The 144,179-nt window shown below is 39.1% G+C and overlaps 1 long non-coding RNA gene across 1 annotated transcript; it reads right to left on the bottom strand.

The window, feature by feature from the left end:
* Nucleotides 1–48,842: 48,842 nt before the first annotated feature.
* On the bottom strand, nucleotides 48,843–90,698 carry LOC139363125 (uncharacterized). The gene is made up of 3 exons (XR_011623039.1): nucleotides 90,384–90,698; nucleotides 53,854–53,982; nucleotides 48,843–49,157 (listed from the first exon to the last, which is right to left on the bottom strand). It is a non-coding gene; the product is annotated as an uncharacterized lncRNA (long non-coding RNA).
* Nucleotides 90,699–144,179: the final 53,481 nt, after the last annotated feature.

The following is a 144,179-nucleotide window of genomic DNA, read 5'->3' on the forward strand; positions in this document are numbered from 1 at the left end:
ATGGAAAATGAAATAGCGACTGTGGGTGTAGTTTCTTGTAGGAACACTGAGTCTAATTAGTTGTCTAGGTCATGCACCACATAACTCGGTGCCACCACTCATAATATAGATTTAATTTAATATGATGATTTCCTGTCATATATTAGTGAAATGTCTTGAAGGAAGAGTCCCTTTTGTACACAGGGGCCATATGGACTATTAGTAATCACTTGTTTTGAGGATAGGAATGAATCTTACTTTTTTTTTTCCTATTGCAATTTACCTGTTATAATCATTACTATTTACAGAGAGCTAACTTTCTATCAGACACTAGTATAAACAATGTTATGCTGGTAATAGAGCTGGAAAAAGAAAAAAGAGGCCCTGACTTGCAGTGCTTGCCAATTTCCATAGTGTAAATATTCGCACCATAGCCACCTTCAGGCTACCAAAGTTCTTGAAAGCTAAGTGTAGTGTTGAGTAGGGATGATCACAGTTGGCTTTCCTGAGCCAGTATGAGTTGGCTGCAACAAACTATTGGTTCTATAATAAGTTATTAACAGGCATTAATTGCTTTAAATATTAACAAGTTTTATTTGCTCTATAAAATGATATTATTATTCACCATCATACAGATATGGAAACTTAGGCAATGAAAAGTTATGTTACTTTGCATAAGGTGACAGAACTGGTAAGCAGTGGAGCCAGGCTTTGAGCCCAGGCTGCCTAAATCCAGAGCCCATGCACACAATCCCTAGACCATACTGGAAGCAATAGTGCAGGTGTCAGCAAATGATTTCTAAATGAGGAAATCTTGATGTCAAGAAGTGTATTAACTGCTTTAAGTATTGTATCAGTTAGGATTCCACCAAAGAAACAGAACTAGTAATCAATAGACATAGTTAATATGAATATATAATAAATTCACATTATGTATTTTTAATAAAATATATTTAGAAATAATGTAAATATATATGGATATATGTTGATTTATTGCAAGGAAAATTGGCTTACGTGATTGTGGCAGCTGGCTACAAAAGTCTGAAATCTCTACAGCAGACCCTCAGGAAGGGCCAACAGAAACTCTCAAGCAGGGGCTAACACTGCAGTCCACAAGTAGAATCTCTTCCTCAAGGAAGCCTAAGTTCTGTTCTTAAGGCTTTTTAATTACTTGAATCAGGCCAACACAGATTATCTAGGATAATCTTTCTACACAAACCAAACTATTACAGACTTTAACAACACCTACCTTCACAGCAACATCTATATTAGTGTTTGATTGAATAACTGGAGCCTATAGCCTGAATAAGTTGACTCATAAAGTGTTGAGTTGAATTGCATTGACCGAAGTTTTATGTTGAAATCCTAACCTCTGGTATCTGTGAATGTGACTTTAATTGGAAATAGGGTCTTTGCAGAGGAAATGAAGGTAAGGTGAAGTCATACTAGAGTAGGGTGAGACCTTAATTGAATATGACTAGTATCCTTATGAGATGAAAAGGGAAATGTAGACACAAACATACAGGTAGAATGCTGTGGAAATGGAGGCAGAGATTGGAGTGATGCATCTCCAAGCCAAGAAATGGCAAGAACTGGTGGAAGCCACCAGAAGGCATGAAGAGGCAAAGAAGCCTCCTTCCCTAGAGCCTTCATGAGGAAGACCCTGCCAACACCTTGATTTTGGGCTTCTTGCATCCAGAACTGTGAAACAATAAATTTCTGTTGGTTTAAGCTACCCAGTTTGTGGTCCTTTGTCATGGCAGGCCTAGGAACTAATACTAGGGGGATCTCAAAAATAATGAGAGGTGACAACATGCTAGCAGCCCTGGCTCTGGGAGCCTCCTTGGCCTGGGCATCCACTCTGGCAGTGCTTGAGGAGCCCTTCAGCCCACCACTGCACTGTGGGAGCCCCTCTCTGGGCTGGCCGAGGTCGGAGCCGGGTCCCTCTGCTTGCGGGGAGGTGTGGAGGGAGAGGTGCATGCGGGAACAGGGACTGCGAGCAGTGGGCATCCAGGCCAGTGCCAGTTTCCACGGGTGCGGGTGTGGGCGCGGGCTCTGTGGGCCCTGCATTCCTAGCAGCCGGCCTGAGCTGCCAGCCCAGGGCAGTGAGGGGCTTAGCACCTGAGCCAGCAGCTGCCGGCCCACTGGCGCTGCACTTGAGTTCTCGCCAGCCCTCAGCATCTGCCTGATGATTTCCTTCTGCCTTTTCTCCTTGATCCTGATCCATGATGGAGTGCAGGCGTGGCTCAGGACTAGCGGGCAACTCAGCCTGCAGCTCCCGTGCAGGATCCACTGGGTAAGGCCATCTGGGCTCCTGAGTCTGGTGGGGACTTGGGGAACTTTTATGTCTAGCTAAGGGATCGTAAACACACCAATCAGCACTCTGTGTCTAGCTCAGGGTTTGTAAATACACCAATCAGTACTCTGTATCTAGCTAACCTAGTGGGGACTTGGAGAACTTTTATGTCTAGCGAGAGGATTGTAAATGCACCAATCAGTCTGTCAAAACGGACCAATCAACTCTCTGTAAAATGGACCAATCAGCAGGATGTGGGTGGGGCCAGATAAGGGAATAAAAGCAGGCTGCCTGAGTAGCGGCAACATGCTCCAGTAGCCTTCCACACTGTGGGTGCTTTGTTCTTTTGCTCTTAGTGGTGAATTTTGCTGCTGCTCACTCTTTGGGTCCACGCTGCCTTTATGAGCTGTAACACTCACCACGAAGGTCTGCAGCTTCACTCCTGAAGCCAGCAAGACCACCGAGAAGAAGGAACAAACTCCAGACACACCATCTTTAAGAGCTGTGACACTCACCACGAGTGTCCACAGCTTCATTCTTGAAGTCAGCGAGACCAAGAACCCACCAATTCTGGACACAATAACACTGTGATAATAAATAATGTCTACTTCACCGACATCTAGGATATCACTTTTATTAAAAACAAAGACTATGCTTACCACAATTTTCTTGTGACACTCTCAGCAGTGGCATCGTTGTGGACCCTTTCAAGTCAGAGGTGTATCTATAAACCAATTTGAATTGCTTTTATTTAATTAAACACGTGCAGGAATGTGTACACATCCTCGTTGAAACAGTCACTGGAAGAAATAATTGACTTAAAGCAGTGGGGTTGCTATTGTAAAATCAATTTTAGTAACACACTGAAATAAATATGTGCAAAAGAATGAGTGAAGAATAAATGTGTTCATTGCTTCCAGGGTATTATTCATTCTTTGGACTTCTCATAGTGTTAGCAGTTCTGTTCAGGGCTAAAAATGATTGCTTTCTGGGTCATCTATTTATTCTTTGGCCTCTATTAGTGTTAACAATTCTGTTTAAGGCTAAATGTGATTGCTTTCAGGGTCAGTTATTTATTCTTTAGATTTCTATTAGTGTTAACAACTTTTTAAAGCTAAATATGATTTTGGAGAATAGTCACAAATCAATATCAGATGCGATGGGAAACAAAAATGGATTTGATTAATTTTTGCCTGCAGCCTATAAATTGTCTCTGATGGCCTTTCCTAAACAGAAGAATCAAGAACATTTTCAGCAACAATAGTAGAATTTGAATAAATGTATAGAAATGTCTCATAAGTTCACAGCTTTGAGGGTCAACAGCCCTTTTTATGTGTAAATTTCTGCATAGACCTTAATTTTTTTTTCTAGTCCATCCTATTACTTTGTAATTATAACCATAATATTTTTGTAGCAGGCCAAATTACTTTTACTCCAAAGCCTAAAGCTCATTCGCAGACATTCATTGTAACATTGGATTTTTTTTCAGTGTGTAGCAGTTAAATTTCCATCCTGCATATTTGATAGCTTCTGCTACGTATAATCACGTCCACTGAGTACTTGCTACCTATCAGTAGGCACTATTATTTTTATTCCCATTTGTTACAAATGAGGAAAGAAGCCCAGTTGGGCAAAATAACTTTCCCTTATCAAAAAGTTCCCTCATCAACTTTATATTATACTGTTACAATTAGTAACAGATGTAGGATTAGATCTTAGGTAGTCTGAGTACATAACCTATTATTTTAGCCTTCTTAATATGTGAATAGTGTGGAAGTTACATTCAGCAAAATTTACAATGCTTCATGTGTTCCTTTAAAAATAGTGTGCAGTCACTAGCATTAGACCAGTACTGGTTGTAGAGATTTTAACTGGTGAATATATGGGTTGAAATGAAAAATAAACAAAAATCATTTTATCCAGATAATCTAGCAAAGTGTTAACTAAAAACTAATTGAAACTAAAAACTTCACATATCCTTCATTGTTTCAGCTTTACTGAATGCCTACTATGTGCTGCCTCCAACTAGAGTACCACCTTGGATCAGAGCCAAGAGCAGCAGTAATTTGCTAGGCCAGGTTCTGAGGAAGCTCCACCTCCTGTGGAGTATCCTGGATGGGATAACTTCAGGACACTGAACACCCTTACTTTGCAGATTCCAGTGCAGGGTCCTGCAGGCTTAGTCTGTGTGGGCGGTAACCTGGGTCCTCTCTCTGCAACTAAGATCTCCTTCAATTCATGATTCATTTACTGTGTCTAGAAGGAAGCTACATAGCAGGACTACTGAAGAAATGCTACATGATATGTTGAGATAGGTTGAGGTTATGAATATGATCTGGTAGTCATCTCTGCTTGTTTCTTTGTCAGGAAACCAAGTCATGAAGCATTTTATTTCAGAAAAGAAGGGATAAGAGAAAAGCCATGGTAAGCTCTATAAATGCCCATTTTTTAGGACATGAAACACTCATCTGAATTTCTTCATATTTGATTTCTTACTATCTTATTTGCTTTAGAAACATGCCACAGCACAGGGATGATACAAGAAACACTTGGACATAGTTCAAATTAAATTATCTTCATTCCTTTTTATTTGAATACACCATGAGAAAATTGAGCTCTAAAATGCTCCTCCTGGGTATGCCTTGACAAAGAGCATTCTTGTTTCCCTGCAGCCAAGAGGACTGTGAGAAAGGGCAAGAAGTGCTGCTCTATTTCCAGGAGCAGGGCTCTACTGCAAGAATGGGTTTTCTCATGGCTGTCAGTTTACAAGAGAATTCCATGGGTCAAGCCTATAGTTAAATCAATTGCATGCCTATATGGGAAAAACTCTGCCTTATCAAACTTTGCCATGTAAATACATGAGTCTGGACTCTTTCACATACATTCAGGTATTCAAATTATTTCAAAACATATTTTAAAATTATGGTTGCAAAATATTTTGAATGCTCCTGAAGATAAATCAAGGCAGGCTTTTCTAAGACATTAAAAAATTAGTCACTACCCAGACTGCCTTTCTACCTGTTGTGGTCCAGGCCTTTTAGATCCATGGTGTTCCTCCAGCCATTCCTGTTAGCTCCATAATTAGAACTAATGCACTCCCTAGACCCCAGTGACATGCTCCATTGCTGTTGGATTGTCCTGTTTTATGAACAAATTTCATTTGGTCTTCGAATTATCAACTTGCAGAAAATCCAGCTGAAGGTTTATTTAAAAGAAGATAGCCATTTGGACTGAATTAACTGGCCTGTTCAATCCAATCACTTCTTGAACAATCTAGGTTTAATCAAGTCACTTTTACCCTCAAAAATTGGTTCCTAAATAACAACCACATCTTAATCTGCTAAACTCCCACTTTTTCCCTACGAGAGCCCTCTGCTCTGGACAAACCCATGACGCCGTGGCCATCAAACATGCTACTGGTCATCCAGTTTCTGTGTTTCACCTAAATCTACCCCTATGTATAAGTGAACTAGAGAAACAAAGACTTGATTCTCTAGCACTCAGGTGTGCTAACTTATGTTAAGAACCTTTATTTTAGGATGTGTATAGGTTAGAATTAAGTTCAACTGTCAGTAATAGAGATCTACTGACAGTGACTTAAACAGTTTAAATGTCTATTATCCTACTTTTTCTGTTTTTTAAATAGGAGACAGGGCCTCTCTCTGCTCCCCAGGCTAGAGGGCAGTGGAGTAATCACAGCTCACTGCAGCCTTAAACTCTTGGGTACAAGCCATCCTCCTGCCTCAGCTTCCTGAGTAGCTGAGATTACAGGAATGTGCCATAGTACCTGGCATATTATCTTATATTTTAAAAGTTGAGGGGTATTTTTTACAGGTCCGGTGTGGTAACCCTGTCTTTACCCATTTTGTACTGCTGTAACAGAATAGAACAGACTGAGTAATTTATAATGAACAAAAAATGTGTTGGCTCATGGTTCTGGGAACCATGGGAAGTACAAGGCTGAGGGGCTGGCATCTTGCAAGGGCCTTCTTGCTACATCATCCTAGGGAGGAAGGGCCAAGAGTGGGATGAGAGGGAGGGAGACAGAAGGAAAGGGCAGGAGAGAGGGAGAGAGAGAAAGAAAATGAGAGAGAGAGAAAGAAAAAAGAGATAAAAGAGAGAGAGAGAGAGAGAGAGATTGAGAACAGAGAGCCAAACTTATCCTTTTGGAATCCACTTCTGAGATAGATAACAGCATTAATCTATTCATGAGGGCAGAGCCCTCACAGTCTAATTACCTCTTAAAGGTCCTACCTTTTAATACTGTTACAAAGGAAATCAAAATTTAACATGAGTTTGAGAGGGTACAAACATTCAAACCATAGAACTCTACAAAAATCTCACAGACCTAGACTTATTTCTTGCTGTTCTGCCTTCTGTTCTAAAGGTCACAAGAGGGCTGATAGAGCTGTAACTATTCACTTCACAGTAGAAGAAACAATAAGGAAAGAAGATGTGCTCCTCCTTTCTAAAGTGCCTTCTGGAGGTACTTTTGTTTTCCTCCCGTTACCCTGAGCTCATTGTATGGCCAAACCAGAGAGGCTGGGAAATGTAATTTTACAGCTGAACACAGTTAAGTTTCCATTATAAAGAAAAAGAAGGAGAAAGGATATTAGAGGCAAGAAGCTGTTCCTGTCACAGCATTAAAACTGAAGTTGGAAAAGAAAATTTTATCTTTCATTTAACATTCTATAAAACAACATTTATTGATGAAGTCACTGTCCTAGACACTAAGGATTCAAAAACTGAAATGACACAGTTCCTGTCCTCAGAATATCACAGTCTAATGGAGGAAATACATGTTCATGTCCATAGATGATTACATACGAGGTGTACCCATAGATTTTTATGAGAACAAGTAAGATAAACTCCCCACTCAGACAAGGGTGAGGAAAAGGAAGAAGGCTTTATGGAAGCCACAGAAGAAAAATATGGAAAGAAAGAAGTAGACTTTGGTCAGACAATATATCTGGCAGAGGTCAAATAAGATAAAGATAGAAAATATGTTCATTGGGTTTAATAACAAAGGAGACCTTTAGTGAGCTTGGGAAACACTGTTTCAGGGGAGTGCAGGAAATCAAATCCAGTGGGGCAAAATGTGAATATTAATGATAAAGTTGAGAGAGAAAATACAGAAAACTCTTTAAGAAATGTAGCTATAAAGAGGAAAAGAGAAGGAAAATGGCAGCTAACAAGGTCTAGGCTAAGGAATGGTTTTTTTCAGGATAAGAAAAATATGAGGATACTTCAATACCACCAAGAACGTACAAAAAGAGACACAGAGACAGAAATACAAATAAAGAGAGGAGAGAGAGCAGGTGAGATTATCCTCTGAAATGGCAGAAATCAAAGTAAAATCAAATGCCAAGGCAAGTGATATCTAAGAAAATGATCATAAAACTGAGACGTATCTGAATATCATCTCTATATCTTCTGTGAAGTAGAAGTCCCAGTTCTGACACAGCGCTAGAGTCAGGGAGAAGAATAATACATGCAGAAGAGTGATATGCTTTACATTAGCCATTATTGGCAATAAGAAGGACAGGAATGGGCAAAGAAAAGAAAGAAGAGTAGGAAGTAGGAAAGGACATGTATACTATGAAAATCTTTTCTCTCACCTCTGTCCCCAGTCCCCACCACGGAGGCAATTACTGTCACTAATTTATTGTGTATTTTTCCAGAGGTATTCTATATCAATACAAGAAAATATCTATATTTATTCCTTTTTCCCTTTTTACATTTCTACACATGGTGCAAACAATACACATTTACTTTCTTTTGGATAATTTAAATATGTATAGGTATCCTGCTACTCTCCCAATCCCTGAGATACCATCATTAACTCCTCCCTATCTACGAACAAGATGACCATGTCAGAGATGATAACTGTCTTGCTCAAGATTCATGGCTGACAAATAAGTAGTGAAACAGGAAAATAGATTCCACCATTATATCCATATAATGGATCTGTATTACATTTGGAACTGTTCTCTCAACCTGAAATTAAATCTAAGAGAAAAATACACTTGGAAATTTAATCTCAGAATGAGTGACTTGAATGCTCCAACTATGCTGTCATCATCATGAAATATTCTCCTGCTGTGTTCTATTACTGTTTTGAAACTGTGTCAAAGACCAATTGATAGATAGTCCAGTCAGAAGATCCCAGTTGTGTATGGATATCAAGAGACACTTAGCTCTAGGAAGGTAGCCTTCTTATGCCTCTTACAGAACTTCTCTCTAATTCAGTTGGAGACACAGTGGCCCTGTCTGCCAATTTTAGATCACTCTCTCGCTACAATTTACATAATTTACATTTTAACCTTACTTATCTACCCAAACAGGCCAATGACCCTCCTCAAACAGCTGTGCGTTCTATTTCCTGAGTTTCTGCACTTGTTTCTTTCACTTGAAACTGCCCTTAACACTGCCTCGCTTGGACAGCTTCTTTATCTTTCCAAACATAGACTAATTCATTTGCTCATTCATTAAGTACATACTAAGTGCTGGCTACCATCCAGAAAGTTTCAGCCCAGAAGTTTTGATGGAACACAGGATAGGCAAGGGATCTGTACTCAGTAACTTGTACTCTAGTGTAGAAAGCAGATAATAAACAACTAGATGTATTAACTAGAGATTGTTTGTGGTTCTATGAAAAAAATAAACAAGGTATTGGAATGGGACATTACAAGAGTAACTCATTTTAGATTGTCAGAGAGACTAAGTTGAAACCTCAAGGGTGAGAAGGAGCCAGCTCTGTGGAAAGCTGGGGAAGGATGTTTCAGGCAAAGGAAAAGCAAGTACTATGGCCTTGAAGTGGTAAAGTGGCTTACCCTTTCTAAGAACTGACAAAAGGCCATTGTTGCTGGTGCATAAATGAGGGAGGGGACAGAAGAGAACATAAAGGGAGGAGGTTAGAGAGGTGGGGCAGACGCAGACCCTGGAAGGCTTTGTCAGTCAAGGTAATCGAACTCAACTCTAAGGATGATGGGGAAGGTTAAAAGGTTTGATGCAAGGAAGAAAAGAGATAATAACATCTGGTTTTGTTGTTAAACAACTAATTGGGCTACTTTGTAAATAATGCATCAGAAGAGACCATGTGAAAGTAGGGAATCTGTTGAGGTGTGTGTCATAGTCTGCACGATGGTGGTGTGAACTAAGGTAGTGGCTGCAGAGATGAGGTGGGATTAACAGGACTTGCTAGTTGATGTGGTAGGTGCCAAGGGTGACCCTAAGTTTCCATCCCTGCTAACTGGGTGGATGGCAGCACTGTAGCTCGCCTACACAGATCCTCTGTGGGGATAAATATGGTGTCTCTTCTGGGCAGATACAACCTCTTGGGCACTCAGCTTGTTGGAGACGTGCCAGTGTAAAAAAGCTTCCTTCTTCTAGGCAAGTGCAAGCTATCCTGCTCCAGGGCATATAGTCCATTAAGGAATGTGCGGGTTGGAGTTCAGACCCCCTACCCCTCTGCAGGACACTTTTCTGCAACCTCACTTGGTGAGCTTGGTGTTATGCTCCTGGGATAGCCACTGCAATGTGGGAAACTGGGGCTGGTGCAGATTTGGTAGTGGGGTGAGAGTAGAGAGTCCCATATTGGCCACATAAAATTTGAGTTGCCCAGAGGATAAGCCAATAGGTGATATCAAATAAGAATTTGGATATGCCCATTGAGATTAGGGAAGAGCTAAAGATTACAATGAATAAATGTTGGAGTTGTTAGTATTCAGATGATATTAAAAGTCATAAGAATAAATGAGATCTGCCAGGCACGGTGGCTCACGCCTGTAATCCCAGCACTTTGGGAGGCCGAAGTGAGCGGATCACCTGAGGTCAGGGGTTCGAGACAAGCCTGACCAACATGGCGAAACCCCGTCTCCACTGAAAATACAAAAATCAGCCAAGTGTGGTGGCAAACGTCTGTAATCGCAGCTACTCAGGAGGTTGAGGAAGGAGAATTTCTTGAACCCAGGAGACGGAGGTTACAGTGAGCCGAGATTATGCCACTGCATTCCAGCCAGGACAACAGAGTGAGACTCTGTCTCAAAAAAAAAAAAAAAAAAAAAAGGTAAATGAGATCACTTAAAGAGGGAAAGAAAGCACCCAGGGTAGACAACCAATGAACTCTGAAATGTAAGGTTCAGGTACAAGAGAAACACAAATAGCAGAGACTGAGAATGAAGAGCCACTGGGGTAGAAGAAAAATCTAGTGAGGTGGAGTAGCCCTAAATCCTAGAGAAGACTGTTACAAGAAGAGGGTGGTACTCCACTGTCAAATGCTGTTGAAAAACTGAATTGGATGAGGTCAAAACAATATTCTTTGGATTTGACACTAAGGAAGTCACTAGCAACTTTTATAAGAGTGGATCAGTAGATTGCTAAGAACAAATAGTAGATAGAATGAAGTGGAAAGTAAACAGGTGAAGGAAGCAGCTACCACTGGAAGAACACTCTAGCAATTTTGCTTTGCAGAAGATTAGATAAATGGAGGCAGTGGTTGAAGGAGTATGTAGAGCAAATAAAGGTGCTTCTTCTACAGACTGGAGTCACTTGAGTACGTCTGTATCCCATGCTCCTTCCTCCAGGATGGCTGACGTGGCCCTCAGAGTCTGGCTTGGGCACACACCCTATGCAGTTTCTATGCAAATCAAGCATACCGCCTTCTAGGATGTTGCTTGCTATGTTGTGATTGTTCTGAATGTACTGGCATTCTCAAGCCTCTGACTGTCACTCGGCAGTCCTCCCCTGGGGGTGGGTGACAGGTTAGGTTCCCACTTACTAATGAGCTTATTTACATTCATGGAGCTTCCAGTATCTGCATCTTTAAATAAATCTCTATATTTGGTTCAAAAGATGAGAAGGTAAGCAGTCAGTTATCTGGAAAAGCCTGATATCCCCCACCTCTCAATTCCTCCGAAACACGTAGTCCGACATTTGACTTGCTGTGAAAAAGAAATACATCCTTTTGGAAATTGTTCTTCACAAGAGAAAACACTGCTCTGGCTGAAAGTGACATCGTTAGCATATAAACTGTATATTGCATTCTACTGGAGGTTTTCAGTGTGCACAAGAATTGGTCACAAAGAACAAGTTTGTCCCTGTATAGACTTGAACAAGTGTGTGTGTGTTTAATTTTAAGGACACCAGAGTTTTCAGATGTTACTTCTTTACTGGTTTTGTTAGCTTGAGAATGGGCCCTGTCCTGACCTTGCATATACTTAGCATGTTCCCAGCAGCAGCATCTTGGCAGGGCACTGCCAGGAAGCGAAACAACCACACAGCCCTTCATTTGTTTCTAGGACAACGCGTAGTAAGTATGTAGGACGTGTCTGGCCGCCTCCCAGCTGTGTACATTTGCTGTCAAAGTATGCTGGTGGCCCAAGAGTGATTTCAGAAGAAAGGGCTGCCTGTCAGCTCTGAGGAAATGGTAGCAAACAAATAAACTGCTCCCAGACCCCTGGGTCAGCCCATGGTGTTGGGTCTCCACTCCAACAACTAATTCTTCTGTCCTCTCTTGCCATTGATTGGCACGATGAACGCAGGAAGCAGGTGAGAGAAGATGGAGCAAGTGAGGGGCTGTGTGCTGACAAGGAGAGTGTGAGAGAGCTACAAGGACCTCTCCATCCTCAGGGCTCCAATTAAATGACTTCCTTCCCTGGGGCTAAAGACAGGTCATGAGGGATAAAATTATCAACCCAGGAAAGAGAAGACGTTTATAGCTTCTGCTACTTTTACAAAAATAGATGAAAGGAAAGATTGTTTTTTCCACCCTTTTCAGCCTGTGAACTTCCTTAGCCCTGTGCATAACTTGCTCATTTTTCCAGAAATAGGAGACTTGTGGTTGTTAAGTGCATCGTACATACTGCTTATAAGGCGACGCGCTCTACCTTAGAGAGATGTTTTACTCAAGCTGCTCCTTCTTCCTGCCTTTCTTCCCTTCCTCCTTTCTTCCCTCCTTTCTCTCTTCCTTTTCTTTATCTCTTTTTCTTTCTTTCTTTCTCTTTCTGTCATTTTTTTCTCTTTCTTTCATTCAGCTTCATGAGATATAATTTGCATAATGTAAATTCACGTTTTACAGAGTTATGCAACCAATACCACAATTCAATTTTAAAATATTTCCATCACCCTCAAAACAGCCCTTCTGTCTATCAGCAACCACTCTCCATTCCCAGCTCCAGGCAACCCTTAGTCCACTTTCTGTCTATATGGATTTACCTTTATGGGACATTTCATATAAATAGAATCATATATATATATGTGTGTGTATATATATAGTGGGTGTGTTTGTATCAGACTTCTTTCACTCAGCATAATGTTGTTAAGTTTCACCCATGTTCATCCATGTAGTTGCATGTGTGAGTACTTCGTTTCTTTCTATTGCTAAATAATATTCTTTTGTATTGACATACTACATGTTGTTTATCCATTTATCAGTTTATTTGCATTTGAATTGACTCCACTTTTTGGTGACCATAAATAGTGCTGCTATGAACATGTGTACGAGTATTTATGAGAACATGTTTTTATTTATCTTGGGTAGATACTTAGGAGTGGTCATTTGTAAATTTTTGTTCAACATTTGTAAATTTTTGTTCAACATTTTAAAAATTGCCAAACTGTTTTCCAAAGTCACTGCACAATTTTACATTTCCATCAGCAATGGATGAGAGTTTATACACATGATCATCAACGTTTGCTATTGTCTGTCTTTTGGATTGCAGTCAGCCTGGTGGGGTGAAGCGGTATTGTAACCTTTCTTATAGGAGTCAGATTGAAGAAACCAAATTTCTAGGTTTGGCTGGCTTGGCAAGGAGACATTCTGAGATGTAGAGACCAAACAAAACGAGGATAAAGAAATGACTAAAATGACAAGTGGTTACAGTTTTTAAAAAGAAATGTTGAAAAGGAATTATTAATTTTAAGGATCAACAATAATGAACAGGCTGAACCCCATGACTCATGCCTGTAATCCCAGCACTTTGGGAGGCCGAGGGGGTGGATCACTTGAGGTCAAGAGTTCGAGACCAGCCTGGCCAACATGGTGAAACCCCATCTCTACTAAAAATACAAAAATTAGCCAGGCATGGTAGCACAGACCTGTAATTCCAGCTACTTGGGAGGCTGAGGCAGGAGAATCACTGAACCCAGGAGGCGGAGGCTACAGTGAGCCAAGATCATGCCACTGTACTCCAACCTGGGTGATAGAAAGAGACTGACTCAAAGGAAAAAAAAAAAAAGTAATGAACAATTCATATATACTCTTATTCTCCAAAGGGAGAGAGGCAGAGAGAGGGGGTATAAGAGAAAGAAGAGGAAGAAGAAGGAGGAAGAGGAGAAGGAGGAGGAGAAGGAGGAGGAGAAAGAGGAGAACAGGGAGGGAGAGGAGGAGGGGGAGAAAAAGAAGAAGATAAAAAATAAAAAGAAGAAGAATCAATTTATCATATCTCTCTCCTTGCTTCCTTGTGGTACACACCCCTGTCTCCTATTCTAGCAATACAAGGTTGTACATTTACATCTTTTGGGACATCTGAGATATAAACGATGCTCACCATCTGGTTTGCTACTCCAGAACAGTAGTAAGTGGGATGTATGTCAGGTTTTCTCTGTAGCAGTTGTAATCAGTCCACGTGGCAACCACATTGAGCTATTCTGATTTAAGGAGATACTTCACAGCTGGTAAACTGATAAGCTGGTCAAATTTAATAATTCTAATTTCTGTTTTTCCACATACTTATAATTTTCCCCAGTAAGTATTATGTTCATCTTGCATTATTAAGAAAAATTATAGGGTGTTTTGATCATTTTTGTGACTGCTGGGACAGTTCTTAATCTTCCATGCTTTTTAAAGAATTTTGATTAAGCAAAGCACTACTAATTTTCAGACAGCTACATCTGCTTAGCTTATATAACTAGGTTTTTATAAGTTTCTTTCGAATTTTGTCTGTGCTGTAAATTGTTTGAAAACTCACTGGATAAAAATGACAATTTCTCACCATTAGTTCACACATTTTGAATGTTTGTGTATCCTGGAGTGGTCTTACCACTTTTAAATCAGCTTTTCCTAAGTTAATTAACTTTAAAAAATGATAAACTTATTTATGTCTACTGATGTTTACCTGTTTAGCACTAGTCTCAACTGTTCTTCAAATGTATTTTTATATTCTTTTTATTTTTTATTCATGAAAGAAAAAAATAAAACCTCTAAGAGGAATGAAGGCCTATTTTTAGTGTACTATTTGATGGATGTTACTGAAAAGAACATACAAGTTGTAATTGTTTTCCTAATGTTGGAAAGCAAAACCTAGAAAAGTACCACCTTAATCTGCAATTAAATGAACTACAGAGTATTCATTCAATACAATTTCATTTTATCATTTCTTTAATGACAGCAAAATTGTTATGTACAAGTTTACAAAGTTGTTCTCATATTTTAAAAGTGTGAAAGCAAGTTTCAGAGAAGTATGTATAGTATGATTCTATTTGCATGCAAATGGTAGAGACATATATATCTTTGCTTATGCAGAAGAACTCTTTGTAGGCACCCGCATCTGTTAACAGCAGCAATCCTGGGGCATAAAATGAAGATATTTTCTAGAATGCTCTGACATTTGATTTTACTGAAATTGCATTTTTTTTTCTAATTAAATCTTCAAACAAAATTCCATGTCTCCAAAGAACCAGGGGTATCTCCTTAAATTTTGGCATATCTGTTTAGTTCATCTCTCTCTTCACACACTTTTGTTAATGGTCATCAATGGATGTGGTTGAATGTGATTAGGTCTTTTTACAGAAAGTTTTATGATTTACTGCTCCAGTAAAATTAAAATAACCAAGTGTCCATTCTAATATTTTTCAATGACTCGACTCTACTTAATCTCTCTTATCTCTTCCCACACCCAAGGCCATGCCTTCATCTCTAGCAGTGCACACCTACCTGATATGCCCTCAGAGCATGTTTCTCTATTTGTTTTAGTCAAACCACTCACTCCTCTTCTGCAAAGCCTTACTTACAGCTCCCGTCTCTATGGAGTATTCCCATCACCTTTGACCCGGAGACCACGGTTATCACCGTGGCCACTGCGCAGCACTGCTTCTTCCTCTCTCCTTCACGTATCACTCAAGTTTGACCTTCTAGCCCAGAAAGCACACAGACAGTCTAAACTCAGAAAAAAAATACTATTTAGTTCCACATTGGTTTGCAGAGCTTTCTGGTTACAACACATTTTGAAGAGAGACTTCTAGATTTTGTCTTATTTCTAAGTTCAGGTAAGCAAATTAACCCAAAATGATCATTTCTGGGAGAACATCAATCTTTGGAAATTTTGTTCAGCCATTTCATATTGAGGCATTCGTGTTTTTACTTTGCTTGTATTAATTAAAATCTAATAGCTGAAGAGACTTTTCAGTACCCCTAAATGTTTCTACTTTGAGATTTAAATGTTTTTGCTTATAGACCATACCATAAACCCTTGTTACTTGTGTTTGGTTAGTTCATTTGTCTTCTGCCTTGCACCACTAAGCCCAGTATTCCAATATTAGCTGATCTCCTTAGTCTTTCCATGGCTACGGACTACACAAATGCATGCCCTTGGTCAGAAGTAGGTGTGGCAGGAAGAAAGCCAAGGTCAACACTGAGAGGAGCTGGGGAACAGATGTGATAATTACTTTGACACTTTAAAATGTGCCCTAGTTTGCTCTAAGCTCATTCATAAACAAATAGTTTCAAACATTATTGGAGATTTCATAGGCACTTCATGAGTATTTTCAAGGCTGCATCAATTAAGCAAGCAACTAATCATTTCATTCGCCTTTTTCAGGGTATGTCAGAGGAGATGTGGAGAGATAAGATATATAGACGGAAATTATTAACCACGTGAAATAATTTCCCTAGAAGTACCTAACCAATGTAAGCAAGTGTTAGGTATTTCTAGGGAAGAAATGTAACTTTTTCTCTGAGAGATTGGGAATGTATTCATAGTTAAAGGGACACTTGGCCTGGACTTTGAAGGATGGATACAATTTCAATAGACAGGGGAAAGGTGTCTTATGGAGCACACCGTACAGAGGCAGAAAAATGATGAGGCATTTTCAGGGAATTTTTGGTAGTTATTTTGACTGAAGCAAGAAGTTTGAATAGAGAAAAGGCAAATAAAGTTAGTCAATAAAGGTCTTGCAGAACCTTGAATGTCAGATGAAGGAGTTGCACATTTTGCTATAGAGAATAGAAAATCTTGCCACATCATTGAGATGATCAGCGTATGACAAGATGGCAGCAACACGTCCCCTGGACTGGAGGACAGGAGGCCTTGGGGACCCAGAGAAAACAGACTTCCCCGTGGCAATTGTATGTGAGGGGAAGACATATCATTGCTTAAGCTAGGACGGTGTCCATGAAAACGTAAAGGAAAAGACCACTGTGAAAAACGGTGTGAAGAAGTAAAGGAAGGGATTTCATAGCAGGTAGGATGTGCCAGACAGGGTAGAGAGCAAAGGCAAGAGGACCTCAGATCTGCAAATCCGGATGACTATGGTAATATTTTTGTTAGTAAGTTGCGCAGAGAAATCAGTGAGAGGAGAGAAAATACTAAGTTCCGTTTTTGACATGTGTTATTTTAAGTGATTGGAAGAGGAAATTTCGGCAGGCATTTAGAAATGCGTTTGCCTAATGTAATTTAAGCGTCCATATTTTACAAAGTTAATTAAATTTCCTTCACTCGAGGTCCTTCCCTCCCGGGAAAAGTGAGCATGAGTCACACTGAAAAGCTCCTGCCTGGAGGAAACTGCAGATTCCATTGCTGTGAGGCCAGTTGTTTCCTTGCAAAGTGACAAACGAGGTAACATGAACCTTCCAAAGTCAGTTGGGTTGTCTTTGTCTTTCCGTATCAGGTAAGAAGAGGACAAGCCCTGCCCTGTCCCAAGAAGTGTTAACAGGCGCTGGAGCTTTATCTGCAGCTGCACTCGCTTCTCCCTCCTGCAGACATTCTTGCGGCTTTCCGGTCCCACGGGGACAGCTCCCAGGCTCCTGCCTCATGGCAAAAAAATAAAAGCCTCCCCGCACAGCCAGCCAGCTTCATTCATTCACGTCACCGACAGACACGCCTAGCCGGCCTTGTTAAACGTTCAGGGAGCGCCCGGGACTTAGTCTAGGCCCCCTCCCGGCTGTGCCGCGGGGGGATGCGCAGCCCCTCGCACCGACTGAGAGTGTGGGTGGCCGGCGCGCCCCGTCCAGCTGCCGGCCTCTCGGGAGAACAATGCGTCTGTCACCCAGTGACTGATAGGGCAGCGAGGGTTGAAAGGGAGGCGCACGTCTGTCCTGTCTTCCCACCAGGCTGGCTTGTGCACCTCCCACTGCTCTTAGGCAAAGAGCCAGCAACAGGGCCCCCGGACGATTCTTGACCAGGACGTACGCGGTCAAGGCGTAGGAACAGCCAGGGCCGACTTTTGCTGCTGACTACACCCGCGGGGTGGGGATGCCCAGGCAGAAGAAGTGCAGCCATCGCCTTCACGTAACTCCAGGCCTTGGGTCCTGCCCTCCTCCTGCCGCCCACAGCCCCTCTTTCAAGAGAGACTGGAGGGCATGAGGACTGATAAACTCGCCTGCAATTGTCTCCATGGGCGACCCTGCAGGACCTCAGGCTGCCTGATTATCGCTCAGGAATCCTGCTGTGGGCTATTCCTGGCTCTGACCCTCACCTGCTCTCTAACCTCAGACAGTCCCTTTTGACTGCCCTTATGCTCAATTTCCCATTTTCGTCAATACTCAGATGCCCTCTGCGACATAAACCAGGGGACGTTTGGCCAAATATCAGTGACTCCTACCCCTGGGAGAAGGCTAGTGTTTTGAACGATCCATTTTAAAGAACAAAATCCTGTTAATTACTTTCCAACGTGAATATAAGCATACACACAATGCACACATTCATATATATTTTCATAGGATTCTTTCATATACACATATATTTACTACTAGTCAGTAAACTATAAACGTTCCTTCAGGAGCTAGTAAAATAAACAAGACTTATATAATAATTCAGTTGATCATTGGCAGTTCATTTAAGATTATTTATCCTTTTAAGCACAGCCTTACTGTAATCTGGTTTCCACACCCCTCAGGTGCACCCTAATTCTTTTGAACACAAGTCAGTCTCAAAAATCCTTGTTACTGGGGTGATGATTAGATTCCACAGAACATAGAAGAAACCCTTCATTAAATTTTCAAAATTAAGTTAGGGACAGAACTGGAATGAAATGGTTCCCAGGAGTCTGAATTTCCAATTAAGTATTCTGTTTGTATCATATAGCTTATTCAGGATCTGATTCTTCAGCTAGGTTATAATTTTCTAGAAGGCAATACTATGCTGTACATCTCTATTCTCGACACAGAGAACTGTGCCTTGCATACAGTCGGTGCTGAATAATGGCTGCAACTGAACAAGTTGATTTCTCTAAAATCCCTGGAAAGAGAGATAAGCAAAGAGAAATATGGATTAATTTAGTGCTACGAAGGGAAAAAGAAACTCCACTACTCTATAAAATACAAGTGAGACCTAAAAAAGAGATAGGTGACACCTATACATAGATAACAACTAGAAACTTTGGTTATACTGGCACTTGCTGTAATTCTGACAGACATTTCCATGGACAGAAAAGAGCCTATGAGGTCAGTTTTAAGAGAAGAGTAATAGATGATGGCTTAGGAAAGTTTTTCTGGAAAAAAAGAAGAGAACTTCTGGCTTGATTTTGCAGTACTATTATTACAAGTAGGTCACAGATAAAAAACTGTCTGTGTCCAGACTATTCAGAAATCAAACTGCAGCCACAAGAAGCTAAAGAAATGCTGCAAAATGTAAATAGAACGAGTGAGACTTTTGATTGTTTTAGTTAGAAAAATATAACTGTGGTAGGTCATGTGGGTGAAGCTGGTGGACATTATGCTAAGTGAAATAAGCCAGGCACAGAAGACAAATATTGCATGATCTCATTCATATGTGGAATCTAAAAACGTTAAACTCACAGAAACGGAGAGTACAATGATGGTTGCCAGGGGCAGGGGAGGGCGAAACAGCATTATGTTGGTTGAAGTTTAAATAAAAAAATTTAAGGAAAAAAAAAAGCTAGAAAAGATGCTTTGGCAAAAAAAGTTTTTAGAATGGAGAGAGAAAACCTATCAAATTTCAGTGGACGTGAAAGAGACAAAGTGTGAGGTAAATAGTCCCATCTGGTAAGGAACGGCTGAGTCAGTAGAGAGAATCAGACAATCAAGAAGGGGATAAAAGGACAACTACACTGAAGTTCTTTAGGATGACCACTGAAGATCAAAGGGAAGAAAGGGACCAAAGGTAAAAGAAATTCAAAGGGGTATGATGTAACCACTGCATTCCCCTCAGATGCTTCTTCTGAAGATGGTTATTTGAAAAGGACTCCCCATGTACAACTTTAATACGGTTTAGCTCTGTGTCCACCAGAATCTCATCTCCAATTATAACCTCTAGGTGTTAAGGGAGGGACTAGGTGGGCGGTGATTGGATCGTGGAGGTGGTTTCCTCCATGCCGTTCTTGTGATAGTGAGTTCTCACAAGACTTGATGGTTTTATGAGTGTTCGACAGTTCCTCCTTTATATTCACTCTCTCTAGCCTGCCACCATGTAAGACGTACCTGCTTCCCCTTCCACCATCATTGTAAGTTTCTTGAGGCCTCCCCAGCCATGTAGAACTGTGAATCAATTAAACTCCCTTTCTTTTTTTTTTTTTTTTTTTTTTTTTTTTGAGACGGAGTCTTGCTCTGTCACCCAGGCTGGAGCGCAGTGGCCGGATCTCAGCTCACTGCAAGCTCCGCCTCCCGGGTTTACGCCATTCTCCTGCCTCAGCCTCCCGAGTAGCTGGGACTACAGGTGCCCGCCACCGCGCCCAGCTAGTTTTTTTTTTATTTTTATTTTTAGTAGAGACGGGGTTTCACCGTGTTAGCCAGGATGGTCTCGATCTCCTGACCTCGTGATCCGCCCGCCTCGGCCTCCCAAAGTGCTGGGATTACAGGCTTGAGCCACCGCGCCCGGCCAACTCCCTTTCTTTATAATTTACCCCATCTCACGTGGTGTTCTTCACAGCAATGTGAAAATGGACAAATATAAACTTCATGAGAAGGAGAGAGAGAACATGGGGATATAGAACTATGACTCCCTTTTCTTTTTCTTTTATTTTCACTACAGGAGATGGAATTGGAAGAGAACACTGGACAGGGTTGAAGAAGGAAAATTCTCCCCTATTGTGAACATGAATTAAGATGATGTTGCTGCAAGTCCCCTTTCCTTGAATCTGTCTGATCTGGGCAACTTGCTGCCTTTCAGTGAGTCAGGATGTTTTATTTCAGGCAGCAGGAGCTAAGGCAGCAGCTTCTGTGGTTGTGGGCTACAGGGAGCTCCTGTGCAAAACTACAGAATATGCAGAATTGGTCTTTGTGCTTCTTTTACCTCCCTTTCGGAATCTCTCTCCTACCTCTTGCTCCTTTCCCCATCTTCCAGATACTCAGCACCCCCATGCTGCTTTCAGAGACTAATACCTTTAGCTCCCCTCACAAAGCACTTCCATGTAAAATAGCTTGTTTGAGCCACACCTCAACAAGCAATTCAACTTGTATGCTTTTAACACTCCTATGTTACAGAAATGTTAAGAAGTTATTTGCCCCAAGGTCATTAGTGAAGAAAATCTCAGAGCTGAGACTTGAACTCACATCCTCAGAAGTCCAGTTCTCTTGGGAGCACTTTCCATGGAGGAATTCTAGTTCTGATATGAAACTGCTCATTCTCCACACTGCACTGCCATGGCAGTCAGATAACAAAAAGAAAATTGGGGCCAGGCACAGTGGCTCATGTCTGTAACCACAGCACTTTGGGAGGCCAAAGTGAGATGATAGCTTAAGGTCAAGAATTGGAGATCAGCCTGGACAACAGAGCAAGATCCCCATCTCTACAAAAACAAAACAAGAAGGTTGGCATTGCTGTGACATCTACTTTCCCCATTTCCTCACTTTTATAAGCAATTATCCATTCCTCCTGGACTCAGCACAAACATTTACTACTCAGGCAAAAAGGCGGTTTGGCTCAGCAAGCTGGGAGTGATAGAAACTGTGAATCAACAGTTGAACAGCGAAGACATCCTGAAGTGAAAATGGGGAAGAACATGTGAGAGAAGGGAAAAAATAATAAAAAGCAGTGGGGCAGATACCCTGATGAGAAGGATTGTGCTTGAGGGTGAATTTAAGGGGGCCTAGCTGGGCAAGGTGGCATAAGCCTGTAACCCCAGCTCTTAAGGAGGCCTAGGAGGGAGGATGGCTGGAGCCAGGGGTTCAAGGCTGCGGTGAACCATGATCACACCACTGTACTTCAGCCTGGGCAAAAGAGCAAGACCCCATCTCAAATAAATAAATAAATAAATAAATAAATAAATAAATAAATAAGGGGTCTATTGAGCTTGCTAAGCTATGGAAAGAGGAGTATGATGAGAGGAAATGCAGGCTCTCTCAGCTGGGGACCAGCAGAAAAGTGGAGGGGAAAGCAGAGCTGATGTGCTGCATACCTGGATAGTTGTCTCAACTTGATGGGGAGAAATGCTCCTTGTTCAGATCTGTCACCTTGGTATGTAGCACATCATCTGAGGTAGCTACTATGTATGTAGTTCAATACATATTTGTGGAAGTAAACCTTAACATGTATTCCAAGCAAGAACCGAGGTCAGGAAAAGAAATGGAATAAAGTAAAATAGAATCTGATATGGGCATGAGATGAGTAATTAATCGCAAAAATAGAACCGAGGCCAAATGATAAAAGTTATTGGTATTCAGAGACAAACATTTGTTGTATTGCATTTGAGATGCCAAAGGCCAAAAGGAACAGAGAAACCACTGAGAAGCACCTGCTAATTTTATGAGGGAAGAAAGTGAAACAGAGAGAGGTGAAGTTCTCTTCCAAAGTATAAATAGCTAGTTAGGGGAAAAGAAAGAATTTGCACCTGGAAATGCCGATTTAAAACTGGAATAAGAACGAAAAGGCCAGCATCCTACCCCAGTCCCAGAGTGAAGAGAGCCTTGGCTTTACTTGCAGCAGAACTTGTTCAGGTTCCAGCTCAAATTCCTTTGTGATGCATGACAAGTCCTATAGGGTTTTCGCTTCTTGTATTATTTAAAACGTTTGGAGGATGATAATAACGACCCCCATTCCATCACAAAGTTGTTAGGGAAATTTGTGAGATAGTATATCAAAAGACTGTAAAAAATTTAAAAATTTGCAAGGGTAAATTATTTTGAATGTCTTTTAGTATTTAGACAAAAGGTTTCACTTTTTATAGTATAATTTTCCTTTATTGTTATTATTCTCATACAAAATCTGTGTCAGAACTAAAAACATTTTTTCAAAGTATGCTATTAAATCTCAAGTGATAAAGAAAATACTTGTGGTCTATACAGATTCACGTTAAAAAAAAGACTTCATGAAAACAATATTCTGCCTGCCAATCACATGGCAAGTCTTGTTTAGATAAGGTTTTACATTTTTTCTTTTTTCTATTTAAATTCTTTCTCATTTATCTATATGCTTATGGTTATATGTACAAGTTTATCTTTAGTTTCAAGTGTGGCATCTTGAGAAGTTTTATTGCCTGCTGGACAGGTAGGGTGAATAGATTTTGAAGAATCCTAATGATTTTCCCCTTAGGGAAGCAAAAGGCTGTAGATAATGGGTTCTGAGTTTTCCTTTAGAAGGACTTTGAGTTATTGTTCTTGCTACCATATCAATTAGGGGGAAAGGACATTGTGAAAAGAGATGTTTCAACTTTCTCACTGGGAATGTTGATGAAAGAGTTGATTCTCCTCCAAAGGGGGAAAAAAAATGGGAAAGGTGGTGAAATAACATTGGCAGACAGATGAATAGCTGGCTATTGAAACCAAAATATGGAAAATAACCCAGGCAGCTAGCTACCTTGAAGGAAAATTATGTAAATAAACTTGAATTTGAAAGAGAAAAATGCTAAATACATTCTGAGAAGTCCTAAGAAAATAGGAAATATCCCAATAGATATCCTGAGAAAATTGAAATCAGGAGGACTAATGATTATAAATCAAAGAACAAAACACACAGCCCCCGAGACTAGCAGGGTTATATATGGTAAGAGTTTTGGGGAGAAGAATCATGGGGAATACAGAAATGTTTGAATGGCATGGACGAGGGTATAGGTTATGTTAAAACATAATGAGAAGCCTCTAGAACTAGAATATCAAAGAATGGTGATTTACCCACCAAAGATAATGGTTTAGGAAGAAGATTGACACCATAAACATTCTTAGAAAAACTAAATAATAGAATCAAAACACTATTATTAAGAGAAAAGAGAAGATAACTAATAAGCAAGGAAAGACAGACAAATTAGAGAATGAAAAAATAAGGGAGAAATTATATAAGGAAAATCATCCGTCATGGATAATTGTTTGGTCTGGTTTGGTAGTACGTTTGCAGGTTTGATATTTTGTACATATTTTAAAAACTAGATCGCTAAATACAATGGAGGTGAGAGGAAAAGATGAAAAAAAACCAAATAAAATCTAAAGTTATGAAAGAATTTTTAAAAATAAATTCAAATAATATTCAAGAAGTTTCTAAGTACCTAAGAGGAAAGTCTTCTTGCAACTCCATATGAAAATGAGGAAGAAGTCTGCTTTGTATGAAGCATAAGCATTTTCCTAGTTTAAAGCTATAAGGAAATTTGGATGACCACAAACTCTTAAGTTTTTTAAATGACTAGGATATAAAAGGAGAAAGCCCAAAGCAACTTGTGGGTGATGTCTAATGTTTTAATGTCTAATACTTACCACATGTTAAGTTCATCTCTGCTCCAAAGAGTTTTAAAAATACTAATATATAGGAGTATCATATAAAATTATTTTACTATTTGTGTTCTTATTTAAATAATCATATTTCTGTCAATATTGATATTTGAGCTCTTAAATTTGACTTTTTGTATCATCAGGGAAATGTCAAAGGACACTCAGAAAGTAGTTTTATAAAACTTCCTAGCGCAAGAACTTTGTTGAACTATCAAGGGAAATAACGGTAAATTAAAAATTCTTTGCCCTGGCTTTCATTGGTGCCTAAAAACCCAGGCCAAAGCATCAACTGATGCATTACCATCAGATTATTTACTTCACAGATCAGTGACTAAGTTTATATGAGCCTGGTTTTCATGGAACAGCATGGATTTTTCTTTTTCTTTTGATATCTGGTAAGTATAAGTTTACAGGTGTACCTGTTTCCTGCTGTTCTGAAAACGCGACCCGGCTCTCTCTGTGACAGGATCACACCACAGCTCGTAGCCACTCTGGGCAATAATCTGCAAATGATAAAGTCTTTACAGAGCAGACCTGCATGTGTACTTGCAGAAAGGTCTCTGTCAGACACCGCTGGTGCCTGTGATATCTGAGAGTAGGTCAGCAGGACTGGCTTGTTCAGCAGCTCAGGAAGCCAACTTCCAAAGGCAGGAGCAGAACCCTCTGCGTGTGACTCTGATGGAGCAGATGGTCCTTCGGGCTTCCCTAAAGCCAATGGTACCAAATAAAAGAGAACATCATCTACCCTTGAAACTGCTACGTGGCTTTAAGAGGAAGAAAAATGCCAAGCATGGACCTTAACCCCCAGATGACAGCAAAATGGGCAGAAAGCAAGCCATCTCAAAAATGTCAGTGGAAATAACTTCGAGACCACTGGGAAATGTTTCAACTTGGAATAAAACAAAACAGTGTATTTGGCAAGTAAGCATGGGGTGTGGAGTGTTAACTTCTGTTCCTGAGCTAGGATTCTTAAAGCATCGCACACACATGACACCCTCACGGACACTGGATAAATGGGGAAGAATTTTCTTAGCTGAAATAAATAGCACTCATCTTTACCAAAGGAAGTTTCAAAGCCCGAGACCTTATTTGGACAAAAACATGAAATACGTTCTTACATAAACCTGGCCCTGGGCCATTTATTCAGATAAATAATATTTTCTCACTTTAAGTTCTTGAATTCTAAAGTTTGCGATAGAGAGGGCTAAAGAAGCAAACTTAAGAAAGATTAAATAGCATAATCAGGTAGCAGAACTTGAATGCAAAGTGCTCTGAATCCCAGGAAACTTGGGACTTCATTATTTATTTTTTTAATATCATTATATGAAAAAAGTAATTTATGCAACATTTTATGTTTGATTAAAATAACATAAATATGATAAATATACCTTTGTCCTTACTGATATATGTATTAAGCACTTTGAACCTGAGGAGTTTTTGAAAAAATGAAAAGTATAACCTACTCAATAAAGAAAAGACAAACATTTAAGGTGATGGGTATCCCAGTTACACTGATTTGATCTTTACAAATCACATGAATTTATTAAGTTAAAGCATGTACTTCCAAAATATGTACATCTATTATGTATCAATAAAAAATTTTAAAGCCCCACAAAATTGCTGTGTCAAAAAAACAACAAAAAAAGCATGAGCTGTTCAAGAAAACTAACTCCATTAATTCACAGATTTGTTTTATTTTAATCAAGCACAAAACTATGGCGGTATAATGGGGCTTGTTATTATTTTCTGTTGCAATTATTTGGTTATTTTATAATGCTTTTACCTAGATTAACTTCATTCTCTTATATGTTTTGTTTCTATATAACTTTGAGCCTATATAAAAATCACAATAATGTTTAAAATTTGATTTTCTGTCACCATTACGGACATTTAAGTAACTCTTTAGGAAATGACAAGTGAGAAGGAAAAAATCCCCATTTGCAGCAATAGCATCAACACTGGTAGAACTTCAGTATAAGAATTACTCTATAGTTTAAACCTTGTGACTATGTCCATAACCATCTATGAATGGATACATATATGGCTACAAATGAGCTTAGACTCAAGAGAGATGAAATCGGTCTCCATTCTATGTGTTTTACATTTCAATCTCCTTCTGCCCCTTGCCAGTGCTCCAGATTGCTTTCAGTCCAGTCAGACTCTACTTCAAAGACAAATCATGAATCAAGTTTAGGATAATAATAACAATATTTAATAGTAATTGGGCACTTATTTCACTCTGAGGTGTGCTAACTCTTCACATTTATTCAATCATTTAATCCTCACAATTCTACGAGGTACGTATCTTTACTACATTTTAGGGATCTAATATGCACCCCACACACATGCTGACATCTCTGAAACTAGGATGCATCCTCCAAAACAGAGGAGTCATTGAATTCTGCTTTCTTAGTTAAATATAAATTAATGGTGCATTTACAATTAACAATGTCTTAGAATGGAAGACACATAGCCCTTTCCTCATTTTATGAAGTTTTAAATTAAGTCTAGAGAGGTTGAAGAACTTGTCCAGGGTCACGTGACTAGAGGAACTTAGGCAGTCTGGCTGCAAAGCACACACGGAAAGCCATTCTTGCCTCCCAAACTCTTCTCCATCAGTCTCCCTGGCCCCTTTCCGGGGGCATTTCTCACAAAATCATAAGCCCTCCCTCAGGAATGAAGTTCATACAGTCTACATTTAAATCCATCTCTGGGTTATACAAAAATCAGCAACTCTAAAAGACCAGGAATAGAAAAGACTATTTTGTCTTAAAAGACAAGAAAAGGAAGAAAGAATAAGATAGGGGAAAAAACCCATACTCAAACAATCACTCCTGACTTTATATATATATTTTTTAAATTCAAACTTTCAATTTAAAGAACTAAACTTTTAGACCAGCTAAATTAAGAAAGAGATATTCATTTAATGAAGCCTCAAATGCTAATTTATGTTTGAGATTATACCCAATTACCAAAAACAGAAGAGTATAGACGGTTTTTCATATTTTCCTTTTTTTAAACTATAAATTTAGTCGATCAGAAAAACTCTTCTGTGGTTTTTGAGTTAAACGTACAATAAAAACATTGAGAACACAGCCGCTATACTATAGAAAGAGTATGACTACTAGCATTGTCTCTGGTAACTCTCTTTTCTTTCTATATTTGTTAAATCATTTCAGTAAGTGTGTCAAATAAAGTGTAAAGTGACATCAGTTGACAAATAAATGGCAACATGTTCATGTTCAATTTCAATTGCTGAAATTTAAAGCAAAGAACTCATCAAGCTTACATGTTTTTTACTGCTTATATTTAAAAAATTTACAGATCAAATATTTGCATTTTAAAATATACTTGCTACCAAGTACATAAATAAATCTTGCTATAGTGTTAGACATTTTTACTTCTTAGAAACACATAGTTGCCTTCGTAAAAGGAATTTAGTGGAAGAATACTGTAAATACTTACTCTGGTATCTTCATGTTAGAAAGCATTAAATCCTTCACTGATATTAAACTTGTAATATCGTTTTGGGGCTCAGTTATTCAGGCAACAATCATTTATTAATTGACTGCCATGCATCAGAAGCTCAGCTCAGCACTGATATCCACAAGGGACCAGAATGGCGATCTTGCCTTCCAGGGTTTCACATTGCAGAAAAATGTGTAGATAGATAAAGATATCACAGTGCTGCATGGCATCAGAGGCATATTAAAAAAAGAACTACAGGAGAAGTTGATTCAATTTATACTCAGTTGCACATAGATGCAGATATGTGCCTTATTTTCAGACTGTCTAAGCTTCAAGTTTTACATGATTACCTCTTATAAGAATTTTTAAACCACTAATCTGCTGTTTACTTCTTCTTTACTGTCACTTCTTCAGCTTATTAGTATCTTTGCTGATTGACTGCCTGTACTATTTACCACTCAGACAAAACAAAGGGAAGGACATTTGAAGCTGCTTCTTCGAACACATTTTCAAATGCTCATACCCCCTACTCCACCTATTCCACTGCATGACAAATGGCAGCGTGAGCCAGTGTGGTGGCTACGTCCAGTTACTGGGGAGGCTGAGGTAGGAGAATTCAGCCTGAGCAACACAGTGAGACCTTGTAAAAAAAAAAAAAAAAAGAAAGAAAAAAAAAGACAGTCTAATTATCAAGATGAAAGTAAAAAATAGCCATTTTCATATTCTTGCTTTATTCTGTATTAGACTAAATGCCACAGCCCATTTCCAGCTCCTTAATGGGAAACAGGGAAGTAGGGCAACTTTCTCATGTTTATATTAAAACAAGTAATATATTCACTTGGCTTAACATTGTTTTAAGGTACAAAACATTTCAAAATATTTAAAAGCTACAAAGTACATGACCCCAGCTGACAGTTGCTATCCCAAGAGACAAGTCTTCCGGAGATATTTACTGATTATACAAGTAAATGTTATTCTTTTATCCCTTCATTTTCTCCCCCTTCCTTCCCTTCTTCCTTTTTCTCTCCATTCATTCCTCCCTCCTTCCTTTGATTGATTTCCTTTTTTCTTTCCCTTCCCTCCTTTCTTATTTTCCCTTCCTTCCTTCCTTCCTCCCTCCCTGCTTGCCTTCTTCCCTCCTTCCCTCCCTCCCTCTCTTAAACGTACTATACTATACTCAGTTCTTTCCTTTGACATTTTTCATTTACCAATATGAAATTTTTTCACACTAATAAGTGATGCATTTTGCCATTTTTTGCAGCTGTATGCTATTTCTTTAAATAGATATATCAGAATATATTTTGTATTTTTCACTTATGAGTAATCTTGAACATATGTTATTTCAATATTGTAAGTATACTTATACTTAGGGCAAATTCTCAAAGGTGAAAATACTATGTCGAAGGATATTTCCAATTAGAACTATAATAGGTGTTACCAAACAACCAAAGATTTTGTACTGGCTCCAGTTGAAGAGTGTCTCGACACTCTAGTGAAAATATCAGACAATGACAATATCAGAATGATTTCTATAGTAACAGGAATATCTGGTTCTTAGCTAATTTGCCATATTTCAGGTTTCAGGTTTTGGTCTCTTTGCAGACATGATCAAAAGTTATCTGCTGAGTACAAAAGTAGAATGGAATAACAATAATGATTTAATCTTAAAGACACATAATGTGTAGATAGAAATTTTGATTCTTCTCCACCTCTGTCTTCTCTCATCTTCTCCATCATTTTGGCCACTGATGTTCAAAGGAAATCTGTCTTTAATATAGTTCCTTAACTCTAGGATTTGGATAATCTTTTTGCATGCTTTTATGAGCTGGAATTACAGACAGCAACACAATTCAGCCTCTTGCTGTGGAAACCACAAACTTCTAAAGGGCATTTTGCCTGGACATCACTTCATAGAGAATAAGCTCTGTCCCTTGGGCAACTTTAAGACTGCCTGCACGACTTGTTGCATCATGTGACCTTTGGCAGTAAACTTAAATTTAAACCAGAGACAAAACAGGGTATTTCACCTCTTAATAATGGAAATCCCTCCAATTTCTGTGAAAGCTCTCTTCCTATTATACTTCTCACTCCAGTTTATCATCTAAGCACTCCTGGTTTGACATCTTGTGAAAAGGGTCAACTTTTCTCAGAGGATCATTCAACATGGGCCAGGTGGCCCAGAGAGGATTAGTTCTCACTTTAAGAAAGAAGGTGGAGGGAAAGAATATTGGTTGGCTCCTTGTCTTAAAAAGTCTACCTGATAGACATGGGTCATAGGAACCTGCCCGTTTACTTTGTGGAACTCTTCATGATTCAAGAGAATCCCCACATTAAGATGGGTTTGTGGTGTTGGGTGGTGTGGTGGGATATAATGTATTATGGGATGAAATGTTGTCCAATATTTTCATGAGTTGTCTTGAAAGAGTGGGGGGAACAAATGAGTTTATGAACTAAACAGATCATTGTATCTTCTGTTACTTTGACATGAGAATTTCCTCAGCAAGAGAATCCAGTCTCTGAAGATCATTCAGCAACATCCTTATGCCTCTAACATGGTGGTACACTCAATGAATCATTGAGGAGTGAAATCAGAACATGAGTTTTCACACTGCTTTTCCTAGAACACTGTTTTGTTTCTTTGGGGAAGTCAGGAAAGATCTCTTTCAAAGAGACAGCTAATCTGGAAGCACTAAAACAACAAAATGGCTAGAAAAGCCAAGTTGTGCTAAATAAAAAGATGACACTGCGTGATAGCGCATTGCCTAGCCAATGTTTTATTAGCAAGATCTTGCAGCAACTTTGACTTTGGGAAGATGAGATGAGAGTCAGCTTAGGCCTTGAGTCCCATGTGTAATTGAAAAGCCAAGGAAAAAACAGTCAAAGGCTGGTGGAACCATAATAAGGGCTGAAGACCACCATCATTGATCAGTGTTGAGCTATGCAGAGAAAAAGGGAAGGTGAGTAATTAATATAATCATAAAAACCATTGTAAACGATAGACTAAAAAGGAAAAAGTCACTCCTGGCAGGTTGTGGTGGCTCACCCCTGTAATGTCAGCACTTTAGGAGGCTGAGGTGGGAGGATCACTTGAGGCCAAGAGTTTGAGACCAGCCTGGGCAACATAGCAAGACCCTATATCTACAAAAAATAAAGTCACTTTGAAAAACAGTAGAAACGAAAATGGTGGGAAAACACAAAGACAAAGGAGTAATGACTTTGAAACATTCCATCAAGGAGAAAGAATAGAAGGAAGTGCCTGTGATTTGACCAGGTAGTGAGACTAATGAGGGGCTAAAAGCACAAAAGAAACTGTGAAGATGTGAGAGACTGGTGTTTAAAAAAGTTTTTTTTTTAAAAACCAAGCAGTGAGCTAGCTGCTTTGGTATGAACTTTCTAAAGAGTAAAAGAATAAATAGAAGAATATGGGGCTTTACTGTAAACCAGATCTCAGGATCTCACAGGCCAGTGTCTTCGCAGTACTGAAAATTCCACAGCCTCCCTGGAAGCTCTTGCTGTCAGCAGAAGCTTGTAGCTGGCTATGTTAAACACAAACAACAGCAACAACAAACAACGGAGGCTGCTGGCCCTGAGAAAGAGGATGCGCAATGTTTACCCTGGAGGAGAAACATTTTGCCACCCCACAAGATGTGGCGCAATTCCCCTCCCTTTCTTCTTGGGCGAAGCAGGGGAGTGACTGAGTTTTATCTCATGTTCCTTTTCTTATGAGGGATACGGGCTTCCATGCTGCTCAGGCTGACTTCTCATGTAAGAGGGGCTGAATCTGAGTCATTAGAAAACCACATATGGTTTCACTTCCAATGACATCTGGAAAGCAAGGGGTCAAATAGCATCATAGAGATGTCCTGGTGAAAACAGGGACTGAGCTAATGCTGTTCTCTTTGGGAGATTAGTAGGGAGTGAAATGTGGATGGAATTTTAGTGAAGAATTAGAATAATGTTTCTTTTCCTTTACTCGCCTTCTCAAATTACCCTGAAAAGGAGAGGTAAGGACAGAGAAAAATAAGGAAGAACAGCAGAAGGAACTACTTGAGGGATCACAAGAATTTAAATACAATCATAACCCTCCAAAAAGAACTGAAAGTTTTTCAACCTCATTTAAGTACTCACCTTGTGTCTCAGCACTGAGCGGATTCTCATTGACATTTTATATTTAAAGAATTTAGAAATAATTTCTATACATTTTGCTAAAATTTGTTTCTCAAGGCATAATAATATTCATTAAATTTAACACGATCAGATAACATAAAGCTTGCCACATTTAAACAAATAAAAATATTGTTGGTAATAAAGAAAGTGTATTCTTGTTATAATAGAAACAATTATGACCAATTCATACCCTTCCCAGAATTGGCACCGAGAAACGTGATGGCACAATAGACAGATGAGGCAGAACACGTTCCCTCTCCCTCCCTAAACACAGAACAAGTTCCCTCAAGTCTAATCCCCCCAGCAAGGGATCCCACAGTTTTTCATTAATACAATACAAAAACATATGGTTAAGAAATAAAAAGAATATAAAGAAATAAGTAGAAGAGCTACAGAATTCAAGGAAAGCACATTCCCTAGTTATACCCACATCTAACTGCCTCAGAAATTTCAATGAACATCAGATGTGATTTTCAAGATGCATTTTGCTTTAATAAATATGAGCGAAATGCAGAGACTTCTCGATGGGGTAGTAACTCTATTTTCTTTCCTTGTATTGAGTTATAATTGTATAGGGTTGTTGTGAGGATTAAAATGGGATATTTGTAAACTGTTGAAGAACTATATAAATTTGTATTTCCAAATTATGAAAACTAATTCTTGCTGTTCAGGAAGTGTAGATATGGTTATAGAAGAAAGGAAAAGATAGATTTTTTGGCCTAAGCGTGTATCACTCCAAAGATAAATTTGAAAGTTGATTTTGGAGGAAAAAAATCCTGACATTAGCCTTTTAACAAAAAATCATTCTTTTTTTTCTAAAAGTAAATTCCAGAGAAAAGTAATCCAGTACTGATTTCTATGTGTGTGTCTTACAGTGGAATACAACATATGGGAAGAAATGCCCTGCCCAAAAGGTTCTAATTTTCTTAGAAAGCCCTGAGATCAGGATGAAAGATTGAAAAGAGGGAGAAAAGAAGGGGGGATGAAAGAAAAGTAAGGGAGGAGAGGGAAGGAACAAAGGAGGAAAGAAAGCCACAATAAGACCCAACAAGCAAACGTCTTTTAGCTTCTTAAGAGTAACTTGCTGTTATCCTGCATGTACACACTGCAGCCCAGCGCCACGATTTGGGCGTTAGCTAGTTTTTTAATCTGAGGCTTTGACTTCCTTTCATCTTCCTGAATCTGATCTAGTTCATCTTTAGAAAGTGCTTAAGGGACTGAGGAGCGCAAAGACTCACTCTAAAGAAGATTAAGGTAAATAACAGGTTGGGAAAGGGTTTTTTTTTCTTCCTTTTGAGTTCAGGCCTTTGAGAATATTTTCACACTTATTTCTATTTAAAGCCAAATATAAATCTTTTACAGGAGTTGAAAGTCGGAATCATTATATCAGCAGGAAAGAGTATCCACTCCACATTCAACTACATGTGACGGCAGGATAGTGAGAGTAAAAATGTTAGCAAAATCCCAACCCTGTTCTGCCAAAGTGAGCAGTCATCCCTTCCATTAACACATAATTTACTGAGCACCTACTATGTGCTGTGCATTCACTGTTCCAGGCCTTGGAGATATAGCAGGAAACAAAACAGATGAAAATTTCTGCTCTCAAGAACTTGACATTCTTGGAGTAAAAGGTAATGAACTGGAGATGCTCTAAAACATCATTAATTTGTCAAATATTTGCTTTAAATGCTCTCATATATATGCATATTGAGTAAGTCTAAGAGTAAGACAAGATTTTTTGAAATTCTAGAAGCAGGAAATAAATGTTTTAAAGATCCTTGACCATTTAAGAAAGTTGGAATACATACAAAATATAAGTTTTAGTAATTTTAAAGCAAATCTAAAATGATTTTTTTTAGTTTGAAGAACAAAAGTAGGTTATATAAAATGTGATTTTTTTTCCAGAAATTTTTAATTTTTGGTAATCAGGTGCCATATAAGCAAGGAAGAAAAATATTTTTCCAACCTATTTCACGGGAGATGTGGGAATTGGAGGGAAAGTTTTTAAAAACATTTCTCCCCAACTTTTCTAATTTCATTTCTGTTGTGCTCTCATAAAGCCCAGCCCAGTGTCCTGTCTTTTACAGATTTTCAACGAATATATGTTGCACAATTATTTTGTCAGTGTGAGGCAAATTCTTGATATAGAAAACACCTCAAATGTATTATAGAGCAAAATATTTTATTAGTTTATGAGACTGATGTACTGCCTACTGTGCTAAGAAGGCACCATTATTTTATTAGTTTAAAGCTAAAAAATAACCATATGATTACATGGTTTACCTTTCATACCTTTTTAACCTCAAAAACACAAGTTTTCTTTTTGGAAATGGGTAGAACTTGCCTTCTATTGTTCAAAATTTATTGGAAATGATGACATTGCTTTATTTTTTAACCTATTAAAAAGATAGTTTTTATAAAATTGCTTCATTATTTTCTAACTCTAGAATTTCCATATTATTAAGTTACTTACAATATGACTAGCCCTTACTTAGCATACTTGGAGAAATCAATGGTTTGCTTCATCCATAGGTACAGGACAGAAAGATAATGCTATGGCAGGCGCAATGAGAGTCTGGGCAGATCCCAAACCAAGGAGTAAACATAGTTGCAGAGGAGCTGTGATCAGGGCATTGGGTTTATTTTGTGGTCCAGGAGGTGGAGAGTTAGAGGTCAGCCAAAGTTGATTACTAGGAGCCAAGCAGGGTAAGTGCCAGAGACGTGACAGGGAGATGGAGTGGAAAATCTGCAACCTGTGACACTAACCCAGGAATTGAAGGCAGGAACGTGGGAAGCCCAGTAAGACAGACAGCTCTTGTTCAGTCTAGCAATGCAATTTTAAAGACCTGGCCATGTACTTCTACGCATCGTTTTAAAGGCACTGCCAAACACCCACCTAACTGCTAGAATTAATGGATTTTAGTTTGGGGAGAAAGTAGACATTTTTCCAAAGAATTACCAGTGTGTTCAATGAGATCAATGACTGTATTTGTATTAGTTATCCATTGTTGTATAACAACCCAAAACTTAGCAGCTTAAAAGAGCAAATATTTATTATCTTACCATTTCTGTGGGCTAGGAACCCAAGCATAACTTACCTGGGTGTCTCTGGCTCATGATATTTTAACAAGGTTGCAATCGAAGTGTCAGCTGGGGCTGCAGTCATCTCAAGTAGGAGAGTAGGAGAAGACCCACTTCCAAGAACACTAGCCTGGCTGTTGGTAGGCCTCTTTGCAGCCTGTTGGCCAATGATCTCAGATCCTTGCCACATGGGTCTTTCAGCAGGGCCGCTCACAATATGGCATCCAGGCCTCCCTCAGAGTAAGCTAGAGAATGAAAAAGAGCGAGAGAGAATGGGCAAGATAGAAGTCATAGTCTTTCTGACCTCATCTAAGAAGTGATATCCCATCCCATCCCTCTTGCCCTCTTCCATGTGTCACAACCCAGTGGCCATGTGCAGCCCACACTCAAGCAGAGGGGATTATACCAGAGTGTAGATGTTAGAAAGTGAGAGCCATTGGGAGTCAACTTAGAGCCTGCCTTCTACAGCACTCCACAAATAATTCTGTATCATTAGGTATTTTAGAACTTGAATAGACAACAGATGATCATGTAAGAAACAGGTGTTCACCTGCCTTAAGGTGAGAACTGCCATTATCTTAAAGTTTTTTCACACCTATGACTATGTTCTCTGAAATGAAATGGGTTCTTTCTATAGTTTTCATCAATTCTGTGTAACACACAGTGATATTTCAACCATTATCTCATCTATTGTCATATAAGGGCCAAAGTCTGGCTACCCTTTCCCTAAGCCGTGAACAGTAGTTAAGAGAAAGACTGCCAAGATTTGATCCTAGTTTTTTACTTACTAGCTGCTTGATGTTGTTGCCTCAATTTTCTCTTCTGAAAAGTGGAAGCAATAGTTGTACCTCACTCATAGTGTTGTAAGGATTAAATTAACTGTCTAGTACAGTCCCAGGTAAATGTTATACGATCAGTAAGAGTGAGCTAACTAAAGAAATTTGACCTGTCTTTTATTGACAACTTTTTTGGGAAAAGGAAGTTCATCTTTTTCATATGGTTTCCCATATGTCAGCCATATAGATATTTTTTGTTTCCCGACTTCCTAAGATCTTCATCAAATTAGTCATGCCGTTAGTGGCATAAAACTCTCCAACAGCTAAGCACAGTGGCAAGACAATAAAATGTATGTGAGTTTAGACCCAGCCAAAGAGATTGAGACTTCAATTTGCTATTTCATATTCTATGGCTATATCAAGTCCTTCACTCTTTTATAATATATTTATATTTCAGACATTATTTAAAGGTATTTGTCTTTTCACTCTCCATGAAACAGCTAGAATTCAAAATAGAAAAATTCCTTTGATGTCTTCTTAGTTCATCCTTTATAGCCTTTGATTTTTTAAATTAAAAAATTATGCTTATTCTAGGAAAATGAGAGAGTTGAGATAAGTAAAAAAGAGAGAAAAAGAAAAAGAAAGACATATGGATTATCTCAATGTTAGTGATCTCTTAGTTGATTTTTAGAGCTTTGGATTTTTAATTTTTAAAAAAATTTATACTTATTTTAGAAAAATAAAGAACATAGATAAGTAAAAATACAGAAAGAAAAACAAAGGAATATTCGCTGATAACCTTAATATCTATAGGAAGCCATGACTAACTTGGGTCTGTCTTTCTAGGTATTTTTCTATGCATATATAAAAAATATAATAACAAGAAAAGGCCTGTTGGCTCATGCCTATAATCCTAGCACTTTGGGAGGCTGAGGCAGAAGGATTGTTTGACCCTAGGAGTATAAGACCAACTCTGGCAACACAGTGAGACCCTATCTCTACAAATAAAAATAAAAATAAAATGTAATAATAACATAAACATAATATTGTAATCTGTCTTTTTTTTTTTTTTTCCCCTCCAAAGCATATTGTGGGTAAGTTGATTTACTCTAAATGGAAGTAAACCAACAGGGAACAAAAGCTGTTTAGAATATGAAAGAGAAGAGAATGGATTGAGTCTGAGAGCAGAGAGATATGGAGATAATAAGGCCGGAGAAGAGAAGAGGAGAGAAGCAAAGGGAGGGAGTTCATTTTGTTAGCAGGGAATGCTGGGTTTAACTCTTCTTTCCCCGAAATGTGCAGACACTAGAAAACAGCTTGCTTTTGACCCTGGGTGGAAGAGATCCCTCCAACATGGAGATAGTGGCAGGTTTTCTTCATGTTCACATTGTATGAATTTGGTGACTACTCTTTGGGTATAGAAGGTGGTCCTTGAGAAAACATTCTGTTGAACACCCAACACACATACTTGCAGAACTCATTTTCATAAAGATCTCATATATGCCTCTTTAGGGGACTGAACTGAAAAAAACCAATGCCCACTAAAAAATATCTTTTCCTTCCAAAAATATCACCCTCAAACTGAAATCCATATAATCATCTAATATGACATTTTGTCTAACCTGGATGAAAGTACCAGTCTCACCCACTTTTGAACTTGAACATAGTAACAAACTTTCTAGTATTTTTAAAAAATAATCTAATACCCATATTTGGCATTTAAAAAGTGTATCTCAATAATTAGTTGCTTCTCTATTAAAGAAGGAAATTTAGTCTTAACTCTTTGAATAATAATTTCTGTTTTCCTTTTATAAGGGAAAGTTCCTTCCTACTTTCCTGTAGGCCAGTGATGCATTGTTCAATTTATTGAGAAGTCATTGAACTGAGACTCCTTAGCTGGTCCTGAGCTATCAGTCTTTCTCTCCCTTTCACTTTCTGCTGGTCTAAAAGAAATACATGTCTTCCTCTTTTATACGTATTTTTCTACTTTTTAGAATTCATACCCTTCAATTTATCTGATTATTGAATTTATTGGCATAGAATTGTTTATAATATTTCCTCATTATTATTTTAATGTTGATAGAATATGTACTAAAGTCTCATTATTCTAGAAGTTAGTAATTGCTGGGGATTTTTCCTGCTTTATCTTAGCCAATCTAATTACTTTACCAATATATTATAAATCACTACAAAAAATTGGCTTTTGGTGTCTTTGGTTTTCTCTATTATTTGTCTGTTTGCTATTTCACTGACATTTATTCTTGTCTTTACTATATCTTTCCTATGCTTATTTGCATTTCATTTCATTCTTTTTTAACTTCCTAAGGTAAAAACATATATTATTGACTTTAAACCTTTTTTCCTAATAAGAATATTTAGAGTTATAAATTTTTCTCTAAAGCACTGCTGTGTCTACAATTCCCACATTTTGATATATTGTATTATCATTCAGCTCTAAATACACATTTGTTTGTTTTCTTTGAGATTTCTTATTTGATCTATAGGTGATATAGAAGTTTGTTGTGTAATTTCCAAATCTTTGAAGATTTCCAGATATATGTTTCTTATTCACTTCTAAAGTAGCGTTGTTTTATTCAAAGCGGATTTAGAACTGTTTCAATTATTTAATATTTATTGAGATATTTTATAGCTTAACAAGTGCTCTATCTCTGTGAATGTCTCGTGTGCACTTAAACATAATATTTATTCTACCGTTGCTGGATGTAGAATTCTACAAATGTCAATTTGATTGAGTTTGTTGTCAGTATTGTTCAAATCTTCAATGTCTTTATTAATTTATGCCATTTTTAAAAAAATCATTTACTGAGACTGGAGTATGAAAACCTTTAAGGACAATTGTGGATTTGTCTGTTTCTCCCTTCAGCTCTGCCATTCTTTGCTACATATATTTTGAAGTTCTGTTTTTAGGTGAATACCCATTTATGATTGCTGTCTCCTCTTGATGAATTGATCTGTTTAAAACTGTGAAATGTTTCCCTTGATCAATAGTTTCATTCTGAAGTCTACTTTGATCTTAATATAGACACAACTACTTTTCCTATTCTTATCTTTTAATTTTTATTTTTATTAACTATTTCTTAATTGACAAGTAAAAATTGTATATATTTATGGTATGCAACATAACGTTTTGGTATATGTATACATTGGGGAATATTAAGTTATTTAACATGTACATTACATCACATGCCACTTTTCTTGGTGTGAACACTTAAAATCTACTCTATTAAATAGGCAACTTTCAAATCGACAATATATCATTAACTATAGTCATCATGATGTGCAATAGATCTCTTGAACATGTTCCTCCTGTCCAACTGAAATTTTGTGTCTTTGACTGACATCTCCCCAGTGAACCATGCCTTGGCCTCTAGTAACCACCATTTAACTCTCTGTTTCTATGAGTTTGACACTTTTACACTCCACATATAAGTGAGATCATATGGTATTTGTCATTCTGTGTCTGTCTTGTTTCACCTAACATAATATACTCCAGGTTCATTCCTGCTGTTGCAAATGGTTTCCTACTTTTTAAAAGATGAATAGTTACTCCATTGTGCATATATACATTTTCTTTATTCATCCAGTAATGGACACTAAGGTTGATTTTATATTTTGGCTACTGTGAATAATGTTTCAATGAACATAGGATAGGCACAACTTTTTTTAAAATTAATGTTTGTATGACATATATTTTACCACCCTTAATTTTAAACTATTCTTGTCTTTACATCTAATGTATGTCTCTTTTAAGCAACTTATAGTTGGGCCTTGGTCTTAAACGAATCTGGGGAAATTTATCTTTGATTTATCTCATTTATATATAATGCAATAATTGATACATTGTTTATAAATATGCTACCTTGTAATTTTTTATTTGTTTCAGATTCTCTATAGTCTCTTCCCCTTTTTTTCTTTTTTTTTTTTGGATTAATTGAGTATATGTTAGTATTTTATTTCATCTCATCCACTGGCTTCTGGTTTATTATGATACTTTTTTGTTTTTGTTTTCTTTTGTTTGTTTGTTTGTTTGATTATTTATACTTTAAGTTCTGGGGTACATGTGCAGAATGTGCAGGTTTGTTACATAGGTATACACTTGCCATGGTGTTTTGCTGCACCCATCAACCTGTCACCTACATTAGGTATTTCTCCTAATGTTATCCCTTCCCTAGCCCCCCACCCACCAACAGGCCCCAGTGTGTGATGTTCCCTTCACTATGTCCCTGTGTTCTCATTGTTCCACTCCCACTTATGAGTGAGAACATGCAGTGTTTGTTTTTCTGTTCTTGTGTTAGTTTGCTGAGAATGATGGTTTCCAGCTTCATCCATGTCCCTGCAAAGGACACAAACTCATCCTTCTTTACGGCTGCATAATATTCCATGGTGTATATGTGTCACATTTTCTTCATCCAATCTATTATTGATGGACTTTTGGGTTGGTTCCAAGTCTTTGCTATTGTGAATAGTGCTGGAATAAACATATGTGTGCATGTGTCTTTACAGTAGAAAGATTTATAATCCTTTGGGTATATACCCAGTAATGGGATTGCTGGGTCAAATGGTATTTCTAGTTCTAGATCCTTGAGTAACTGCGACACTGTCTTCCACAATGGTTGAACTAACTTACACTCCCACCAACAGTGTAAAAGCATTCCTGTTGCTCCACATCCTCTCCAGCGTCTGTTGTTTCCTGATTTTTTAATGATCGCCATTCTAACTGGCGTGAGATGGTATCATATTGTGGTTTTGATTTTCATTTCTCTAATGACCAGTGATGATGAGCATTTTTCGTATGTCTGTCGGCTGCATAAATGTCTTATTTTGAGAAGTGTCTGTTCATATCCTTTGTCCACTTTTTGATGGGGTTGTTTTTTTCCTATAAATTTGTTTAAGCTCTTTGTAGATTCTGAATATTAGCCCTTTGTCAGACGGATAGATTGCAAAAAGTTTCTCCCATTCTGTAGGTTGCCTCTTCACTCTGATGATAGCTTCTTTTGCTGTGCAGAAGCTCTTTAGTTTAATTAGATCCCATTTGTCAATTTTGGCTTTTGTTGCCATGCTTTTGGTGTTTTAGACATGAAGTCTTTGCCCATGCCCATGTCCTGAATGGTATTGTCCAGGTTTTCTTCTAAGATTTTAATGGTCTATTTTGTTGATCTTTTCAAAAAAAACAGCTGCTGGATTCACTGATTTTTTTGAAGGATTTTTCATGTCTCTGTCTCCTTCAGTTCTGCTCTGATCTTAGTTATTTCTTGTCTTCTGCTAGATTTGTTTCCATTTTCTTAGTAGTTGCTTTAGGATTTACAACATGAATTTTTAATCTATCAGAGTCTACCCTCAGTATTATACTAATTTATGTATATGGTAAGAATCTTCCAGTAGTATACTTCCATTTTCTCCCTTCCTATTTTTGTATTATTGTTTGCTATGTATATTTTAAACACCATGATATTTTGTTATTTCTGCTTTAAAGAATCAATTAATTTTTGAAGAAATTACAATATGAAAAAAATTTTAGATTTACCTGTATACTAAACCATATCTGGCACTCTTTATTCTTTTGTGTAGAATCAAGTTTCCGTATATCATTATCCTTCAAACTGAAGACCTTCTTTATACACTTCTTGTAGCTGACGTCTCCTGGCAATGAATTCTCTCAGATCTGGTTAGTCTGATAATCTCTTTATTTCAACTTCATTTTTGGTAGATATTTTAACTGGTTACAGAATATTAGATTCACAGTCTTTTTGTTTATTTAAGAAAAAATGGTAATTCATTATTCTATTTCCATTATTTCTGAGGAGAAAGCATTATTATTATTATTATCATTATCATCACTATTAGTCATTGTTATTATCATTCTCCTGTAGGTGATGTATGTTTTTCTGTCTGCTTTTAAGATTATGTACTTGGGGACAATCATGGGCTCACTTCATTTTTGCCTTCTCTGCCAAAGTTCACTGTGCTGCCTGCTATTAAAGATCTGAATTGGTGATTTCATACAATTTTACCCAGGTGAATAGTCATTTATGTCTTAGCACAAGTTTAGCTAGTACTAGTCCCAATAGCATGACTGAGCAGAAGGCTGATAGGATAGATTTTAAACAGCAAACCAATAAGGAGTTTTCTAGGAATAGAGAGTTCCCAGCTTGGATTTTTTTCTTTTTCCTTTTCCTTAAGTACTAAGTCATTGATGATTTTAAAGCAAGGTTTGACTTACTTGGTGATATTATTTAGAATGTTTTGACTAATTATTGTAGCAAGACTATATTGAGATGAGGGGAAAAAGGAGACTTGCTGACCCACTAGGATGTTTTCAATTGTGCGGGTGGGATATAGTAAATACCTACACTAACATGAAGGTGCAGAGAAGAGAGAGGAGGGAGAATGAAAGAGATCCCATAGACATGGATGAGGCAAAAACACCCCAACCTGGAGAAGCTGAAGGGCATGAATTCTGACAAAAAGTAGGTAAATGCATAGGAAGAAGGAATACATTTATTTTAGGCCAGAAGAAAGTGAAAAGGAGAAGACTGAAAGCTCAGGGCCAACTGACGGATGTCATTTTGAGTCACTTAATAAATTAAACAATGAATCATTGGACTAGAGAGAAGGAAGAAGGGCACTTGGGGTAAAAGGAGAATAGGAATCATTTTTCTAATAGTAAAGATTACCTTTCTTACTTTAATGAAGAAACAACTGATTATTAAGGTTAAAATATAAAAGCAAAAAAGGTACCTTTGTATAATCCTTATACCATCAAAGAGGCAGAAGATCTCATAATAACTGGATGAGGAAAACCTTACTTATAGTCAGATCTTCACCAGTGATATATAGCAAAACCTCTCATGACATCGGGCATCTAGGCAACACTGCATCATGTCATTGCAGCTTGCTTATTTTTCTGCTGAAACATGTAAGTATAAGTTTGATTTTATAATTCTATTCTGTTTCTCAAATGGTTTCTGAAGGATTTTTATGAACGAGGCAGTTTCTAAAAGAAGCCAGTGTCTGGATGATAAAGGAAAGCTCAAAGGTGGCCTTTTCTGCAAATCTAGCTGGCAGATACATTTCAATCACTGGGTCACTGTATTCCCAAATTCCTAGTGGAATTAATGAAATCGAAAGCTGGGGAGCACATTACACCTCTCATTCAAGCCCCTCACTTTACAGACAATGGATCAATTAAACCATGGGTCGTTGGCCTAGAGAGAAGTAGGAAGGATACTGCTTTCTACTTCTCTCTAGGCCAATGATCCATGGTTTAATTGATACATTATTTGTAGAGAGAAGAGGAAGACAGGGTCATAGCTTCTCTCAGCTCAGAGATGTTACGTGATTGGTACAAGGTCACATAGCTATTTCTAGTAGACCCTTGATTAAAAATCACATCACATATCTACTGTTTATTAAGCATCCTGTGCCCAGTATTATGCTACATGCTTTGGTGTCACAATAAGTTCCACTGAAAAAATGTATCAGAGAGGTTAGGTAAATTGGCAAGGTGACCAACTAGTAAACGGCAGAGATGAGATTTGCTTCAAAGCCTGTCTGACTCCCCAGCCTACGCTCTTATCCAATACCCCACAGAGTTTTTCCCCATTCGTACCATACTTCTTGCCCAGTGTCCCACTGGTAACAATGAAAGCCAGAACTGACAGTCTTATCAAAACTTGATGGAGAGATTTGTAGAAAAACAAATGGGCAAGACCATTGAAACAGCTCACACTATTGTGCCTCAGATTCTGACACCAGGAAATCCAATGCTGGGGAAGAAAATGTAGGTTTTTCTCATTGGTGACCCCGCTGAAACCCTATACTTCCTCTTTCTCAGGCCACACTGCCTTGAAGAATTATGCATCTGGGCCGCTCACAGCATCCAATCTAAATTTTTTCCTACTCATAAATGGATTCCCATAAGATTGGTGTTTTTTCCAACTGAGGATCATGACCCATTAGTGTACCAAGAAATCAATTCAGTGGGTCATGACTAACACATTTTTAATTAAATAAAATACACTACATTCTTTCCTTTATCATGGACCCCCAGTAGTAATATTTTAGGCTTGAAAGGGATTTTTCTTTATCGTATTGGGTGGCCTTGGGTAGAGGTGGTTTCTTTTAATTTTGATTTCTCTTGAATTAACATTCATTCCATACTTAGTTTACTGGAATCAGCCTAAATCCTGACCAAAAAAACTCCCTTGCAGAGGCTCTTTAAAAGAAGAGACACTGTTTCCTTATGATCTGTTTATATAATAATTAAACCAGGGTGCTGCTGTAGTCTTTCCATCTTTCTCCTTGCCTAGGGCCTAGAATCTATAGACTTCTCAGGTTAATTGCACCCAATCTAATTCCTGCCTCCTCCGTGCAAGTTAGAGCCTAAGTGTCTCCTCAGAGTCTGGAGGACTCTTTGAAGCTTCAGCTGCCTCCAGAGCACGGGGCTGAGAGGCTGAGAATCAGCTGGAATGCAAGTGTTAGTCCCACTCCCTCCCCAAATGAAAAACCACATTGAAATATTTGTCCTCTGTGCTTTGTTCCTAAAACAAACAATATTTAGCCAAGTATGGTATAAAGGGTGACCATTTGCCACAACTGATAAATAAACTGGTAACCACAATGATGAGGGAGAAGTGGGGGTATTTTGTGGTTTTAGGGGGAATTGAAAGCTCTCTTTCAGTGGTGACAGGCCACAAAATATGAACATCATCAAAACAAGGAAATATATCTTTTTCTTAGAACAGAAGCTTTCTTGGCTGCAGTGGGGAGGCATGTTTTTATTTTTAGGAGATTGTTCTTTAACAGGTAAAAGACATTGTGGAATCATTTTTCTGACATGGAGATTAAGGGTAGAGGTACAGCTCAAATTTCATTTTTCCTGTTTTGTTTTTTTTTTTAATTAAAACCATTTTATTTTTAAAAATCACACTTGGGGTCCTAATAAAAATTGAAAAATTAGTAAGATGGCTGGATTTTGCCTGTCAAAGCAAATTTAATGGGACAAAATTTAAAAACAGGGTATTCAGTGATGCCATGTGTTCAGGTAAATTTAAAATTTCATCTGTGTATAATAATTCAAGATAATTTTTTAAACCTTTGTCTTTTCTATAATTATAATGCAAATCTTTTCTATTTACGTAATCTTTTGGTTTGAAGAAGATTTGATGAAATGTGCCCTATTTAGATTAGGGACATACAAACTAATGCTAAAAAATTATATCAAATAATTTTTTACAGCATCTATTAGTCAGGGGTATATCTAAATTTACATTTATTTTTCTAAAAGATAAAAATAAAATTTTGGCAATAGAATTGTATTGGTCCATTTTCATGTTGCTGATAAAGATATACCCAAGACTGGGAAATTTACAAAAGGAAGAGGTTTCATTGAACTAGCAGTTCCACCTGGCTGGGGAGGCCTCAGAATCATGGCAGAAGGCAAGGAGGAGCAAGTCACATCTTGGATGGTGGCAGACAAAGAGAGAACTTGTGCAGTCAAACTCCCGTTGTTGTTGTTGTTGTTGTTGTTTAAGCCATCAGATCTCGAGAGACTTACTATCACGAGAACAGCACGAGAAAGACCCACTCCCATAATTCAATCACTTCCCACCAGGTTCCTCCCAAGACATGTAAGAATTGTGGGAGTTACAATTCAAGATGAAATTTGGGTGAGGACACAGTCAAACCATATTAAGAATCTATTTTTGTCTCTTATTTGTAGATACCAGATGTGTTTAAAGAGATAAAGGTAGTAGGGAGAAAATAACTTTTAAAATTCTATTTACATTAAAAACTTTGTGAATCATCTGTACTTGAAATGTGGCTATGAACTATTTGTGACTGTGGTAATATATAGCAGCATAATTATCCAAAATGAACTTTCTTAAGGCTAGAATCCACCTCCAGTGGCATCTATAATACCCATAACTTAAAGCAGCTCTGAATTTTTTTCTAGATGTACAATGTTCAAGATTCGAGGAGGACCTTCCTAATTCTAGGACTTAGTAGAAAAGTCAGTGTTCACTTTTCCATATATTCCCTTAACAATTTTATAAACTTATGTAATTCCTCCTTTTAGTTATTTTTATTTAATAGATTTAAACATGTCATACTTTTTCCATTTATATAAATGTATTTATAAGATTTTTGTTTATATCTTTGAGTCATTTTATACATATAATGTAGCTGACGTACATTTATGATCATTTGGATATAAAGTATCTTGAAACTTTATAATAAGTATTTACTCATATCAATAAAATTGATAAAGATGTAATTTTAACTGCTGCATATTTCATCATATGGATCTGCTATAGTTTATTTAACCACTCTGCTTTGTTATAAAAGGGTTAGTTGTTTCTAGCCATTTGTTATTTTAAATAGTGCTGTGATTAATTTATTTGTTCAGGAATGTTTTACCTTCTCTTTTACTAATTTCTTAGAATGAATTTCAGACAGTGAAAATACTATTCAAAGATATTTTCCCTATTGGTTTAGGTTGTCTCTTTCAGTGTATGTTAGGTTCTTATATATTACAGTCAACACCAGGCCTATGTATTTTATTACATCAGTTTATCTATTGATTTTAGCACCATACTAAATTTTTATATAAAGTTTTAATACTTTGTAAAGTAAGTTCTTCCCTAGCTACTCTTTTTCAGACTTTTAAAAACTTTTTGTCCCCAAATATTCTTGACTAAGTTTGTCTCTTTATTCTTTGAAATGAAGTTTAGAAAAATTTTAATGTTATAAATTTATACCTTGTGAATTTTTATTGGACTTGGACAAATGTAAAAATAACTTTGGGAAGAATTAACATATTTCATGTTTCATTTTCCATGACATATGGTATATTTCTCCATATAGTAAAACCTTCTTTTATATCTCAGTAAATATTTGTTTTCTTAGCGTAGAACTCAGACATTTCTTGACAAAGTATTACTAGATCTTTTTACAGTTAAATTGTTAGATTTTTATTAGACCTAATATTTTTATTATGCCTTATAACTGCTTCTTACAAGCACATTTTATTAATTATTAGCTTATCTTGGATTTTGTCAAAAGAAAATCATATTATATACAAATTACATTATTCATTCAATGACAAATAAGTATCTACTATGTGTCAGCCAAACTTAATAAGCACTGAGAATACAGTACTGAAGAAATCAAAAAATGAAAAACAACAAAAAGACCCAAAACAGATTATAGAGGTTATAGTTTCAGCAGGAAAGAAGAACAATAAACCAAATTTTACAAAAATAATGTATAAACTAGGATAAACGGTACTTAAAGCAAAGCAAGAACAATTGAGCAGAGAAGAGGCATATAAAATAACAAGAGTGGGTGCTGAAATTTTTGGAGTAGAGAGCCTCACTAAAAAAACTTCTGAGTAAAGAAGTCAGAGCAAACCTGAAACAGAACAGTCATAAATAAAATATTTTTAATGTAACGAAAGATCAGATTTTGGAGGTTCTTATGGATCGTATTTGGAGTTTTTACTTGGAGTGATTTGGGGAGATGTTGGATAATTTTCAGCATAAAAGTGGCATGAGATGCCTTAGATTCTGTGATTCTGACTGTGTTAAGACCAGATTTAAAAGGACAGAAGCAAGACTAGTTGGGAAGTGGAGTAGAAGTTGTAGTCACCCCATCCCTATAGCCTTGGTTCACCTTGAGACACCTGTAGACAATCCCCACATATATTAACTGCTTCCTTTTTGTCTGCCTGAAAAGCAGTGAGCACGAAAGTGCCAGGGATGTATGCCTAGAATTGACCCTTACCAAATTGGGAAGAGACCTGGTGCCAAAGACTCCAGTTTTCCTCAGTGAGACAATTCTGAGGTGTGTTCTATATAGTCTATTAGAGGATACCCTGTAGAACTAGCCTTCAGTGTCAAACAGCATAACTCACTCATCCATGCAGGCTTCATTGGCTTTTCCTATTACACTCTCCCACTACCCTACCATGCTTCCTGGGATTACTCTCTTAGAGTCAGGTTTTGGAGGAACCCAACTACCGCAGAGACTGTTGTAATAATCTAGGCAAGGCAGAATAAATAATACCTAGGACCAACGCATACTCTTAAAATGGTGATAATTGATTTAATGCTGGATACACTATAAGGAAGACCTGAAAGAATTTGCCAATGTATTCAGTGTTAAATGAGAGAGAAAAAGGGGAATTGGGATGACTCCAAGATTTTTGGTCTGAGCAATTGGAAGGACATAGTGTCCATTAACTTAAATGGGAAAGAGTACAGTTCATCTGGAAGAGATTTAGTATATGGTGAGAGCTAGGAGTCATTTTTACAATATGAGCATATAGTTGATTCAATGTCATTTATGAAAAAGAACCTCCTTTATACAATACAATGATACTTTTGTCAAAAATCAAGTGACCATATATATGTGAATATTTGTCTGTATTTCATGTTCTATTTCATTAACCTGTCTATTCTTACACAAATATCTGATCATCTCAATTTCTGTAAATTATAAGTCATAATATTTGGCAATGCAATTCTTGCAACTCTGTTAATCTGGAAGATTACTTTTTGTTTCCTTTTTTTTTTTTTTTGAGACGGAGTCTTGGCCTGTGGTCCAAGCTGGAGCACAGTGGTGCAATCTCGGTTCACAGCAACCTCTGGCTCCCAGGTTCAAGCAATTATCATGCCTCAGCCTCCCAAGTAGCTGAGATTACAGGCATGTGCAACCACACCCGGCTAATTTTTGTATGTTTATGGAGAGGAGTTTTGCCATGTTGACCAGGCTGGTCTCGAACTCCTGACCTCAAGTGATCAGCCTGCCTTGGCCTCCCAGAGTGCTGGGATTACAGATGTGCTCCACTGCACCTGGCTAAAGACTACTTTTTATAGCATTATAAGTCTTGCAACTTTATAATAAATCTTAACATTCATCATACAATTCCTCCAACACTCTTCATCTTGAATAGATTTTCGTATTCAATAGTGCAATTCCTTGAACTCTGTTCTTCAAGTCCCATTCAATTTTGTTAAACGTTAGAAACATCTTATCTCTTTATATACACATATAATGTTGATATTTTTAGAATGCTGATCAATTTGGGAGGAATGTAGATCGATTTAAATTAATAAATTGATAATTGATTTAAGTTGATAAATGTATATCAGCTTGAGAAAGAACTAACATCTTTACAATATTGAGCTTCCTACTCAAGAGAATTTTTTAATATGGGAAAATAATGGCATATTTCCATACTTATTACACTAGTAAACAGGAAAAAGTAATGATACAAGGAAAGAATTATTGGAGCAATATTTCAGAGTGAGAAAGGGCAGATGAGATCTAATACCTAAGTGGCAGGATCCACCTTAGCTAGGAACATGGCCAGTTCATCAACAATAATAGAAAAGAAGAAAGAGTAAATAGTCACATATGGAAGTAGTTTGGTAAAGTGTTGGTGATGGGATCTCATGAGCATTCTCTTTTGACTTCTTCAGTTCAGCGAAATAGCCTGAAAATGACATGGAAAGGAGGTATTAAAGATTTAAGCAAGAGCAGAACTTATAAATAATCATCTAGAAAAGTGGGAAAGTGAATGAAATTGGTAAATATATAAAAATTTTGGGGCAGCTTTAAACTACCACTGGAGATTAGTGAGCAAAAATTTTAATTAAGAACAGTCATCACAGCTGTATGCTTTTCTCCCATGGTTTTTAACTTCAGGACAGGAGATGGCAGAGAGTAAACCAGCAAAGTTGTCTTCATTCCAATATTATTACTTTCGTGATTATTTCCTCTCTTATTGCATAGGCTGCAAATCCAAGAACACAAAAAAATGACAATGGTTAGGGTAACTATCCTTAAGTTATTCTGGTTTTTAATGAGAATGCCCATAATAGTGCATCATTAAGTACAAAGATGGCTGCTAGTTTAAGGTAGCTAGTTTGTTACCTCTTAAAAGTTTTTTTTTTCTAAAAGTTGCCAGTGAAATGTGTCCTCTTTCCCTATGTCTTTTGGATGAATTGCCATTAATTTTAGTTATTTTTTTCTTTCTCTTGGTATTAAAATCTTCCATAGATTGAATATTTTTTACTTTCCTTTGGTTCTTCTCTAGCTCTATCATGTCTTTTGTCAGGTGTATCAGTAAGACATCATAATCTAGTATGAATTCACCTAGGTTTTGTGCAAGGAAAGGGATAACATATATATGGGTGGTGACAGTGTGTTTCTGTATCTCATTCACACCAGACAATGTTGCTCAGTCTTTTGTGGTCATGGAAGGATGTTGAGAACAGTCTGCAATAATCATGCCAGTTGTTAGCATACAGTTTCTTTGGTAGCTCAGAGACAATAATCATAATTAAATTAAAAATGTTTTTTCTCTAAAATATATTATCTTACAATGACTCACACTGATTATTTTTTGCTGTATTTCTATAAATTACGTACTTTTATTAAATATTTCTCATGATTTTTCTCCTCCAATGTGGACTTTTATTTCCAAGAAGAGCCTAATTTACCAACTTGGTGCACTAGATTCCTCATTCTATAACAATTAATAAGGATCAGAGAAGGTCTGAATACTGATTCCTAATGAATACACATTTTGCACATTTTGTCCAGAAATGAAACTGTTTATACCTATACCTTTCTTCTGCTTATAATCTAATTCCTAGTTCAAAACAAATAGTTTACCCAATTCCAGTACAAGACATAAATAAATGTCAAAATTTGAACGATTACATCCAGGCTGTGACAGTTTCTATCAGTGACCATAGTGAATGATATTAAAGGGTGGTCAAAGCAAAGCACTGCTGGAGTGGGAGGCTCACCTGCACTCAGGAGACAGATGAACTATTGTGTCAGTCTTTAGAGGAAGATGCTATGACTGAGGAGGGAACCACAGATGTGAATGGGGATGGAGAGAGTAGGGGTGAAAGTTAATGCCATTAAAAACTGAGATTGGGAACAGGTAATCAATTTAAACTGAGAAACTAATGGGAAAAGAATGAGAAAATAAGATGGGTCCAGGAATCAAAGAACAGATAAGGGAACACTGATAATTAAATTTATTTGTCAAATAAGAATCACAGCCAGTTGATACAGGGTCCATGAAAAATACAGAAGTCAAATTTGTCAGAAGAACCACAAAGATTAGGATCTTCCTCATAAATTGTGTCTAATGCTGGTCCACAGGGCAAGGTATCTGAAATTCTAGCTGATCTTCACGTGGTTTACAAAACCAGTTAATAAACCAGGGCTGATTTTGCTCATCAGCCCATGAATGTAAGTACGGGTTCTTTCCTGCTTCTAACAGTTTACCTAAATATTGCCATTTCTAACTACTAAGTTTTTCTTCCAGAGATAAGCAGCGGCTTTTATCTCTAAAATGGTCTTTCTCTCAATCATAAGCCATCTAACCGAACAGATGTTATCAGTTGCCATTCCCCCCAACTCCATTATTCACTGAACTAGGAAGAAAAAATCTAATGGGGAATGTGAAAAGTAAAGTTCTTCCCCATGCTCCATTCATAGAATGCATTATTTTTATAAACAATGAAAGCAAATTTCCCACCCTAGCTACAAGTATTTCAATAAGCAAACTTTTTTCCCTGTCATTTTACAGTCTTTTTGGTGCAGGCCGTAGTATGTCACAGACCAGCGGCATTCTTATGGCAGACCCCTGTTTAACACACACTACCTTCAGCTGTCAACTTGTCCACACAGAGATCCAGGCATTCCTTGCTCCCATTCCAGTCTAGGTGTTAATCAGCGCTCTCTCCTTATTGAAGTGCAAGCTTGGAGAAAGCATCAATCCTAAACATCAGTCCTAACCCCATTCACGTGAGATGTGGAATGAGTTGGTGGGTTTGACACTCATTATGGCTTTCTGTCACCCAGTCCATGACATCCTGTAGAATCCAAACAGTAAATCCACCTCAACATGTGCATGTGCTACACAAAAGTCAACACATACACGAATTCTCAGGTAGATGTGATGTTTCACATTTTTTAACTTGATAAAACACTTGTAAAGATAATTGTATAAACGTGTAGAAATAATTGGGCATCAGTCTTGCTAAAGCTGCTGGAATTTCAGGGAAATACATCATTTTTATTACTATATTTCCAAAAAGAATTAATGTATTTTTAAAACATACTTACACTGTAGTTTCACTGTTTTAACACAGCAATAGAAAGGTCTCATGGAAAACAAATGTAATCCAGTGTTGATAGTAAAAATAAGGAATCAAAGAACAGATAAGGGAACACTGAAAATTAAATTTATTCATCAAATGAGAATCAAAGCCAGTTGATACAGGGCCCATGAAAAAATACAGAAGTCAAATTTTCAGAAAAACCAGAAAGATTGAGATCTTCCTCATGGATGGTGTCTAATACTGGTTCAGAGGGCATCTTCTCGTCTGTATCTTCCTTACACAGATAAGCCTTCATATATTTTTGGGACAATATGATATGAAATAAGAGGAATTTTGTATGGTATCATCAATTATTGTATGGAATCAAATACAGTACAGGTTACCTCATATTTCCAAAACAGATTATCTTTGTTCAAAGTTTGAAATAACACAGTTTCCCTGGGAAGTGACTGTATTTCTGCTCCCACATGTTGTGCTAAAGATTTTCCACTAAAGCAGAACTGGCTATAACAGGGACTGAACAGATGGTGGTCCATGAAATTTGTCCCAGTAGTCTCTTCAGAGTCCTACCTGCTCTTAGTCACCTCTCTTATGCTACCAGGCACTTGAATTCTCACTGTTAGAATACCGTGTTTGAACTAAGGCATTACCTCCAGATTTTTTTAAATTACAGAATCATAGTATCAAAAAGTACTGCCAAGAACTAAAAAGGGTCTCAAATCTCATCCTATTTGCAGGTTAACAAGTTAGCCAGTTGCAGTTTCTTGGATGCTGGCAGAAGACACAGACAAAGGGTAGTTTATTATTCACAGAAATAGTGGCAAAGTATCAGCATTTTAACTCTGGTTCCCTGAGCTCCAATTCCCACAGAGCAATACAAAGAGGGCCAAATGATACCTGCATGTGCTGTGGATGCATAAGAGGAGAGGAATCCTGAGCTTAGGGAACCCAAGTGTTTTATAACGGGCAGCAATCTGGCCTGCCCTTTCCCAGGAAAAGAGGAGCTACCTTTATTATACTGAATAGTAAACAAACTCACACCTTGCTCCGGAAGGAGACAGTGTATCTAATTTTTAAGGCTGTTTTCTGTACAAACAAATTTGAAAATATAGTTCTGCACAGAGGCAATCTATATAAACCATGTTTTGTAGTTTCTGTAACTTGACGAACTAACATCTTCAAGATGGAATGTGAACTACTTTAGGTAAACAACTAGGGACCTGAGATAACCACCTGACCTCCCGACACTCTTAGCCCAGCATGAGTTTATAGGGGTGACACTTTAAAATACAGCAAACCAGTCCCAGTGTGTCCTTTCCTACCTCACCTCCTCCTCCCTGCAAAAACCACTGTAAGGCACTTACCTACTCTCTTTCTACCTTATAATCGATCCTAATCTTTCCCTATGTGGCCCCACATGGCATGCTGTATTTTCTCTTAGAGAACTGTGAGGATAATAAGCTTCTGTGATTTCAAAGCAGCTCTCTTTGTGCCTCACCATATTTTAAACAAGATTATGATGAAAACACAGTCAGTAACTCTGCTCACAAAATATGGATAAACATGAGTGGTCCATGGAGAATTGTCTCCCAACAGATACTAGCCCAAAGGCCATTGGTTCAAATCTCTAAAGAGGCCCAAATCCTCTCCAAAAAGAGAACTCCCTGCTCCCGCAAAACAACCTAGTCTATCATTCAAACATTTTTGTTCAGTCATTCTATGTTACCTGTTATTTTTGTCTTCTGGGCCTTCTTTTCTACTTTGTGTTCTGAGAAAGGGCCAAAGGAGTTGTGGAACCAAAGAAAGACACAGATAAATCCAGTTTGTTGAGATGGGATGATTTACTAGGCGGAATTTACAGTTGAAAGTGTGGTCTTGGGTGGTTGCAAAACAGGTAGCTCTCCATACCACAACACCCCAGACCCAGGGCTTACATTTTGGGGAAAGTATAGTATACATGCTCTAGAGAGAATGTGTAGGTGGCTATGGGTGTCACAGGCTATGATTTCTGCAACAGCATCAGGAGTGGTTTTGGAGGAAACTTACAGTGAATAGGTGTTTCCACATAAAGAGTAATACAGCAACAAGACATTTGGAGGCATTTCTGGACTTGGGATTAGTCAGAAGTTACATGGTGGGTTAACATTTAAGATGAAGTCACTCTTGTCCCCACACCTGGAATCCAAAAAGAATATACATATTTGTAGGCAACCATAATGTGTGTGTCTTTCTTCCACTATTCTAGTTCCTGGAAACTTTCTTTTTAAGTAAAATTATCTGCAGTTTTTTCAACCATGTAGATGACACCCTATTAAATGCAATCTTATTTGTCTACCATTAAAATATATTGCCCACAGAAAATAGTTTAGGTGCCGTCTGAATAAACAACCCAGAGTAGAGTAGAATAGAACTTTTAACTCCTTGATTTACCTGCTACGTGGTAAATCACTTACTTATAAGCCATAGTTCACCTCTAATGATTAAGAGTCAATTATGAACTAAAGCCTCTAGGTTGTTAACACTGCTATGCCATTATTCACCCACCCTTTATTTTGTTTTTTCTCTAAAATATAGGACTTCAGATTTATTGCTGTAAAATTGAATCTTAGATGCATTTCTTTTCTCAAGCATCTGAAAAGTCTCTCAGGTTCTGAAAATAAAATAAGTTATTCTTCCCAGTCTCAAAGCATCTGAAAATTTACTCTAATTTTATATAACCTAATTCTACTCCTTGGTTAAAATGTAGAGCAGGATAGAGCTGAGGATAGGGCCCTATGTACTTGAACAGAATCTCCCATCAGGTTTGCTTAGATCAATCCTCACTGAGCATAGTTGTTCAACAAAAGAATTCATTTAACTGAACTTTCTTCCAGACATTACTGGTTAAAAATGTTCTCTTTGGAGGCTTTTGACTACTGCATTTCTATATGCTGTCCTTCTGTCAGTTTGCTAACTAGAGGAAAGAGGTTGGTATGTGACATGGCTTGGCTCTGTACTTCCACCTAAATCTAACCTTGAATTATAAGAATTCCCATGTGTCAAGGCAGGGTGAGGTGGAGATAATTGAAGTATGGGCATGGTTTACCCCATACTGTTCTCATGATAATGAATAAGTCTCAAGAGATTTGATGGTTTTATAAATGGGAGTTCCCCTGTGCAGGGTCTCTTGCCTGCCACCACGTAAGATATGACTTTGCTCCTCCTTGTCTTCCTCCATGATTGTGAGGCCTCCCCAGCCATGTGGAACTGTGAGTCAATTAAATCTCTTTGCTTTATAAATTACCCAGTCTCAGGTATGTGTTTAATTGCAGAGTGAGAACAAACTAATATGGTATGCCATGACTTACTCTTACAGAATTCATGATGGCACCAGTGATCATTTTCTCTGTCATCTAGAAGGTCATTATTTTTTATATGTGCATGTGTCGCTTCTTAATAACAACTCAGAATAGGTTAACATTTAGTAAATATATGCTGTATGTGGTTTTGTGGTATGACTTGTCATGAAAATATAATATAAAGAAAAAATTTAATTGAAAAAAAAAAAAACATTCCAGGAAGCATTCAAAGAATGGAGAGGACTGGGCACATCATTAGGGTCAGAAAGAAGAGCACTGGTGAGGGGAATATGCCAAAGTGTATAAAAGAAATTAAGTGAGGAAGAAAACAGTGCATTTAACCTCTTTTTATTTAAATCTAACTTATTTTGGGGAGAATTACATTTAAAAAATTATTTTTCCGGCTACATAATCGTTTGGGCCCTCAATTTGCATATTTATTTCATTATCTGGTACATAATCCTGGAAGGCAGGGACCATATCTAATTTTTCAGTATTTTAACCTCCACAGTTCAAGAACATAACTAACTTATCTAATGTACTCAGTAATAATTTTGGAATTGAAATGTTTAATTTTGTGAGATTACATGCCAGAGTCTGTTAAAGCTTGGACAATGACCCCTAGAAAGATGGAATGATTTGCTTAGAATCAAACACATTTCAATGTATTCCTCTGCAAAAGTGCTTCTCTCCATCTCCATTCTAGGACTGTCTTTCTTGGATATCCATGATTGGTCTCGAATCTCTGTACAGGCTGCTTACAAGGGAGCTAGGTCTATTGTGGTTATTTGACTTCGTGGAACTAGTTTATATATTAAGAAATGTACACTTTGATTCCAGAGTCTGACTAGTTACTTCTAATACCATTTGTTGGCTATCACATAGACACAGACGTAAAAACATTTATCCCAGAGGGCCAAAAGGAGTTTTTCTCAGATGCTCCTAAATAGTATATTTAGGAGCTAATGGTATATATTTAGAAGGGTCTCTTTCCCAGTTGTTTTTATTAGCAATTGGAATAGTGCCAAAAATCATGAAATGAAAGTAAGCGTTTCACTAAAATGACCCAAAAAGCACATCAAATTTTTCTGTAGTCCCAGGAACGGCTAGCTGTGGCATATTTACGGCAGCATTAACCAGAAGGCGTAACTTCTTTGACGACTGCACTCATCTAAGCGCTCTTAATGTGACTCACGGAAACAACAAGCAGTTGTGACCATGGCTTCAACAGCTGGGCTTGGAAAACCCCAAGGATCTTATGTGTCAACCAACTCCCAGTCCTTCCTTGTCCTTCCACTTAAGGATCATCCTGACCAAGGGCCTTCTACATGCACATTTCTACCCAGCTTATTTCCAAAATTATTCCTTTCATCCCAGAGAGATCTGATTTTTTTAAAAAAGTAATCAAAAAATTATTCTTTGTAAATGACTGGATTGTTTTTATTAGCTGGTATATTTAAAACAATATTTTAGAAAAGGGAACTCCATAACATCCATCTTTGCCCACATCCCATTAGAAATTCTGGAAGTATAGTGCAATATCAAGGAGCCAAGAGTACTTCCTTTCTTTATATTTACTACCCCAGTTTTTAATTTGTAAAAGTATCCTGACTGACTTGTAGGTACAGGAACAGAGAGACTACCACTGCAGAAATTTTGTAAATGGGATATGATATAGGAAAGCATTCACACCTCTTAGTAAATAGCTCTGAAATTCTTCTCTTACAGAAAATCCCTGGATAGCCTTTTGCTGGAGCTTTTCCTGTTTGAAAACTTAATATTTGTCATCTATGTTTCCAAGAGCTATTCAAACAAGAAATTTCATAAAAATGTTTTATGTTCTTTGGAGAAAATGATGGACAAGTATGTCATTTTGAAATTCACTTTGTTTCCTCCCAGGAGGAAGGGAGGAGTCGGGCACTTCCCAGTACTAGAAAAACAAGGTGGGCAAGGGCAATAGCAGAGAAGAGGAAAGGAAAAGAGACTGTGCCCTCCTTTCCTGAGAAGAAATTGCTCTTCCTGGGGCCACACAGACCGAGAATACTAGAGCTTAAAGCAGATTGAAAGTGGGAAAGTGCCTCTGCTGCTCAAGACTCCTCATGGCCTCAGGCTGCTGCGAAGGCCAGCATCTCATGCAGAATGTCCAAAAGGCTGCTTTTGGCTGCCACATCTGCAAGCTCAGTTACTGGACTGACCAGATCATTTTCTAGGGCAGCCTAGATAGAAAGGGAAAAATTGAACCAAATTTTGTTTTTATACCGTAGAACTTACGTGTTCTCCTCAAGTTTGGTTGAGGAACCAACTAGATCTTACCTAAAATGCGAGAATACACCCAGTACCATGAGATGAGCTTTTCTATTCCAAGACAGAGCCTGGAGCCCATCTTTTTAGCTATGTTAAAAGACCCAGAAACTCTTACTTCATAATGACAATAAGACTGTATTGGAGCTGGAGGATACCTCCAAAACATTAAAGCAGCAAAGATGCTCATGTATTTGGTTTAACTGAATAAAATAGAAAACCATCATGAAAATCTTTAAGTCAGCTGAACCTGGTTAAATTTTTCAAAATCTTGGAAAATTCTCTTTCATCTACCCTGATGAGTTTTTTAAATTTTCATTTCTGCTTACTAATTTGCTAATCTTTGAAGTGTTGAATTGGAAGCAAACCATTTAGCTTTTGATGATTATTTCCAGAATTTAGAGTTTGATCTCTTGGTTAATTTGCCTCATGTTGACATGAAATGTATTCTAGTGGCATATCATAAGTTAAAGTGTAAATGTTCCTCTCTTCATCTTCCTGAATCTAAGCAGACTCTATGTATGATATGCAGAGTCAATAGCAACAGGACCCGGGATAGGCATTCTCCACTAGTGAGTAATTTCTTTCAAACTCCTACACTAGACCTGCCCTCGCACTGTTAATATGTTCTTGGAAACTTTTAATCAAATTATCAAATTCAAGTATATTGTATTAGTCTGCTTAGGCTGCTATATCAAAGTCTGGGTAACTCAAACAACTGACATTTATTTCTCACAATTCTGGAGACTGAAGCGCAAGATCCAAGTCTAGCATGGTTGGGGTTTGGTAATGGCCTGCTTCTAATCTTGCAGATGGTTACCTTCTTACTGTATCCTAACATGGCACAGAGAGGAAGCTCTGGTGTTTCTTCCTTTTCTTAGAAGGGTATTGATCCCATCATGGAGGCTCTAGCCCTCATGACCTCATCTAAACCTCATTATCTCCCAAAGGCCCCACTCTTAATACCATCATGCTGCGAGTTAGGAGTTCAGCCTGAGAATTTGAGGGAGACACATTCAGTCCATAGCATAAAAAATTACTAATTTCAATTATTAAGTATTGCTTATAGTTAGCTATGGTACAATTTTTTTGGTTTATAAGTTTCTTTTATTTGCAAATATAATTTAAACCCCATGAAGTCCTTTTGAAATGTTTACCTTGATCTACATTTTGTAGAGAGGACAACAGCTTGAAGAGCAGAGCTTGAAGAAACAGCAAAGTGCCAGAGCCAGTGCTTGCCTTCAAGTTTTGACCTCCTATTCCATGCTTTTGTTACACTTCACTTGCGGTGGTGAGAAATAATAATTTTATATATGCATGTATGTAAAGAGGCACTAAAAGTACCAAAGCACTAGATTTTTCAAAATCGTCATGAAATGGAGAAGGATTTCCTAAATATGACATAAAACCAAGAATCCAAAATGAAAAAAAAAAAAAGACAAATCTGACTGGATAATAATATTAAAGTTCTATAAGGTATAAAATAAATAAGAAATAAGAATTTGAAAATCAGTACAGATAGGAAATATTTAACATGCATATGACAGATGGGGGCTAAGTTTCTTAACATACAAAGAGCTATTATAAATCAAGAGCAACAAAAATGATTTAAAAACAAGCAAAGAACATGAATAAGACATTAACCGAAAGAAATACACACCTATAAAAATAAGCTTGCTCTCTCTTATACAAGTTGAGCATTTCTATTTGAAAATCTGAAATTCAAAATGCTCCAAAGTCCAAAAATTTTTGAGCACTGACATGATACCAAAAGTGAAAAAGTTTACACTTGACCTTCTATAATGGCTCACAGTCAAAATACAGTCAAAATTTTGTTTCCTGCCCAAATTATTTAAAATATTGTATAAAATTACCTTCAGGTTGTATGTATAAGGTGTATATGAAACAGAAATCTCAGTTTTCTTTTCTGAATTTAACTAAGAGTAATACTCAGGTATTTTATATTTGTTTTAAAAACAAATGAATAAATGGGTTAAAAATTGGTAGCTTTGTCCAAAAAAAGGAAAAAAAAAAGATATCCCCTATACATAAATAAGACAGCACAACCATGTTAGTCAGAGCTGTCCTTCACATCTTGTTTGTAGTCACAGGTCCCCATAAAATTTTTACTCTTCTCATAAAGAATTTTCTGAGATTGCAAAATGTAGATCGCTTGGTCAGTGTATTAGTACATTTTCATGCTGCTGATAAAGACATACGTGAGACTGGGCAATTTACAAAACAAAGAGGTTTAATTGGACTTACAGTTCCACGTGGCTGTGGAAGCCTCACAATCATGGCAGAAGGCATAAAGGAGCAAGTGACGTCTTACATGGATGGCAGCAGGCAAAAAGAGCTTGTGCAGGGACAGTTTCCTTTTTAAAACCATCAGATATTGTGAGACTTATTTGTTACCACAAGAATAGCACAGGAAAAACCTGCTCCCATGATTCAATTACCTCCCACCAGGTTCCTCCTGTAACACATGGGAATTTAAGATGAGATTTGGGTGGAGACACAGCCAAACAATATCGGTCAGTAGCATTTATTCAAAGCCACAAATCATAGAATAATCCAGGGTAGAAGAAAAGAAAATAGATATAAGGGTTGACCTCAAGGTACTTAAGAGCCAGCAGGATATCTAAACCTACTGTGAAACATATATGTCAATAGATAGAGATATAAGAATATATATGCTATGTATAACAAGGTCGGGGTTTATGGAGTGAAGGACATGAGTGCTGTGGAGGGATGGGGAGGTTGTCAATGCGATAGGATGGCCATAGATGACCATAGGACCATACCTTCTGACGAAAGTGTGGTTCCTATTGGACCTCATGGTGTGCCCACATTTTTTGGCATCTCCCCTAGCTCCCTACCTCTTCACTCCCGTTGCAATCACATTCATCCACACTTTCTGAGTTGCACATGTCTAGATTGAAACAAGTGTTTCCATGTGGCAAACACACAGAATTCTCCCACAGGCAAAAAGTACTGAGGTGTAATTAATGTCTTTTCAGACTATTGTCTGTATTTCCTTGAGCCCTCAGACTGATTGTCCTGTTCTAGTTCTAAGCCAAGGAGATTAGGCTTAGATTAGGTTGAGTATGTGGTCTTGGCTGCCAAATACATCATTCTCCCTGATGTACTTCCTTCTTTTTTAGACAGTCTCGCTCTGTCACACAGGCTGGAGTGCAGTGGTGCGATCTCTGCTCACTGCAACCTCCACCCCCCTGGTTCAAGTGATTCTCCTGCCTCAGTCTCCAGAATAGCTGGGACTACAGGTGCATGCCAGCATGTCTAGCTAATTTTTTGTATTTTTAGTAGAGACGGGGTTTCACCATGTTAGCCGGGATGGTCTTGATCTCCTGACCTCGTGATCAGCCTGCCTCAGCCTCCCAAAGTGCTGGGATTACAGGTGTGACCCACTGCGCCTGGCCCCTCATGTCCTTTCTATGAACCATCACATTTTTCTATGATGGGATATTCTGAGCAAATATGGCATTGTGGAGAAGAGACTTTTATTCTAAGCACTGCATTTGGCTTTGTCCTACAGAAAAGAAATGACCAGAAGAATATAATAATTAGGTCAGAATGTCTTGTGAGCAAAGTTGCATTATTGATACTTAGGACAATACCAGATCTTTGAACTAAGAAGCTATTTCATAGATTCAATGTCTATGACTAACTGTATTGCATCAACACCAATTAGGCATCTAACTTACTTTATTAAATGGGTCAGAAATGAAATATAAACAAAAGCAAAATTTTTTCAACTGTAAAACACCATGAAAACCACAAGTCAGCCTGTGATTTTCGTGGTAAACAAGGCAAAGACATTTTTTTCTTTTATTTTTTAATATTTTCCTGGAAGGAATCCTAAGAGGTCATCCACTTCATTCTTTTTCTTTCAAGCAAAACCCATTCTAGCTATCTGTAAATAACAGACAAGTCTTATCATATCTTATTCTTTTTTATTAATAATTTTATTTAGCTAAAAAGTTTTGGAGCATCTACTTAATGGTAGGCATGCTACTAGGATTGGAGCTAACAAGATAAAAAGAAAAGGAAAACATGATGTTTACCCATGAGGAAGTAGTTTAGTTGGGAAAGACTGGCTTGGGTCCTTAAATTCCTTAAGCAAAATGGGGGAAGCAAGAGGATGCATAAGTTTGAGGGAGAAGAAAACATGTGGGTTTAATGGCATTGAGCTTGAGGCACCCATGGAGGGGCCAGTAGGCAGCTGGCTATGTCTGGAGAAGTTCTAATCTAAAAATACAGATATAGGAGTTACTTTCAACTGGGTTCTTGAAGCTGTGAGGACAGGAAAAGCATACAATGAAAACCATGCTTAGCAAAGGTGCCCCTTAAAAACCCAATTCAGCATTGTTATTATTCTGACAGTCCTGGTTACCTACTCATGTCTATCATCACTCTTTTAGTTTAAGAATCATCCTCTTGGCCTGGCACAGTGGCTCATGCCTGATTTCCTAGCACTTTGGGAGACCGAGGCAGGCAGATCACCTGAGGTCAGGAGTTTGAGACTAGCCTGGCCAAAATGGCGAAACACCATCTCTACTGAAAATACAAAAATTAGCCAGACATGGTGGTGTGCGCCTGCAATCCCAGCTACTCAGGAGGCTGAGGCGGGAGTATCGCTTGAACCCAGGAGGCAGAGGTTGCAGTGAGCCAAGATCGCACCATTGCACTTCAGCCTGGGTAAACGAAGTGAGACTCTGTCTCTAAAACAAAAAAGAAACAACAACAACAACAAGAACCATCCTCTCCTTCAGACTTGATGAAAATAAGAAAACATGAGCCTATAGATGCACAGATTGAAATGCACAGGGTGGACGACCTTGAAGTTTGGCTGGATTGAAGTGCTAAAATACTGTAGTTAGGACTTGGCCTCTTTGCATCTTTCAGTTCTGCTGTCCTCCAAACTGGTTTTGTTTTGAAACATTTTCTCTCCACATGGATGTCTCCAGGAATTCCAGTCCTACATCCTACCAGTATCAAACCCCAAAAAAGGAAGTTTCTCAGCACCAAAAATTCCAGCTGAAATCTGGGGATCAACTCTCATTCTCTCCACTTGAGCGACATACTGTTTCTCAAACTCATCACTGTAGAAAGGTGGATGGAATACTCTGATTGTTCAGTCAAGTCCCTTGCCCCTCTGCTTTGAGGTCGCCCAGCCACTCAACAAGGAACAAGACTCAGGGAGGAGTGGCTCCGTAGAGAAGAATTGAAGAAGGGGAAAAAGATACTGGACAGGTAAAAACCAGAGTTACCCTTGATCCCTTGTAAGTGCAGGAAATACAAAAATAAAATACAAATACAATGAATAAAATACAGCCCCGTGAAGACAAAAGAGGAAGACAGGAAATAGGACAAAGATAAAGTGATAAGTAGTCAGGGAAAAGTAAGTGTAAAGTATCAGAGTACCACGAAGGAAAGACACAGTTAAATGTCTGCCCCCCCTTCTTTATTTATTATTATACTTTAAGTTCTGGGATACATATGCAGAACGTGCAGGTTTGTTATATAGGTATACATGTGCCATGGTGGTTTGCTGCATCCATCAACCTGTCATCTGCTTAGGTATTTCTGCTAATGCTATCCCTCCCCTAGTCCCCCATCCCCCACAGGCCCTGGTGTGTGATGTTCCCCTCCCTGTGTCCATGTGTTCTCATTGTTCACCTCCCACTTACCTGAGAACATGCGGTGTCTGGTGTTCTGTTCCTGTGTTACTTTGTTGAGAATACCGATCATTAAAAAGTCAGGAAACAACAGTTGCTGGAGAGGATGTGGAGAAATAGAAATGCTTTTACACTGTTGGTGGGAGTGTAAATAATAGTTCAACCATTGTGGAAGACAATGTGGCGATTCCTCAAGGATCTAGAACCAGAAATACCATTTGACCCAGCAATCCCATTATTGAGTATATACCCAAAGGATTATAAATCATTCTACTATAAAGACACATGCACATGTATGTTTATTGCAGCACTGTTCACAATAGCAAAGACTTGGAACCAACCCAAATGCCCATCAGTGATAGACTGGATAAAGAAAATGTGGCACATATACACCATGGAGTACTGTGCAGACATAAAAAAAAGAAAGGATGAGTTTGTGTCCTTTGCAGGGACATGGATGAAGCTGCCCACTTCTTCTGTGTTTTGCAATGGTTCCGAGGAAACAGAGAGCCTCTCTCATTTGTCTAATTTACTATTCTTGATATCCTTGGAGGCCATTGTTTGGTAAGAGTTGTGGAGTTCATTCTGCAAGGGAGGAAACGTATTTTCTTTCCCTTTTTAGGTTCTTAGTTGAAACACTGTCCTGAAAACAAAAGTCAGATTAACAAAAGAAAAACAAACAGAAGTTTGTTAATGCGCACTGTACCCATCACACAGAAGAGGTCTCAGTTCAAGAAAGCACTTCTCTCTCAAGGCAGTAGCTTAGAGGCCTTGCTTCAATAGTATTTTAACAAAGAGCCATCAATCTTGTATAGTGGCAAAACAAAGAACAGAGTATCTTCAGGCTTCCAAAAGGGGGGGGAGATTTGGGAAGGTAAATTTATGGGAAGAGATAGATCCTAGATCTCTGATGCCACTGTCTCTGAGCTGATAAAGGCAGAGAGGAGAGGCAGAGTGTACCCCTGCATTTAACCTTTTGACTAAAATCCTCGGTATTTTAGAGTGGAATATTTTGTTTTCCTTCCATTCCAAAGGCCAAAAAATCCCAATTGCTTTAGTACAACTTCTAGGTTCATTTTTCATCATTTAAAACATTTCTGGATACCATTGAGATTTGCCTGTAAATTCTTTAGGTCCTTACATTTTGAATTTTAAAGCTAGAATTATTGCTTTGGTAAAGGTCTGAATAATAAAAATAATAAGAGCATTATTCTAATTCCTCACTTGAGCCTTATAAATATGTTTTTAACAGTAACTACTGTGCTGGATGGTGTGCTACTTCCAATCTGTTCTCCTCTTAGGTTTTCTTCTAGCTTACCTTCACATCTCTGTTATGGAGGTCATGGAAGAAAAAAACCTAAGAAGTGATAAGGTCTCATAGTATCTAACAGATTAACTTTGAACTGAATGTCCACTGTAATCAAATTGCTTTTCATTTGACTATTTTGGTTTTTAGGTTTTAGCCTAATAGCTACAAAAAAGTTTTAAAGTATCTAAATTACTCAGTACATAAAGACAAAGATTATTGTTTCTATGCAAAAAGGACATAGGCCTGAGTTCAAAGCTCTAGGAAAATTAAAAAAGAACCCATGCTGTGACTTATAACTTCAAATTAATTTGAAAATATAACTTGAAACTTTGAAACTTTGTCCTCCAGTCTGTATTTGTTGTTGTTTTAGATATTTGAGCTGAATTTGTCAATGGGGACATAACAACAGATTTAATCATTACGATGTGGAGGAATGTGTAGTGATATCCAAAGAGAACTTGACCAGAAGTAAGAAGAAGTGGCTTTGAGACCCAATACTGCTGTCCTTGTGACTTTGGAGAACTTACTCAACCTCTCTGAAACTCAGTCTTTCCTTCTTTAAAATGGAGTCTATAACCATTATCCACGGGCAGCAGAAAATCAATAACATAACAGAAATGAAACCAGCTGGTATACCGTATTTTCTCATTCAATGATACCCTTTATGCTTTATCACGTCATCATGTGAAATATAGGAAGATGCAAATTTCCTCCCTCAATAATTTATAATCCAGTAGGAAAAAACTATATGTGCACTGTAAGTGATATCTTATAGGAGTTTAGACAGAAGATTATCAGAAACAAGAAAAGTTGAGGAAGAGTGAATGTAGAATGTGGAAGGTGATGTAGGCCTTGAAGATTAAAGGTTTGCATTGTTAGAGTACAGGAGGGAGCCTCCTAGCCAAGTGAGTAAGTGTAGGGAAGGCAGAAGGGGTACAGAGAGTTTAACACATTTTTCCAGTAGGAAAGCATGATTCTTCCTCAGAATCTTTAGCAAATAAATAAATAAGCAACAAAAATCATCTTTCCATTTACTTTGCATGTATCATGGCTCACCAAGTCATAATTCAAGGGGAACAAGCTGATTTTCTTAAAAGCTTATCTTTTCCTTCCATCATTCAGAAGAAGTGGATTATCATAGAAAACACTCAGTACATTTCCTCTTTAAGTAAAGCATGGGTGGGGAAATTTAGGTGGGCATCCTGTGCTATGGTTGCAGAGAAGTTTTATGAAGGCTACTTGAAACATGAGAATCCGGGAATATTTGAAACATACATATTATTTGGTCAAAACTTGCTGGTTTACAGTCTGGTACCCAGACACATTGAGTGACTTTTCCAAGGCCACAAGTCAGATACTTAGAGAGGCGAAGTGAAAAGCCAGGTCCTCAGGAAGGCAGAATTCGAATCCAGAATGGATTAATGTGTAGTCCTTTATTTATTCATTTATTCATTCAGATAATCTTTCCTAAGGGCTTGTTATATGCTAGACACTATCCTGATTACAAGAGATTACATGTTATGAAAATAAAGACAACCCAAATGAGAAGAAACAGAGGCTATTTATTCCATTTGTTATAGCTGGGAAGTCAGCCACTATCACATCTGGTATATACTCAAAGGCAGGGAGAGGATGGCAAATCTTTCTAGTGAAGAAGAAGGAAGGCTTCAGGTATGCTCTGATTAGAGGCTGTTGGCATGGGGGAGCCTCATGCTAGCATGAGGTGGGCTTTCTGGGAGTGGTGCATATATGTGATTGGTTTGGGGAGCATACCATTCTGTTCTGCTGACCATTCTAGGCCAGAGGTTATAGTTTGGCTTACAGAAGTGATTGCTGCAGAGGTGAATGGTCAGAGTTCTATTCTCATATGTGATCTGGCCATTGCCCATTTATATATTCCACTTATATATTTATATATGTCCATTTATTTATTCAGTCCCCTTAATGGGGCACAAGAGATGTCGTGCCTCCACTAATGGAACTTACAGTCTCATTGTTTAATCACACCTTGGAAAATCCTAGAAAGGAAAAGTTAGTGGTTGCAGAATGGGATCTGGAGTCTAGTCTGGAAGTTTCCTTGAACAAGTGACTCCAAGTTGTGCACTAAATATTAAGTTGAAGTTATTCAGTAGCCAAGAGTAAAAATATCATTAGTAGAAGTATTTGTGAGGTTTTACAAATAGAGCTATCGATAGAGTTTTACAAAAGAGGTATTAATCCCTTTTCCCACCTCTGATCAGAGTCAACCAATCAAATGTTTTATACTATTTTTTTGTCTCTCACACCATAGCAACAAAATCAGAGGGGATCTCATTGTGAGGGCCTATTATGTCTTAAAACAAAACAAAAAGAACATAAAGGGCAGCATTTAACATGAAAATAGTATCCTGACCCTCCTTGGACTAAATGTTGTTAATCAAGTTTAAATTTAGCTCCCACGAAGTCTCAAAAGAAAAGGAGACAGCCAGGTCCAGCGAGGAAAAACTTCCGAGTGCCTCTAAGGCAGGGAAAACAAGCCTCAAGTCAACAAAGGGCAGGCAGCCTGTAAAAACAAATGATGCTGATGAGAAAGCTGGGGCCCCAGAAAGCTCATTAGCAATCAGATGCAGCCACGGAGCTGTCTCCCTTCAGTCTACTGGCCAATGACACCACAGAGCCTGTGACTCTGCGGCCCGCCTGCCTGGCTGCACTCCTGAGACATCCCCGCCTGCTCAGGCGACTCCCAAGACCCTGAGAGACCTGGATACTGAAGGGGACGAGGCAGGAAGCCAGGAAACACCATAGATGAAGTGAAGAAAAGCAAAGCTATTGTCCTTATCTACCCACTGATAACCAATAGTGAGGGATGGGAAGAGGCAGCTGCTGGGTGGGATTCTGGAGACAACATGACTTCAACTGAGGGGCAGAGCGTGGCGGCTGCCCTTTTGTTTCCAGCTTTATGAATCCCAGTGCTGTTCCCAGTCTTTGGAAGTTGAAGGACCTCTTAATATCACTCGTTTTGCGGCTTTTTACATGAATGAAAACAAATCTTATAATATGTATACTTTTCAAAAACGGCTATTTTGAATCTGGTTGACACTTGCAATGAATTCGCTTTTTCTTTTCATAACAGCAGCTGCATTCATGGGAAAACAGTAGGCATACGTCGTTGGAAAAGAGTAGCACAACCCTGTCTCATCTCTCTCCCATCCCTGCAGGCTTCCAGGTGAGAAGTATGGGGCTTCGCAATTGAGAATGAGAGTGAAAAGGAGAAACTGGCCTTTATTGAGTATCGACTATTATCATTCTTGGATAAGAAAGGTATTGTTTGTTTTCTGTCTTATAAAATACAAAACAGTGAACTTGAGAAATTAAGATACCTGCCTTGGGTCATATTATTGGTAAGTGAAACTTTCATAAATCACAGCACTTTCCACTCTAAATTCCTGCTTAAATCAACTCAACTTCATTGGGGGTATATTAGGGACTGGCTGGCTGACTACCTTTCATGCACATTTGTGAGGGAGTCTTGCACCTTGCCCCTGGGGAGACTTTTGGTTCTTTATGTCCTAGACGCTATTGGTGGGATGCAGAAGTGATGACTGATTAAAAAGTGTTAAACAGACTAATCAAGTGATTCTTAGGGTGAGATGGCTCCAGGGCCTTAGATTACTACATATGCAAAGTGAGACAATTCAAAGTAAATAGCAAAATGAAACTTAAACTTTACCAGTCAGAAACTACCAACTAATTCTAACTAAAGATTTCTACTTTAGCCAATCAAATATTTTCTTTGTCTTTCTTCTGAGGACGTCTTGCAACAGTTTTTACATTACACCCTCTCAGTGAAACCCAAACCATTTGTGGTTTGATGCTGCCCAATTCATGACCTGCTGTCTGTTCAAGTTAACTCTTTAAAATTTTAATGTACCTAAGTTTATCTTTTAACAAAGGGGATAGGGCTTCTTGGAGATAAAAGATTCAGGATACTTATTTGAATGGTATAGATTATAGGACCTTTGACTAAAAAGGCACATTAAATTATAAAACCATAAAGGGTTTGACATACAACCTATAACATCAAAAATATCTTTTATAGAACAAAGAATGAAGAATCAACATTTGAGCCATTATCACAAACATTTTAAATCCATTTTCTATCAGTATCTGGGGACTATTGAGTCTTTTCACCCAGAACACTAGTTTTCAAATGTGTTCAAATTCCTTCAGACCCTTCAGGTATACACCTGGAGAGCAATGGCCAATCCAAAAGCCCTAGTTGAGGACTGAGGCCCTACTTTCCCCAAAGGTGCTTCATGTCATCTGTTTCACATGATGGACTATTTTGAAAGATTTAATTTGAAAGTCACTGTATGAAATAAATTTAGTGCTTGGCAGGTGGTAGGTCCTTAATACATATTTATTGGCCAAGGGTAGATTACTTGAACCACAAATGCCTCTTCTGGACTAGCTATTTTTTATTCTTATTTAAAATAACAAATGAGATAGTATTAGAAGCATTAATAAGATTTTATAAAAGATGAAACTATGACACTATTAAGTTGGTTCAGGCTAGAAGAATAGGGATATCAGACTACCATTGCCTCACATACACCTGGGGTTAAGGCGATCTTTTGGGAGCCATAAGAAGTGTATGAGTTGCCATTCTATCCAAAATACTTAACTCACACTTTCAACTTTGGATTATTAGACCTTTGGATTGATTTTTTCAGTTTAAAACCAAGATCCTTGAAGTTCTTTCTACTGTGAGACAGAACAGGGGTGTCATAAGGCATCTGGAAAGCCATCTTTACTATGTATTAATTCTCCGGGGGCCTCAAATCCACACATGGCAGCAGAAGTAACTTGCTCAGTCTATTTAATTGACCCTGAGATGATGAGATACAGGACAAGTAAGATGTCTTGGTAGAGGAATATGGTGCTGATGAGCAAAGAATGCTGAGGTGGGCAGCATTTTCCTCATCCAGGAAAGGATAACAATAGCTGCAGTCTATTGAACTCTTACTAAGAACCAAAACAATGTGATGCATCCCTGTAAAGTACTTACATGTATTCTAACCGTTGTACAACAAGAGATTGTGGCTTGCTTAAAATGCTCCCATGGCCCTCCATTCTAATTAGAACAGAATCAATGCACTTTATCAAGCTACCAAAGCCCTAGGTAATCTGGCTCGTCCTAATCTCTGGCTCATCCTAATCTCTGACCTGATCTTTCTCTTCCACTCTCCCATTTGCCAGTCCTGCTCCAGCTTTATTGGTCTTCTTTCTGTTCCATGGCTCATAAATCTTATTTCGGGCTTGCTGTCCTCTTGACCTTCCTTTAGATCTTTGCATAGCTAGCTCCTTCACATTGTTTGAGCCTCTGCTCATCTGACCTAAGAGAGTTTGACTATCCATCCAAAAGAGTAGCTTGCCCCTCCCTGCCCCATGAATTATTCTCAATCTCATTCTGTTTTATTTTTTAAATAAACTCACTGATTTCTGAAATTTACCTATTTTTTTCTCTGTATATGTTTGTTTGCCTCCTTCATGTAAACTATATAAGGGTTTTTCAAGATGTTAGGTCCAGGGCCTTCATATATATTTGTTGAATGAATAAATGAATGATTGAATGGTAAGTAGTTTAAGTTAGATCACACAGTTACTGCACAGTTGAACCAGGTCCTAAACCTAGGTTTGTCTGCCTCTATTCTTAGGAAAGTAAACTCATTTAAGGGGAGCGCTAAGCATATCAGAATTCAAGATAGGATGATGCCAATTAGTAGAGCTTTTCCTATTGCATAGTTTGGCTTGGGCTAAAGCAGTCCGTGCTAAAACTGTGTTTCTCAAAGGAAAAGACCCATCTCACTGGTATCAGAATCATTGGGAAAGCTACCAAAAGTGTGGTTTATTGGGCTCTGTCCCACACCTACTGAATTAGACTCTGGAGGTGCTTCCAGAGGGGCTGATACCGTAAACACGGTCTCCATAGGTTTCTCATGGACTGTAATTTTGAGAACCACAGGCTTGAAAGAAATTTGCTCTTGACCACACAACATTTATGTAGATGTCTGCAGTTTCTTAGACATACATTATTCTCACATATTCGTTAATTTGCCCAGGGTAGGCACATATTTCTCAGCTCAACTCACTCTTTTGGAGCAGAGAAGACACAATGCTCCCCTGGGTTAGGAATCACAACCCTTCATCTGTGGCACAGCCTCCTCCTTTTAAACCTCCACCCTTTAGAATGTACAATCAAAGATAAAAGTGTTCGCCTCTTGTTCTGCAGATCTGCATGGAACTTGGTCCTTTTAGGACTATGAATCTTGCTAATGAAAAATTTCAATTCAGAAGCTTCAAAAACCTAGATGAACTTCTGGAAAATTATTATTCAAGATTTCTTTATTACACTTGAGAGTATGTAGGATCCCAATAAGCCAAATAAGAGACCTAGGCCATTTTTATTCCTTGGTATACCAAATAAGAAGTCTACACATGTTATGAATAATGACTATGTTTAAAACACCTAAAATGATTACCCTGAAGGTTTCCTTAGATAAATTGATCTTCATATCCTTTTGCCTTAAACTTTCTTAGATTTGGGTGAGTTGCCTGCTTCAATTGGTTACTTCAAAGTCTAGTTTCCAAACAGAAACTAAGCAACACCCATTCAGAGAACCATGGCTGCCAAATGGAATGATCTGAATAATGGAGCTCTTTCTCTGACACTCAATGCTTAGACTACAGGGTTGGAACATCTTATATCTGAATTTCTGTCAGTTGACATCAATAACTTCCACTTTTAATGGACTTGAGACATTAAATTTTGCCTGACTTGAAACCAGTGGGAAAAAAGAAGTTTCACCTGAAACTTGGCCCAGATTTCTCCTTTGTGGTTTATAAATGATGAACACATGCCCAGATTGGGTTCATGTTTAGGACAAAATTCTGATGAGGAAATTTTTGCTTATTTCAGGTTTCAAAAAAAAAAGTTTACAGTTCTGAACAACACTCTATGTATTATAGATACGAGAATGCACTCCTGGTCATTTCAGTGAGTAGAAATATTTTAGACTAGAAAATCAGAGAGAAATCTGAGATATCTCATGTAAATATACTTAGGTTTGCTTTATGGATTATGCTAGTGACATTTTAAAGGAGTTCTTAAAAATCCAGTGCTCTAAAGCGTGCTCTGCTATCAACTATATAGTTTTAATTTATTTCCTTGACTTATCAATTTTTGGAACAAGTGACTTTGTGTCTTTGTCCTGTCCCAACCCAGATACCTTTCCATGATTTTCTTCTAGTGATGTAGGACCAGCTCTTTATTCATTTATTTTACCTTTAAGCTCTGTGTGACTTGAAGAACCGGCTCTTTAAATGATGCATCATTTGGGTATTTTGGATTGTATGTACAGAAAACACAAGCTAAGTCAATTTAAAAAATAAAATAGCTTCATTTATCTGACATCGTCTCAGCTCTGCCCTGCTTCTTGTATCAGCTTAGTTCTCACACTAGCTTTCCTCATGGTAACAAAATGTCTTTATTTAAAGAGTCTCTTGGGCTACATGCTTCCTCACTCAAGTCCGGAGACAATAAACTTGTCTCTTTATTTTTAAGACATTTCGGTTGGGATTTCTATTACTCACCACTGCAAATATCCTAAATGATAAAAATGGGAAAAGCATGCAAGAGGGTGGCCAGATCTTTTTAGAAATAAAATTTTTATTTCTCTGCTATAGTGAATTTAAAGAACTCTTAAGTATCCCTTTTACCTTTTCTTCTTCCACCTTCTCATTATTTTCATGCGAATTTCTCCATGCCTCCTTTCTTTAAAACTATGGGAAGCTGATAGCAAAGGGATGAGGAATGTCACCTAAGACTACTGTATATTGCAGACCAGGTATGCTGGTAAGGATAGATGATTGATTTCCAGATTTTTCTGCATTAGGCCTTCTATATCAAGTCTTTGATTTTGTGCCAAAGAATGATGAATATCCTGTCATCATTGCAATATCTTGAAGTCAAGATCAATAACTACTTTTATTATTGCTGTTGCTACTATTATTATGGTAGCAACTAAAATGTCAGTGATCCATCCCACGTTGTGTAGCTCAACTGTGGAGAATTTAGGATTTAGGGTAATCACAGTAGACTTAGACTTTGAACTTGATAATGAATTTTTTAAGTTAACTATCATTATTTGATCTAAAAAGAGAAAGAGAGAGAGAGAGAAGAGAGATTGAGAAATTCCAACCATTTGGCATTTTTAGGTAAAAGATTAAATGGTTGGAAAACCTGGGTTCTAGGAGTTCAGCTGCCATGCACTGGATGTGAGTCTTGGGTAAATCACTTAACATCCTTGGATTTCACCTAAACTGAGAAAGTGAGATCATTAGACCATTGCTAAGAGCTCTTTGTTGGTTCTGGGGTTAGTATTACCTATTTCAGGCAAGGACAGATAGATCCCAGGCATAAACTGGCCACTATTCACAAGTTAACCCAGTGAGGGGGATTCTTCAAAATTTAATTTCTAATTTGTAAATTCTTCACTCATTCTATAAACCTTAAAATATGAGAGCTGCCTGAGCTACAAAAATCATTGAGGCCAGTGGTTATTACCCATTTTTATAGACTCCTTGACATTTTGATGAAAATTATTGGCATTCTTTTCTGAAAAATACACATGCAGAAAATTTTGCATATAAATTAGGGATTCACAGAATTACAGAAGCACAGTCATGGGCCTATGCAGACATGAGTTAAATACTCCTGCTGTTGCTTTACCCCATTGCTTTGTTACCAACAAAACTAATAACTAGGAAAGTAAAATATCTCAACCAAAGTCACATAACAAATTAGTGACAAGACACTAATGGCTTGTGCAACAGACATCCCATGCCCCATCACCTGTTCCTTGTGGGAAATGGCTCCTGCCATTCTCAGAAAATGTAGCTTCTTCCCTTCCCCAAGAAGAAATGTTGTTTAATTTAACTTCTCAATCATGAGAATTCATTCACTTGGAAAGCAAACCTAGTCAATGACACATAAGCAGATACCCTCTAGGGTCTTTCTGGAAAAAGTTTCTCTCCCATATTTAAACAAGGAAGAGAAGCAACTTGGTCTTCTGCTTTCACACATAGTCTTGTGAGGGTGTGGTATTTGGAACTGTAACAGCCACCATGAGGGTAGCTAAGACATGCTTAGGGTCACAGAGGGCAAAGATGGAAAGAATGTGGACTTTTGGTGACATCATGGAGGGACTGAACCACCCCTTGACTGCTTGCTTTATTCCATAGTTCTTGTTGGGTAAAGTAATACAGGTGTTCATTGTTTAAGGCAGTACTTTTCAGTCTTTTTCACATTGTGATGTATGTAGAAATGATCATACTTGTATAGCACACTAGCATAATTGGAGGAGCCAGAGAACTCAGGAACTTCAAATTTCATCCCACTGCCCTAAGGGCTGAGAGGAATCAGCCCCTTATATAACAGTATCTTAGCATAGTCCCTTCCAGCATTCCAGTGTGCCAGGCACTATTGGCTATGAGGATTATCCAGTTCTATAGGGGTGTGTCCCTTTGTCTGTCTTTGACTAGCCTTTTACAACTCCGTAGAGAGACAAGTTAACTTGTACAAAACTACAAATGTTTCCTGCCCATAGCTATCCAAGTGATTCTTGTTTAAGGCAATGCAAATGGATTTTCTCAGTGTATTAATCAACTTGAGTTTCCATAAAAACATACCATAAACTAGGTGCCTTTAACAACAGAAATTAATTTTCTCACAATTCTGGAACTCGAAGTCTGAGATTAGGGTGCCAGCACAATTGGGTTCCGGTGAGGACTCTCTTTCTGGCTTGTAGACGGCCACCTTCTCACTGTGGTTTCACATGCTAGAGAGACAGAGAGAGACATCTCTAATGTCTCTTCCTTTCTATAAGTACACTGATTCTATCAAATCAGGGCTCTACCCTTATGACCTCATTTAACCTTAATCACCTCCTTAAACCACTGCCCTATCTCCATTACAATTTCATGGGGATGAGGATCGGGGTAGTGCTTCAACAAATAAATTTGAGGGAAAAGGTAGGACACAGTTCGGTCCATAGCATTCAGATAGACAATGTAACATTTTATCTCTGTACACCGTTTAAATTATTTGTAACATCTTATGCATTTCTTCATTAATGAGTAAATACATATTTTGACATATGCTTGTTTTACATATATGTGTGTTATAATTTTATTTTTTTGTAATTTATTTTTTAACAAAAAGATCAGACTCTTATTCTTAGATGGCAGTTCCTAAGATTACTGAAAAGAGAGGGACATTTTAAGATCCCAATATTTCCCCATCCATTTGAGTCACTTTCCTTGGTTGAGGAGACTAACCCTTATTTTTTTCTATATCTTATGGATCAATTGTTAATTTAAAAGAAGCTGGATTGAAAACACTGAGTTGTAGAAATCCTTAGTCCTGGACTCAGGTGGATTTCTACAAGTTATAAAACTCAGTAAAGCCACATAACCTCTTGGCCTCACAGTTCCTCCATCAATATAATGAAGAGATTGGAATAAATGTTCTCTAATACCTTTCAAATTTCAGAATGTGTTGACCCATGATTTATGCTTATAAAGGGTGGTGACTGTAGAGGTAAAATTTTCTCACTGTCTAGGAGAAAACTATTTAAAATTTTTTTGAGATACGATCTTGCTATGTTGCCCAAGCTGGAATGCAGTCAGTATTCACAGGTGCGATCATGGTGCACTGTAGCCCCAAATTTGTGGCCTCAAGTGATTCCCCTAAGCCTCCCAAGTAACCGGGAATACAGGAGCATGCCACCATGCCCAGATAGAAGAAGAATATTTTAATAAAAATATCCACATATTTGTGATGTCTGCTTTCTTCATGCTTTGGTAGGTAAGACTGAGTTTTAGAATATTTTTTTTCTCTTCTCCCATTCCTTTACACACCTGCTTCCTGCCCCGCTGAAAAAGGCACTAACTCCCTTTGTGTTCAAGTTTCTCCATCTGCGAAATGTGAGACTGAGTGCCCATCGGCCTCCCAAGGGTATTCTGTGTCTGACTCCATCACAGAGCATTCACTATGCTGAGCATTATCTACAGACCGAGGCTGGCATTTCCTTCCTTTCCTTTCTTGATCATAATTTGATCCTTACTTCCTTGGGAGTCTCTTGCTTTTACAATTTGTCAGTAGTTCTAATCCTGTTTTAACATAATTTAAAGCTATGGTGATGCTAATGGTGTCATTGATAATGAGCTGGGACTGGCAGAGAGCCTTTTAAAAAGTGTGTTCAAATAGTGAAAAAAAAAATCCCCCAAACCTCAAAACAGCACACAGTAGTAACATAGGGAAATCATCCCATCTAAAATAATTTACATAAGACAGCATTACCAGATAAAACACAAGACATTGAGTTAAATTTGACTGAAAATTGAGAATAAATTTGTAGTATAAGTGTATTTCACACAAAGGATAGGCCCATCATATCCATGTCCATACTAAATATTTTGTTGTTTATCTCACATTCAAATTTTACTAGGTGTCCCGTATTTATATTTATTACATCTGGCAACTCTAACAAGACTTTTAAAAGCTGAGCTTTCTGTTCAGCAGCTTCTGCTTGAGATAAAATGAGGTTCTGGTGTGTGACTGGGCATTTTTTGGTTGTTCAAATATTAAACAAAGAAATACTCCAAAATTGACAAAAGGGAAGAGGTTGAAACTTCCCCATAGTCTTACCGTGAAAATATGTGGGAAAACAGTAGATCTTGTCATGCTGAACTTTTTGTATCCATAGATATTTGGTTGTTGAAAATTTGAAAAAAATAAAACCGTTGGCAATTCCATAAGAAGTTTCAGTTCCCATGTTTATTAGAAACAGTGCAAGCATTTTCTAAAGGTCATAAAAATTGTAATATTTGAAGGATTCTGGAGACAATAGTGATAAGCTATGAAAAGATAAGAGTTTTTCAGGAAGTCCTTTGGTTTTAAAGCATTCAGTGCCAAGGATAAGGCTGCACGACAGTGGGCCCTGAGTCTGTGGCAACCCTATCAGGACTACAGTAGTCACATAGCACAAGCAGCCTGGCAGGTCCCCTATGGCAAACATGCACACTGATGTTCCCCACCATCTCAGAGCACCTGCTTGACATCTGTACCCTCCACTGCCACTTTAGGGATTAACTATGTAGGAGGCGAGAGCAAGCCATCTCAAAATGTGCCTTTTTGGCACAAGGATTATTTTGAGAAACTGCAGACATGGGAGACACTCTGAAATCAGAGTACAGTTGTCCCTCATTGTCTGTGGGGGATTGATTCCAGGACCCCCATGGACACCAAAATCCACGGATACTCAAGTCCCTGATATAAAATGGCATAATATATGCATATAACCTATGCACATCCTCCCATATACTTTAAATCATCTCTAGATTTCTTATAATATCTAATATAATGTAAATGCTGTCTAAATAACTATGTTGTTACACTGTATTGCATAGGGAGTAATGAACAGAAAAAAGTCTGTACATGTCTGGTATGGATGCATGTTTTTTTCTCAAATATTTTCAAACCAGAGTTGGTTGAATCCACAGATGTGGAACCCAGGGGTAGGAAGGGCTAACTGGACAAGTTACTCTTTTATTCTTTTACAAGGGAAATTTATTTCTATAAAGGAAATCTCCATTTGTAAAGATGCCTCCCCCTCTGTGCCATGAAGCAAAGGATGACAACAATTAGTAGAGACTCATCAATGGAAAAGGCACTGACTTAAATTTATATGACACATCTTAACCTTGCTTACTATGATCTGCTGGGCCTTCCCCCACATCCCTCTTCCTTTGTGTTAGCAGATGAGGCTAGTAAAGTCTTGTTTCAAAGCCACCTTTTAATAATTTACTCATTTATCAGGGTGTTTCCCATGTATATATGAGGTGTACATGCTAATAAACTTATGTTTTTTTTCTCTGTTCCTCTGTTTTCTTTGTTACTCTCTCTTTTGTTACAGGGGTTCATCCTGATTAAGAACTGTTCAGGGTAGAGAGAAAATTATTTTTCTTTCCTTACAATTATAAGAGGAAGCTATTCAGCAAATAAAACAACTAGGAAAAATGCAAAAAAGCTAAGAGGTGTGACTACCTCTGTCATTGAGTCCATTGCTACTCGAAGTGGGATCTGCTGTCCAGTGCTGGTCTGTGAACTCTTTGTCACTGTTCAGCACCAACAAAATTACAGAAATTGAGGGTGAACATTTAGAAACCTTTCATAATATTAAGTCTGTTGAATCTAGTAATGAAAAATGTGGACATGCATTTTGTATGTCTTTTTTGCTATTGTTTGCTTAATTTTTCTAGTAACTTGTTTTTATCATATTCGACAAAGGTATCAGTCATTAAAAGACTATGATACTGCAACAGATAAAATGCATGCTAATATTGATGCTCTTTAAAACAAATAAGATAACTCTAACAATGGCTTAAATTGAATTGTTAAACTTATCAACCCAGGTTTGCAATCAGTAGTAATTACTGTGACAAGAAAAACTTTAGATAAATTAAATTTAAAAGAGGTTAACTGAGCAAAGAACGATTCGAGAATCCAGCAGCTCCCCTCTCACACACACCCCTGCCACCGACTCCTTGTGAACCAGAATAGATTCTGAGAAACTCTTCACTGCCAGGGTCAGAGAGGATTTATGGACAGAAAAAAGAAAGTGATGTACAGAAAACAGAAGTGAGGTACAGAAACAGTTGGACTGTTGGATTGGTTACAGCTCAGCATTTGCCTTATTTGAATACCGTTTGAACAGTTGACTTCCTGTGATTGGCCAGAACTCAGTGATTGGTACAAGAGCAGGTTGCAGTCTATTTACCAATTCAGTTAGGTCACAGTTCACTTTGTATGCAGAAACCATGAACTTAAAATAGGTAAGGAGGCAGTCCGGGCGCGGTGGCTCAAGCCTGCAATCCCAGCACTTTGGGAGGCCGAGACGGGCGGATCACGAGGTCAGGAAATCGAGACCATCCTGGCTAACCCGGTGAAACCCCGTCTCTACTAAAAATACAAAAAACTAGCCAGGCAAGGTGGCGGGCGCCTGTAGTCCCAGCTCCTCGGGAGGCTGAGGCAGGAGAATGGCGTGAACCCGGGAGGCGGAGCTTGCAGTGAGCTGAGTGAGATCCGGCCACTGCACTCCAACCTGGGCGACAGAGTGAGACTCCGCCTTAAAAAAAAAAAAAAAAAAAAAGTAAGAAGGCAGCTAGCTGTAGGTTAAACTTAACATTACATACCAAGCACTTGCTGAATACTGCAGATACAGTGATGAATAAGACAGACATTGTCTGGGGTTCCTGCCTTCACAGAATATACTCCAGGGATGAATACAGATAATAAAGTCACAACAAAGTAGTAAAAAAAAAAAAAAGAATAGTGTGAAATACGAGGTGATATGGGGGCACATTATAAAGGGCCCTAAGCTTGTCCAGGATTCTAAGAAACATTCCCAGAGGGAATTGCACAGGGGCTGTTGGATTTACTAGTCTGAAATTCCAAGAGGGAATCTGAACTGGAAATACAAATGTGGAAATGTTACAGGCAGCGAATCTGTACCGGTCTGCAGTAGCCTTAATTCTTGCCTCCTCAGAAGAAAGAATTTGACCAAGGGGCATAAGGCCGAGTGAGAGACTGAGGCAAGGTTTAGAGCAGGAATGAAAGTTTATTAAAAAGCTTTAGAACAGAAACGAAAGGAAGTAAAGTACACTTGGAAGAGGACCAAGCAGGCGACTTGAGAGATCAAGTGCACTGTTTGACCGGTGGCTTGAAGTTTATTCACTGGCACGCTTCTGGGGTCTTGCGTCTCTTCTCCCCGTTTATTGCCTTAGGGTGGGTTGTCTGCATGCAAGGTGGCCTGCCGCATTTGGAGGGGAGCATGGGCATGGTGTGTTTACTAAAGTTGTGCACATGCTCACTTGAGGCGTTTTCCCTTTACCCGTCCAGTGCTCCTAGAGGAAGGTCATCCTCCATTTTGCCCCTTAATGCACATGCTTGAGCCCATTTGCCCAACTCCTGAGATCTCCTCAGGAAGTTGATCACCAGTTTCAGGTTTTCCCCCTATTGGGAGAATGCCTTTTCTGGCGTCAGCGGCAACGAATTATTATTTTAGAGAGGCAGCTTAACAACCGCCTGACCATCACCTGATGGTCTCCTGACATTCCTGGTTGAGGAGGGGCCTCTCCTGCCCTGCTCATGCCTAAGCTGCCTACACTAACAGAAACATCATCTGGACGTGTTAACCTAGGGGTTACAAATGGATGAGATTGCCTAGGTAAAAAATATCAAGTGAAAGCAGGGAGACTTGGAACCTTAAATGTCTGATGGTGGAAGATGAACCTGAAAGGCAGATGAAAACAGAGAACAAAAGTGGTGAGAGGAATTGGGGAAACTGTGGAGTATCTAAAGCCAAACAAAGATGGTTTGGAAAAGCAGGCAGTGATAACAACATTAAACGTTGCCAAGAGGTCAAACAAGAACTGAAAGATGTGCGTTGAGTTCACCAAAGTCAAAGTCATCGTTTTTGGTAAGAGAGGTTCTGGGATGTGGTGGTGGCAGCAGGGGAATGTTTCCAAAGCCAAGTGTCAAGGACAAGTACGACAAAGAATACAGTGATCATAAGCAACTCTTTCTAGAAGTCTTGCTGTGGAATGGAGGAAAATGTCAAACTGTGTTTGGAGAAAAATATGGGTAAAGGAATTGTTACATTTAAGATGAGACCCCAAATATAAATGTTCCTTTGGGAAATGTTGTAGAAAAGAGTTTAGAGATAATGAAGACAGCAGGAGATAATCATTAGCAGTTTCCAAGAAGACAGGAGGAGAGGGAATCCCGCATGATGTAACACCCATCCTATTTATAATTACAAACGCCTGCTCTCCATCAGATTCTAAACTCTGTGAGGGCAGGGGCTACATTTGTGTGATTCATCACTGTCTAGTCAGCAACTAGGATAGTGCTGGCACATCAAGAAGCTCAGAAAATAACAGAAGAGAATCCAGGTGCCAGAGAAGCCTGCCTTTGACACGTGGAGGGACACCTCCTCCTTGATGAGCCAACATGAAGGACTCAGAAGAGAGAGAGAAATGTGAGGGAATTTCCAGCTGATATCTTATTTTCTCTGTGAAATGAAAGAGGAAAAAAGGATGAGGACTTGATAGAGCAAAAGGCTTGGAGAGAAAGATGACTTTTTGGCACCGCTCTTATGAAACAAGATTTACAGATAGAGAACCACTGAGGAGGAAAAAATGACCATCTGTGATGAAGTGCCAAGTTGTGTTAGGAGTTCATACATGGAGCACACTTCTTGGAGTCAGAACTGCAAGGATGTCATGAAGACAAAAGTACTTCCAGTTGACCCTGAGGGATGAGTGTGGGCCCAAAAGAAGAAACAGGGTTATAGGATTTAGGGAGCAACTCAGGCAGAGGTGCAATGATGGGACTTGGCCTGCTGGAGTCTACAGAAAGAGCAGCCCAGTGGAGCCCAAACTCCACTCAGTTATTGAAATCAAAGATTGGGGAAAGAGGGGAGGGAGAAGCAAGAGTATTCTTGGCCATTTTTTAAAAATGCCCATTCTACCATGTTGCCTTAATGGAATCTCCCAGCTTCTTGCCAAATTCTTTCTGTTTTAGGTTCATGTCATTTTTCTTTTCTCTTCTCTGTCATCCATCACTTTCCCAGAAACTCTCCCTCCTTTATTGAGGACTCTGGCTCAGGTTATCACCAGGAGGAATTTTCTTTGGTGACTTCTGGGTAAAAGATGTAAAGGTCTTTGGTCTCCTCACCTCCAGGGACTTTCACCCTCACTTTATTTTCCCAGTCCATACCAGTTGTTATTCCTTCAGTCTTGCCAATCACACTTTTAAATTTCAACATCCCACATGTTTAATGTCACTTTAACGCAACCAATGAACATAATTGAAATCAAAAATAAAAATTTTCCCATACTACATTATCTAATTTAATGAATGCTTCAATTTGCCCTTGATATCATCTACTCCTTGTCCATATGCAGCATCAATTTTTATGTATTTGCAACATTAATAAGAGTTCTGCAAGTTGTACCTTGTCATTAAGTATTGGGTAAGAGGTTTGTGTTTTTTTGTTTGTTTTTGTTTTTGAGACAGACTGTCTCTCTGTCACCCAGGCTGGAGTGCAGTGGTGCGATCTCGGCTCACTGCAACCTCTGCCTCTTGGGTTCAAACAATTCTCGTGCCTCAACCTCTCCAGTAGCTGGGATTACAGGCACATGCCACCATGCCTGGCTAATTTTTGCATTTTAAACAAATACATATTTGATATTTATTATTTTTATCAAATTATACTATATACACCTCTGCAAATTAATAGCATATTAGGGGTATCTCTTCAGGTCAATAGATATAAATCTAAATAGTTTTAAAAAAGTTGCATACTATCTCGTAGAGTAAATGTATCACAATTGATTCAATATTCCCCTATTGATGTATATAAGTTATCTCTTTTTATTTTAGATTAGACAAAAATTACAATAAATACTCTTAATTATGTATTTTTTATATGGGTACTTTTATTTCCATAATATAAATTTCAGGAAGAAAGATTTTTACACTAAAATATTTATGTATTTTAACTTCAATAAACACCTCCAGATTACATATTTAAAAGATTATTATTCTCTCTGGCAACAAATTTTCTCCCACATCATGATCAGCCAGTGGATACTCTAGTCCTTTGAATTATTTGCTTTTCGGGAGATAAAATTAAATCTGTATCAATGAAATACACTCAGCTCCATGAAACAGATAATCCAACTAGACATGTTCACTGAAGAAGAGGACTTCTTTCCCTTCATAGCGCTCCATAAATTAGATGGGAAACATGTCTGGGAACCTCTACAGGAGACTTCCCCTAGGTTATCATTGACTGGGGTTTAGTCATATGGCCATGCCTAAACAAGGGGGATTAGATCACCATGGCTGGCTTACACCAGTCATTCTCAAAGTGCCACTTCTAGACTAGCAGCATTAGCATCACCTAGAAACTTGTTAAAACTGCAAATTCTCAAGCCTCACTCAAGACCAAGTGAGTGAGAAATGCCAGGAGGGAGCTCAGCAATTTGTGTTTCAAAAAACCCTCTAAGTGATTCCAATGTACACTAAAATTTGAGACCACTGGCTTAGCCAATCATGATTTGACCCCTAGGGCTGAGGAGGGAATCAACCTTGTTGATTACCTGAACAAAGAAAAGGCACCTGAGCAAAATTGAATCTCTGCTAGAAATGAAAATTTAAAAAAAAGATCAGATGAGAAGTCTGACTGTTGAGTAAGCCCCACCAATGTCTTCCGCATAACTCAATGCTCTTTATCTTGGATTACCCTGACTAATCTCACAACATCCTTCATACCTTCATATCCACCTATTTCACTCTTGTATGACTGGTACACAGCTACTCCCTATTTTATTGAAACTTCATTTCCCATGACCCTTCTTTTTCTCTATCAGTCGTGTCTTAATCCATTTCTTTTTAACTAGGCTATACTCCATTGTACATCACTCAACTATTTTACCAGCACACCAAATCTCCAGATTATTCACCGTCTTCCATTAACATGCCTTAAATACTACCTCAATCGTATAATTACCTTTTCTGTAGCTACTGAGAACTGCCAAAGAGAACTGGTCAAATGTAGAGGATTAGAGGTATTATTATTTGTTTTAATATTCATCTATTACCTCAAATACTTCCTTAAAATATTCCTACCTTGTCTCTTTCTAATCTCCATTGATGAGTATTCCTTTTCCTCATTATTTCCATCTTAATTGCTGCCATACTATGCATCATTTGAACCTGGGAGGCAGAGGTTGCAGCGAGCTGAGATCGCACCACTGCACTCCAGCCTGGGTGACAGAGAGAGTCTGTCCCAAAACAAAACAAAACAAGAAGCAAACAACAACAAAAAAGACCTTTTACCCAATACTTAATGACAAGGTATGACTTGCAGAACTCTATTAATATTGCAATTGCATACTGTTCTCTTACTTTCAGAAAATAGCCTGATAGCCTTACTTACTACCTTATTGAGAAAATAGAGAAATCATTATTACGTATCCCCAACGTCCTTCAGGAAACTCATCTTTCCTGCCTCCAACCTTGCTCTGCTTTTTGTAGAACACACACCCATACACAAGTGCTCTGTACCTATAAAGATATCCTCATTCCATCCTATGCTTACTTTCTTTCTTCCTTTCTCTGTGAAGGATACTTTTTCTCCCACCTTCTTAGAGCTGATGCCTACATTTGTTTTTAATTCATTGATTCCTGCCTACGTTAGTTTCTTATTGTTGCTGTAATAAATTACCACAAATTGGGGGCCCTAAAACAATACAAATTTATTCTCTAACCATTTTGGAGGTAGTGGTCCAAAATCAGTTTGCCTTGGCTGAAGTCAAGGTGTTGGCAGGGCTAGTTCCTTCTGGGGTCTTCATTTTTTTCTTTTATTTTATAATATTGTGATTACATTGGGCCAATCCAGCTAACCCAGGAAAATCTCTTCATGGCAAAATTCTTAACTTAATCACACCTGCAAAGTCCCCTGTACCATGGAAGGTAACATATTCTTAGGTTCTGGGGATTAGGACATGGACATCTTTACACTCTTCTGTATACTACACTGTCTCTTCCTGTCTCTTCTAGATTTTTGCTCCATAGAGTCCCTTCTGTTCTGCATCCTCAATGTTCCCTTCTCTTCTGGATTCTTCTTTTTAGCCTGTAAACCTGCTTACATTTCTCTCATCTTAAAAATTATTTTCTGGCTGGGCATGGTGGCTCATGCCTACAATCCCAGCACTTTGGAAGGCCAAGGCATGTGGATCACCTGAGATTAGGAGTTCAGACCAGCCTGGCCAACATGGTGAAACCCCATCTCTACAAAATTAATAATAATACAAAAATTAGCCGGGCTTGGCAGCATGTATCTGTAATCCCAGCAACTTGGGAGGCTGAGGCAGGGGAATCACTTGAACCCAGGAGGTGGAGGTTGCAGTGAGCCGAGTTTGCACCACTGCACTCCAACTTGGGCAACAGAGCAAGACTTCATCTCAAAAAAAAAAAAAAAGAAAAGAAAAAGAAAAAAAGAAAAGAAATTCCATTCCTCAGTTTTCTCATCTTCAGCCTTATTGCTCCCGTGCCTTTCATAGTCGAACTCCTTAAATTTGGCTTCTTTAGCTCTTATCTCCACTTCTTCACTGTCAAATTGCCCCACAATTCACTGAATGATTTCTCTACCTGCCATTCGACCAACAGAGTTCTTTCTCAAATTGATTACAAACATCTTTATTATTGTAATCGTCTAGTGACATTTTTCCAATCCTTATGTGACATCTTTGCAGCATTTGACATTGTTTCTGACATTTCCTCATACCTGGTGTCAGAAGAACAAATAGCACTTTCTTGATTTTTCCCCCATTACATCATCCTAAAATCTATACTGTGGACTCTCCTTAACACTATGATCCAACATTGGTGTTCTTTGGGTATCATCATTGACCCTCTTTCGTTTTACTATGATGATCTATTTGGATTATCTAGTTTATTCCCTAATTCTATCTATTGTCTATGAAAAGATCTCCAAATTTTTGACTTCTGCTAAATGTCTATCCAACTGCCTGCTGGGAATCTCCACCTGTGTGACCTGCTGGCATCTTAAACTAAGCACATCTGAAACCAAAGCCAAAGCTGCATTTCTCCTTCCTCTATTTCCTTGTTCGGTTATTGGTATCCCAGTCACCTAAATTGAGCCAGAAAATCATCCTTAAACCTTCACTCTTACCCCCTACATTTAACTGCCTCTATAGTGGATATAATGGTGGATATTTGCTGGCTCAATATCTATTCCAATCTGTTTCTACTGTGTCTTCTTGTACTCAAAAATACCTGCAAACTAAACAATGATGTTTCCTAGATGCCCTTGAAGCTAGATCTGATTGTGATTTATGTTCCACTAACCAGACATATTTATGTGAGGCTTGGTTCAGAACTGAGCTTAGAAAGGAGAAAAGTAGACAACAAGGCATCCACTTTGCTGGTGTATCTTACAACACACAACTTGATTGTTGCAGCAACTTCCCAATTGATCAATTGGTTATTATGCTCACAACAAGAGAAGCGACTCCCTTGGCAGCCCAGTTCTGTTGTGTAACTTTGGGAATTATTTCTAGAAATTCAGTCCAGTATCTGATTCTTTAGCCCTTCCAAACATTCTTTTAACCATGTATACTCTGTTAAAAAAAATTCTTTCTGCTTAATCTGGCCAGAATATATTTTGTTCTCTGCAACTAAACCTTAAGATATTGAGCTGCAAAATTATATGGGTGTTTATTCCTAAAAATATGCTAAAATCGCTCATGTCTGTCTCTTGCCTTAGTTCAGGCCCTTACTGTTTCTTGTCTGGGCAATTGCAATGACTTTCTAATTGTGAAAACTAATCACATCTCCCTACATACAAAAACTTCTTCAAATATACTTTATCCACAAAAGTTAAACCCCAGAGTCTTTATTAAAATGGCAGGCAAATTATTTTTTCCCATCTGTTCTACCTCACTTCCCAACAAGCTTCTATGCTCATCTCGTGTTCCAACCATCAAGCTCCAAGCACAGCTCATCATGTTGTGCCTGTGTGATTCCTCCTCTGTGTTCCACCTTGCGGTTACCTATGGTGCTTTCAAGGTCCAGCTTTAATATTTTCTTCTCTGTAAAACCTTCCTTAACTCATCCTGACCAAGATGGACCTCTTCTCTCTGTGCACTGCATTCTTGCTTATCTGCTTTTCTATCTGTCTTTTCGAGCCTTCATTTAATCCAAAAATCATGCATAGTCATGTACTGTGTAATGTTTCAGTCAATAACAGATTGCATATACCACAGTGGTCCCATAAGATTATAATATATTTTCACTGGACCTTTTCTATGTTTAGATACACAAATACCACTGTGTTTCAATTGCCTATAGTATTCAGTACACTCACATGAATCAAGCTGTAGCCTAGGAGCAATAGGCTATTGCATATGGCCTAGGTGTGTAGTAGACTATACTGTCTAGGTTTGTGTAAACACATTCTATGATGTTTGCACCATGACAAAATTGCCTAAGGATGCATTTCTCAGAATATATTACTGTTGTTAAATGACACATGACTGTATGCACATCTCTGTACTCCTGTGCCCACTCAGGACATAGTCCATATGGTACTTATGCCTCAGTAAACATTTGAATGATATAAATATCACCAATAGAAAACAGAAGAAACAGGAGAGTGAAATTTAGCCTTCACTGTCAACAAATATTTAACAAATGTCTACTAAGTTAGATTCTAGGGATACGGTGGTGAAAAAAAAATCTTTCTTGGAACTTATTGTCTATTTGGGGAGAAAGTTAAAAACAAATAACAAAATATGAACAAAATAATGACAATTGGTAATAAATGCCCTGAAAGAAACAAACAAGGGACTAAAGAAGAGTTGAAACCCTGAGATTTATAAAGGAAATTTCAGCTTAGAAAAGACAGAATCAAGCCTGAATGCATCCAAAGGGAAAACTCAGTAGTAATTAGATCCTTTACAAGATTCCTTGCTGATTGCCCCCATCTTTGCTTTATTCCTCTACCCTTATGCTCACAACTCTTGTAGAGTACATCCATTCTCCAGTATATCATCTCCTTTTTGTGAACCCCTATCCTCTCTTCAGAGTCAAGTTCCCATCCTGATTCCCCACGCCTGAATTACCTAGTCTCATAATAATGCCTTCGAGGTTTCTGCAGGACACGCCAGCATAGGAGCAAGCCACATGCCGACTCCTTTAGCTCTCCATATCAGTGTGGGTCATACTAATGCTTCTTAGCTTTCCAGAGGCTTGATGGATGTCTGTTGGATGGTTCTCTCACCTCCTCCCTCTCTCTCTCTCTCTTTCACACACGAACACACACACACACACACACACAAACACACACACATTCAGTTTCACATATACCAATGGTAAATATTAATTCTTAGATTTTAAACCCAAATAAAGAAACATCCTCCTCAAATGCCTATAATTTGCAAGTTTGTCTCTCTCTCTCTCCATGGGGTTAAGTCTTACCATTGCTACTGAGCCTCTTCTGTGTCCCCAGTATGTGCTTCATGCTGGGGACACAGAAACAAAGACCAAAAGTCCTACTTTCACACACTGATTGCCCAGTGAGAGTCTTATCCACCTCAAAAATATCTTTTGCATCTCCAGTCTTTTCTCTCCATCTCCATCCCCTTGAGTCTTCACTGCTTTCCTGGTACAGTTTTCTCTGGCTGCGCTGAGCTTGTGACTGTCTTAGTTTTTCTAGCACTTGTTAAAATAGACCTTATGTTATTATTAATGTCTGTTTCTCCACTAGACTGCAAGGTCTTTGAGGGATGGGATCCACGTTTGCTTCCCTGTACCTAATACAATGCTTCTCAGATAATAGATGCTCAATAATTTTTTTGAGTAAACATCTCTTAAGCTCAGAAAAGACTCTCCAAGTGACATTGAGTGACTTTCCAAACTCCCATTAAATATTAGAGATAGGTATGAGCCACTTCTTTTGCTGTTGGGGAAACTGAAGTTCTAAGAAGAGAACTTGCATTTGTAGTCTTTTTCCTTTCAAAGCTCTTTTGTGTGTAAAAGAAATTTTGTACAGTAAAGAATGATGTCTATGTAAATGACTATCATTTATTATGCTATCCCTGGGGCAGAGTCATGAAATAACTTGTATTGAATGACCCCACTTCACAGATGCAGACACTGACAGAAACAGAGCATTAGTGTTTGATCTAGAGCCAACCAACCACTCAAGGTTCAGCCACTCAGGACTCAGTTCTTTATATGCAAGCACTGTAAGAACTTGGTGAATTATCTTTACATTGATGATGGTTTTCTCTAGGCTTCCTACCTGTGGCTAAAAGAGCACAAGGGGAGGAGTCAAAGTACCTGGGTTTGAAGCTTGACTCCACTACAACTAGGTCTGGGTTAGCTCCAAGTCCCAAAGTCATGATACTTGCTATGTCCGCTTCTTATATCAAGTGAACTAATACATACCTAAATCCTGCAATCTTTGAGCTGTGTGTGGGGTACCATTTCCATTTTTTCTCTAGGCCTTATAGATCACTTATGGCAAATACTGTGTCTTCTGGCTTTGCAACACCAAATTTGAATAGTTAATTTACTGCAAGACATTGTATGAGTCCTAAATCCATATTAAACTAATAAAGATATATAAATAAATAATGCTAAAATAAATCCAAGAACAAAAAGGGAGGAAGGAAGGGAGGGAAAAAGGAAGGAAGGAAGGAAGGAAGGAAGGAAGGAAGGAAGGAAGGAAGGAAGGAAGGAAGGAAGGAAGGAAGAAAGAAAGAAAGAGAGAAAGAAAGAAAGAAAGAAAGAAAGAAAGAAAGAAAGAAAGAAAGAAAGAAAGAAAGAGAGAGAGAGAAAGAAAAAGAAAGACCAAAGAGAAAAAGTGATTCATCTATTCCAAATCTCCTAACAGTAGAAAAAGAACTCCCAGCATTTTGGTAGCCTCCTTTTTAAAAAAATTACTCCAAACGTAAAATAAATATAGAGGTCTAAACACACAGCTAACGAAATCCATTGTAACAACTCAAATTCATTTGCACCAAAAATAACAAAAACTTTTGGCTTTCGGTTATATAGATCTATGTCTGGTTACTCATTCCTTAAAACAGGATCTGTAAATCAAGTTGCTGACATTTGAGTGGTGGCTGGAGTCCATTTTCAATTTCATTTCAGTTCATGTAATTACGTTCAACTATGGTTTAATAAATTGATAATATCAAATTAATACTTTCTTTGAGGTTTGAAAAACCCCAGACACCACGATGTTTAAGAAAAATTCCTTTAACCTACTGCATCATGTCTCATCCAGTCGCTGATACAGAGTCCCGCCCTAACTCAGAAACTCCTCTCCATGACTATCTGCAGAGGAGACAGCGTTGAGAGGAAATGTTTAAACTGAATACATCCAAGTAGATGTGGATAAAGACCCAAGTAACTTTTCCTAAAGGCAAGGCCCTCATCCTGCTCTCCTGTTTGCTAATATCATCATGCAAAACCCAGTGAGTTTTCAAAGGTTAGGGACCAGCCACTGCTTCTGCATGAGGCAGGGAGACCTGCACCATGGCCACATCATCAGATTCAATGGCGTGTCCCAAGGCAACGCCTGTCCTTTCAGGCTGAAAGCTTCATTTGTCTTCAGTTCTGCCGAGACCCCAGAGACAGAGCTGCTTTGACAGCCTCCCACTCTCTGAGGGGTCACCTGTCGCCTTGCCCAGGTCAAGGGAGGTCAACTTCTCAACGGGAATTTTTTTAAAAAGGAGGCAGGCACGGGTCTGTCCATAAAAGGACCTCTTTGAGGTTGGTGGGAAAAAAAATGCAATGCATTTTGTGTTCCCAGTTAGACCCTCTGGAACGAGGCCGCCTGAGAACAGCCCTGTGAACAGTTCCTACTGGAGGACGGCCAACAGAGGCCACCCAGACGCTTTTCACAGGACCTCTAGCTGCCTCTGCTAACCCAGAGGCAGACGAAATTGGAGTCAGGGCGGCCACCTCCTGCTCCTGTCTCCCCACCCCCACCCCTGGGCAGCTGCTGAGCAGCACAGGACTTTACTGAACCAGCTGCCTCGTGACAGGATAAAGCAATTTAGGGTCAAGGACAGGAAACCAGATTTGCACAGACAAGCACGATGAAAAGCTGCCATTTGCTGATGACCATATGGAGCCTTCACTCTTCTTCTCCTCCCTTCTCTTCCATTGAAAAGCAAGCCACACACGACTTTCCCACCCAACAACCCTTTCACTCAATATACCTGCTGGAAGTTCAGTCACATTTTGACACAAGTAGCAGGCCCATATGTAGTTCCTGTGAACATTTCTTCTGTCCCTTTTCCTCCTTTCCTTCCCACTGAAGGCCTCAGGCACATCCAGTGGGTACCCTGTGCTGGACTTGTGCAATGTGGAAAGGCAGGGGCAAGGGCAGCCACGGGCAGTGCTCAGCTGTGGGAAGGAGCCTTGTGAGGAGCCGCCTCCTCTTTTCTAGCAGAGAGAAAAGAACTGCCTGTTCTCTAGCCTTCCTCCCCAGGAATCAAAGAGCCTCCCCACAAAGGGCACCCACCTCTGAACAGCCGGCCCGTCTGACAGCTCACCTGAACTAAGTGTGCCTTCCCTTCCCTTCCTGCCGCCCCACTCCTCCGCCCACTGTGACAAACCTGAATGTGCTCTTGAATTTTATTCTTTGTTCTTTGGGCTTATGCTTTGCTTCAATCTCCACAAGACAAAAATGTTAATTTGCTTTTTTCCAAAGCCAATTCAGATATCCCTTTCTGTGTGAAGCCTCTGGATGTGTTCAGATATTCCCTCCTCCTACAATCTGTATTTACAACTACTACGGATTTGTAATGAAGTTCTTTAGCTATTGCCAGGGAAGTGTGGATTTTAAGGCTCATCTTGAAGCACTGCACCATGGATGCCTCATCAATGCTTCTAAACTGATGCCCCTTGTGACTAAATCCAGGCATTTTGGGGGATGACTGGAGGACACTGAACCTAACAATCCCATGGGTTAGAGCTCGTAATTTTGGCTTCATTTAAGCAGTACCCTAACAAGCCCTTCAGCTGACCAGCCCCAGCTCTTAGTTACCAACAGGCAGCACAGTCTAAGATGAACTGACTCATTATCATCTGGGAGTGCAGATTCGGGACCACGGCATCTAGATACAAACCTATACAAGAAAATTCAGGAGGGAAACAAAAGAACTCCACCATCATCCCCTTACACAGCCTTTTGTGGCACCAAGACTTTATTAAATTTGGTGTGTGTTCTTGTGGAATCTGCACATGTTCTTATTGTTGCTTCTTTAAGCCTGAAGCAGTCTTGCCTGTCTCAGCTCTCTTGTTCATCAGAGACTGATGGCTGCCAGTTACTGTTTAGTTGCTGGTAGGATGCTATTTGAAGGAACCACATCTGAGGATGCTTATGCTGCTAAAGTATCTTCTTAGTTGGATAATGCAAGACAGCACATTTTGGGAGATGGAAGACACACAGTGGCAGTTCAGAAGGAAGACAAAGAGGAAACAGACCGCTGACTCTGGTGGGAACCTGGGTGGTATGTGGTGTCCCTCACATAGAGACACAGATCCTAGCAAATTACCACAATGCCAAACAGAGTGCCACGACAGACATAATGGAACCACGTCCCTCCTTTGTCCAACAATTAAGAGAAAAGTTAATGGTATTTGCTTTTGCTGTTTTCAGCCAAGAGCATTAAAAGTATGTCTAGTTTCCCCCTTAAGATGCATTCTAAACATTTCTCAGGTGAAGCGCATAGAGGATATATGCTACCATGGAGCTGCAGCCACTGTCTCAAGCTGTTCATGTTTCCTTTTGGGACTTGTTTCCCATCACGTTGCTACTTGCTAATTCCTCCAACTTGTCTTAGGTCACTGGGAAGTCTCTGAGTTGCTCACCTATTGTTTCTCGTTTTAAATTCCAGTTCCTTCTCAGCAAGCTCATCACCTGTACGGTAGGGCTCCACGAAGCTCTTCAGAGCTTGCTGACTCTGCTTCTGGGCGTTGCTAAAGGAATGGATTATAGTGCTCCCATTTTGCTGTCCCTGGTCATTCATGTGGTCATATGCAGCTCCATGACATCACCAAGTGAGCGCATCACATGTCTGGTGTGTGCAAATTCCCTTACCAATTGTTTGTCATTGTTTTGATGGAAAAATAAGAAAAAATAAGGGTAAGGGCACACCTCATCTTTTGTGTACTGCAAAGATCACAGATATTTTATAAAAACACATTGCAGACACCAAGTACTTCTTAGACTATTGAATAAGGTGTAAGAAAGTCCTGAGCTTGTTTCCCAAGCCCCTCTTTACTCTTCTCCCTGAGATACCTCAGTTCTGAACTTGAGATCAGGCTGGAGATTAGGAAGCTTCAAAGGCTATTTATACAAAACACATACAACATGCTTAGGTTCTGCTGTAGAAGACAATACTCTTTGAAACTTATAAGTAAAAATCCCCCCAAAAACTTTTTATGAATGCAAGGATAATAATCTCTTATAATAATGAGAAATCATCTTTGGAAAACTTTAAGTTATGGCTTTGTCAAATAAAGCATATGTATATGTGTGTGTACATACACACACACACACACATACACATATACATATACATATACATATACGTATACATATATTAGACCTATAATGTCCCCCTGGCAATCCACAGGAAGTACAGTATGCATGAACAGACAAATGGATGCAGAGATCCTCTCAAATGATTAAGATGGAAATGTATAATATATTTCTCAAAAAAAAAAAACTTTCTGAAAAAAAAAAAAAAAAAAAAAAACCTCTGGGATGGCCTTCTCAATTCCCAAAAAGCTCAAGATGACTTTGGGACATAGTAAAACCTAAAAGAAAGGAAACCAAATAAAATCTCCAGGATCATCACATGGTAGGAAGTCAATTTAAAACTGGGAATTTAAGAGCTGTGACCTCTGGCCATCCCAGATTCCATCCTTTGTCCTCGAGACCCTGAGTCTTGTCCCATGTAACAGTCTCTGAGGAGCCATGGTGACACTAATTCATTCATGTATCCAGTTTATTCAAGAAGTGTTTGCTTAGGCATTCACTATTTTAGTACATGGTGTTAAGTATTGTTGGATTTACAAAGAGTAATAATCATAGAGAAGATTCACTGAGTGACTACTAATCACTATAGTAAGTGTTTTATATGTATTTCTCACTTTATTTCTCACAATCCCACACTATGAAGTAGATATGATGGTTATTATTAGATTATTTCAACTTACAGGTGAGAAAACTGAGACTTGGATTGGCCAACTTACCAAGGACATAAATCTGTTAAGGGGTTTTCTGGAATACAAGTGCAAATAATCTGACTCCAGAGCTCATGTTTTAACCACTACTCAACACTACACAAGGACATAACCAGCCCTGAGGCACTTACACTTTAGTGGAGGAGAGAAAGCACATCAACTTGTAGAGATACTACAAGGCACCGTGCTGTAGAGCAGGAGCTTAGGAGTCTGGAGTTTCCTGGAGCTTTATATAGATAAAGGTGAAATCACCCATGGCTGAGGTAACCGTAGGTAGCTTGAGAGGGAGACAGAATTTGAGCTATACCTTGAAGGGTAGGTAGGATTATATCATTGTATCATTATCTCAATTCAAACCTGAATAAAACAAAAACAATTTGTAATTGTCCTACTCTTTCTCATGCCCTAGTCATGGAGTCATTTTTTAGCTCAATACTACCTTATATGAAGTCTTTCAAAGCATTTGAAAAGACTACTGAGTTTATCTTCTCTTCTGTTCCTACAACTGCCAAATTGATTCAAAGCCTCATGTCTTCATCCTTTCTGTGCTGCTGTCACAGAATACATAAAGAATACATAACAGAATTGATAAAGAAAATAAATTTCCTCACAGTTCTGGTGGCTGGGAAGTCCAAGACGGAGGGGCTGGCATCTGGCGGGGGCCTTTCTACAATGTTCTTAACAAATCAGAGACATTACAGTAAGGGATATAGGAATTCCCTTTCCCTGTCCACTTGAAGGAATCAAAGCATTTTATCAACAGAAAAGTGGAAACATTTTCATTTTAGATACTTAATTTCTCAGTTTTTCAAACACATTTTATTTGACTTTTGGACAACTGACATGCTGAAGCCAAGGTTCATTTCAGCCTTCTGGTCCCATGAGTTTGGAGGTGGAAGTTTGGGAATACATTTTTAAAAAATGTACTGTGTATAAACGCTGATCTAGCACATGATAATCATTTTCCATTATCAAGTAAATACTTTTTATTAATATTCTTTTGGTTGAATTAACACTAAACATTTGTACATTGAAATTAGTATTCTATTAAGTCAGGAGGGTGAAAAAATAATTGCAGAAGAAGTGAAAATAAAGTAACATGACATTTGCTGTGAAGTTGTCACCAAGGAGTTTCCATAAAGAAATAATAGATAAAATGCAAACATGGAAAAGGCAAATAAATGTTCTATAGCAGTGGTCTCCAACCTTTTTGGCACCCAGGACCACTTTCATGGAAGACATTTTTTCCATGGACAGGGGAGGGAGGGATGGGTTTGATGTTGATTCAAGTGCATTACATTTATCATTAGATTCTCATAGCGCATGCACAACCTAGATCCCTCACATGCCCAGCTCACAATTATCACGTGCTAGATCAGCTCACAATAGGTTCACACTCCTATGAGAAACTGGCTGATCTGGCAGGAGGTGGAGCTCAGGAAATAATGCTTGCTCACCTCCTGCTGTGTGGCCCAGTTCCTAACAGTACTCTTCTGTGGCCCAGGAGTTGGAGATCCCTGTTTTATAGTTTTTTCCCCCTAAAAATGGCTTATGTAATATTCTCCTGAAACTTAAAAAAGGAAGATAGAAATCATGATTATTGAAAAAGAAATTCAGAATTAGGAATTAGTAGTAGCATAACTGAACAAGGTCTAATCAACCATCTTTTTCATGAACACTAAGCACTGACTAGAGAGTTCAAGAATGAAAGATCCTCTGAGTCCTTGGGGTCTTCCTGACTCCTCCTATGCCCTTGCTGACTCCTCCATAAGATGTCCATCCCTTCCCTTTCATCCATTCTCTTGTTTCTCTCAGATCCTGGCCCTGCCCACCATCATACCCTCTCAACACACAATATATTCACAAATGATAAGCTCACCCAGTACCCCATTCACAGAGAATTGGAATTTGGGTTTTCTAGCACTCCCTGTTCTTGTTTCATGCCCTTTTAGAGCCCCAGAAGTCACAGAACTTGGTCTAGACTCCATTCCCCACAAATGCCAATGACAGCAAAGGCTTCCAAGTCCCCAGGTCAGCTTCCCTAGGAAACCACCGCAGGCTCTGACTCCCCACCCTGGAGACTTACAGGGAGACACCCAATCGTTCATTCTCAATGCCTTGTTTTCATGAACTAGGAACTCTCATTAGAAAGTGATGAAAAGTTACAGGCTCCCTAGTGGCATGTGGTAATTTTGCTTCCCATCCTCACCTATTAGTTTTCTACCATCTCAATGTTCATTCTTTTTTCAAGCGATTCTCCTGCCTCAGCCTCCTGAGTAGCTGGGATTATAGGCACATGCCACCACGCCAGGCTAATTTTTGTATTTTTAGTAGAGACGGGGTTTCACCATATTGGTCAGGCTGGTCTCAAACTCCTGACCTTGTGACCCACCCATCTCAGCCTCCCAAAGGGTTGGGATTATAGGCGTGAGCCACCGTGCCCAGCCTCACTGTTCACTCTTATACCTGTTCACTCTTATACCTTCCTTATACCTTATACCTCAGACCCCAACCTGTATCCCAATACATATGATATAGGCAACAGCTAGCTCAACTGAAGAAAAGATGAATTTACTGACAAAGAGTAGGCCATGACACCCAGTGGGGCCAAGAATGTGTAACTGGAACACAAAAAACATGGTAAAACATTAAGGGAATAAAGGCAAGAATACCTGACTTTGGCTTTAAACAACTCTTAAGAATAAGCCAGTATAGAACACTGCCCCTTTTTGGGTTAAGACAAAATAGTGAACGACTTAGTGAGAAGAGATTTGGGCTCCAGACAAGGGAAGTGTAAGAGACATATAGGATATAATTATGATGTGATTTTAAAATTGTGGTAAATGCAAGGTCAACTTAGGATCATTTCCCAAAATGTCCCCAGACATTTTGCAAGCAAGACAACTCTGCAAGCAAGAGAGATACAATGGTAAAACATCTACCATCAAGGGTGATGCTGCTTTGCTCTCAAAGCCCAGAACACAGCAGAGTTTAAATAATAGAAGAGTGGGTTAGAAGCTAGAGCTGTAGATCCCAGTATCTGGCTCTGGACATGTGCTAGGCTGACTGCATGGGCTCGCCTGGGCAACTTAAAAAAAAAATAGGGCTACCTGGGTTCAATCCCCAGAGATTCCCATTTAGGAGGTCTGAAGTGGTAATCAGGAACCTACATTTTTAAAAATGGTTCCTGGCTGATTTAAATGTACAGCCAGAATTGTAATCTACTGGGCTAGAAGCCTCACGTACTGAGTTCAGTGACTGACGTCCCCTGCTAGTTTGTTGACTGTCTCTCAAAATGTCCATAGGATGAAACAACAAGGAGCGAAGGCTTGACAAGTAGGTGTATGAATGTAAGGATGCTTGTGGTTAGAGCAAGGACAGACTGCCTGAACAGGATATCATTAAAGAAGAAATAAGCAGGCCTGACATTAGCAGAAGAGTTGCAGGGAAAGTGTGAAACTTGCACAAGAAAAGAAAAAAGACCCTCAGAAACAACTGCTAAGAAAACTTTACATATTAGTGAACAACAGAATGGCAACAGAGCTAGTGTCATTGAGCCATGCCTTCCTCTCTTCATCAGTGTGCTAGATCCTCAACCCAGTTGTCTGCAGTAATGTCTTCCCTACTTCATCTGCTTTTAACCTCCTTTAATGACACTGCATTTCCTATTTTCAAAATACACTCACCATTTTCAATCCTCTTTCTCACTAGAAGGCAGAGTAATATTTTAAGAGCGCATTGTGGAGCCAGCCATCCCTGGGGCTCAAATCCTGATGTAATTCCTTGCTAGTTGCCCTCATCTTTGGGAAATTACTTGAGCCTCAGGCTCGTGCTCTGTTGAGAGGTTTAAATGTATTGAGCTAGACATTTGATGAGTTGTCACTGCCGTTCTTCTCATTTATCCTTCTGCTGCATTAGTCGCTGCACTTTTTTCTTGAAACAGTCTTTCTTTGTGGTCTCCTCAGCACTGCATTGCCTACTCTTTTTACTTTTTTTATTATTATACTTTAAGTTCTAGGGTGCATGTGTACAACGTGCAGGTTTGTTACATAGGTATACGTGTGCCACGTTGGTTGGCTGCACCCATCAACTCGTCATCTACATTAGGGATTTTTCCTAATGCTAATCCCTCCTTCAACCCCCCAACCCCTGACAGGCCCTGGTGTGTGATGTTCCCCGCCCTGTGTCCATGTGTTCTCATTGTTCAACTCCCAACTATGAGTGAGAACATGCGGTGTTTTGTTTTGTTTTGTTTTGTTTGTTTTGTTTTGAGATGGAGTCTCATTCTGTCGCCCAAGTTGGAGTGCAGTGGTGCAATCTTGGCTCACTGCGACCTCTGCCTCCCAGGTTCAAGCAATTCTCTGCCTCAGGCTCCTGAGTAGCTGGGATTACAGGTGCCCTCCACCACTCCTGGCTAATTTTTTGTATTTTTAGCAGAGATGGGGTTTTACCATCTTGGCGAGGATGGTCTTGAACTCCTTACCTCGTGATCCAGCCTCCCAAAGTGCTGGTGTTACAGGCGTGAGCCACCATACCTGGCCTGCATTATCTACTCTTAATCCTACTCCTATAGTGCTCTTTCTCAAGATTTTCTCTTTTTATATCCTTTCGTCTAATTGTGTGTTTTCCCCAAGACAGCCAAAATATAACTTCTACTTGAAAGACTGTCCCATTTGTTCCTCTCTTCCAGGCCGAGTTACGGGCCCCTCCCTATTGATGGCAGTGGTGGCACACCTGGACCTATGAAGCCAGCAGGAGCTGGGAACAAAAGGAAGCCCCACTCTCTTCCAAGTTGGAGTGGCAGGAGCCTCACTCTCCCAGACACAGCTGCAGCCACCCAACCAAGGCTGCTGACCCAGGCATCTCTGCATTATTGGGGGCCTGGGAAGCCCCCTGCAGACTCAAAAGTGCCTGCTCCCACTGCCTCATTGTTCCCTACTCCTGGAGCCTGCTCTGATTTCAGAGTGAAGTTGTGGCTGAGCCTGGGCACTATCACAACCCAGTTGGGTGTGCACAAGTTCAGGGCAATGCTGACAAGCCAGCCCCCAGCCACTTCAGCCCTTTCCAGACTTTGAGTGCTGATGAGCACTGGAGAGAGGCCAAGGGGGAGCTAAGAGTGGCTCGGCAAGGGCCTGCGGGTACTTCTCACCATGAACACCCTGAGCACCACGACACCATGGACATCATGGATGACAGGATAACAGAGCCAGGAGGCAGACAGGCTTCTGTGCAGAAAGGGGTGGGTACCCAGTGGAACCCCACCTTCAGGTCAGGGATGGCCTGAGGCCTGGAGGCCAGGCTGCCAGTTCTGTGTACCAGAGTGAGAACTTATGGTGATATTTCCAGGCCTGCCCATGTCTGCCTATGGATCAATCAGCACACACTTATTCCCCTCTGAAGACTGTAAAAACCCTAGACTCAGCCAGACTCAGGCAGACGATGGGACAACCTCCCTGCAGAGAGAAGCTACCCACTGGGGGTCTCCTCTGTGCTGAGAAATGGACATTTCATTGAACTGACCTGCCTACAAGGAGGAGCTACCCACTTTGTGTCTCCTCTGGGCTGTTTTGTCGCTTAATAAAGCACCTCTTCACTTTGCTTACCTTCCACTTGTCTGTGTACCTCATTCTTCCTGGACACAGGACAAGAACTCAGGACCTGCTAGATGGTGGGGTTGAAAGAGCTATAACACAAACAGGCCTGAAACATGCCCCTTGCTCGCCATGCTGCAGGTGACAAGAAGGATAGAAGAGAGAAGGAGAGAAGAGCTGCAGCCCTTCAGGGAGCCCAGACTTAGGAGCTCCCTAGGCTAGGGCAGTTACACCCTCTTTGGGGCTTTGCAGTTCCTGGCATCTCCAAGATTCTGGGTACCACTGCATTCCCTGGTGGCAATGTGGAAGCTGCTTTTGGTACACCTGGTCCAGCCACAGCCTCACAGGGAACTGGTGCCCAGGCTGGCACCTGGAGTTGCCTGCCCTGCCACATCCAGTGTGCCTGGCTGCGTGCAGCGTGCAGACCCCATGCTTACTCACTCACATACCCCTTGCCACTCTGCATATGGCTCACCCTTGATAGGCATGGGATCCAGGCCAGTAGCATGAGCCTAGCACAGCCTACCAGGCCGAGTGGGCAGAATGAGCCCAGTGGTCCCAAGCAAAACTCAGGCAAAGGCACTAGGGGCCACAGAGGTGTCTGGCAGAAAAAGTGACACCCCAAGGATCCTGTGACACTATGGGATCCTCATTAGACCCTCCTCATCTGGACCCCGCACTGCCTTTTGCATACTAGTTATGATGCAGTGTTATCTTCGTTTCCTGCCAGATGGTGAGCTTTCTGAGGTGGGTGGAGGGACAGACTTACTGTGCCTGGAGCAGAGTTCTCTGTAAATATCCTTGGAAAGAGATAAAAGATTGAAAAATAACGAATGAAGTCCTCTGCTTCCAAAGTGTGTGTAGAGCATACAGGCTGACCAGTCTTGTTATCCCATCCCCTTGCCAGTGATTCTTTTGGGGATGGGCAAATCTAAGTCAGTTTGAGCCAGTGAAACACCAGATGAGGCTTACTGAAACTTCCTGGGAAATAGAACCAAGTTTCTCTTATTCCTGCTGAGTACAAATGGGAACATATTGGTCCCAGTTGCTACTGATGGGCAACTCATGACCTTGAGGAATGCCAGCCTCATGATGTTGCCGATGCTGTGGATATCAGAGTGAAGATATGGGAAAACCCTTGGTCTCAGGGGATCTTGTTGAGTCACGTAAAGACTGGTATAGTTGTAGCTATTAAATATTTCCCCAAAACATCAACTGGTCCTGAAGCCCCATCATCCTCTGGACTTTATATTACATGTGAGAATATATGTAATAGAAATAGAGTATTTTATGAAACACTAGTTTCCAAGATACAGAAGCACTGCATACTATAATTCTTTTTTGTTTTTGTTTTGTTTTGTTTTGTTTTGTTTTTTGCATACTACATTTCTTAATTCTGAAGAGAAGTAGATTCAACACAGCTTTACACAAATTCAGCAATTTGGGCAACTCAGTTATACAACTGCCATGTAAATCCATGAGGTGAAGATAAAATATTTCTGTGAGATACTAAGTACTAAAGTCAGGGTTACCATTTTCACACAAAAACAATTTCTGTAGAGAAATATCTGTGGATATAAAATGGATTTCAGACATTCAGCAACCCCCTTTTCCTCCACCCAGAGAGTCAACTTGTAGCCATCTTCCAAGTGGATGTTAGCAACCATGTTTCAATAGTAAGGAATGTTCAGCAGTGAACAATTACAGTAAATGTGTTGCTCAACCACATATTCAGTAACCTGAAAATAGGTACTTTAATTAAATGATTAAATTTTGTAACTAACAGATAGCTAGTATAATTGGTGGATGGTTCAATTACTATTGATTCACTTACATTCCATGCTTTAAAATATGAGATAAAATTGTTCTGTTTTAGGCCCCATGTGAAAAATATACCACGAGCAAAGAATATAACACAGTCACCAGCAGGAATATAAGCACTAATATGGCAAAGCTTCTTTTGTTGAATCTTCTGTGCCAACAAGAAGCTTTAGATTAAAATAATTGGACTGCTGATAATTAGCATTTTCTTCAATTCCTTGAAGAAGTTCTGTGGTGTTGGCACAGAATTATGCCCATTTGTTTTTAGAACTACAGTGAGTTGACATTTTGGGGAAATATTTAATAGCTATGACTATACCAGTCCTTATGTGGTCATGGTGATTTTCCCTTTTTAGTTCTCAAACTTTCTCATGTTCTTCTCATCACATTTCCATGAAATAAACACCACAGTTTCTATGCCTGTGACAGGATGCTCTCCCTTAGCATGTTGGTGATTGAGATCTACCATAGGTGTTACAAAAGAACTTCTTTAAAAAGAAGCTAAAATTCAGTTCTAATAGGTTACTAAAAACATTCTACATGTTTTAGCACAAAAATGCTGAAGAAAAGTCAGATAAGGCAGAGTCGTGTCAATTCTTACACAATGGTATGAGAAACACTAAAATAGTTATAAGGTTCTAGTTTTATGAGAAGACAACATGATGTACTACGTATTCCATTTAGCAAAAGCAAGAGTGTTTGGATAAGTTTCACAACAACGAGAACAGGTCCTAGAACCTCAGGATTGAAAGGAAGTTCATCTAGTCCATAGACCCTATCTCATTGACCCATTGACCCAAAAGGTTAAAAAAAAAAAAAAAAGAGAGAGAAAAGAACATACATCAGACTGTGCATTTCTTATTTTGACACCTTCTTTGTTAGAAAATCATCTTTTTTACTTAGGCAAAATTTGCTTTTGTATGGCTTTCATACATCATTCTTTGGACCCAAGTGTAATCCTTTTTCACCTGGGAGGTCTTTCAGTCTTTGGGTACGGCAATCATCATCCTCAAGTCAGCTTGTCCTTGAGTTAGTCACTTCCTATTTCTTCATCTGATCTTCAAAGAACACCATTCTAGGTTCCATAGGGAAGTGATAAGGGAGCAAGCCTTAAGGTCGGTCTGCCTGGATTTGAATCTTGGCTCCATCTCTTATTAGTTAGGTGGCTATTTGTAAGTTACTTAAGTTTTCAGAGACCTGGTCTCTTCATGTGTAAACTAGAGGATAATTATAATGCCCATCGCATAAGTGACAAAGAAAGTTAAATGAGAGAATGTAGGTAAAATGCCTAGCATGACACTTGGCATGTTAACAAACATCCAAAAGTTATTAAATATTATTTTTACACATATGATTCATTAGTTGGTCTATACCCCACATATAAGATGTGGCATTTAAAACAGAATACCATATACTCCACATTTACATTATATATTATTTTGTAATGGATGCACAGTTTTCAGTACATCCAATGTAATAATATTCCATTGCTTGGATGAACTACACTTGATTTATCCATTTGCCTACTGAAGGACATACTAGTTGCTTCCAAGTTTTGGCAATTATGAATAAAGGGGCCACAAGCATCCTTGTGAAGGTTTTTGTGTGGGTATAAGTTTCAACTCCTTTGGATAAATACCAAGAAGCACAATTGCTATATTATATAGTAAGAGCATGTTTAGCTTTGTTAGAAACTATCATATTACTATGTTTTCATGCTGCTAAAAGAGACATACCCAACACTGGGAACAAAAAGAGGTTTAATTGGACTTACAGTTTCACATGGCTGGGGAGGCCTCAGAATCATGGTGGGAGGTGAAAGGCACTTCTTACACGGTGGTGGCAAGAGAATAAGGAAGAAGAAAAAGCAGAAACCCATGATAAACCCATCAGATCTCATGAGACTTATTCATTATCACAAGAATAGCAAGGGAAAGACTGGCCGCCAAGATTCAATTACCTCCTCCTGGGTCCCTCCCACAACACATGGGAATTCTGGGAGATACAATTCAAGTTGAGATTTGGGTGGGAACACAGCCAAATCATATCATTCCACCCCTGGCCCCTCCAAATCTTATGTCCTCACATACCAAAACCAATCATGCATTCCCAAAAATCCCACAAAGTCTTAACTCATTTCAGCATTAACCCAAAAGTCCACAGTCCAAAGTCTTATCTGAGACAAGGCCAGTCCCTTCCACCTATGAGCCTGTAAAATCAAAAGCAAGTTAGTTATTTGCTAGATACAGCAAGGGTACAGGTATTGGGTGAATACAGCCATTCCAAATGAGAGAAATTGGCCAAAACAAAGGGGCTACAGGCCCCATGCAAGTCCAAAATCCAGCAGGGCAGTCACATTTTAAAACTCCAAAATGATCTCCTTTGAATTCAGGTCTCACATCCAGGTCATGCTGATGCAAGACATGGGTTCCCATGGTCTTGATCAGCTCCACACCTGTGGCTTTGCAGGGTACAGCCTCCCTCCTGGCTTCTTTCACAGTCTGGTGTTGAGTGTCTGCTGCTTTCCAGGCACATGGTGCAAGCTGTAGGTGGATCCTCCATTCTGGGGTCTGGAGGATGATGGCCCTCTTCTCACAGCTCCACTAGGCAGGGCCCCAGCAGGGACTCTGTGTAGGAACTCCAATCCCACACTACCTTTCTGAACTTCCCTAGCAGAGATTCTCCATGAGGGTCCTGCCCCTGCAGCAAACTTTTGCCTGGGCATCCAGGCATTTCCATACATCTTCTGAAATCTAGGTGGAGGTTCCCAAACCTCCAAGCTGCAAGCCATGGCTTAGGGTTTCCACCCTCTGAAGCCACAGCCAAAGCTCTATATTGGCCCCTTTCAGCCATGGTTGGAATGGCTGGGACACAGAGCACCAAATCCCTTGGCTGCACACAGTGTGGGGACCCTGGACCCAGCCTGCAAAACCACTTTTTCCTCCTGGACCTCCAGGCCTGTGATGGGAGGGGCTGCCATGAAGGTCTCTGACATGACCTGGAGACATTTTTCCCACAGTCCTGGGGATTAACATTAGACTCCTTGTTACTTATGCAAATTTCTGCAGCCAGCTTGAATTTTTCCTCAAAAAAACGGGTTTTTCTTTTCTACTGCATCATTAGACTGCCCGCTTTCTGAACTTTTATGCTCTGTTTCCCTTTTAAAATGGAATGCTTTTAACAGCACCCAAGTCACCTTTTGAATGCTTTGCTGCTTAGGAGTTTCTTCTGCCAGGTACCCTAAATCATCTCTCTCAAGTTCAAAGTTCCACAAATCTCTAGGACAGGGGCAAAATGCCACCACTCTCTGCTGAAACATAACAGGGGTCCCCTTTGCTCCAGTTCTCAGCAAGTTCCTCATCTCCACCTGAGACCACCTCAGCCTGGACCTATCACTATCAGCATTTTTGTCAAAGCCATTTAACAAGTCTCTAGGGGTTCCAAACTTTCCCTCATTTTCCTGTCTTCTGAGCCCTCCAAACTCTTCCAACTTCTTCCTGTTACCCAGTTCCAAAGTTGCTTCCACATTTTTGGTTACCTTTTCAGCAACTCCCAACTCTACTGGTATCAGTTTACTCTATTAGTCTGTTTTCACGCTGCTATGAAGACATATCCAAGACTAGGAAGAAAAAGAGTTTTAATTGAACCTACAGTTCCACATGACTGGGGAGGCCTCAGAATCATGGTGGGAGGTGAAAGGCACTTCTTATATGGTGGCAGCAAGAGAAAATGAGGAAGAAGAAAAAGTGGAAACCCCTGATAAACCCATCAGATCTAATAAGATGTATTCACTATCAGGAGACTAGCATGGGAAAGACCAGCCCCTGTGATTCAATTACCTCTCCCTGAGTCCCTCCCACAACACATGAGAATTTCTGGGAGATACAATTCAAGTTGAGATTTGGATGGGGACACAGTCAAACTATATCAACTACCAAACTGTGTTCCAAAGTAGCTGTACTATATTGCATTCCTAGTAGCAATGAATGAAATTCCTCTTTTTCCACATTCTTACTAGTATTTGGTATTGTCAGTTATATTAGTCTGTTCCTGCACCACTCTAAAGAAATACTTGAGTCAGGGTAATTCAGAAGGAAAAGAGGTTTAATTGGCTCATGGTTCTGCAGGCTGTAAAGGAAGCATGATACTGGCATCTGCTTGGCTTCTGGGGTGGCCTCAGGAAACTTACAATCATGGCAGATAGCAAAGGGAAAGCAGGCTTATCTTACAAGTCCAGAGCAGGAGTGAGAGTGAGGTGGGGAGGTGCTACACCCTTTTAAATAACCAGATCTCATGAGAACTCACACACTATATGGCACCTAGCGGGGATGGTGTTAAACCATGAGAAACCACCCTCATGATCCAATTGCCTCCCACCAGGGCCCACCTCCAGCACTGGGGGTTACAATTCAACAAGAGATTTGGGTGGGGATACAGATCCAAACCGTATCATCAGTTTTCTGGATTTTGGCCATTCTAATGTCTCCTTGTCATTTTAAATTTCTCCAATAACATATTATGTGGAGCAATTTTCCATATGCTTATTTACCATCTGTATACGTCTTTTGCTGAGTTGTCTGTTTAAATCTTTTCCTATTTTTAAATCAGGTTTTTCATTTTTTAAATTGTAAATTTTAGCTGTTCTTTGTATATTTTGGAAAGTCCCTTATCAAATATGTCTTCTGCAAATATTTTCTCCCAGTCTGTGACCTATCTTTTTAGTTTCTCAACAGAGTCTTTAACAGAGCAGTTTTAAATTTCATAAAGTCAAGCTTCTTGATTATTTCTTTAATGGATTATGCCACTGGTGGTGTATCTAAAAGGTCATCACCATGCCCAAGGACATCTAGATTTTCTCCTACAGTATCTTCTAGGAGTTTTATAGTTTTGCATTTTACACTTAAGTTTATAAAAAATTTTAAGCTAATTTTGTGAAAGATGTAAAATCTGTGTCTAGTCTTCATTTTATTGCATATAGATATCCAGTTGTTCCAGCATCATTTTGAAAAGACTATCTTGGCTCCATCATGTTGACTTTGCTTCAAAGGGCAAACTGATCTTTGTCAAAGATTAGTTGACTATATTTATATGAGTTTATTTCTAAGCTCTCTCTTCTGTTCCTTGATCGATTCATTTATTCTTTCCCCAATACCACACTTTTCTTTTCTTTTTTTTTTTTTTGAGACGGAGTCTCCCTCTGTCGCCCAGGCTGGAGTGTAGTGGCCGGATCTCGGCTCACTGCAAGCTCTGCCTCCCGGGTTTATGCCATTTGCCTGCCTCAGCCTCCCGAGTAGCTGGGACTACAGGCTCCCGCCACCTCGCCCAGCTAGTTTTTTGTATTTTTCAGTAGAGGCGGGGTTTCACCGTGTTAGCCAGTGTGGTCTCGATCTCCTGACCTCGTGATCTGCCTGCCTCGGCCTCCCAAAGTGCTGGGATTACAGGCTTGAGTCACCGCGCCTGGCCCACACTTTCTTGATTACCGTAGCTTTATAATAAGTCTTAAAGTCAGGTAGTATCAGTCCTCTGACTTTGTTCTTCAATGTTGTGTTCAATTTGGCGGGTCTGTTCTGGGTCTTTTGCCTTAACTGTAAGTTTCTCTTTTTTTTCCTGGTTTTAGTGGCTGCCCTAAAGTTTGTAATCAACATTTACAATTAATTCAGATCCACTTTAAATAATATGCCACTTCATGGGTGTTGCAAGTACCTTACACTAACAAAATATTTCTAATTCTTCCCTCTAGTCATTTATATCATTGCTGTCATTTATTTCACTTATACATAAGCATACATAATTGAATACATTGCTACTATTATTTTGAACAAAATATTATCTATTAGACTAATTAAGAAAAATAAAAATTTTTTCCCTTCACTTATTTCTTTTCTACTGCTTATAATGTTATCCCTTTCTTTATATAGTTGTGAATTGCTGACCTATATTAATTTATTTTTCTGTAAATAATTTTTTTTAATTTTTTTTTTTGAGACAGAACTACTGGCAACAAATTCCCTCAGTGTTTGTTTGTCTGAGAAGGTATTTATTTCTCTTTTACTTTGAAAGATAATTTTACAAGGTAACAGAATTCTAGATTGGTGGGTTTTTTTCTCTCAACACTCAATATTTCACTCCATTCTTTTCTTGTTTGCATGATTTATTTCTTGCTTGTGTAGGATGTAATTCTTATTTTTGCTCCTCAATAAGTAGGTATTTTTCTCCAACTCTGATTTCTTTCAAGTTTTTTCTCTATATTTGATTTTCTGCCGTTTGAGGATGAGGATGTGTAGGTCTTTTGACATTTATCCTGCTTGTTGTTCTCTGAGCTTCCTGGATCTGTGGTTTAATGTCCATCTTAGTCTGTGAGGCTATAACAGCATACTATAGACTTGGCAATTTATAATAAACAGAAATTTATTGGTTCACAGTTGTGGAGGTGAGGAAATCCACTATCAAAGTGCCAGCAGGTTTTGCATCTGTTGAGGGCCTGGTCTCCACTCCTAAGATGGCACCTTAAACCCTGCATCTTCTGGAAGAAAGAAACACTGTTCCTCACATAGCAGAAGGGCAGAAGAGCCAAGAGAGAAAGCCCACCGGCAAAAATCCTTTTATAAGCTGTTTTATTAATAAATAATTAATAAATAATTAACACCAAATGAAGGTCCTACCTGTCAATACCATTATATTGGCAATTAAATTTCAACATAACTTTTGGAGGGATTAGAATTCAAACCAAAGCAGTGTGTGAAAGTAATTTGGGGGAGATTCTGTCATTATTCCTTCAAATGTTGCTTCTGTTCTTTTATCTCTTTCTTCTCTTTCCGTTATTCACATTACATATATATTACAACTTTCGTAGTTGTCCCACAGTTCTTGAATATTCTGTTTCCTCTTTTTAGTCTTTTTTCTTCTTTTTGCTTTTCAGTTTTGAAGTTCCTATTGACTTATCCTCAAGTTCAGAGATTCTTTTCTCAGTTATGTCTAATTTGTTAATAAACCTATCAAAGACATTCTCCATTTCTGTTATAGCATGTGTGCACATCTCTAGTGCTTCTTTTTGATTGTTTCTTAAATTTTCCATCCCTCTGTTTATATTATCTATCTGTCCTAGTATGTTATCTCCTTATTTCCACTAGAACCCTTTGCATATTATCCATCGTTGTTTTAAACTTGCAGTCTGATAATGCCAATGTGCCTGCCATATCTGAGTCTGGTTCTGATGCTTCAGTTTCTTCAAACTGTTTTTGCCTTTTGATATGACTTGTAATTGCTTTGTTGAAAGTCAGGTATGATGTATAATACTAGGTGAAAGGAAATGTTATACATAGACCTTCAGTAATGCGATGGTGAGATGTAGGAGGAGGGTAAGTCTTCTACAGTCCTATCATTAAATATTAGTCTTTTTAGTGGGCCTCTGCCCCTTGGCTGTGAACTTAATAATTACCTCTCAGGTTTTTTTTTTTTTTTTTTCCTCTTCTGGCCTTAGGTGGAGCAGGGTGGCTGAAATTGGCTGGACTTAGTTATTTTTCTTTCCTGGGTTGGTTAGTCACTGGTAAAATCCTAGCAGTTTAGAGTCTGGTAAAATAGTTTCTCTTGAGGACAGGAAGAACAGAGTGCACTAGAACATTTAACAATGGTTTCTTCCCCTCTCTCCCTGCCATAAACACAGGAGGTTTTTTTTGTCTGTTTGTTTGTTTTTTGGGTTTTTTTGTTTCTTTTTTGTTTGTTTGTTTGTTTTTTTAATCTTTACTGTAAGAACCTAGTAGAGCTCCAAGATGTAATACTTACAAAAGTTTCTGGGGTCTTGGAGTGTTTTACCTCACAGACTTATCCGCACTAAGCCTTCCACACTTTCTAAATCACAGTTCAGGTTTTCCTACCTTGGTACTGCTGCCCTCAGAAGTGGGATTCTGTTTTGGGGTTTCTGCTCCAGTAAGTTGTAATTCTCTGTATCTGTCTGTCTGTCTCTCCAATTTCAGGCACAGAAGTTTTCCCTGTGATCTCATACCTTTCAAGGATCTTAGAAGAGTTGTTGATTTTTCAGTTTGTTCAGTTTTTTTACTTGTTTTTAGGAAAGAGAGGTGACTTCCAAACTCCTTAAACGCTGGATCCGAAACTGGAAATCCTAGTTTATACATATGATCGATATTATCTAATAAATTAGTGATAACATTTTGTCTTTGTTTCCCATCTCCTCCATTGGAATGGAAACTCCATGAGGGTAGGAGCATGTTTTATTTTATTGTTACCTTCTACAACGGTTATCTTATATATTTCATTTTATTCATTGTTATGTTCCCTGAACCCACATCAGTACCTTGGACTCTTCTCAGTTCTCAATAAACTCAATCCGTCTTTTTGAGTGAATTAAACAGTATCAGCTTTTGTGCTAATCCCAGTTCACCTGCTTTGTTTGCGAGCAACCTCATCCAGAAAATGAGAATAGAAATACTTTACTCACAGAGCTGCTGTGGGGTTTAAACTTGTTAATGAGTCAATGTCAGGTTTAAAAATAATTATGATCTTGAGGAGATGTCTGTGTGGTGGGAGGCATGTTTCTGTGTCTGTTTTGTGATTGGTCTTCATTTCACCTTGTTCATTTGAATCACAAGTGCTTAAGTAGAGAAACAATGGCCCATGAGCTCTAGACAGACCTGAATTTGCCCTGGGCTCCATGACTTTTTAACAGTTTCAAATGGGGTAAAATGTGGCAAATGGAGGTTTGTTTGTTGGGTTTTTTTGCTGATTTTTTGTGAGTTTTTTGGTTAAATTTTTTTTTTTACAATTTTCAAAAACCATTTTATTTTAGAATAATTTAGATTTTACAAAAAAGTTTCAGAGATAGAAAATTTCTGTATACCCGACATCCAATTTCCTCTATTATTAACGTCTTATATCATGGTGCATGATATGGTTTGGCTGTGTCCTCACCCAAATCTTATCTTGAATTCCTACATGTTGTAGGAGGGACCCCGTAACAGGTAATTGAATCATGGGGGCAGGTCTTTCCTGTGCTGTTCTCAAGATAGTGAGTAAGTCTCATGAGATCTGATGGTTTTAGAAAGGGGAATTTCCCTACGCAAGCTCTCTTTTTTGTCTGCTACCCTGCAAGATGTGCCTTTCACCTTCTGCCATGATTGTGAGGTCTCCCCAGCTATGTGGAACTGTAAATCCAGTAAACCTCTTCCTTTTTGTAATTGCCCAGTCTTGGATATGTCTTTACCAGCAGCATGAAAATGGACTAATACAGTAAATTGGTACAGGAGAGTGGAGCACTGCTGAAAAGATACCCAAAAATGTGGGAGCAATTTTGGAACTGGGTAGCAGGCAGAGTCTGGAACAGATTGGAGGGCTCAGAAGAAGACAGAAAAATGTGTGAAAGTTTAGAACTCCCTAGGGAATTGTTGAATGGCTTTGACCAAAATGCTGATAATGATACGGACAATGAAATCCAGGCTGAGGTGGTCTCAGAAGGTGATGAGGAACTTGTTGGGAACTGGAGCAAACGTGACCCTTGTTACGTTTTAGCAAAGAGACTGGTGGCATTTTGCCCCTGCCCTAGAGATTTGTGAGAACTTTGAACTTGAGAGAGATGATTTAGGATATCTGGTGGAAAAAATTTCTAAACGACAAAACATACAAGATGTGATTTGGGTGCTGATAAAGGCATTCAGTTTTAAAAGGGAAGCAGTGTTTAAAAGTTTGGAAAATTTGCAGCCTGGCAATGAGATAGAAAAGAAAATCCCATTTTCTGAGGAGAAATTCAAGCCAGCTGCAGAAATTTGCCTAAGTAACGAGTCAAATGTTAATCCCCAAGACAATTGGGAAAATGTCTCCAGGGCATGTCAGAGATCTTCATGGCAGCCCCTCCCATCACAGGCCTAGAGGCCTAGGAGGAAAAAGTGGTTTTGTGGGCTGGGCCCAGTGTCCCCATGCTGTGTGCAGCTGAAGGACTTGGTGCCATATGTCCCAGCTGTGCCAGCTGTGGCTGAAAGGGACCAATGTATAGCTTGGGCTGTGTCTTTAGAGGGTGCAAGCCCCAAGCCTTGGCAGCCTCCATGTGGTGTTGAGCCTGTAAGTACACAGAAGTCAAGAACTAGGATTTGGAAACCTCCACCTAGATTTCAGAAGATGTATGGAAATGCCTGAATGCCTAGGCTGAAGTATGCCACAGGGGTGGGGCTTTCATGGAGAACCTCTGCTAAGGCAGTGTGGAAGGAAAATGTGGGATGGGAGCCCGCACACAAAGTCCCTACTGGGGCGCTGCCTAATGGAGCTATGAAAAGAGGGACACCATCCTCCAGACCCCAGGATGGTAGATCTGTCTACAGCTTGCACTGTGTGCCTGGAAAAGCCATAAACACTCAATGCCAGCCTGTGAAAGCAGCCAGGAGGGAGGTAGCACTTTGCAAAACCACAGGTGTGGAGCTATCCAAGATCGTGGGAACTCACCTCTTGCATCAATGTGACCTGGATGTGAGAAATGGAGTCAAAGGACATCATTCTGCAGCTTTAAGGTTTGACTGCCCTGCCAGATTTTGGACTTGCATGGGGCCTATAGCCCCTTTGTTTTGGCCAACTTCTTCTATTTGGAATGACTCTATTTACCCAATGCCTGTACTCCCATTGTATCTAGGAAGTAACTAACTTGCTTTTGATTTTACAGGCTCATAGGTGGATAGGACTTGCCTTGTCTTGGATAAGACTTTGAATGTGAACTTTTGTGTTAATCCTGAAATGAGTTAAGATTTTGGGGGACTGTTGGGAAGGCATGATTGGTTTTGAAATGTGAGGACATGAGATTTGGGAGGGGCCAGGGGCTGAATGATATGGTTTGGCTGTGTTCCCACCTGAATCACATCTTGAATTCCCATGTGTTGTGGGAGAGACCCAGTGGCAGCTTGTTGAACCATGGGGGTAGGATTTTTCATGTGCTGTTCTCATTATAATAAATAAGTCTCACGAGATCTGATGGTTTTAAAAAGGAGAATTTCCCTGCATGGGATCTCTTTTCTTGTCTGCTGCCATGTGACATGTGCCTTTCACCTTCCACCATGATTGTGATGTCTCTCCAGCCATGTGGAACTGTAAGTCCAATAAACCTCTTTATTTTTGTAAATTGCCCAGTCTCAGGTATGTCTGTATCAGCAGCATGAAAGCAGACTAATACAGTGCGTTTGTTACAACTAATGGACTGATACTGATACATTATTATTAACTAAACTCCATACTTTATTTAGATTTCATTAGTTTTTCATTTTTCTCTCCTAGTATTCCATACAGGATAATATACTACATTTAGTCACTACATCTCTTTAAGTTCCTCCTCAGGTTTTCCATGTATATGATGACCTTCAACATTTAGAGGAGTAATGGTCATGTGTTATATAGAATGTCCCTCATTTGGGATTTTGCAGGTGTTTTTCTCATAATTAGATTGGGATTATAGGTTTTTGGGAGAAAGCACATAGATCCAGTGTCATCCTCAACATATCACATTAAAGATGCATGTTATCAACATGACTTATCACTGGTGATGTTAATTATCACTGGTGATGTTAATGGTGATCACCTGGCTAAGGTAGTGTTTGCCAGCTTTCTCCAATGTGTAATCACTGTTTTCTTTTTTATATACTGTACTCTTTAGAAGCAATTCACCAAGCATAGCCCATGTTTAAAGAGCACAGCATTATGTTCCACCTCCTTGAGGGCAGAGTAGCTATACAAATGATTTGGAATTCTTCCATACGGATTTATCTTTTCTTTCCCATTTATTATTTATTCAATCATTTATTTAGACTCTAAATCTATGGACATTTATTTTATATTTGGTGTTATAATTCCAATGCTACTTCATTTATTTTGTTCCATACACTATTCCATCTTTGGCCTTTGAATGCTCTTTCAGTAAACTGTCATGTTCCTTTGGCATACCTGCTGATATGGTTTGGCTGTGTCCCCACCCAAATCTCAACTCGAAGTGTATCTTCCAGAATTCCCACATGTTGTGGGAGGGACCCAGGGGGAGGTAATTGAATCATGGGGGCAGGTCTTTCCCACGCTATTCTTGTGATAGTGTGTAAGTCTCACGAGATCTGATGGGTTTATCAGGGGTTTCTGTTTTTTCTTCTTCCTCATATTTCTGTTGGTGCTGCCATTCACTGTCATGATTCTGAGGCTTCCCCAGCCATGTGGAACTGTAAATCCAGTTAAACCTCTTTTTGTTCCCAGTTTCGTGTATGTCTTTATCAGAAGCATGGAAACAAACTAATACACCTGCCTTATTTTTTTGAGCACTTCCTTATTTTCTGGCACTATAAGATGATTCAGGCCATCTTGTATATTTCCTCATCAAGTCTTAGGACCAGTTATTTCTCCGAAGATCTCAGATTCATTTTATTCAAGAATAGAGTATTAGAAAACCAAGACATATAACTGCCTCTAGGCCCTCTCAGCAGACAGACTTGGGAAATACATGTAAGTATGCTAACTGGTATGTATATATATATATATATATATACACACACACACACACACACACATATATTTATAATTATTTCTATATTGATCTATCAGTATCTACATTAAGCTAAATATTAGTTTATAATCATGTCTCCAACAGTAATCCAGTACCACATGGCTCATTCTAGCCTTGAATAAAGTATTATAAAAGCTTAAATGATTATAACTACATGAGACTGACAAGAGAAAAACTAGAAGCTAGCATGGGCCTCACTGGTCCAGAGGAGAGATTTTGTATGACTATTTTGAGCAATTCCTAGAGATGGAATGGAGAGAACCAGTTCTGGAGCAAGGTGACTTATTGACTACATCTAACATGCTGTGGCAGACATTAAATAAATGCCCACTCTAGGGCCTGACATTAAACAAAGAACTAGGATAAATCTGAAATTATGGATTTTATCTTCTCTCCCAAGTATTTATTGAATGAATATATATTGACAGCCTACTAGGCACAAGATTATGCTCTGGATATGCAATAGTGAACAAAGCAAGCATTCCCTGCCTTTCAGGCACTAGACTATAAATGCGGAGAGAGAGACAATAAACAAATACATACACATGTAAGTATATGGATACAAACTGTGCTGTGGGATATGAAGGAAGACAATATAAGCAAGATTAAAAGGGGAACTCAATGTGGACTTGCAGTCTGGTATTGTGTATTTTGTTTCTCAGAATAACGGGAAAGACTTCAATTTTCACAGAAAGATTTAGATTTGGCCTTTTCCTACTATAAAGGATGCTAAATGTTAGAGTGCTTTACCAACAAGAAGTAGAGTACATTCTACTTTGCCTTTTTGAGGAGGGCTAACAGGCAGAGAAGTGTTGTTTTATTAATCCTTTTACCACAAATTATTTTCAGTTCTGCATTTCCAAGATGGGGGAAGGACCCAGATCCCACTCTGGTGCCTGGGTTCTTCATGTGGTTTGCCTCAAGAAAACTAAAAAACAAGCTACTTATCCCCAGTGTTTACGGAATCTCAACCAGGTTACATAAAAGAAGAGATATATTTGCATGCAGTAACATAGAAATAGAAATGACATTCCTATCTGCTGACATCGCCTAATGTCACTTATTACACATTCAATGTCTTTTGTAAACTCTCCAAACACGCTTATTAAATATATATATCTGTGTTTTGAGAAAACCTGGGAAGTGGTTTGATAATTACAGCCCCAAGTTAACATAGCTTACCCCCACATGCTTAGTTCCAGTTTTCAGATTCCCACTGCTGGTGATTAGTACCCCTGTGGACCATCCTGACCACATCTTTGCCTTCTTGATACTTATCTTTCAAACCTAGCAATTATCAGGCAAATCTTCGCTACCACCATAGTGTTCAGAACCTCCTGACCTTAAAGACTTGCCAGGACTCAGCACTAAACAGCCTTGGTTCTTCTTGCTGTGCTGCTGAGAGCTCTGTCTTCTACATTAGGATTGTGCAAATCACATTCCAAAGAATGCCCTCTTCCAAGCTGTATGCAGCATGTCCTTGTTTATAATTTATGTGATATTATCTTGTCCTTTGTATTTCCCTCTTCTCTTCTTCCTTATCCTATATCACACTTGTAATTGTTTTCCTACTCTGCCCCTCCAAATTACACTTCTCTAAGCATTGTATTTACTTTTTTAGGGAACAGATTTGAGATGCCATTCACTCTCTCCCTTGTCGGGGATATTTCTCAATTCCAAGTGTCACTGCCTTCTTGATTTTGCTAGGAGGTATTTTGGTGTAGCTAAGGGCATGGGCTTTGGGGACAGACTTCATTAGCTGGAATGCTGACTTGCACTTTTAGGAGATGTAAAATCCTTAGGGAAAATTTACCTTCTTTGAGCCCCAACTTCTCATCTGTTTAATGGCAATAATAGTATATCTCTAGGTCATTAAGAGGATTCAATAAGGTAATATCAGAACAATGTCTGACATACAGTAAGCCTATATAGATGTTAGTGACCATTATAATCATAACCATGCACTTCCCAGGAGCAATGCGACTTAAGGCTCTGAAAGTCCACTCTGAGTCAGACTTCCTGGATTTGAGTCCTAGTATCATCAACTCCTTGCTGTATACACTGGGCAATTTAATCTCTCTGAGTCTCTGTTTTCCTCCTCTGAAAACGTGGATACTAATTGTACCTTTCTCGTATGGTATTTGTAAGGATTCAAATGAGATAATGAATATAAAGCACATGAAATGAACTCTGACATGATTTTTTTTTTAAAAAAAAAAAAGACCCAAATGGAAATTCTGCAAGAATGAAATTACTAAAACTGAGGCTGGGTGCAGTGGCTCATGCCTGTAATCCCAGTGCTTTGGGAGGCTGAGGTGGGCAGATCACTTGAGGTCAGGAGTTCAAGACCAGCCTGGCCAACATGGTGGAACTCCGTCTCTGCTAAAGATACAAAAATTAGCTGAGTGTGGTGGTGCATGCCTGTAATCCCAGCTACTCATGAAGATGAGGTGGGAGGATCACTTGAAGCCACGAGACAGAGGCTGCAGTGAGCCAAGATTGCACCACTGCACAGCCTGTGTGACAGAGCGAGACTCTGTCTCAAAAAATAAAAATAAAAAATAAACAAAACTAAGAACTCAATAGATGGGTTAGCAGAAGATTAGATTCAGAAGAAGAGATAGTTCTTGAGCTGCAACATAAGTCACTAGAATATATTCAGATTAGAGCACAGTGAGAAAGAAGTGTGGAACATACAAAAAAGAGCATTAAAGGCATATGAGATTTAGAGAAAAAGTCTAATGCATCGGTATTTGGACTCCTCAAATTGGGAAGAAAGAAGATAAAGCCGATGTAATATTTGAATATCTATTAAATGCTGCATAATTAAATATTCATCAGTTTCCCAATACTGATTAAAGGCATCAAACTCTGAAGAAGCTCCAGGAATTCCAAGAAAGAGAAATACTATGAAATTCATACCTGGCCATCAGAGTAAAACTGCTGAAAATGAAAGACAGAAACTTCAGGAAGTAGCCAGTGAAAAAGAGATATATTACCAATAAAAGAGTAACAAGAAAATTTCTATTTGACATTTGAACAGAAATTGTAAAAACCAAAAGAGAATGGTATTGTATCTTTAAAATGAAGGGCCAACCTGAAATTCTATATTTTTAAAAAATCATAAAGTTGGAAAACTTATATTATTGGGATATGAAGTTTATTTTAAAGTCAAGGTAATTCAGGTAGTGTAGGTATTACATAAAAACAGGTGAATAGGTCAATAGGGAAAAATAGAAAGCCCAGGAATGAAGAGAAAGTCCAAAAACAGGCCCACAAATACACACTCACTTGATTTATGACAAAAAGGCTGTTGTGGGTTGACCTGTGTCCCCCCAAAAGATATAAAGTCAAGACTTCTGGTACCTCAGCAAGTGACCTATTTTGGGTATGGGGTGGATGCAGATACAGTTAGTGAAGTCAACAAGGTCTTAACCAAAGTAGGATGGGTCTTAATCCAATATTACTAATGTCCTTATGAGAAGAATGGCATTTGAGCACAGATACAGACACATGGGGAGAGGAAATTATGTGATAAGAGAGACAATGATTGAAGTGATGCATGAAAGCTATGGAATGTCAGATACTGCCAGCAAACCACCAGAAGTTACAAAGAGGCATGGAAAGATTCTCCACTGCAAGTTTCTGAGGAAGCACGACAACTTGCTGACAACTTGATTTTGAACTAACCTCCAGAGTTAGTCCAAAACTAACTTGAGTTTGGACTAACCTCCAGAACTTTGAGACAATACATTTCTGTTGTTTTCAACCACATAGCTTGTGGCACTTTGTTACAGCAGCCGTAGAAAACTGATGCAAAGCCCTTGCAATAAAGTGGGAATAATGATCCTTGAATAAATAGTGACAGACAAACTGAGTGTCCATTTTTTATGGGAATCATGATCCTTGAATAAATAGTGACAGGTAAATTGAGTATCCATTTTTTGATGTATCTTAATATTACACCAAAGAGGATAAAAATTTTACTACAAAATATAACATTATATCATAATATTTATGAGTGAAAATAATCAAATAGTCAATAAACACATGAGAAATACTTAATGTCATTAATTTTTAGAAAAATACAAACTAAATCACAATGAGATGCTACAGCGTATGCCTCAGATTTTAATTTGGCTAAAATTAAAAATAAGCCTGACAATACCAAGTGTGGGGATGAGGTCAGTTGGAACGCTCACACAGTGCTGATAGAATTGTAACTGGTACAGCCACCTTGGAAAAAGATTAGGTAGTGTCTACTAAAGCAGGACATACACATGTTCCAGTGATCCAGAAACTCCACTCTTAGGTATATATGCAAAAGAAATGCAAAATATATATACCAAAAGACATGAATAAGAATGTTTATAGCAGCATTATTTCTAATAGTAAAAAAAGATAAAAATAAAGAAACTAAAGTCTACTTTCCCTACAGTAAAATGGATTTTAAAATTTTGTACAGTGAAATTAATGTAAATGAAATATTGCTAACTGAAGCAACAGGGATGAATCTCAAAAACATAATGATTAGAGGCCGGGCACAGTGGCTCACACCTGTGATCCCAGCACTTTGGGAGGCCGAGGCATGTGGATCACCTGAGGTCAGGAGTTCAAGACCAGCCTGGCCAACATGGTGAAATCCTGTCTCTACTAAATATACAAAAATTAGCCAGGCATGGAGGTACGCGCCTGTAATCCCAGCTACTTGGGAGACTGAGGCAGGAGAATCACTTGAACCCGGGAGAGGTTGCAGCGAGCCAAGATTGTGCCACTGCACTCCAGCCTGGGGTGACAGGATGAGACTCTGTCTCAAAAAACAAAAAACACCAAATATATAAAGCTTAAAAGAGGCAAGTTAGCTTATAATGACAGGAATCAAAATGATGATCATCTTAGGAAGAAGATTACTGAGTTAACGGACACAGGGGAGGCTTCTAGGATACTAGCAATATTCTATCTCTTGATTCTGATGGTAATTCTGTGTGTGTTCCCTTTTAAAAAGTTCATTGAGCTGTGATCTTCTGATTTGCACATTACTTTTCTATATGTCTGCTATTCAAAGATAATGTTTATAAAAATAATACATGCTAATTAATTATCTTTTGCTCTGTAACAAATTATCTGAAAACTTAGCTTGAAACAGAACACATTTGTTATCTCACAGTTTCTATGGGTCAAGAATCCAAGCATGACTTAACTTGCTTCTCAGGCTCTGCGTTTCTCATAGGCTGTGGTAACCTCGAGGCTCAACCAGGAAGGATCTCTTTCCGAGCTCACTCACGTGGTTGTTGACAGGACTCAGTTTTCTGCAAGTTGCTGAACCGAGGCCTCAGTTCTTCATGAGCAGTTTTTTTCCCTCCACTCTTTGCCACACAGTTATCTCCATACAGCAGGTCAAAACATAGCAACAGAATGTGCCCACAAGAGAGGGTGCTAGCAAGATGGAGGTCATGGTCCTTTGTAACTTACTTGTAGAAGTGATATCCCAATGCTTTTGCCATGTTTTATTCATTAGAAGCAAGTCATTAGGTCTAGCTCACACACAAGGGTGAGGATTACACAAAGGCATGGCTGCTAGGAGGCTGGGAGTCATTTTAGAAGACTAGCTACCACAGTATGTTACCACTTGGAACAAAGAACAACAACAAAATATACACAAGTATTTATGAGTGGCTGCCCTTCCCTATTCATTTCCAAGCGCACAGTATAAAGTCAGTCAGACAGAACTCTGTGTGAAATGGAAAGGTCTCCATTCCTGTTTTACTTTGGTTGTGTAGATGGAGTGATTGTGACTTTAAACTGACCACTGTTCTTCTCCCAAAAGAAATTAAATTAAATTAAACTATAAAGAGAAAAAACTATCCCCACATAAAAAAAGGGGCAGAATACTTTGTTTTAATGGGTTTTGAGGAGACTCTGCCCAGTAACAAATGTTCTTACTTATCCCACCACCCACTTGAAAAGCAACTGTCATTTGGGGAAAGAATGGTGTTGTCTGGCCTATTGCACGAAGCCTCATTTTATAGGAATGCAAGCATTACTGTGGAATAGGGAAGAAGAGAAAGAAAATGGGAAAATGGCCATCAACAACTGCGTTTAATGGAAATGGTATGAGGGCCCCTCACCATCTTCTACATGTTTCTGAGTCAGTGATCCCCAGAGAGCAAATCTGAGGCTGCAATGAAAAGACTTCATTTGAGAAAGCCTGGTCTGCAAGTTCTCTCTTCTTTGATGCCTCTTTGAGGGGGAATGTTTCCATTGTGTGTGGGTTTTTGATATGTAGCTTTGAAAAGAATATTAAATCCTTCCATGAAAAGGTTGAATATTGTGCTTTTTGCTGAGTAAAGAGAGTTGTTGTTTTTGAGTAAGACTGAAATCCCACTCAAAGTTCTCACTTATTCATGATCAGCCACTTCCTCAAGAGGCGCATAAATGCACCCTTCCTTTTATTTATTTACTTCTTTTCCATGGAGGGCCTGGCCATTCTATTGTTTAATAAGCACAGAAATGTAAGACTAAAACAGATTAAGCACGGAAATGCGGGTAAGATTTTTTGAAGAGTGAGGAAAAGATTGAGTCAGGGATGTCATCTCACTAGGCTAGAGGCATGATGTACTGAAGTTGGAGATAGTGGAGGCTGAAGTCTGCAAAGACCACACTCCATGCTAAATTCTCTCACTCCCAATGCAAGAAAATCCAGTAGAAATTGCAGTACCCTGTTAATGCACAGAAATTGAGCTAACCAGATCCTTCAAATAACTGGAATTGTCTGGTGTTCTGCACTATGGGAAAATAGTAAAAAAGCAAGTAAGAGCTAGGGTTTGTTTACACAGCATGCTGCATGGCATGGTCCAGCAGAAGGACACTATTGTTTTGTGCTTCCCAAACTTGGCTGAAAATCAAAATTACCTGGTGAGCTGTTTCCAACTTAGAGTTCTACAACCTCATCTAAATCTACTATACCAGAGTCTCTAGGAATGAGGTGTGTGAGCATCAGTGTTTTGAAAAAAGACATTCAAGTGAGAAGTTTAAAAAGTGTTTTAGTAGGGAATACAAACACACTTTCTCAATGCAAAGCAAACAGAGACTTCCAGATTACAGTGATAATCTAGGATCACAGACCTTCTACCTCAGAGTCCCAATAATTCAGGTAATGTAGAAAATTTCAATTGTGCAGATAATTGCCTGAATCCTATTCATTTTATGAACATGAGGTCCAAAGGAAATAGAGCGTCCCCTAATTACCAACCTTTTGCTGATAATTTCACAATTATTTCTATGCCACTTAATGACATTTTGTTACGTTCCTTAAAAGTTCCCTGTTTACTGCATTTTATGACATATATATTAGTGCTTAAACTGTCCATTGAAGGGCACAATTAAACCCTCTCTAATTACACTTTCCATACAGTTGCCATCTCTGACTGTCCCATTTTCCAAATGAAAGCAATCTGTCTCTCTCAGTCTTTCACATGTGCCAGGCAATTGGATATGGGGCAATTTTGACTTTCCTAGAAACATTTACTTTTCAGCCTTTGGACTTCAGTTTCCACTCACAGTGATAATAGTATAGGATGGAAAGATTTCCTTTCCTCACACATCCCTAGGTACATGGCTCAGGCCCCATAACAAAAGAAAAGCGTACAAATTTATTTAGTATAAGTTTTCTGTGGCACGGGAGCCTTCATAAGGAAATGAGCCCCCAAAGAAACAGGGAAACCTGTGTATTTTTTACGTTAAGTGTGATGAAGAAATGAATAGTCAGGGAGACGTGTAATTGGACAAAGAGGGTGTCATCTAACGGTAATAAACTGGGAAGAACTTAGGAAGGTCTGTTATTTTTTTTTTTCACACCTTCGCTGTGTCCCTGTGTCTTCAGAGTTAAGGACGCTCCTTTCCTCTAGCACAGGTAGAGCGCCTCTCAAAGGAAAGTCTTATGACCTGCTTCAGGAGAGAAGGGCAAGGGGAAGGTGAGGGTGACCTTCCTGCTTCTACTGTCTTCTCAAATGCCAAGGTAATGTGTCCTAAACTCCATCATTGGTTTGCTACCTCCAGGTTTATGTCTGCAGGGCTTGGCTGGAAGAAACTCTTCTTTCTTTTCTCTCTTTCAAGGGGGTGGTAAGCCACAAGCACTCTGGGAAGCCTGTTCAGGAAGTCCTCCTTAACACCGATCAGGCAGATCTTTCTGTCTAAACTAGATCATTACCTTAAGGAAGCTCATCTCCTCTGGTTCCATCAAATAGCACTCATTCTCAAGAACTGCACTTGAATCATTTAAGCATGTGAAAACAGTATAGCCAAAGAGACTTCCTTAAAGTCCCCATTCACATTCATTAACCACCAGATTTCTTCCAACCAGCAGATTGCATTTTTCAATCAGTCTGAACAAAATTGTATCCTGTATCACTGCTGATTCAAACACGGAGCGATTTCACACATCAAGCCTGACATGGAAGATGCTTCCACACTAAGCACACATTACCCAGATCAGTTTCTCTTTAATTCAGCATTTGCACCAGCCTCAAAGTTATGGGCTACTTTCATGCAGCTGTTCAACAAAAAGAAACAGAGGATATAGGTAACAGGCTTCATTCTTTGCAAAGCATTTTAATTAAGGTCCATGTGCCTGATGTGAGAGGTAAAGACCAGGAACTTGGGAGTAGATGTATTTGGAGTCCTCATTTGCCATCTTCTTGCCATGTAATCAAGGGAAGTAACTTGTTCTCTCTAAATCTTACCCACTGATTCTCAATGTTGTTATGAGAATACAGTTAGAAGAATGTGACAGTGCATTATAAGCTGGCAAGGGTCATCAAAGTGTATGGAATTGTAACTGGCCACCTGTTTGGTTTTTCAACCATGCTAGTCTATATTTAGTGCTTTTGACCAAATTGTTTCATTTTTCAAGGTTTCCCTAGCAAATAGTTTATGCATGAATCATGGATCAAATGATAAGGTGGGGGCTTGGAGATGTGAAAGTGAAAGTCATCTACCACTTTATTGGATAATTCTTTATTTAGCAATATGTCCTCATTGTGAATCTGTCCTCTATTAATTTCATCATTTATCAAATATATATTGAACGCTTGCTGTATGCCAGGCACTGTCCTAATTCACGGGAAGTGTCAATAATTAGAAACATATCCATAATATGTTGTACTGCATACACATTATGAGGCACGTGGTGAGAAATGCAGCTAAGGAAGATAGAGGGTATTCTGCTCTCTTTCACACAGTGAATTGTGGAAGTCTTCTTTGATAATGTGGTATCGGAGCAGATTTCTGAAGAAAAATGAGAGTCACAGGGCTTTTAGGTAGAAGAGTATTTAAAGCAGAGGAAAAAACAGTATGAATGTTTGAGTCAGGGATGTGTTTGGAGTGTTTAGAGAATAGCAAGGACGCCTGAGGCTGAAGCGCAGTGAGGAAGAGGGTCACTTGTAGGGAGAAAGATCAGAGGAGTAGCTGGGGCGAAGTTGGTTAGGGCCAAATAAATCTTTGTAAGGATGTTGGTTTTTAGTTTAATGAAATGAGAAGCCACTAGGGGATTTTGAGCTGAAGAGTGGTGTGATCTGACTCAACTTGTTGAAAAAAACACTGTGGTTGCTGTGTGGGGAATGTTTGGAAGCTGGCAAGTTAGTTAGGAACCACTGTGTAATCTAGGCAAGAAATGATAGTGGCTTAGAATGGGGTGGTGGTGGAAGAGGTGATGAGATGGTGTCAGGCTCTGAATGTCTTTCGAAAGTTTGACAGGATTTGCTGATAGTCAATAGGCACTATGAGAGAGAGACAGAGTCAGGGATAACGCTGCAATTTTTAGTCAGAGAACTGGAAGTTTGAATTTACAATTTACTAAGATGGGAAGACAGTGGTGAGTAGGTCTGTAAGGTAGAGGGAGAAACAAGAGCTCCATTTTGGACATATTGAGTATGAAGTGCCTGTCTATAACCATATCAGGGAGAATGGGCATTTGGATAGATAAGTCCAGAGTTCAGCTGCAGAGTCTGAGTTGGATATGGGAATGTGGGGTCTTTAGCATCTGGACACCTTTAAAGCAATGGGAGCAGATGAAATCACCCAGAGAGTAAGGATAGACAGAGAAGAGGAGATATCTGAGCATTTTTCTGTTTCTATTTCTAAAATTCCATTTAGTTTTTAATAAAAAATCTTCAGGGAGCCATTACCATGTACTTAGAGACTCCTCCATCTGGTGTAAGACTTCTACCACACTGGCACCACCCAAGTCCCCAACCTTATGTCTCCTTCCTCCTTACTTGTTAAAGTATGCTCCAAATAGATATCACTGACCATTTCCTGAATCTTACCTTACACTTCCTACCTTTACACCATTATATGTCTTATTTTTTTCACCAGGACGGGCCACCCAGATTTTGGCCTATGTGATACCACCATTCTCCCAAGGCCCAGTTGAAATCCTATGTCCATGGTGGAGTGACTCCTATTCTAGCATAAGCAAATCTGACCTCCTGCCCTTTCTTAGTAACCACTCTATTCGTTTGTACCCAGGGCAGATGCAGTTTAGATTACTTGGCACTCACGCTAGCCCTCTTCTGAGCTACTTTTTTGTACTGAAGAAGCTGGAAGACTTAAAAACTCCTTCTCACCCATAGGGTTTCCACCTATGATTTAGGTTTCTTGAGTGAGCGCTGGGGCTCACATCAGACTTGGAAGGCAGAAGTGGCCACTGTAAAGTAACATCTACACTCAGGGAATTTGGATTTTATGGCAGAGGAATTTTATTAACTGTGAGCACTGGGTGGAGTCCCTAGGGGTCTTACTTAGGTGCTGCATGGGGGTCAGTAGAGGCCACAACAGCGTGGTTTCACCAAATGGTTTTGCAGTCTTCTTGCACATTTCTCCTGGCTGTGCATCATCCAACCTGGTTTCCCTGGCCTCTCTAGAAATTCTGTAAGTGACTTAATATTCTTTCATAACCCCTTTACTACTCAAAGTCGGGAGATTAGATTCTGATTTTTGCAATTAAACCTCCTGACCAATAAAATAACTTTTTAAAATATAGTATAGCATCTTGTTTTGCTGCATAACATGTTTTACTGTATTTTTATTATTTTCTCTACTATATTGTATAGTAACTCTTTTTAAGATAGGCAATAACTGTATCAAACTCCCCTTCTTGTGCACAGTACAGCACCTAACTGTGTGTGAGGAGTCCCAGCAAAGTCACAGAAATGCTACAAACTACTTTAACACAGTGACATCTGTTGAAGACTGAACAAACTACTGCTATTGGCTCATTTGGACCTATCTACTTAATAAAGGGTATTGTTTACTCACATTGTAAAAAAAATATTATGCCCTCAGTAATCAAGAAAATTTCATACAACACCTTTGTTCTAGATGCATAATACAAATAAACGTGTGTCTCATCTGTATTTAGACAAGACTTGGGAAGTACAGTCCTTTGGAGTGCAGGAATAAAGGAAAACTTGGCCCATACGGATACCAGTTAAGGCAGGGAGGACTGAAAAATAGGACTTTATTTGGACTTAAACTAGGTAGCATCTGAAATGTGATTTTTAAATTTTGATTGACAATTATGGGAAATGCCCCGATGCCCACAGTACGCAGAGGATCTGTACATCACTGACTATTCATCACTAACACTCTTATAGTAGCTCTTCTGAAGTCTCCTTGTCAGCTTCCTCTTTCTTATGCCTCTACATTGCAGCATTCTGTTGGCTAAAATGAAGCAAATGAACCTACAAGGAGGTCAAATATAGGCAGACAGCCTAGCTAAGGCTATGATGGAGATGAAAGGCTGTATTCTGATTGTTGGCATGCCAGCTTATATCTTCTGCCAAATGATATTTATACAGCTGAGAGGAGTATGTTAGTTTCATGTTCTTTCTACCCAGGAGTCAGAGCCATTTTCTCAAGAGAAGGATCCTAAATGGAATGCATATGTTTTACAATACCCAGAAGAGCTTCCCATGCTCAGATCCTTGAGCCCCTAAATACCACTGCTTCAGCTAAGCTGGTAGGCTCCTTTCTGGCCAGAACTCTGATTAGAATCCAAATTTTAGATGATTGTACTTCAGAATCAGATTTGAACCATGGTGGGTTTTTGTAATGTGTGAATTCAATTAATCATGGTTACTGAGGTTTAGGATTAATCTGAAAGAGCTAGAGTTAGTGTGAGGAGACATTTTATCAGACAGTTTTCAACTCTGCCAAGTTTTCCCAAGAGCTCAGAAACTGTGGTCCAAACCTGGGACTTCTTCCACCAAAAGCAGCAATTAGGCAGCTGAAACGCAAGCCACCAAGTCAACTTGGATTTGCTTCATGGAAATGTGAGTCAGCATTCTCTGGGAAGCAGTAGCCAGGCCTGTGGGCCACTGTATATAGACAGAGAATGTAAGGCATTGACAAGCAACTTCCATTTTATAGAAAGAAATCAAGTTACAAGCAAATTACTCTCTGAATCAGAGGTCCATAAAGAGAAGAATATGGCCACTCTTAAAGCAATCATTACAGAGTTCTTTCTATGTATTTTTAAACACTTAATCTAACTTCCATTTAAAACAGAATTGTACTTGAGTCCAGAGCTAAAGAGAAGAGACGGTGGTGAAAAACACTGGAAACAGATTTTTTATTATAGTTTGAAAGAAATGAGTGTAATCTTATAGTTGCTCTGTCTTGTCTTCAACTTTTACAGAGCTGTGCAGAGCAGACGATGACTGAGAACACTGTGAAAGGTAAACCAAATGATGTCTTTTTTCCCTTGAGAACCAAAGCAGGGGTTGCTCTGTGAGAGAGAAAACATTCCACTTATAAGTATACCTCCCTGTGGGAGAGGGAGAACATCAGTGACTCTTTATCAGCTAAGGATGTGGTGAGGACAGAATCCCAAAGAAAAGCAGAACCAAAACATGCAAATGTTTGCTTCAGCAACCTTTTTTGCCAAAGCAGATATAGTATGTGTGTTGGTTATGTTTGCTGCTTCACTAGGGAGGTAGCCTCTCCTTACTGTGAAACACTTAAAGCAGCCTGACCTAAAATCATAAATAAAATACTAGACATGCCCCCAAAGGCCCTTGACAGGTGAGTGATGTCAATAACTCAAATGACCTGGCACTTATTTTAATTCGGGGTCTCTCTGTCAGGTCCTCATTTTCTCTGCCAAAGAATGACTAATAGCGGATTGTTTGAGGATGGAGAGAATTCCAGATGAGGAGTCGTCAGATACAGGTGGCTCATCTGCACTGTCATTAAGGTAGATGTAGGAAGTTCAGTTCATCTTTTGTCGGTAATGAGACAGGGCAGAATGAAAATGTTTTCTAGGATCATGTCCAACGTGAACAATTTCTGATGTTAAGACTTTACGAATTTACTCCCTTGGTTTTTATCCAACTGACCCAGCCTCTTTTCAACTATCCTTTCACTTGTCATTATTGTTCCTCCCCGCAGCACACACAGCCATGCACTATGCTCTGTATATTCTTGTTTAAAGGCCAAGTCAAACTCTGATATGATGCCTGTAAGTCATTCATCTCATTGCCAACTGAGCTTAAGAGGTTTTCCACAAGAATCCAAAACAACTGTCCAATGTTGCAAACTAAATTAAAGATGTCAAGGGAATGAACAAATCACTTAAGTGATTGGAAGAACTAATTGATGGATTGATTGCATTAATCATTTAGCGGCAATGGTCCAACCAACCTCCCCATGCAGGCATCTTGTCTAGAGTGGAAGGATTGGGAGAGGCAGCATGTAGCAGGGTGGGCCCAGCTGTGCATCTTGACTGCACTATTTAGAAGCTGCACGACCTTGTGAAAGTTTTACAACATCACCTAGCTGCAGTTTTTTCACATGGAAAATGAAGATGATATTACATAATGTACAGCGTTGTTTAAACAAACTAATGTGTATCGGGTTCCTGGCACAATGCCAACTCATCACCTTTTGTCTTCTTACCTTCCACCAGGCTGAGAATTCCTTCTGTAGCAACCCAGACAAATGAGCATGGAACTTCTGGGAAATTTCTCCAGGGGAGTGAAGCTCATTACCAGAGAGCCACGCAGACAGCAAGATGAAGCTTAACAAAGAAAAAAGGAATGGCCTCCACTAGGATTCAAAATGACACTTCAAAAATTTCAAGATAAAAAGACTTCCATAATGATAAAGAAACAACCTACAGCAAAAACCTTCAGGTGAGCGCATCTTATTTCAGTCACGGAATTTCAGAATTGGGTGTATGCGCACCTGAGCAGTATTCTGAGTACCTGAGCAGTATTCTTCTCCTTGATAGCTACAGAATTGGTTGGTCAACATGTTTCCAGAAACAGAGAATGACTGTTTGTTGGAAATGACTTTCCAATAAAGCTCTTCCACATTTAGTCAAACATATTCAATGTTAGTACTAAAAGCTGCTCCCTATTCCAAATTTTCTCACATCATGCCTTAACTCTTATCTTTGGGACAACTTAGACTGTTTATTCTTTAACTGCAAAAAGTCCACCACATACTTGAGGAAGATTCCCATAGCTACAGAACTCAACTCTTTCCTAAATAAAATTTACCTTCACTTTTCCCTGCAAGACATTGAAATCTATTACTCTTCCCCGGTAGAATGGAAGTTCTATGAGTAAATATGAGGCAAGGGTGTCAAGGAAAAAGTGGATGTTAGCTTCAACAAAGAAGTGAGATCCTGGGAGCAGTTCAACATATTGCAATATTTACCCTGAAAGACACTCAGGCTTAAATAAAAATAAATCAAATATCTTAACCTTCTTTTAACTTATTCATCCCAATATGACAACGAATTTTCATATATCACTTTAAATTCATGACACACACAAGTCAAATATTGAACACTGATTTTGAGTCATTGCAGGGCACAAAAATTATGAGCTCTTTCAGACCCAAAATAACCCTACACAACCAAATGTCCCCTGTAACAATTTTTCTCACAGTTAATTTTAAGTGGGTACTCAAAGACCAGTTATAAAGCAGAGAAAACAGCATCTTTTGCAAAGCATTGTCAAGTTAGAACACACAAGAAAAGATGCAAAGAATTCCACCAACCTTTGAGGGCTGCAAGGTTGCTGAAAGCCTTTCAGAAAACCCATGGCCTAAATCTACAGTCCAAATGCATTGCCATAACATACAATAAGTGGTTGTGGCATGGTCAGTGAAGAGAAAGGACTCTGATCAGTGATCCTGAAGACATTCCAAAGCAGGAAACATGGAGTGTGGGTGGGCACCCACAATCTCCCTGACATAGGAGTCAAGCTGGCTCTGTGGATTGAGCCCTGCCTCCCTGCCTGAGAGCATCTCTGGAAGCAAAGCAGCAAACTTCCATAGGCTTCATGTTCTATTCCAATACCCTTGGTAACCACCCCATGGTATGAAGAGTAGCAACACGTCTGGTCTAAGTCGGGAAACTGACACCCTCAGTGTCACCATCATTTCAGTTCAAGGGGTCCATTCACCTCCTTCCTAGCACACTCTGATTGCCTCTGCAGAGATGGCACCGTCAGACTTTAATTCTTGATCCCTACCACTTTATAACTACAATTTCTTTTGCATTTGTAAAATGCAGATTTAAAACTAGAGAATACATTTCATTTCAAGGAAACCTAGAAAAAACAAAAACAGAAACAAAACCAAAACCATTCTTAGGTAATTTATATCTTGGAATTCATGATGCAGACACTGTTGTGTTGGATTTTCCTCCTCCTTTTCTCTGCTGACCCATTCAGAAGATCTCACTACAGGGCTTTCTAGAAGAGCAAAAACGAGTATACATCACCTAAGATGACACATTTTAATCAGGAAATATAATCTTTTCCCTTTCACTTTCCCCCTACCTGTAGACCCTAAGAAGCACCCCATGTCTGAGAGTGATCATAATGTTCAGAATCTCAGCCAAAAGAAAAATCATACTTCTATTCCTGAAAATAATGCTTTAAAATATCCAACATTAGGTAACCAAATACCTATTGAGCATCTCTTATATACCAGGCATTGCTCCAAGTGCTGGGGATGCAGGGAACAGAACAAAGAAAAACATGTATGTGGGATAATAAGTACTAAGGAAGAGGGGCAGGCGGATAGGAAGTGCTGGGGAGAGTAAGACTGACCTGTGACAGCCAGGAAAGTCATCAGTGAGGAAAGACCTGATGGAGGTGAGGGATTTGTCCAAGCAGGGAAGGACATTTGAAGCAGAGGGAACAGCAAGTGCAAAGGGTTTGAGGCCACAAGGTGTCTGGAGGCTCAAGGAACAGGGTGGAGGATGTGGCTGTAGCTGAGGGAACTGGAAACATGGGGAGGAGAGGGAGCCAGATCCTGTGAGGCTTGTGGTTCACAGGAGGAATTTTGGCTTCTACATTCAGTGAGATGCAAAGCCATGGCAGTGTTGTAAGCAGAAGAACAGCATGAATAGAATTCTCTTCCAACAGGATCACGCTAACTACTTTGTTGAAAATATACTGCAGCTGGGAACTTATAGAAGCTCTGAGATATGAGGCAGCTGAAATGATCTAGAAGAGATGGTGGCTTCAGGCAAGGGAGATCAACTTTTGGGAGGTGTAAAGAAGTGGAATCCTGAATAGGTTTTTTGTTCCTTTCTTTGTTTTTTGTTTTTCTGAATAGGTTTTGACCAGAGGAGTCAACAGATTTCCTGACAGATTAGATGTGAATCCTGAAAGAAAGAGAAGCTTTAAGGAGGACGCCAAGACTTTTGCCCTGGGCAATCAGAAGAATTGAGTTGCCATTAACTAAGATAAGGAAAGTTGCAGGAATTTTGGAGTGGAAAGATATCAAGAGTTCAATTTTGCACATATTAAGGGTAAAAAATCCATTAAATCTATATTTTCCTTGCTCTCTGACATAAACGTTAATCTTTCTTTCTTATACACACACACACACACACACACCCCCCCACAGAGAGAGAGAGAGAGATTTCTATAATTTTCTACCACCCAGACTTAAACTTTGAGAGCCCCTTGATTCTTGGAAAATATGTATATATCACTCCCCTGCTGAATGAATCAAGCTGTTCCAACCTCTGCCCATTACCTAGTTCCAAAGTCACTTCCACATTTTTGGGTATCTTTTCAGCAGCACTACATACCTGGTACCAATTTATTGTATTAGTCCATTTTCATGCTGCTGATAAAGACATACCCAAGACTGGGAAGAAAAAGAGATTTAATTGGACTTACAGTTCCACATGGCTGGGGAGGCCTCAGCATCATGCGGGAGGCAAAAGGCACTTCTTACATGGCAGCAGCAAGAGAAATGAGAAAGATGTAAAAGCAGAAACCACTGAGAAAACCATCAGATCTCATGAGACTTATTCACTGCCATGAGAAGAGTATGAGGGAAACAGTCCCCATGATTCAATTTATCTCCCACCAGGTCCCTCCCACAACATGTGGGAATTATGGGAGTGCAATTCAAGATGAGATTTGGGTTGGGACACAGAGCCAAACTATATCATGCTCCCCCTCACTCCCTCTTCCCTGGGCCTGACTGCAGAACTTCCATTCTTTATCAACAATTCAGACCAAGCAGCACTTCTTCTCTCAACCTAGGCAGAACTGTCCCTCTCACCCTGCTACCCCCATCATTACTTCACATCCTTTTCTGACCATGCATCATATTCTTAGGTTGCATCCTATCTCCTCTACTGTCTCGAGCTCCTTGAAAGGAAGATCTGGCTGCAATATTGGTTTTTGTATCCCGGTGCCAGCCATATAGTAAGTTCTCCTAAAGTGTGTGTTGAATGAATGATTGATTAAGTCAGTAAAGAAAGAATTGGATTATAAACGATATTCTCTTATGATAATAGCTGAGGATTCCCTGCCAATAAGTTTTATTAGTGTGCATTTCGTAGACTATCTCCATCCCTTCCATTTGTGATGCTGCCATAAGTTTCAGGGAATCACAAATAGTCCAGAATCGATGGTCAGCAGTTTATCATTTTCCCTAAGGGGGTTCATCTGGCTTTCAGAGGTTTGACACCCAAACTGTTTGTCCACTAGTAACAGAATAATAAGGAACTAGGAAATGTTCTGTTGAGTGTTAAATTTCAGCCTACTCTTCACCTGGCCTTGAAACTTAGAAATTGCTATGCTCAACAACAATGGAACCACTACAACTAGACCACATGGAACTGATTCATTCAGCAAGGGAGTGTTTTTTTTGTTTGTTTTTGTTTTTTTCCCCAGGAATCAAGGGGCTCTTGGACATGAGATTTGGAGGGGCCGGGGCAGAATGATACGGTTTGGCTGTGTCCCCACCCAAATCTCATCTTGAATTGTACTCTCATAATTCCCACATGTTGTGGGAGGGAGCCAGTGGGAGATAATTTGAATTGTGGAGGTGATTTCCCCCACACTGTTCTCATGATAGTGAATAAGTCTCATGAGATCTGATGGGTTTATCAGGGGTTTCCACTTTTGCATCTTCCTCATTTTCTCTTGTCACTGCCATATAAGAAGTACCTTTCACCTCCCGCCATGATTCTGAGGCCTCCCCAGCCATGTAGAACTGTAAATTCAATTAAACTTCTTTTTCTTTCCAGTCTTGGGTATGTCTTTATCAGCATCATGAAAATGGACTAATATAGAGCACATTTCTGACAGAGGGAACGGCTTGAACAGAGAACAAAGCCCTGGGCGCTTTTTCAAGTCTGCAAACTAGTCCATAGGAAGCAATAGGCAAAGGGAAAATGGCAAGACGTGAGACTGACAAACTGGCAGAGGCCAGTTCTCCAAGGCTCTGGTTTGTAGCTGGTTTGGGTTTACCCCATAAGCAAAGAGGAACCATTGGAGGCTTTTAAATACAAAAATCGCATGATTAGATTTGCCTTTTAGAAAAACACTCTGGTGGAGGGACAGGGAGATGCATAGGATATAGGAACATGAGTAAGACCTTCAGGACCTTTGGAATGATGCCACAGATCTTAAAGTAAAAACAATGTTAAAAGGTTTTCTCTTTCCTATCAAATATACTGTAGGTTAATTAAGATAATTCTGGTGGGGCACAGTGGCTCACGCCTGTAATCCCAGCACTTTGGGAGGACAAGGCAGGTGGATCACTTGAGCCCAGGAGTTCAAGACCAGCCTGGGCAACATGGCAAAACCCCATCTCTACAAAAAATACAAAAATTAGCCAGACATCGTGCTGTGCACCTGTGGTCCCAGCTACTCAGGAGATGGGAGGATCATTTGAGCCCAGAAATATAAGGTTGCAGTGAGCTATGATTGTGCCACTTCACTCCAGCTTAGGCAACATAGTGAGACTCTGTCTCAAAGGAAAAAAAAAAAAACATAATTCTTAGCAAATTGGTCCATGTGGACATTTATACTTGTAGAGTTGCATTTGCCTAATAGTACTTGACTGTTGTCTATTTTCACTGACACTGAGCCAAGCTTGAATGAAAAACTTTTACATGTTTGTCTATACCCTAAGTAAAATGAACATGAAAGATGAAGAAATATTTTGGAAGTTTACTGTATCAAAAATTTTTTTTATTCTAGAAGCTATTCAATGCAACTCATCTACTTCATTGCCTAAATTCATTTCAAGGAATTTGTATTTAGAAAAGGTTTTATTATTAATAAAGACAAAAATAAAGGGAAATTTAAGTTCTCACTTAAAGCCACATGCATACTTGAGGGAGAGAAAGGACATTAAGAAGGCTTCATGTTAGAATAACTGGTTTGGCAAATACCAGGTGAAAGTATAGTACAATATTTCAAAGAAATGAAAAAGAAAATTTTCACATATCCTAAATATCATTGAAAAATTTTAACTATGTCAGAAACATTGTCAAAAATAGTAATACACTGGGCATGGTGGCCTTGTTTCTTGTTTGATAAACTTCTCATTTGTATTTCTTCACTGCTTGTCTCTGCCGGAAAATGAATTCCAAGCCACATCTCTGACTTGTATCAAGGGAGGAGCCTCTACAGTGTCATCACTCCTGCTTTTACAAGAATTCCAAGGCCACGTTTGTGGATTAACTTGTGGATTAACAGGAGAGGAAAGAGGAACTCCAAGGCAGGATTACCTGGATTCTGCACACTACTGAAGACCACCACCCATTTCTGCCCCATACTCAGGCCACGCAAGGGAGAGGCTATAAAATCTAGTACTACTTGCTGCCCCTACAATTCTCTGCTTATGTCAGACAAAAGACTATAGGAGATATGTGACTGAAGAAGCAGCAGAGAAAAAGTGTTCTTTTCCTTATTACACCTACCCAACATTAATTTAAATCTCCTAAAGAGAATGTATGGATGATCCAGACACAAAAATTGTGAAAAAAGAGATGCTGAGTAAATTACAAGTGTCATTACAATTATAAACAGAAGTTAATTGCTTTTGAAGCATCTTTTCAAAAAGACAAGTTAAAATATTAATATTCAGTAAATTTTACTAATGCTTATTGTTATGGTTTGGCTCTGTGTCCCTATTCAAATCTCATGTTGAATTTTAATTCCTAATATTGGGGGATGGACCTGGTGGGAGGTGATTGGATCACAGGGGCAGGATTCCCCCTTATTGTTCTCTTGATAGTGAGTTCTTATGAGATCTGATGGTTTAAAAGTGTGTGGCATTTCCTCCTTTGCACTGTCTCCTGTCACCATGTGAATATGTGCTTGCTTCCCCTTTGCCTTCCATCATGATTGTAAGTTTCCTGAGGCCTCCCAGCCATGCTTCCCATTCAGCCTGCAGAACAGTGAGTCAATTAAACCTCTTTTCTTCATAAATTACCCAGTCTCAGGTAGTTCTTTATAGCAGTGCGATAATGGGATGATATACTTATCATCTGCTCAAAACATATGGGTTAAGTGCTTTGTTTACATTTTCTCACTCACTGATTTGGAAGAAGACATGCACAGCCTGGGAGATGAAGGACCGGTCCAGGGCCATACAGTTTTCACATGGCAAAACTGGAATCCACATCAACGTCTTTCTGTACTCTATATGATATATGGCCTCCTGACTGTTATGTTAATATTATAAGCCTCCTTGAAGAAATATTGTTAATACTTTGTAAATGAGTCATAGCACTATACATGCTTGAAAGTGACACAACTGTTTTCATTTAAAAATGAATGTAATCTAACATTTTCATCACTTCATTCTATTCTATTTAATTATTTAGAATTTGTATGACTCTACTATAAAAATCACACATGCTAGCCAAAATACAGAAAGAAAAATAAATGAACTTCATAAAAGCAGTCCAAAACTTAATATTATCTTATTTTTCCTTAAATTATGTTACATTGGTTCTAATAGCCAAAAGAGTCAATTGCCCAAATACACACAGTGTAGCTAAAAACATTTTAACAGGAAGTCAAGTAGACAGAGCTCCTACGCCCTAGAAGTTGAAAATCAAAAATTCAATATGGGCATATAACAATGCAGAGATCATAACCACAAACCTCACTGTACAAGAGGAAAGTGCACAGAATAATAAATATACCAGCAAGCACACAAATGACTGCTAAATTTAACATCTTCTCTGAGGTTTTCAGTGTCAGAGGCACTGTTTAAAAAGAAGAGTAGGCCCAGCGCGGTGGCTCACGCCTATAATCCTAGCACTGTGGGAGGCTGAGGCAGATGGATTGCCTGAGCTCAGAAGTTCGAGACCACCTGGGCAACACGGTGAAACCCCGTCTCTACTAAAATACAAAAAATTAGCCGTTCATGGGCGTGTGGGCCTGTAATCCCAGCTACTTGGGAGGCTCAGGCAGGAGAATTGCTAGAACCGGGGAAGTGGAGGTTGCAGTGAGTCGATATTGTGCCACTGCAGTCCAGCGTGGGCAACAGAACGAGACTCCGTCTCAAAAAATAAAAAATAAAAAAAGAGCAAATTATTACGCAGAGCAGGGAGGTTCTAGGAAGAAGAGAAAATGAGGAAAGGACCTTTCCCAGTGCAGAGACTGCTGGATGAAGCCTGAGAATGGCTTAGGTGAAATTGTAGTGTCCGGTCAGGAGAGCAAGATGAGGCAAATGCTGAGGAGAGAGGTGCGGGCAAAATGAAAGGAATACGAACAACGGCAAGAGATTCACTACGGACTCCAGGGATCAGACAAGGACCCCCTGATTAGGGCCCTAACAGCCTGGCGGAGATGGAGGACACACGCGGAAAGCTGCAGCAGATTCCAAAGGGTGAGATTACCTGGTGCTGGTGGGAGGGTGCTGGCTCCCTCCATCACGTGGTCGCCAGAGTCTGAGTTGGAAGAACGTGGCCATTGGAGAAGGAAGTGGCCATGGTCTAATCTGGAAGCAAGTGACTCAGAAAATAAATCCCTTTATCCACAAAGCGACATTCCTTTGAATGAAAAGGATAGAAATCAAATCCACACTAAGACCAGTTTACCATTTACTTCAGATTTCCAGGTAGCGACTCTAAGCACAGAAGAGGGGCAAAATCAGAGGGGTGGAAGGACAGCGTGTTTATGGAGGATAAAGGACACTTTCTGAAGAGGATGAGGTTCAGTGGTAGAAAGTGGCATAAATATATTCACTGCTATATATTAATCTCCTCACTATGTTCCTTGAAATACTTGATGCTCATTCTGATGAATGAAAAATATTCAAAATTCATTTTCTAAAACATCATTATTAACAAACCCCATTTCTTTGTTCTGTGTCTTTATTAAAGCTCATGGATTCAGTCTGCCCCACATTTGCACTTGTTTCCATATTATTTTGTAGTGCTGGCAAACAGCAAATACTCAAAGAATAGTAAAGATTGTTTTTTAAATGTAGGCTTTCTCTCCAGATAATTTTCAAGCTTCTTAAAAGTAAGTTTCAAGTTTATGCTACATAAAAATACCCCAGCAAAATACTAAACCCTGTCTTTCGCAAACAGGGGGGTTGGTTGAAAATTTGAAAAAGAAATATTGTGACTGTGACGATCTTTTTACACTCCAACAATATTCAGGCAGAAAGCGAACCCGTTACATTTCTTGACTGAATGGATTATTGGTTTCTAAAAGAAGTTATTGTAAAACTCCTCTGAATTTTTAAGCTCTCAGAAATTGGGTCTCTGGTGAAGCTTGTAGGGGTGTGGTGATGTTTCATATTAGTTATTCATCCCCGTGATTATTTTCCTTTCCTCTCATACTTCATCATAACACTAGTCTACTTGAGATAGCTTTTCATCTGACCACGTGACCTGCTAATAAACACAAGCATTTTTTCCTCAATAAACTCAATTTTTAACAACTGCATCCTATTTAGAACATACAGAATTTGAATCTCAGTCTTTGGCGCATGATGAATCCCTCTCTGTGGCCTTCTGAGGACTCTATTAAATCTTTGTGAGCCTCACCACAATGGTTTGGTTCAGTATTCCTCTACCACTGAATACATTAAAAACAAAACAAAACACTGTCATACGTGGAGGAGTTCATAAATTCCAGCCTGAGAAATGCAGTCAGCAATCTGTCCAAGTCACGTCCTGGACTTTTTGTTTTACAGGCTTTCTCAGAATATTGGCTTGCTGTTAATAGGGAAACTGTACATAAAACCCGAAAAGGAAGGGGTCAGTTAGTCTATGGGAGACCAGAATCTAGAATGCTGCCCACACCTCTGTGAAATACCAAGTTTGCTAAATCTGCTATTGTCAACTCGGATCATATGGCTGATAAAAATCATAGGCCTATAAAGTGCATACTCAGTCCTTTGGGGTGATTGCAAAATAGGCCTATAAAGGCACTTTTTTGCTTTTTGCATGAACTTCAAATGCAAAGACACCTAAAAGCCATCATTTGTAAACATATTCTTTTGCCCTCCAGGTCATTCACAATTTTAATTTTTTTAACTATGATGAAAGAATCTGAAGTGTTGTGTAAGAATGGTTATCCCACGTGAGACTATAGAATAGAAAGCAAGCAATATTTTTCTTGCATTTTGTTCAGAATTATCTCACTCAGCATTATGAACTATATTTTTCAAGCAAAATTATGTAGTTCTAGGATTCGAACTAAAGAAAAGTTCTTAAAGGAAATTGATACTCAGAGAACTTAAAATGATCTGTTCAAAGTCCCACAGCCAGTGAGAAACAGATCTGGAATCTGGATCCTGTTCTCTCACTTCTAAACCCAGCATTTATACCATGCCAAGCAGCCCAACTTCAAATAGCAAAGGAATTACAGTGGTCCCACATACTCTGGACTTTCAAACACCCCAAACCTACATACCACCCCCTGTCTCTCCGCTTGTTCTTCTTTCAGACATCTCCTACCTTTTTCAGAACACCTTATGTTCTAAGGTAATCACATAGAATTCAAGCAGTTTCAGCACGTTTCATCTGTCCAGCTAAAAACATGACATCTTACACAACTGCAGTATAAAATAACAGACATCCCTAAGGCAAAAAATATTAAAGAAATGTTGTGAACCTCCTGATCTACGTAAGTACCCCTCTACAGCAGAGACCCAAGGAAGAAGCAAGAGGTGAAAAACATATGCAAGATAAAAGCCAGCAGCGTGATGGATAGAGGGTGCTGTGGGAGAATGGAAGAGGGGTCCTAGAGTGGAGTCGTGGAAAGCTTGAATAGATACAAAGGAAGAGTAAGAGTCAGCCAGGCTGGGCTGCAGGAAGCACCCCTGTCACAACAACCAGGTTTGACTTTCGTCGGACTACTAACTAGCTAGACGCTTTGGGCAGGTTACACAATCCTTTGAACTTCAGTGTCCTTATCTAAAATGACCATATCAATAATAACTACCCAAAAGGTTTTATGAAGTTTAAATGAATACATGATGTAATATTCTTAAGAAAACATTAGGCATATAGCAAATATTCCATAAATTTTAATTACAATGCAAATAATGATGGAATCATACGTTCAAATAATCAAAGGTAAAAAGATCATGGTACATTCCTGAATGTTCTCGGAAAAGCAAAGAGTTTAGAATGGTGAAAGTAGAGAGGATGATTTAATGAAGCTGAACTGTATTCACTTCTCCTGCTGTAGTGTAGGCAAGAAATTGCACATCACTCCAACTAAGAGAGCAGAATACCCATTATAGCTTGTTTCTCTTGTCTTCACCTTTAAGGCACTCCCTCAAATGGGTGGTGATGGGTTAATGGCGGCCTCCATTAGAAGGTATGTGTAGATTTAGAGTATTCAGCCTGAGAAAGAGGAGGAAAGAATGTTAGGTGCTGAGAGTAAAGCGAAGCCCAGGAGTGTCTGTGGGTCTAGGGATGAGGAAAGGCTTCCGGATCTGGGTTTGATAACAGAGCAGTCCTCCTGCAGGTTTATGGCCTAGAAAGTTCCAGGGCCACTGGCCCACAAAAACATCCTTGAGAGGCACTGCTTAAATGATCTGAAGTTGTAGGGCTCAGAAAACCAACTGCAGCATGTGGCTTGGGGATGACCCGCCTGAATGGACAGACCACAGGCAAGTGGAACTTCCAACCCTGCTCTGTCTCAGGCCTTGGGACCATCACATAAGTGGGATCTTGGGTCCACTGGGGCTTCGAGTCCCCAAATACCAATGAAAAGACTGTTCAATAAAACATAATAATTACCTGTGGCACAGGGGTGTCAAATTTGTTTACAAGAGCTCATTTTGCTTCTAACACAGAGGAGTGAGCACTTTATAAACAAAGATGAAATCACTTTCTTCCATCTGTCACAGTAAACCTCAGGCAGAATTTTCCCTAGAAGGCAAACATTTTACCCTCAATGATCTCAGAGTCATGTGTATTGTCCTTTGGCAAGACAGACTAACCAGTCCAAATTGTTTAAATCCTGTCTTTGAAATCAACAAGAATCCTAAGTTCTGAAAAAGCTATCTGTGTGAGAAATACCAGCACAAAATGTGACTGGTGTGCTGTTTCACCCTTTCTCAATCTTGTGCAAGGAAGGTACCTGAAACCCTCTGGAATCCATGGGTGGCAGGCAGAGCACTTTTACTGAGCACCCATCTCCACTCACATTCCAGTCGATGGGGAGTTTAGAAACACTCCTCCCTCCCTTTCCTCCCTTCACTCCTCTCCCTTCCATATCTCTTATAAGCTTGTCTGGATTTCCCAATCCTAATTTATCTTGAACTTAAGACAGACTCCCTACCCCAACTTGCCCCGTAGAAGAATTTTGGTGCTTGCTGGCCTGCAGTTATTATGTTGAACCATATTCATTTAACGAACAGGATGTATTCACGTTGCAAACCAGTGCATTATATAAAAGCCTTTATTAATCACTCTATGGTGCCATAAAATGACAGGCGTTCGGTTCCCAAAAGCAAATAATGCAAACCAAGAACATGAATATAATGGTGGATATAAAATTATAATAGCCAAGTGGCAAGTCCTTGGTGCATTTAGAGGATCACGAGAGGATAAAAAGAGCTTCTGGTGCCTCTCTAATTGTGTTTAAATTTTTATTTATGGTGATATTAAGCAGTTCTCTAAGAGCTCCAGCCATTTAAATTATGGTGATTCTTTCTGAAGGCTTTTAACTGTAAGGAAATTGGGAATTAGTCCCCTTTCAGAGGAGACACAGGTGCCTGAGTAATTCCTAATAGATGGTATTCTTCCAAACTTGCTGAGTGGATGATTCACTAGCAGTTTGCAAACTTTCACATGCTTCAGGATCTCCTAAGGAACTTATTAAAACTCAAGATTGCTGGGCCCCACTATTCTTGGTCATTCTGGGGTATGACCTGAGAATTGGCATTTCTAACAAGTTCCCAGGTGACACTGATGCTGCTGTTCTGGGAATATAATTTAAGCTAAATGCACCAGCCAATTCTGTCATTATTGAATAGAGTTTAAAGGATGTGGATCCTCCAAGAAATTCCTCGGTCTCTCCGTTGATTTTATTCCAGTGAGAAGGGAGCATCCCTATTCTCCTATTCTCCCACCTTCTCACACTGTCCTCTTCTAATTGCTCATAGGTTAGATGCTGTTTAATGTGAAATAATATTGACGGGGCCTGTTCTAATACAAACATAGGGCTGGTATTTGTAATTGGTAAAAGTAATTGCATGATGATCTAAACCTAGCAAAAATATTCCCAGATTACTCAGGAAAATTAGAAAATAATTACATTTAATTTTCAAGCAAGTCTAATGATGTGTTTCCCAATAATTCTGCATCTTGATATATTTCATTTTAGCACGATGAAAGAATAATCGTATATGATTTCAGCAGTGAAGTTGCCATAGAGGGGGTCATCTTTATGTCTAAACTCTGAAATCTCTTGATTTCATTTCAATCTACTGTTCTTTATCAATAAACGATGATTCTTTCTGAAAGAATTTTTATTATACATGAGTATTTCCAAAATGTCACACTTATTTTATTGTCTCGGGATAATTGCTTTTACATTTGTTAACTCCTGGTCTTGGGTAATTGATTTAAGTTACTTTCCTAAATTGTTTATACTAAACTTTATTAACTTTTTAGAACTTTTCTTTTGAAATAATTTCAAACTTACAAAGAAGTTTCAAGACTAGTGCATTGGCCAGTTGTTCACGTTGTACCACATCCTCTCCCTCCCACTACTTATATCTTTTTAACACCATACTATTTACTCTATACAAAATAAATTTTTTTTTTTTTTTTGAGACGGAGTCTCGCTCTGTCGCCCAGGCTGGAGTGCAGTGGCCGGATCTCAGCTCACTGCAAGCTCCCGCCTCCCAGGTTCACGCCATTCTCCTGCCTCAGCCTCCCGAGTAGCTGGGATTACAGGTGCCCGCCACCTCGCCCGGCTAGTTTTTTGTATTTTTTAGTGGAGACAGGGTTTCACCATGTTAGCCAGGATGGTCTCGATCTCCTGAGCTCGTGATCCGCCCGTCTCGGCCTCCCAAAGTGCTGGGATTACAGGCTTGAGCCACCGCGCCCGGCCAAATATTTTTTCTGAATTATTCAAGAATAAGTGTCAGACAAAGTGTCTTTACTATTCCTTAACACATTAGTGTTTATTTTCTGAAAATAAAGGCACTCTCCTACTTAGGCCCAAAATAACTATCAGCAACAGAATATCAACATTCCTAGTCATGAAATTCGCACTCTATTCCAATTCTACTGATTGTTCCAGTGATGTCCTTTATAAACTGAGGGTGCAATCCAGGATTAGCTGTTGTGTTTAGTTGTCATGTCACTTTAGTTTCCTTCAACTTGGAATGGTTCTTCAGTTCTTCCTTGGTTTTTTATGAACTTGAAATGTTTTAAGAGTCCAGGACTGTGACTTGTGGAATGCTTTTCAACCTGGATTTTTTTGGGTTTTCCTCGTGATTGGATTCTGGTTGTGCTTCATGGCAGGAATACCACAGCAGTGATGTTGTGAGGAAGTCCATGATGCCAATATGTCCCACTATGGGTGACGTGAACTTTACTTGGTTAAGATGATGTCTGCCAGGAGGTTTGTTGTACTATGTTTTAATATGTTATTAACAAGTGTTTTGATGAGATATATCTTTGACATTATAACTATCTTAATCCTCATCAAACTATTAACTACTAGTTTTAGCATCCATCAATGATTTTTACCTGAATTAATTATTATAGTCATGCTTGCTAAATGGTAATTTCTTCATTCTATCGTTCTACTATAGAACTTTCTCTTCTGCCCCTTTTATCTATCTATCTATAATTTTTCTATCAATTGAGATATTAATAATTAGAGATGATTTTCTGTTATCCAGTGAGTTATAATCCATTACTTTCACTATTTAATTTGTTGCTCAAATTGCCTCAAATTTGGCAAGTGGGAGCTCATTCAAGCTGGTTTCTGTGTCATTATTTTTAAGCACTTTCTTACTGCAATGAACTGAATGTTGATATCCCTTTCCTTACTCCAAATTTATATGTTGAAACCTCATCATCAAAGTGATGATATTAGGAAGTGAAGCCTTTGGGAGTGGTTAGATCAGGAAGTCTGAGCCCTCATAAATAGGATTGGTGCCTTTATAAAAGAGGCCCAAGATAGCTGCCTTGTACTTTCTGCCACATGGGGACACAGCTGGAAGGTGTTATATATAGATGAACCAGAGAGCAGGACCTCACCAGACACTGAATCTGCTGGCAACTCTATCTTGGACTTCCTAGCCTCCAGAACTGTGAAAAGTAAATTTATTTTGTTTAGGCCACCCAACCTGAGTTATTTTTTTATGACAGCCCAAGCAGACAAATATAATGGGTATTTTAACTATGTCTGTATCTACATTTAATTATATCAAAGAAAACAACTCATGAGTCTCCACTGATACCAAAGTGTCCAATCCAGGCTTAATTCTTGCCCTCTCCCTTTCCATATTTGTAACTTCTTCTCCCACAGTGAGGAGCCTGGATCCCATTATCCTCCATATATTTAATTATTTGCTCAATACTCTGTGTGTAACCAAGATTCCAACCACATGGGCAGAATCTTCAATGCTCGATCATCTCCCCACAACTTGGTGGATTACCGCTTTGTCTCTAATCTAGTTAACCATGTCAATTAAATCCTCAGCCCCAGAAGAAGACTTCATCTTTAAATGTGACTAGCTTTACACTTACAGTATATTTTACATTTTGTTTTAATACTCCAAACTTAGCACAATACACAAATTTCAGCGGTCATCCCTCTTATCCAATAATGGTATAATTCCTTACTGGGGGAAATTATGCTAATAAGATCAGTTTTAATACATGTTGGTAATGACGGTAAATAAATTGGAAGTATTTTACTTTCTTATAAAACATCCACATTTAATAAGTTTATTTTTACATTAAGCATCAACTTTTAAAAAATCCAAGTGAAAATTTAAAATGAGAAATTAAAATACAGGCATACCTCAGAAATATTGTGGGTTCAGTTCTAGACCACTGCAATGAAGCCTATATTATGGTAAAGAAAGTCACATGAATTGTTTTGTTTCCTGGTGTATATAAAAGTTATATTTATACTATACTGTAGTCTATTACAAGTAAAATAGCATTGCGTCTAGGAAATAAATGTACACACCTTAAATAAAAAATATTTACTGGGCATGGTGGCTCATGCCTGAAATCCCAGCACTTCAGGAGGCCAAGGTGGGCAGATTACGTGAGTTCAGGAGTTTGAGACCAGCCTGGGCAACACAGTGAAACCCTGTCTCTACTAAAATACAAAAATTAGCCAGACTTGGTGGTGGGTGCCTGCAATCACAGCTACTTGGGAGGCTGAGGCAGGAGAATTGCTTGAACCCGGGAGGCAGGGGTTGCATTGAACTGAGATCGTGCCTCTGCACTCCAGCCTGGGTGACAGAGTAAGACCTTGTCAAAAAACAAAACAAAATAAAACAAAACAAAAAACTTTATTACAAAAAAATGCTAAGAATTATCTGAGCCTTCAGTGAGTCATAATCTTTTTGATGTTGGAGGATCTTGCCTCAATGTTGATGGTTATTGACTGATCAGGGTGGTGGTTGATGAAGAATGGAGTGGTTGTGGCAATTTCTTAAAATAAGACAAGGAAGTCTGCCTCATCAGTTGACTCTTTATTTTGTGAAGAATTTATCTGTAGCATGTGATGCTGTTGAATAGCATTTTAACCACAGTAGAGCTTCTTTCAAAATTGGAGCCAATCCCCTCAAACCTGTTGCTTTTCTATCCACGAAGTCTATGGAATATTCTAAATTCTTTTTTGTCGTTTCAACAGTGTTCATGGCATCTTCACCAGGAGTAAATCTAATTTAAGAAACCACTTTCTTTGCTCATTCACAAGAAGCAACTCATCATCCATTCAAGTTTTACCATGAGACTGCAGTAATCAGTCACTTCTTTAGGTTTCACTTCTAATTCTAGTTCTCTTGCTATTTCCACC

This window comes from Macaca nemestrina, chromosome 5 (assembly GCF_043159975.1).
Source record: "Macaca nemestrina isolate mMacNem1 chromosome 5, mMacNem.hap1, whole genome shotgun sequence".
Lineage (NCBI taxonomy): Eukaryota > Metazoa > Chordata > Mammalia > Primates > Cercopithecidae > Macaca > Macaca nemestrina.